This window comes from Melozone crissalis, unplaced genomic scaffold (genome assembly GCF_028551555.1).
Source record: "Melozone crissalis strain CALT ecotype California unplaced genomic scaffold, PUWL_Pcris_2 ptg000006l_1, whole genome shotgun sequence".
Classification (NCBI taxonomy): domain Eukaryota; kingdom Metazoa; phylum Chordata; class Aves; order Passeriformes; family Passerellidae; genus Melozone; species Melozone crissalis.
The window spans coordinates 5370362-5513950 of record NW_026535784.1 but is presented as its reverse complement, the minus strand read 5'-3'; the positions used below and the strand labels follow the sequence as shown (position 1 = coordinate 5513950).

At 40.0% G+C, this 143589-nt stretch overlaps 5 protein-coding genes across 6 annotated transcripts; 3 read left to right on the top strand and 2 right to left on the bottom strand.

The window, feature by feature from the left end:
• Window positions 1-11368: 11368 nt before the first annotated feature.
• LGI2 (leucine rich repeat LGI family member 2) lies at window positions 11369-28789 on the bottom strand. The gene is made up of 8 exons (XM_054295589.1): window positions 28605-28789; window positions 28452-28523; window positions 25515-25586; window positions 22265-22336; window positions 21638-21709; window positions 20423-20592; window positions 15645-15809; window positions 11369-13123 (listed from the first exon to the last, which is right to left on the bottom strand). The coding sequence occupies exons 1-8, from the start codon at window positions 28787-28789 to the stop codon at window positions 12306-12308; spliced, it is 1626 nt and encodes a 541-aa protein (XP_054151564.1). The 3' UTR covers window positions 11369-12305.
• Window positions 28790-56601: 27812 nt separating this feature from the next.
• Window positions 56602-78321, bottom strand: SEPSECS (Sep (O-phosphoserine) tRNA:Sec (selenocysteine) tRNA synthase). Its single transcript, XM_054295799.1, has 11 exons — window positions 78208-78321; window positions 76645-76799; window positions 74319-74437; window positions 74072-74230; window positions 73376-73529; window positions 69862-69964; window positions 67570-67699; window positions 67352-67443; window positions 60328-60421; window positions 59630-59720; window positions 56602-58495 (listed from the first exon to the last, which is right to left on the bottom strand). Exons 1-11 carry the CDS (start codon window positions 78319-78321, stop codon window positions 58246-58248), a joined length of 1461 nt encoding a protein of 486 aa, XP_054151774.1. The 3' UTR covers window positions 56602-58245.
• Window positions 78322-81566: 3245 nt separating this feature from the next.
• Window positions 81567-103049, top strand: PI4K2B (phosphatidylinositol 4-kinase type 2 beta). The gene is made up of 10 exons (XM_054295896.1): window positions 81567-81855; window positions 85904-86061; window positions 90995-91195; window positions 91689-91820; window positions 93157-93310; window positions 94804-94871; window positions 95368-95464; window positions 97869-98002; window positions 99067-99126; window positions 101617-103049. Exons 1-10 carry the CDS (start codon window positions 81567-81569, stop codon window positions 101788-101790), a joined length of 1467 nt encoding a protein of 488 aa, XP_054151871.1. The 3' UTR covers window positions 101791-103049.
• A 322-nt stretch (window positions 103050-103371) lies between these two features.
• ZCCHC4 (zinc finger CCHC-type containing 4) lies at window positions 103372-114128 on the top strand. Of its 2 annotated transcripts, none has more exons than XM_054295729.1 (13): window positions 103372-103456; window positions 103632-103750; window positions 105290-105372; window positions 106068-106343; window positions 106824-106904; window positions 107226-107298; window positions 107770-107920; window positions 108450-108550; window positions 109714-109835; window positions 110404-110479; window positions 110978-111029; window positions 112106-112250; window positions 113896-114128. In XM_054295729.1, the coding sequence occupies exons 1-13, from the start codon at window positions 103372-103374 to the stop codon at window positions 114017-114019; spliced, it is 1488 nt and encodes a 495-aa protein (XP_054151704.1). In that variant the 3' UTR covers window positions 114020-114128. The 2 variants fall into 2 exon arrangements, with proteins under 2 accessions (XP_054151704.1, XP_054151703.1); XM_054295728.1 differs by having other exon boundaries at window positions 108435-108550.
• Window positions 114129-115350: 1222 nt separating this feature from the next.
• On the top strand, window positions 115351-131736 carry ANAPC4 (anaphase promoting complex subunit 4). Its single transcript, XM_054295704.1, has 28 exons — window positions 115351-115481; window positions 116062-116167; window positions 117024-117156; window positions 117756-117830; window positions 117960-117986; window positions 118090-118134; window positions 119069-119153; window positions 119517-119627; window positions 120198-120281; window positions 120536-120622; window positions 121337-121401; window positions 121495-121537; window positions 121637-121713; window positions 122150-122250; window positions 122336-122387; window positions 122691-122746; window positions 123928-123974; window positions 124895-124951; window positions 125113-125169; window positions 125722-125815; window positions 126477-126574; window positions 127075-127136; window positions 127228-127266; window positions 127366-127467; window positions 128096-128173; window positions 128893-129063; window positions 130223-130346; window positions 130693-131736. Exons 1-28 carry the CDS (start codon window positions 115374-115376, stop codon window positions 130906-130908), a joined length of 2400 nt encoding a protein of 799 aa, XP_054151679.1. The 5' UTR covers window positions 115351-115373; the 3' UTR covers window positions 130909-131736.
• Window positions 131737-143589: the final 11853 nt, after the last annotated feature.

Sequence of the window (143589 nt, the reverse complement as noted above, 5' to 3'; positions counted from 1 at the left end):
TTCTTGGTAGAGGTCTTTCATCTTATTCCATTCATTTTTTCTTTCTTTCATCTTAGCTGTTCACATCAGTTGAAAAAAGAGGGTGAAAGAGCTGTAGGAAGAGGGAATAACAGAGAAAAGGAGCTTTAACGGCCAAGAAGAAATAAATGGCGGGTTTTGGAAGCATAAACTAGACCAATAGTGCGGAAAATCACAGGGGAAAATATCCAAGGTGTTTTTTTGTTTTCTTCAGCATATTTTTCTTGCAGTTCTGGGGGCATATATTATGCAGGGTTCAGAGTGAAAAGCCCTCTCACAACTGCACAGCAGTACTAGAAGAGAAACTGCTAGAAAACGTTGTCTTAAATTTTCATTGTCCTCAACCACACAATGGGGTAAGATGCAAGTCTTAGGTGGAAATATGCAGTGCTTGAGCTCTGCAAAGGTTTTCATATGCTGTGAATTGCACTACTGTGGAATATTTGACTACATTGCTATGCTGTCAGAGTGTTATGGTTCAGGGTACATAGAGCAACCAAATGAGTAATAGAATGGGCTAAACCTGCATCCTGAAACCCCAGAAGACCGAATGCAGCCATTTGTCCAAAACATCTGACTGTATTCCCTGAAGCTGTTTACAAAGAGGAATATCTTGCCTGGCAGAAGGGAATGCAGTCAGAAGCTCAGAACACAGCAGGAAAGCATGAACAAATAAAGAGCAAAACATCCATTCCCCCTCTTTGATAGGTGGTTTAGATTCCTTCCCCTCCATGTAGACTATACCTCTTTGGCCACTCTTCCTTCCCACCCACTCTTCCCTCCTCACAGGAGGAGCAATAGTCAATTTGCAGCAGTGGTCCTTTGGTATTTGCAGGTCTGTTTCCCACCCGAAGAGCCCCAAGTCACTTCTCGACCTACCGTAATTATGCAGTTTATTTGGAAGTTAAACAGCTGAGACCTCCCTGAAGTCCAGCTCTGCTGCACTCCGCAGCCAGCACCATCTCAGCAGTGGTGCACGTCTGCATGGTTACTGCACCCTATCTCTAGGCCTGGGCTGCATCAAGAGAGGAGCAGAGATGGCTTAGCACAATGTGTGGTCTGCCTGGTCAGAAACCACCTCTGTCTCCAGAACAGGGCTCCCTCCACTACCTGAGCTGCTCATGACCCTATCTTGCTTGTCATAAATCTCAGGTGTCAACAGCGGAATTGAGAAATAGGGAAGGAAAGATCTTTGAATAATATTTTCATTTCAAAGAGCCAGAAAGCAGAAAGGAGGACCTCTTCTTTACTTCTGAATTTTCTGCCAAAGACGCCAAATTTACAGTCACTGAAGCACCGTGGCACACCTGCATCAGTGTGCAGCGCAATGATGCCCAGCCCAAAAAACCATGTGCAGTGTGGGGACCTGAGGATCTAACAGTCCAGAAGTGCTGTGTTGGTTCAATACTTTGCCTCAGCCATGAACTCCTGTCCAGTGGGCAAATTTCCCTGGTCTCCCATTCCTCTTGGTTCCCAGCAGTGCTGCAATCACACAGATCAAGCATGTTGCTCTTGGCGTTTGTCTCAGCTACCTCACCATTGGCCTGGAAGAAAACCCGCCACAGTGTGCACCAGCTGAAGTTGCTCTTTCATGTTGTTTCTTGAAAGATATTTAACAACCTGTTAGTAATCAATACCTGCATGGTGTTTCTCTGTAGGCAGCCAAGCAGGACGAGGCAGAAATCCTTAGCAACATGGAGTCATTTTTTAGTCCAGACTTTACCTGGGCACAGAGGTCACTGCTGGGCAGTCTCTAGTCCATGCAAAAGGAATATGTAATCTTGGCCACAATTCAAACTGAAGAGTGAATGACTAGAGACAAGAGGTTAAGTAGTTTGGTGTGCTGAACTCATGATATAATAAACCAGCTCTTTTTTACCTTCAGTTTCCATCTGTAACACCCATATAGGTCTTGACAATAAATGTAATATGTTTTATTGTAATGGATATTACTTGCAAAAGGCAAATATGTTTCCAAATGATTGAATTTGCTACCATGGGGGACAATGTTAATAATTTGGTGTTAAATACAAAGAGACAAAAGAAAGCTCTCTTGTTAGAGTAAATACAATCTCACTGCTTTGCATTCAGTTTTAGAGGGTTCATGAATATCTTTGTTTTCTGTAACCTTGCACATTATTGAAAAAGATCTTTCATTTGCTTCTACTCTTTGCTATTTCTTCAGATATTCTATTTTCTTGCATCTGCAGAAACTGAGCTGTTTTTTGTGTGCTTGACATACCATCAACATCTGCATGTGAAAGATTTCAGGGAGAGAAGGAACAGTAAAAAAACAGAAGATAGAATCCTTTCCTAATAGTTTTTCCTTTGATTTTCAGACACTTGTGTAATAGGATGCATCCAACAGTGAATTTTCCGGAAAATATATTTAAACTGAGCAAATTCAGATTTGATTTGTTGACACTAGAGAACAAACTCACTGAAAGAAGTAGTCTGTCTTGTTCAGAAGCTACCTCAGACTGAAGCTGTATTTTGATTTGAGAGCACAAACAGAAATACAGAATTATGCAGGATTGGTTGCCTGTCACACTGGGGTGGCACATTTCATTACCTACTCAAGATCATGCTGCAAAAAGCAGGGAGTGTGGAAAGGCACTGTGGTCATCTGGGCATCTGCCTTCCCACACAAAACAGTTTGTGACTGTGCCTTGGTCGCTTGGTGACAGCAATTGCCAGGCTTTAACCAAGTAAAGGAAGAGAAGGTCCAAATCCCATCCCTTGGGGTTTGCACCAATTGGAACAACCTTCCTCCCAGTAAATCTTGCTGGATTGTTCAGGTAAATCAGGTGATTCTTGACAGAAATTTCCTTTGTACATAATAAGCTAGAGGAACAGTTGCCACCTGCTGGTCCTCTCCCCAGATTGGGAGGAGCTGCTCCCCAAGGAGCTCCCTTTTCAATTTTCTGTTGCTTGGAAGAATTTAAATCCACTGCCTATTACATTCTGTCTTTTCCCCAAAGACCTGGGCACCCTCAGATGCTGCCTGTGTCAAATAATCTATTCTCATTTCCAAGTGTGGGCTCTGGAGAGTGCAGGACTTGGATCCAGACCCTGCCTCCCCTTGGAATTGGGGAGGGTTGAGCTTTCCTATCACCCAAGCTGTTACAAATAATAGAGGGCTGATAAGCATTCTCCTTAGCCCATGCATGAGGATGTCAACAACTGTCAACAACTCATGAGTTACCTCAGATAAAAGGGCTTGTGAAAGATCTTTTTTTACAGTTGTTATGACTCTAGATAGTTTCTACAGTGTTTACCTCAGTGTCAGTGTTCATGGGTAACTACAGAGAGTTGGTGTTCTTCAGCTTAAAGGGTAAATCCTGAGCTAGCTGTCAGTGTGGACAAGTGAAGGTGAAATACAGCAGGGTATCCATAGATGAGCCTGAGATGTTTTTAGTGAAGACAAACTTCATGCCTTGGGCTGCACTTGGGAGCAGAAGTGACTCACCCTCTTCACTAAATTATACCACTGTGTGGAGCATGCATCAGACTTCAGCAAGCTCCTCGTTATTCCAGAAGTTGGTGTGCTGTGCCAACTCATTACTTCCTAAATAGCTCCAGTGTCAGTGCTGAGTGTGACTTCACTGACTGCTGACATTCACTAAGGTCACTAAGCCAGGTCTATACTTAGGAACACTTTGGTGCTGCAAATGACATGGAATTGATTTCGTCTATACAATGCCTTGTCTCTGATGATCCTTCCAATCACAGGTCTGACCAACATGGACAGCAAAGGCAGAAGACAAAATTAATATTCAGCTCACTAACTAAAAACTGGAGAAGCATCTCACTAAAGACAGCACCCATAAGAATTGAATAGCAGCTGAAAATGTGAACATTCCTGTGTTTTTTCCCAAGGAATCTGGTATGCCTCTACTGATGACTACAGTAAATGTGCGGCATTTCTCACTGCAGAGAGCTCTTCTTGATTAGCACAGCTCTCTCTACAGTTCACAAAAGGACCCTTCCCTCTCAGTGCTCACTGAACTGGATCTCCCTGAAAAGGCCCAGTGCCTATAGCCAGATGACAGACATGTACAGCTCCATTTGGCAGCCTTGAGGCTTCGGCATCTTCACAAACTCCCAAATTCAAAAGGTAATTCTCACCCCCCCTACCCCTACAGCTGGTAGCACATCAGCAAGTAACTGGTGCCAAGGCACAAGAAACTCTTTGTTCTCCTCTGCCCACCACACCAAAGGGTCGTGATTGGCTCCAGCTGGCCCTCATTGATAGTCTATCAAAAATATCAAAAGACAAAGTATCCTTAGCTGACCTGCAGATGTTGCTACCAGACACCCTACAACAATAAAGATAAATATCTCAGCTGTCATTCAAGGGGAAATGGCATATGGTTCTTCAAGTCTGATGATTCAGACATAATGATCTCCCAGCAATTATGAAGATAGAGGCAAAGAAAGAAAATTGAAAGAAGATAAATTGTCTATTACCTTTCATTTTATCCCCAAATCTGTCTTCAACCATGTCTGAGAAAAACAAAGGGACCAATCACTGTTTGTTACTAGCAAGGCAGCACAGGATTGGCAAGTGTGCCTGCACATAGGTGCATTCTGTTTTAAGCCAAGGGTGCCAGAAAGGTATTAAAGTGTCAGTTTGTTCTGTATTTCACTTTATTCTGTTGGTTTAGGTCAGGTGCATCCTTAAAGCACAGTGAAACAAGCCATGTGAGAGCCATGTGTCCCCTGCAATGCTGGCTCAGACACACCAGCTGCCTGCACCTCTGTAACTGCTCCATCATGTGCGCTGGAATTCAGCACGGGTGTGAGCACAGCCCTCTCCACATAGTTGTCAGCCAGGATTTCTTTATAATTTTCCAGCTCAAAAAGCAGTGAATGTTGTTGTTTGTTGGGGTTTTTTAAATTCTATCTGCACCCATCTTCAGCCAGCAATATGCTCCAAGCTCATCCAGTCTGTTTTTGTGGCAGAGAAGGAGAGCTGGCCAGGCTTTCACAGTCCCAGCTGTGTGGGGGCTTATAGGACAAGCTCCAATTATTGCAAATCATAAAAATTGAGTGGTAGATATTCCTCTGATAGAGGTGGCTGCAGTGAGTTTGTGGGGAGTAACTTCAGAACTCTGTAGTTACTCACTTCATTAAGTCTTAATTGTAACAATTGCAAGGTGCAACCCAAGCACCATAATCAGATCCTGAGGTGACAGAGGCACAGATAATTGTAATAACCCTTCCTCTGAAATGAAAGGCCTGCAGTTTTCTCCCCAGATGCTAATGGCACAAAGCAGAGACAGAAAATGCTGTCAGCAGGAAAAGGAGAATATGGGCATCCAAGGAGACCCCTGGGCTTCAGAGTTTGCAAACAAATAGTAGGCAAATGCCATTAACCAGAGTTGCTGATTTAACTTCTGTTCCCTCTACCTATTTCTAGCGTGCTCTCAGAAGCATCCCAAGTAAACCTACACCATCCTGTCCTCATTGTTTTCCATAAAACTCTGGCAAAACTTTTTTCCATACTGGCAAGACCAAAAAGAAAGAAACAGAAGGGAGAGATTAATCCACATGCAGCTCTCTCCACCCATGTGCCAGCCCAGGCTCCATCCACATTGACCCTGCCAGCTTTAGGGGTGGTGAGTACTTTCTTGACCCCTTGGCATTTCCTTCGTGGGACTAAAATGAAGAATTAACTGCCAGGGCACACCTGCAACTGGAGGATGAGTCAGCCCCAAGGGGCTGCTGAGTCAGAAGAACTGAAACTGCCACTGAAGTTGGAAAATGAGCATTCTTGTACAATCCAGTGCTAATGTCCAAGCAGGAAATAGAAATGAACTTTGGAATAGAAGTCAACAATTACCAATGAATAAAAATGGGAGGAATGCTACCAGAAGCCCTTCATTCTGGTGATGTCATGGTTCCCAAATGCCCTTCAGAAATGCAAATTGCCTACAATGTAATAAAAAGGGCATTTTCTAGAGTGTGCAGAGCTTGCATAGTTTAATTAAGCATAAACTAGGGTGACTCTTGAAAGGAAAATGATGTGGATTGCATTCTCTGAGTGACCTTGGAAAGGCATTTATAACTTTCTCTACATGGCAATTAAGTAAACTCACACTTCATATGCTATCACTCCTATCCTTTATTTAGAAAGATATTTTTTATTCTCTCAGATTCCCTGATCTCACATTGATTTATCTCTGTGCTTAGAAAATGTGATTTGTTTCCCTCAAGGTAACTAAACATTTGTCTACAGCCTCACCATCTCTAGTTTTCTAATCTCTACTTCAATATCACTTATATTAAACTTCTGGCACCTGCTTTCCTTGCTTTCCACCAAATTCTACCTAGTCTACTTCACTGACATGGCAAAAGTGGAATAAGGAGATGCCTATAGAAATTTCTCATCCAATCTTTCCAAGACCAACCTAGTGGCCTTCTCTGATGGAGTGACTATGTCAATGGACAAAGGAAGGACTACAGATGCCATCTATCTGGATTTCTGTAAAGGCTTTGACACAGTTCCCCACTACAACCTTCTCTCTGCATTGGAGGGAGATGAATCTGATGAAAAGACTGTTTGGTGGATGAGAAATTGGATGTATAATCACATCCATAGGGTTGCGGACAATGGGTCAATATCTGGATGGAGATCAGTGGGAAGTGGTGTCCCTCAGGAGTCTACACTGGGACAAGTGCTGTTTAATATCTTCATTAATGACATAGACAAAGCAATTGAGTGCACCCTCTGCAGATTTGCCAAGGACACCAAGCAGAGTGGTGCTGTTGACACAACTGAAGGACAGAATGTTATGCAGAGGAACCTGGACAAGCTCAAGATGGAGGCCAAAAGGAAACCCCATGAGGTTCAAGACCAAGTGCAAGGTGCTGTACCTGGGTCATGGCAACCCCCAGAATCAATACAGGGTGGGGGATGAAGGGATTGAGACCAGCCCTACAGAGAAGGACGTGGGGTCACTGGAGGTTGAAAAGCTGGACAAGAGCAAATAGTGTGTGCTTAAAGCCTAGAAAGCAAATTACATCCTGGGCTGCCAAAGTAATGTGGCCAGCAGGCTGAGCAAGGGGTTTCTCCATCTCCACTCTGCTCCAGTGAGACCTTACCAGCTTTGTGCTTCCCAGCATGGGAGGGACATGGATCTATTGGAGAAATCCAGAGGGAGAAGGACATGGACCTGCTGGAGCAAATCCAAAGGGAGAAGGACATGGACCTACTGGAGCAAATCCAAAGGAGGGCTACAAAATGGTCAGAGGGCTGAAGCATGTCTCCTGTGAAGACAATGAGAGAGTTGGTGTTGCTCAGCCTGGAGAAGAGAAGGCTCTGGGGAGACCTCACTGTGTCCTTTCAGTAAAGGAGGCCTATAAAAAAGATGGGGACAGTTTTTGGTAGGGCCTGTAGCAACAGGACATGGGGCAAATGGTCTTAAACTAAAAGATCATAAATTCAGAGTAGATGGAAGAATTTTTTTAAGATAAGGGTGGTGTAACACTGGAACAGGTTGCCCAGAGATGTGATGGATGCCCCATCCTTGGAAACATTCAAGGTCAGGCTGGACAGGGCTCTGAGCAACTTGGTGTAGTTGAAGATGTCCCTGCTGATGATGGGCGTGTTGGACTCCTCATCACAGAATTCTGGGGCAAGAATGGCAATGGCTTGTGGGGGAATAGGTAGTGTGGGATAGATTAGGGGTTTGTGGTTGCTATTTGAGCTGCTTTCACAGTATCAGTCTCTTATTTTGTGGGGGATCTAGTATCATGAACCCAGCTGGTTTTGTTGATTCCAAAGGTCAGTTTTGAAGTCCATTGGATCATCAGGCCTGCAGTTTCTCATAAAGGAGGCTGACTATATGGGGAATGCAAGTGCCTGGCTTGCTAGGAAGTAAAAATGAAACCCAACCAGTGTTAACAGCTCAGCTCCATTGCTACTGAGATAGAGGGTGAAATAGAAATCTCAGTAATTCCTGGCTGTGAGCAGTGCTGCCAAGAGGGAGCAGCTCATCTCTGTGGGCCAAGAGAGAGTGGGACTGAAGGCATGAGTGGGACCCTTACAGCTGTTCTTGCACATCTGCCTTTAGCTTGACCTTTCAGAAACACCCTGCTCTGTCTTCCCCTAGAAATTTGCACAGGAGTGACCATCCTGCATTGCTCTTTAGGAATGCTTTTCTCTTGGTATCTTGCTATGATTTTCAAGGAGTAATAGATATTTTCCAAGGAAAATTTGAAGAATGTGGTAATGGGTGGAAAAAAAATGTTCACCTAGCAAGGGCAAAGAAGGCAGGGGAACAGTGCTGATTTGCAACTGATGTTTGAGCTGTGATGGAATTTCAGTGAACCACACCACAAGGGCTGCTGACTCATAAAAAGGTGGAATACCCAAAAGGAAAGCAATGATCCCAGCAATTGCATCCCATTATGGTATGTCAGACATGTCTTTGATTGCACAAGGCTATAATTAGTTACAGAGAGTTGTGCTGTTTCTGAAGAACAAAGAGGAAACAAAAGAATTACCCTCTGTCTTAGTGACTAGCAGTGGACAACACTCAAGGATTGCTTTAAATAAAGTGTATTCACTGCTGATAGATTGGCTTTTTTTTTCAATTTCAGAGTAAATGTCAATGATTCAGTCAAATTTAACAAATCTTAAGATTTTGTGTTGCCCGGAGCAAAGATCTGAAAGTCTTGGAAGTAATTTTAGGGGTTGGTTCCTATTTACTCAGCATGTAAGAAATCCACTTAAGTATCTTAAGTATTTTTAAAAATTATTTTGAAAATCAAGATCTCTGTGGTAAGAAAGAACAGCTCAAGAACGAAACTCGCAGCAACAGCTGCATTCTTACTTGCTAACACTAGATGGGGTGTAAGGAAAGAGTGAAGGGGAGAATCAGGGAACAGCAAAACCTTGGAAGTCCGAAGGTTTTCCTCAGCACAGAAGATATAACTAATCTGAGCATGGCTTTCTCCACCTAGTCAAAAGCCAAACCCGATCATAAATAGACAGGCACCCGTTTGCCCACCTTGTCCATTCCCCTGGCAGTGTGGAACCTCACAATGTGGATATTTTAACATGTGTGACACACCACTATTAGTGACATTAACTACATTTTATTCATATATTGAAAGAGTACATACACGTATCAGTAGCACAGATTGCATCAGCTCCTCTTTGCTAAAAAAAGCTCAATGTATATACAATCTTAAAATGCCCCTGCTGTAGCTAGTGCATAATAAATCGATGCTTATATAAACTAATGAACTTTACATAGATTTATGTATTTTAGAATACATTAAAAATTATCAGTGGCATGTTCTGTTATCCTTTTTCACTGTCCTGATGGTCTAACATTTCAATGAATTATGGATATGCATATTTTATTTACTATTCAAAACAATTCCTATTACAGAATATAGGCAATGGAGACAAGCCTGTGGTTGCATTTAGAAAGGCAGAAAGGATTTTCAGTGATTAGCAATTTCTGGTTTTATGCCTGCATCCTGCAGCTTTTCCTTGGGAGCAGGAAGAGCAGAACAAGGCTCTTTTTGAGGTCTTTCCTTTGTTTATTCCTATGAAAAGTACCATAACCTTTTCTTAATTCAACTGGTGCTTTTTGTCCTCCCTCTTAGCTGCTTTGGTGTCCTGTGCATGAGCTCAGCAGAGCAGGCAGGCCAGTGTCTGGCTCCAGGCTCTTCCTGAGGCTGGGAGGGATGCTGAGCTGGGCTTTCTGGCCAACCAACACAGCTACTCAACAGAAGCAGCAGCCTGCCCGCAGAATTAATTTCCCTCACTCTCTCCTGGTCCCATGTGAATGAGCTAGACTCCTGTGCATCACTTTATCCTCTTTATTAAGCCTGTCTCTGCAGATACCATTTTAATTTAATCCAACTTGATAGCCAAGTCTCAAAATCCCCTTGGCTCTAGAAACAGTGCAATCTCCTGGTATTCAATACACAAGCCTTTTTCCAGCATCCTCTTGCTTCCCTTCAAGGATCCAATTGCTCTAAACTAGCTTTTCACTCTGACTGATGCCCCTTCCTGAGTGACTAGAACTCACAGTTGAGCCCTAAAAGAAAGTGCTGGTGCACAGAGAAATGCCATCCTCATCAGAATATCTAACTCTAGTGAACCTTGCATGCTTGACAGAAAAGCAATACAAAATGCTTTCCCACAACACAGGCTGAATAAACATTTTTTGCCAGCCATATCCACTTTAAAAAGTAAACTGGTAGCATAGTAAGAAGTTGCATTCACTGGCAGACATGAGTATCTTTGTTTTGTCAGATTTTTAGCTTAATCCTAAGAGAGGTATTGCTAAACCCTACTGCAGAGCGCTGGTTTGCATCCACTGAACCACTGGGACTGACACCACACTGGGATTTGGCAGGCAGCGCTCAGTATCTCAGAGGGTGGGATGGGCCAGGTGGCCACTGTAGCTAAAAACAAAACCAGGCTCAACAACTCTGTAGGAAAAAAAAAAAACCCTAACACATAATTGAAAATCAGGATGAGTTATGTCTCTGACAGGCCAGTAATAACTCCATTTCATAGCAGAGAGGTAAAAGTTGGGCAAGACTGTGACATTCCAGGTCACTGGTAGGTTATGACTCCTCATGGGAGTCCTTATACATAATCCTCTTCTGCAGCACACTCACTTCACACCCTAGATATTCAGAAGCCTGTGAGAACATCTCTGTTTGTGATCATAGGCCATGCTTCACATGTCATGGGGAAAAATGTGAAACTCACTCAGCAGAAGGATGGAGAGATAGGCCTAAGTATGATGCAATAAAGGACAGTTTGCTTTGCTCCTCCTGCTTTATGCAAAACCTCCCTATTATCCAAGGCAGCAGCGCAACAGCAAGACTTGATAAAACAACCTAGTAGACTAAGTGGTATGGAAAGTTAAAGAAATATCTTGTGTAATTTAACAAGCAAGAGCTCTGATACCCAATTCTGTTGGGTAAGGGGGGAAAAGACTCTTTCCTGGAAGACAGTCCCTTGCTGTTATCTTGAGAGAGTCTGTGTGCCAGGATTGCCCTGTTTAGGATAATTGAATGGCTTGGTCTGTAACCACCCAAAACAGCAGTGAAGCACAGTCTGTCCACATGCACCTCTTTAACCTTCAATGGATTGGCAACTTGGCAACAGCCTGGCCTCACCCACTGGAAATCCTTCCTGGAGGCAGGAGCAGCTCTAGTCTGGAACAGCTGCAACAGCTTGGTTTCAATGACTTGGTGATACTGAAGTCACAGTTAGACTTCAGCCAGAAGGAAGATTTCCAAACTACAACTTTGATGTCCCAAACCTGAATTTATTGCTAGTGAGCTGTGCTGTGGGGGGAAACAGTCACCTCACTGAGTACAGAGGAGCTACAGCATGGAGTGCATCAATGTCAATATGTGTTTCATCAAAGCTTAAGCCCTGCCTTCTGGAATGAGAGCTCACAACAGAATAACGGGTTAAACACCCAGAATCTACTGGGAATCATCAGGAAAAGTATGAATTAGGGCAAAATGGAATGGATACCTGGAATACCTATTAAAACAGAGAGTGGGTGCTACTTGTAGTTGATTTGTTCATGGCATTATGCAGACCTCTGATATTTTCTGTCTGTATTAACTTGTTAAGATCTCACAGTCCTGAAGAGACACATTCTTCCTAGCTACCCGTTACTGTGGGCTGGGCTACTTGTTAGGCACAATTTATTGCTGAAAAAAAGCGAATAATGGTAGAAAAATGGCAATAGACTTTGACTCTCCCTTCAGTCTGCAATGAATTATAATGATGTCTTAGATTTACTGTGAACCAGAAAGAAAGATTTTGAAGAGAGAACTCAGTGTATTCTGGAATGTTCCTCTTTGCTGTTACAATTCATCAGCAACCACAAAGAAGAGGCTCTAAAATTAAAACTTACACTACTAAAATGTTACTTTAGGAGTCAAGATCATTTTTATGCTTTGTATGGCTCACTCTTCATTTTCTTTATGAGATGCTCAACTCAAGGGAGTTTTCTGGATTAAATTTAGATCATTTTCTTAGATGTCAACATTAATTCTAATGCACTGCACTCCTCTTTGAATGACTGCAGATTGCAAAGTGTCTTTGAAAAAGGATAAAATGGACATGTCATGCAGTAACCAAGTAAATGCAGTCCCTGATTAATATGCAAGTTTGAAAAGTTCAGAAAATGTCATCATACTCCACAGGTGCACCCTGTTTTTGGAAAGGTCTCTTTTTGTTTTGTTTGTGTATAAATGTCATTCTACATAAATTTCACTCTAGCAGCTTTTCATAAACTCAAGTCAATGATGATATGTTCAAATATTTGAGTGTTCCCTTTAAAACTAGAGGCAAAGAAAAAATCTCTTCGATCTGTTGACACAGCTGTGAAAGACCGTGGTGCTTGCACGTAGATTTCTTTAAATAATCTGAATATCTTCTTTTCACCATCCCACTGGTAAATCTGGGAGAAGGTATAGTCACTTCCCAAGGCTAGGTAATAATTGTTCTTGAAGGAGAAAGGCTGCAGGGTCATGGCTCCTCGGGATGGAAGAGCCTGTATCTCCACGAACTGTTTGCTATTCCATTTCATAACTCTGGAGTCACCAATGAATCTCGTGAGCGTGATGTAAAGGTCATCTTGTATCCTGAAACTCTTCACAGCCAAGACATCTTCCATGTTGGGGATTTCACTGTGTGGGACAAACTTTTTGGAGGCTTTGTTCCACTGGAGTATTATGGGCACCTGGGAACGGCTGGAGAGGATTAGATATGATTTCCCATCTATATCAAGAAACTCAGCATCAGTGTCCCTGAACCACTCGTGAAGGGACTGATACGAATAAAATCCTTTGTTATTCCACTTATACACTGTTGACAAACCCGCTTTAGAGCTATCCGCTATGACAAAAAACATTTCACTGTCTATCTCAAAAAGCTCTATATCATTTGGCTTGGAAATGCGAGATACTTCAATATCCTGGAATTTCACAAACTTCGTCCAGCTTTCATCAAACTTGTAAATGTGTGAGCCACCAAAGAGCTGTGCCACCACCACAAAGACTTGGTCACCAACAAGAACGGCTTTACATCCCACTATAGACTGACCTATTGCCCAAAGAGAGAAAACAGAACAACACATGTATTAGCACAGCACAAACCATGCCTCACACCACAGACATTATTACCAAATCACCCCTCCCCTTTTTTTAAACCTGCACCATCTCATAATTTTGTCTTCTGCTACGTGCCATCAGAGTCTTTCCAAGCTTTTTGCTTCCCAGTAACTGGAGAGATGACTTGTCCCACCCTGTAATGTGTGCAAGTATGATGAACCATAAAATGCTGATTCCTTTTTATGCAAAATACTCTTTATTTCTCTGTTTGTTCAAACACATGGTCCCTAGTATCCAAAACAATTATTTAAGCTAAATGTAATTATTTAAAAACGACAAGAGTTTTTATTTTGCCATTCATCAGATATCTGAAATTCTCTTATTCTTGTAATGTCTATATTTCTATCTTAAGTAGAAGAATGAAATATAGTATATTTTTCTTGCTGCAGAAAGGTTAGAGTCAGCTTTTTGTTACTGTACATAGAAATATTGAGGCATCTTGTGGATATATCACCTGACAACAGGATGAAAAAGATAAATCTAACTCTGTAGTTTGTGTTAGGTATTTTTGAGATTTTGTTAAACTAGAAATATTTAGCAATATTGCAGTTGCCAGATAGATCAGATCAGGTTATGGTCTGTCTTGAGAATGTCAAGTTACCCTAAACAAGAATCACTTCAAAAAAGTAACAGTGAGACTATTACAATAGGTGTTGCTGGAAGCAGAGAGGAGGAAGCAGAGGAATTCCTCTGTGAAGCACACAGTTAAAGTAGAACTATAGCTGCACAAGCTCCCCAGTGCATCCTTGGTCACTCACTACAGGAGATTCACCCTGGCTCCTGTGCTGGTCGCCGACCTGTGGCTCTCAGAGCTGCCTGGGATGCTCTGCCACCCTCTGCAGGCAGTGTGGGAGAGCTGGGAGCACCAAGGGATCTGCAGCACAGCCATGAATGGTCCAGGCTCCTTCTGATCTAACTCACTCAAAACACAAACTCCAGAAGAGCTTTCACCTGTCTCCTTCTGCACAGGACAGCAACGCTTTTTCTCTTCATGCTCACTGTAAAGGCAACCTTGACAACTAGCTCAGCTCCATAAGCCCATGTTGTAAAGAGCTAAATTTAGACCTCCAAATGCCAAGCATATGGTAAGTGGTGAAATTCTCTGTGGAGCTGGCTCCAGAGCTCTACAAAACACTCTTCAGGCTCTGCAGGAGGCTCTTTATGTGCCTGTGTCCCCTGGCAAAAATCAGGCTCATGTACATTTCAGAGTCCAGAGCTCAAGCTCAGACCTTCCAGGAGCAAGCCCTGGGTGTGGAACTAGGACACAAGTCCTTGCAGAAATGTCTCCTAATCAAATCATTCAGAGGAAGGTGAAATACACCTGGAAGTGTATATCTAGTGTTTGCTATCTTTGCAAATGAGTCAAACTCTCAATTTAATTTCCAGAGTTTTTCTAGGGCTCAGCTAGCTCTCTCTGGGCTGTTGACTTCTCAGTTTACATCCCCAGTACAAATTTTATCCTAATCTACCAAAACAAAATGAAACCTTAAAAACCAACATTTTTCTTTTCCAAAATTTCCTGACAGAAGAGTAGCATCTTGTAAGATTTTGTTAGTGACACACACACCTGATCTGAGGAGGTAAGTGCTTGCTGCCTTTGTAGAATTCCACCCCAGAGGAGGACACAGCATACTCTATGTCTCCCAAAATATAAAGTAAAAAGTAATTGATCACACACAACAAGGACAGGAGGGAAAGGTGTTCCTTTGATAATTTAGCTCCTGAGCATTCAAAACCTCTGGCTTGGAGATTCTGGGAAATCAGGCAGCAGATAGCAGCTTTGAAGATGCTGTCTCTGCTGTCATGGTGCGACTGAGCACCACAAGTGTTGGTTAGGGACAGAATGGTTGTTAGAAAATCAGCATTAGAACATCACCTGGCATCCACACAGGCTTTTTGTTTGATCAGTAATCTGGCCAAGATGTTAATTGAGCATATTTGTAAATTGAAAGTAAATGCTGAAGCTTTACAGCACATTTCTTTAGGTAACAACCACAGTTTAAATATTTCTGTCATTTTCAGCTGTCTTCCTGGTCAGCTCACCCTACAAGCATCCTTCAGACCTCTTTCCTCCTGCATGAAATAGATTATTTTTAAATTTTGTTTTGCAGGCACTTTGGCAAGAGCAAGTGCTCCTTCAGCTTCTGCTTTAACTTGCTGCGTGACTGAGGCAGTGAATGCTGAGCTGGGCCATGGTGTGACATTCGTGGCAAGTGTTTGTGCCTTCAGAAAAATTTACAAGATTGGACAAAAAAGCCTAGTTTGTGTACCACAGTAAGGTTAAATGTGCATATATTAACAAGATGCATTGCTCCATGGAGTCACTCATGTCCAAACATCACTCACTTCAATCAGCCAAATTCAACAGAGATTCAGGACAAAACCAAATAACCTGATCCCATCTATAAATCTTATCCAGTCCATCAGTGAGTGGAATCCCAGCGTTCATGTACCTGTGATATTGTCGTAACTCCTGAAATTCATTTCAATGTGATCCCACTCCAGCACCATGCAGTTCTCCATGCTGGGCTGTGCAATAGCTACAAACACATCATTCTTTGAGTTGAACGTATCCACTGAAACAGACTGGTAGGGCAAAATCTGGTGGACAACAAAATCTGGAAACATACATTTACAACAGTTAGGATATATCTTTGCTGGAAACACAAAGTGGTCACTGATTAGAATGATGTACACTGAAAAATGAGTGAAATACCCTGGATTTTGTATAACACTGTCATGGAAGTAGCAGTACTCATGCTAGGCACACACGAACAGGGAAAGTGTCTCCTGCTTTAGGTATCATGAGCTGTCCTCTGAAAATGTATTTGTCAAGGAAATCAAATATGTAAATAGTGAAATAATTCAGATTTTCCAGCCAGGCTGGCTACTATCAGTGAAATGGAGAAGTCTCTTTCCCCACAGCTGGAAGTTGCTCTCCCGTCAAGTGAAATGGCCTTGCTAGAATCACATTCAAGCTGAGAGACAGCAATCACCAGCTGAAGTCCAATAACTTCTTAAGTCATGCAAATTTAATCACCAGCAATTTGTGTTATGCTAAACCAGCCAGAAAGTGAAATGATATCTGAAGTTTGCCTGGGGATAACCCCATTTTGCCTAGACCATAGACAAAATGGTGTAATCAAAATCTCAGTTAACATAATGTTTTATGGGGCATTATAATGTAGTTTAGGCATAAAATACAACCAACCTGAAAATTACTATCCAGTGGAAAACTTATACTAGACAATAAGACTGAGAAATTGGAGCAACCTGTAAAGATTAGGAGTGCAACTCCAGAATTAAAGACTTTTTTCTCAAAAATTTAGTGCCTTTGTAGACTTAACTTGAACATTCACCCTGGGGTATGTCAGCAGTCACCACAGAGCCAGTCTGGGGCAAAGTGAGGAGACTTGGGTCTGAATTTGACATTTGACCAGACAGCTGTGCAAGATCTCTATTATCAGGAAAAAAAAAATCGTGTAGCAGAGCTGACAAAGCACTCAGGTCTAAAATGTGGTCAGAGACTTGCACTGAAGTAATGTATGGATATAGATATGTAGAAAAGGAAAGGCATCTTCCCTATGATGGCATTTCTGTGCAGAACCACACACTGCTCTGCTTTTAGCTCCATTTGCTACAAGCCTTCACCATGCACTCCAATGCTGGAAGGGCCTGAGCATCCAGGGATTTTGGTGAAATGGTAATTAAGTCCTCACTCGAGTCCCTTATTTTGGTGCATTATGAAATAATTGCTTCTGAATGAAGAACCCTCTGTTTCTGCATGCTTGAAAGCCTTGCCCTTGAGGAGTTACACTTGTGGAGAATAAAGATAGATGACTACCATTAAACAAACAGAGCAGATTCCACAGCTGTGAAAGAAATGACAGTCTTCATTCTTCGAGGGACTATTATAAATAGAGCTTGGGCTTGGTTCATAAATGCTGGTAGGCAAACAAGAAAGTTATCTTCATTCTCACTGGGAAGCTAAAAGGGCTGGGAAAACTGACACTGAAGTATGCAAAAAGTAAAACTGACCAGCTATAAAAGGATGGAGCAGGAGCAGATACAGTCACACAAAATAAAAATATTTTTTTAAATCTTGAAGAAAAAAAACCCAGAAAACTAATCCTGAAAAGATAGCTCTTGAAATCTGAACAGTTGTGAAACCCTTTGGGGGAATCTGTGAATTGAAACAAACCAGTCTGTATGTGAAAATGGGTAGGGAAATAATTTGTAATCAGTAAAAAGCAATAAATGCTGGTTTTAGCACCAGCTGGGAATACCAGGCTGTAATGTAGAAGAGAGTTACACAGTGAAAGTTGCCACCACATCAGGGTTGAAAAAAATTCTAATACAGTAAATACAGGACTGGGAGAGGAGCCCTTTCCCAATATCTTTCTTTTTTAAGCCGGATCCCCTGGATGGGAGAGGGCAGAGGACACAGCCCCTGCCTTCCCCCTGTGCTGCTGGCTGCATGAGCCACCTTTCTCTGCCTCTCTGCCTCCCACCCAATGCACAGCTTTGCCCTCCCCGTCTCAAGACATGTGGTTTTCATGCTGCTTTCTGCTGGCTGAGAGTGGGGGTGTCTCCCTGTCCTGCAGTCACTTATTGCACGTCTGCTCCCTCTGTGGTTGAACTGGCATCATGGTGTCACAGGTGAGGGGCCCAACACTTTTATTGGGATGATTTTCCTTCTGGCAGCCCTTGCTCAGGCTGATGCCAGCACACAGGAGCACTGGTGCCAGCACAGGAGAGGAGGAGAGTGCAGGGAACATCACAGGACACCAAGGAAAAATGAAAGTGATGGTCTGTTGGGGCAGCTGCTCCAAAACTGTATCCTGCCATTCAGTCCCACTCTCCTCACATCCCTTCTTCCCTGCAGTGGACATTTCTGCTCCAGGTGAGGCCACCCAGGCCCTGGGTGTGCCAGCAGGGATTGTTACCCATCCCTTCCTTCTCCCAGCACAGGAGATCTCCAGCACAGGAGCAAGAATGGAGCAGTACCTATTAATATGCAAACTACCTCCCTTCCAGACAGCAGGGAAAGAGAAGACCAGCTCCAGAAGACAATCCCAGCTAGGTAAAGAAAGGGGAAACAAGCTTCCAAAGCTCAGTGAGATGATCCCTGCCTGCAGGTCAGGGCAAAGCAGGTCCCAGGCATGCACATGGCCAGTTTCCAGTGTTTGCAGGGGCTGTGGGAGCCCAAGGCCTGTTTTCCAGTCTCCTGAAAGTGAGCTACATGTTCCCCTGTGGTGCTCCCAGCCACAGGACAGCCCCCTCACACACACACTGTTGAGGAAGAAAGACAAGAAATGAAGGGAAATGGCTTAACCTGCTTCCATGATTTCCACTGCTTCCTGCTTTCCACTGAGAAATGGAAGACAGATGCTATCACAAAAAGAGTTAAAATGCAGGTCACCAATACTGTCAATCACTTTCTCTGTGAAGAAGCAACAGGACCATTTTTTTCCTTGCCTTTTTATTTTAACTTTGGCAGCACCTCTTTCCTTCTCTCCTGTTACCATTGCAAACTGCTTTATTACTACATCCTGCATCCAGCCATGCTCGACACAGAGTACTGGAGACCAGAAATGATGGAAAGTCTGATCCCAGCTGGCAAAGGAGGGAAATACTATACTAAAGACTAACATGAATGAAAGAGTTTTGCAGAGTCCTGCCCACCACTGACTGGGAAGGGAGAATACACCTACAGTGTGTATTCTAAGCCTGTGACTAATCTATCCTCAAGGAAGGAAAGTGGGTGTATTTACACTCCCTTTGGATCTGGGGGAGGCAATAGCAGAGAGAGAGAAAACAGCAGTGGCCTGACACCACAGACCACCAAGGTCATAGAACAGAGTGTGACAGCCACATGCTGTGCTGTGGGCATTTGAGCAAATATTCAGCTGGGCAAACCTTGCCCAATGGAATGCATTCAGTTCCCAAAAGCTCTGCAGCACATGGAGTTAGATTTATGCTTGGTGTAATTTCACTTACAGCAGGCAAAGGGACAATAGAACAACACTTTTTTTCCTGGAGCAATTTTGCAGTGTCTAGGTACAAAAGAGTGACAGAGGGCTGGTAGGTCAGGGTAGGTTTGAGGATTGGGTAAGGTTCTCTCTTGTGCACTGTTAGTGCTACACAATGGCTTAAACCAGACTGAAATGAAACAAAGCTCCTTTTACTTTGCATTGTTGTGTCTCAGTGATTCAGCAGACGTAGAAATGTAACTTTGGTGCTGTTCTAAACTTCATTGCTCTCCTGTGTTTGACATCCTTTTATGCAGCAGGTTATTGCACTTTACCTCTACTGCTCTTCTGACATAATTTTGAATTCTGAGTTCATTCTCTTTTCCTTCACATATTGCCATCAAAGCACCTTTCATACCTTTCCCTGAAATTTCATTTTACATTACTAGTAATCACCTTTTCTCTTGTCTTTTAATAATAATGACTGACTTGATGACAGATGAGAACTTGCACACCTTTGATATGACTGTCTAGAAAAAAGGCAGAGTGCTGACATCCTATTCAAAGAAGATGAAAAACAATACCCATGGCTGATATTTCCAGTTATATGATGTGACTACATTTAAAGATAGGTAACTGCAGCAGTTTTGGCATAAAATATAAGCATAATCACATGCAAATTTCTCTTTGCTCCCTTCAGCATGCTTTACATTACCTTAAAAAATAAAAAATCAAGATCCTATGCAAGACAGTAGTCAGAATATTATTGGACTTTTCAACTTAATGGAGTTCTGTGAAGAACTTCTGGCACTATTGCCACCATCTTTGATGCTAATAAATAATGATTTATCAAATAAAGATAACAGCTATAGCCACATTTTTGAACTTATTTTCATTGCTTTCTCTGAAATACAGAGATTTTGGGAAGCTCATCTGCCATAACTCTATGGCTTTATTCCAGATAATAGAAAGCATTCTGTGATGAAAATTAAGCCACAAATTGAGTCATAATCAAGTCTTTTGGAATATGAATAGGCAGAGCTCTTCTCCCATTATCACTTAATCCAAATAAAAACTCAGCACGTACTTTGGCATCTAAATGTGATTTTCCCATTTTGTAACTTGTTCTAGTACTTGGAAGTGCTTTGTATGTAACCCTTTCCTCCCCCCAGGTCATGCTTATAGAAGTGAAAGGGTATCATCCAAACTTCTGATATTTAACCATTTGTAGTGTGCTTAGAAATATACATTCTGAATACCTGTAGTGGTGCATTCATAATCAAAACTTGTCACATCATTTAACTTCTTATCCTGATATTCTGCTGGACCAATACACAGGACATCAGAAACAGTGGAATTTGTCATCTTTAACCACAAAAACAACCACTTGGCTTTGCAGTCACACTCAAATTTATTTCCCCTTAAATCTCTAAAAAAACACACAGAAATAAACATATTTGAAAAGGTTGATAGCAATATGAGTACTACAGAACTGTCATCACCTTGACATGCTGAATTTCAAAATATCTGAATATCCTTGAATTGTTCTGAACTGAAAACAGGGAATTTTAAGTTTTATCTGGACTCCTTTATATGAGCTCTCTTTCACTGGGTTTTTTGAAAAACCATTGCATTTTATGGTCATCTATAATCATAGTAATGGAGCACTGTGTGATTCATGTTAAAGTTACTTTTTTGGTAAGCTTTGCTAGGATGAGGACTGTAGTGTGTTACATCCTGACGTTCAGGTTGTCTGCTGCAGGCCTCCTTTGCACCATTCACCACTGACACAGAGAATTCCCCTTCCTTCACTGCACTGTCCCAGTGCTGCTGGTTGACAGAGCAGCCTTGCAGACATAAAGTACAGATGGAAGACTTGCATTTTTGGCGTCGCTGCCGAGGTAGAGTCAATTTAGCTTCTTCCTGCTCATGCATGTGCAATTTCAGCACTGTACTTGTTCTTTGATCCTTTGGCAATTTCTGTGGCTTAAGATTTTACTTTGTATTTGAAAGAGCCAGGCCAAAAATAGGGGAATTCTAGTTACACAGGGAAATGCTGATAGAGTGTCAGCAAGGTGCTACAACTGCACGGAACAAGGAAAAGAAGCTTTTTTTTTTTAATTAATCCCTTGTACTAAAATAATCTCAGGGAATATGTAACAATAATAGGAAAATATGTTCAGAGAAACTGTCATTTTAAAATTCATTGTCTCTCTGTCTCTAAAACACAATTTACAAGACAGCAGAAAGAAGTACAATAACACAAACTATGTACAGCATCACGAGAAGCAGCAGTGATTTAAGAAATAGCTGTTGCTTTAGAAGAGTCTATCAAGAAAACAATTATACAATGAAAAACAGCTAGAACAAAAAAATACACTTTCTGTGTAGATACCAGATACAGCACCACACACCCACAACCTAAAACTGAGAGCAAGAGTGACAGAAGCAGTAGAAAGGTTCTCATTACTTACAGTTCAATTAAAGAATCTAAATCACTGAAGACATCCCTTGGCAAAGCTTTGAGGTGGTTATTTGCCAACGAACTAGAAAAGAAAATGAGAGTTTGTACCATTGCTATCTCTTACCTTGCAATTCTTACCAAGTCTGAGCTCACAGGTTGTTAATTATCCAGTGCTGTCCAGCCACTGGCACTGTTAGAAGTTACCAGGAACAGGCATTAATTATTCTCATTCAAGAATGGAGATTGCTTGAGGTTCACATGAAAGTAAAATATTTCAAACCTTTTATTTTTTTCCCAGGTGCAAATGTAACCCACAGAGCAATCACTGAGCACACTGGAAGGAAGCAGGAATGTTAATCATGAGTAGGCAGTGTGGTGGTACCAGCCCAGCACTGGGGGTACCAGGGGCACCCCAGACCCAGCTGTGCCTGCTCACAGGCAGCCCAACATGTGGCAGTGCTGCCCAGGCAAGAATTGCTCCAAGGCTGGTTCTTCATTTATGGAAAGCATGTTGTTGACAGCAGGAGGAAGCTGACACAGAGGGAAGAGAAGTTTTCTGTGTAGCAGGAAAACCAGTGGTCTCCCAGGAGAATTTTGTTCAATTAGAAATTACTTTATCAAATGTTAAATAACTTACAGATGAGTCAGGTCACGAAGGCCACGAAATGCATTTCTTGAAATGGTTTCGATTTTGTTTCCTTCAATAAATCTAGGCCCAAAAAAAAGTATTTTAAAATACTTTAAGTAACATTATTATTAGCATCACTGTGCTTTAAGCTATGGTTGCCAGATGCAGCATATTACTGGGCAGCTCCTTCAGACTGAAGGGTGGGAAGTCTCAGTGGAGCTGCTCATGTTCCTTTTTCCCCTTTCCTTGGGCAGGCTGCAAGGAACAATGCAAGTACCTGGCATCACAAGGGATGGCACATGACCCAAATGCCCAGCAGAAATGGAATAAAGCGAACAAGGCAAAAAAAAGAATTCCTCTCTTGGTAATCCTCTCAGGATGTGTTGTGTGAGGCAAGAGTCCTGTGTAGGAGAACCTACACAGGAGAACCTCCTGAGGCAGAAGCTAAAGTCCTACCTTCCCCTCTCCCAGATCAGCAGCATTTTAAAAGCAGCAGGCAGCACAGAGGTGCCAGGGCTGCCCAGGCTGCAGAGCTGCTCTGCTGGGTCCTGCTCCCACGGCTGTACGTGCACACTCAGTGCCACCTCCGTGCCCACACAGCCCTGACTTGAACTGCACATGTTTGACACCCACACAAACAGCAGGACCACTGCCTTGGCTCAGGTCTGGCTGCCACAGTTCAGCTCTGTCCAGCTGGGACATCTTCCCTGCAGGCTGCCAGCTGCACACCAGTCCCCCCTGTGCACTGGGGGAATAATGCCAGGCACATATTGATTCCAGCAGCACCCTGCTCCTCCTGACTCCTGCACGTCAGCATTTCAGTAAAGAGCTGATATTTGAGCATCTTGACCTCTGAGCACTTGAGGACACATCCCCAAATACACCATGATCCCTGCAAAGTGATTGCAGCCAGGTGGCCATCAAGATATTGCATGGTACAGCTATACCTGGATGAAGAGAACTGTATGCTGACTTTATGAAAGGCTTATGAGATGAAAGTGCCTCCCTTATTCCTAAGCTCTGTTTGCCCTGCAGAGAAGTTAGAGGGAAAATGCTATGATACAAGGTCTCTTCTCAAGAAAGTGATAATGGGATGCAGGAGATGACAAGTGCTCCTGGTTCTGCACTTTAGGTGTAGGAAATATCCTTCATGAAGTGCCTGGGACCCTGACTGCAGGCAAAGGGTGCAGATGAGAAAGTGTTGTGTCTGCATGGGAGATGTCAGAGGCAGGCCAGCCCTTCAGGGCTGTATGGAGCCACAAATCCAACCCACAAGAGCAGAGAGCCACCCTGCTACCTGACACCCTCACTGGCAGCTGGCACCCCTGCACAGCACCAGCTCAGTGATCCATGCAAATAAACAAGGCTACACTGCTGCAAGCTGAGAGTCAGGAATTTGCCAGGTTCTTGAATCACCAAGCCTGGTCTCCAAGAGATGCTGCTCTGGGAATTCCAGTCAGTTCACCAGCAAAGCTCCCATCTTTATCAGACCTGCCTTACCCAGACTGTACAGAGTCAGTTTCAGGGTGCACTGAATGCCATTATGAGAGCTGCAAGAGCAGCAGGACACAGCTGGAGATCTGTTATCTATATATAGGTACCAGCTGTGGGTGCTCCCCAGCTGCTCTTCGGCCAGAGACTTTGGCTTTGTACACACAGACCCTTGCCATTCCTGTTAGTCAGTGAGATTTCCTTCTTCTCTACAAAGTCTGGTCCTGGTTACTAAGAGACATGAGTTATGGAAGCTGTACTGGTTATACTGGCTGCATGGCCAAAGAAACAAATCACAGAGAAAGGCCACTCACAGCCAGCTCCCAAAAGGTGGAGGGGTGATTTGCTGGGAAGGAGGAAAAGCTCTATGGAATTGGCAGAAAAGGCTGCCACAACCATTAACTGAGACCACTTGTTCAGCTGCTAAAAGAATTTGAAACTCTAAGGCTTTACCAGTCTTCATCCTGCTCCCTGGCTGGCAGCTGGTGCTCAGGAACAGAGTTTTGCCCTTTGGCCCTCTGAGGAGGGCAGGGTGTTTCATTCAGACGGGATCTGGTTGCAGTGACCAGTACAACCACCACGATGCATGCTATGCTGCCAGGACAAACCCATCAGCACTGGAGAGCAGGCTGTTAATGGTACAACAGAAAATGGTTTCCTCCTTTTTACAAACTACTGCAAATAATTTTTTCACTGTAGACACAAGGAAAAGAGAATGCTTAGATAACTTGCTATCTCTGAAAAATCCAGATGTAGCTGAATAATGGATTTTAGCATATACCATTTACCATTATCTGCAAATTCCATTGTTGGCTACTCCACATGCACCAGACTATTAACCCTGAATACACCCCATCATAATATCTATTTGCCTTCAAGATTTAACAAGAGTCAGTTTTATGAGCATTGGTCTTTCTGTAAAAAGGACAAATGTTTTCCACAGCTACATTTCAGCTTGGAAAGGAGGGTGGAATGAGCATTTTTTTCAGGTCATACTCATAGTTTCAAACACACCAGGTCATACTGAGTAACACAGAGAAATGTTGTCCTTTGGAGTGTGAAGGGAGGACAGCCTTGCACCAGGGCTAATACTTTTTTTAAAAAGAAAAAAGGGTGAACTAAAAATAAAAAAAAAATAAGGACCAGAAAAAGAATGTAAAAATCAACTAAGTGAATGATATAAGCAAAAGGAGAGTTAAATAATTTAAAATAATAATATAAATAATTACAATAATTTCTATTATATGAAATGTATGTTTATATATTCGTGTATTTATAATTAATTACATAAAGATAAATTCTATGGGCATTAAATAGGGTATCAGGAAAAAGGCAAAGTAGGAGACAAAAGCTGGGAGAAGAGAAGCAGAATCAGGGTTGTTCAGGGCAGTACACCAATGTTCTGCAATTCCTGCTCAGGCTGCCCATAGGTGAGAACAGGCTGCTCCACCTCTTGCCTGAGATTCAAATCCCCTTGACAGGGGTGGCACTATTCTGGAAAACCCAGGCAAGCTCTTGCTAAGCAGTGCCTTTTTGGTGTGCTGTAGTTGCACAGAGATACCTGGTATTGAAGGCATCTTTTAAACATGCACTGTAACTCCTGAAAAATCGTCAGCCACCATAAAGAATATGTGCACAGGAGTGGAACATAAATCCTTCAGCTCCCCTGCTTTTGGGAATAACAGTAAAGACCAAGACTCTGCAGCAGGAGTCTTGGCAACTTATCAAAACATCTTTATTTATAAAGGACATAAAATACCAAACTTACAGGTATTCTAGATGGAAGAGACCAGCAAAGGCATCATCTCGTATAACAGTGAAGGAGTTGGAGTTCAGCAAGCTGAAAATGGAGAGCAGGCATTAGGAAAGCACATTAAAACTTGACACATTGGATTATGCCTGTTGTGTTTATTGCCCATGACCAAACTAATCTTACTGACCTGAGCTCATATCACCCCCCCAATGCAGCACACATAAAATACTGTGGAATGGTCTATTGAAAAAAAATTAAAGGCATTACACGATGGTAGTTAATGTCCACTACTCCCCAGGAAAAATGTGCCATTGACCTTGGCTAAATGTAACCTGGTCCTCAACTCAATGGTCCACTGAGCAGAACAAGCCATCATTAGATGGCAGGTCTGCTGAGTGTGGCTCATCACCCCTCCAGGCCCACTGACAACCTCTAAGGGTCCACCTGAGCAGCATCCTCAGCTCCCAAGCACCAGCTCTCATTTATGCAGCCTCTCTGGGCCAGCACTCACTCACTCCATGCCCCAGGGGGATGCTCTGAGCCTGACCTGCAGACAGGGTACAGCCTGCAGCCTGGGAGGACAGCAGCCAGTCTGTCACCACAGACTGGAACCACAGACATGTCCAAACCACCCAGACAGAGAATCCAGCTGCAGTGCTGCCTCCTCCAGGCGCTGCCTTGCCCTACTCCTGTGTGAACTTCAGGGACAAACATGTCAGAGCTGCACCAGAGAGGCTGTCACCTGAGCCAGCACAAGAGAGCCAGGGAGAAGGAGGCGATGGAGGCTTTGCCAGCAAACTTCATTCCTCATTGTATTAATGCACAACAGTGGACAATTTCCAAAGGTTGATGTTCAAAGGCAGAGAGGGCAATCGCCTTTCAAGAAAACAATAAAACTTCTAGTTTGGTCTAAAATATTAACACTACTCAGAAGAAATAATTTTTGGAAAATCTCAGAGCTTTCCCTATGAATGAATATGTCTGCACTAATTGCTTTATTAGAGCAACTGATTAATCTTCCTTTTGTATGGTTTTAGGCATTTTACTAAAATTAATTTAGAAGACTAATGAACATGAAATGCAAACTTTCCCTGTGATCCCTGGATATTATGCTAATACTAGACAAAGCTCCTTAAATTATCCCAAAGAAATCTGACAAAGATGAAGACCACCATCAAAAATAAATCCTTGCATTACTATTTTTACCATGATTACTGCCACAGAAAACATTGTCCTGAGATGTCCATGTGCTCAATTATGCATGCAGCTCTTTGTTATTAGTTATTTTTTCTCATGTTTTAAGGAAGAAGTTACAAATTACACTAAACAACAGAATTTCTGAGTAATTTCTGAGTGCCCAAGGTGGTGGTTGCCACCTCTTTCTCCTACATCTGACTTACCACATAAAGTGAGATGAGCAACTTTTGCCTTCCTCAATAACCCTGCCCCACCACCCTACAGACCCCAACATCTCCAGAAAATCTTCTGCAGCTAAGGAAAAAGGGCAATCTTCATCTGCTCTTCCTCCTTTTTCCTAGTACCACCATTCAAACCAAGCTAGATTCCCCCATCTCTAATTTTCCACCCACAGAATTTCCATCACAGAAATCCATGGATTTCTCCCTTTCCTTCCCAGCTGGCACAGGTCACTCTTTGCCACCATTTATTGGTGGGCAAGGTCCTCGTGCCCTCTGCTGGGGGGTTAGTGCTGACCCCCAGCTCTCACTGAAACTTGGTTTTGGGAACAGTTTCACACTAAAGGAGGTGAAGGCTTTTACCCCTTGCCTTTCCCACTTCCCCCCAGCATTTTGCATGGAGTGCTGCTCCTCTCAGAAGAAGACAGGCCTTTGAGTCAAAGGAGATGGGGAGCCCAAGCAGAGGAGCCTCAGCTGCCAGACACCTTTAGAGAGGTGTCTACCTCCTGCTACGAGCAGTTTTAACATCTAGTTATGTGGCGAGCACTCAGCCTGGGTTTCTGGCAGGCTTGGATCTTTTTGCTGAGTTTTTCTTTGCAGTGTATCTGTGCCTGGGGGCTCAGTCAGTCCTATGGGGTGCAGGTGTGGAGGGCCTGCCTGGTGTCAGGCATTCCAGACGGGCTGCACTGGGCTGGACAGAACGCAGGCTGCTGCTCAGCCTTGCTGCAGACTGCCAGAGAACTGAGTACCCAGGCTCCCCAGGGGGCTGTACCGCAGTCTCTGTATCTTCCCTGCTGCCTCCCAGGACAGCTAAATTAAGCAAGTTTGCTCAAGCTCCTGGAGCAGGAGGCACACACCTAACTGCAACATGAGCACGACCAAGCAGCTGGCCTGGGTCAGGAAGGAGGGATGGATGGCTGCTAAGTGCTGGGAGCTGGAGCACTGTCTCCTGGACAGAGGAGCGCTGGGTCAGAAGGCATCTGAGGGGCCACCCTCCAAGTGGCACAATGAGTCGTGCTGCAGACAGCACCAGCACTGCACACACACAGGATTGATTCCCTCTGAAGTGTGTCCTGGCAGCCTCTGCTCACCCCATCGTGCCCACTGTGTCACAAAGCCAGTGCAAGACTCCTGGGCACAAAGTGAGCAGGAGTGAGAGCCACCACCACATAACTTTGGAGGACAAAACTCAGCCTTAAACTTACGAAAGCTGAAGTTAAAAAAAAAAAAAAAAAAAAAAAAAAAAAAAAAAAGAGGAACTTAGGGCATCATAAAACAATTTCCCCTCCTTTAGTAACTAAATACACATTTTATGAAGTGGTTTCTGAGCAGAAAATGCATCCCTGAGCAGAAATGTTATGAAACAGCAGCTATACTAGGGGACTGTGCAAGCTGTCTTCTCCCGTGTTCTCCCTTTCTACAAGAGAGAGGGAACTCTATCCAGGAGAGACGGAGAGCTCTATGCTTAAAGGGACTCTATTTAGGAGGAAGGGGTGAAGTGCTACTTGGCCGTGCTCCTTCCCAGTGCCATACTTACAGCAGCTGCAGGGAGGGCAGGTGGGAAAACATCCTGTCCTTCACTTCGGAGAAGGTCCCGTTGACCAGGCTCCTGGAAAAGAGATGCCCCCATGAGGCGGGAGCGCCCCGCAGCCCCGGCCGCCCGTCTCCCCCGCGCGGGCCCCGCACTCACAGGGAGCCCAGGCCGGCGGGCAGGCTGCGCGGCGCCCCCGCGGCCCCCACGCACAGCGCCGACTCCCGCCAGCAGCTGCAGGGCGGCCCGCAGCGCGGCGGGCGGCGCGGGGCGGCGGGCGGCGGCAGCGCCAGCAGGGCGGCGGCGGCGCAGAGCGCGGGCAGGAGCCGCAGCGGCACCGCCATCGCTCCCCGCCCGCACCGCCGCTGCCCGCCGGCCGCTCCCGCCGCGCCCTGACATCAGCGCGGCGCCGCCTCCGCTGCGGCGCCGGGACGCGGAGCGGGGAGGGAGGGAGGGAGGGGGCACCCGCGGGCGGGGCGAGGCGAGCGCGGCCGGGGCACCGAGCCCTCCGCTCCCCGCAGGAATAGAGGCAAAGGGCCCGCGGGAGGCCCCGCTGGTAGCGCGAGAGTGATGCTCCCCCCGATTTCCTGGGCTAGCATCAGAGGTGCTGGAGCGTGTCCAGAGAAGGACAGCGAAGCTGCTGAAGGGTTTGGAGCACCAGTCCTACGAGGAGAGGCTGAGGGAGCTGGGATTTAGCCCCGAGAAAAGGAGGCTCAGGGTGGGATTTATTGCTCTTTACAATTAAGAGAAATTGTAGTGGGATGGATGTAGTCTAGTCCCCCAGGTAATAGGTGATAGGAAAGAGGAAATGGCTTCAAGTCGCACCAGAGGAGGTTTAGATTGGTATGAGGCAAAGTTTCTTCACTGGAAGGGTTTTCAGGCATTGTAAGAGGCTGTCTGGGGAAGCGGTGGAATCACCATCCTTGGATGTGTCCAAGAAATCACAGAATCATGGAACGGTGTGGGTTGGAAGAGATCTTAAACATCTTCTAATGCCAAACTCCCTACCATGGACAGTTTTCAGCAGACTGGGTTCCTCAGAGCCCTACCCAACCTGACCTGAGACACTTCCAGGGATGGGGCACCCAGAACTTCTCTGGGCAACCTCATGTGAAGGTGTGGTGCTTAAGGACATGGCTTAGTGCTGGACCTGGCAGTGCTGGGTCAGTGATTGTACTGATGATCTTAGAAGTCTTGTCTAACCATAATGATTGTGTGGTTCTACGACCAGCTTGAGGGATGTCTAGATCATGAAAGAAGCAAATGGATGACGGCACCACACAATTCCAGTTGCTTTCCAGTAGTATGTGTGTGTTAAGTATGCATTAATTGAATCACGCTGTATCAGAAGGCTGGAAAGGTTTCAAAACTTCACATTTGCCCCAATTTGACTGAGACACGTCATGCACATCAATAAAAGAATGACTTTGTAACTTTATGTTACAAGTTATTTGTCTTGTAACATCAAATAATTACTTTTTGTAACTCTTGTAACCTTCATTATCCTTTGTGTCCAAGCCTCCCTTCTTGGTTTGCATGGGCCAGGTGCAAAATTCCCATTTTGCATTTCCCAATGTCCATTTCCTCTGCTGCAGTTTGTGCCTGCTGCCCCTCCCTATTGCCCACACAGTCCAGCAGAGCCTTCTGTTGGGTGCTGAATTCAGCAGTGAGATTCCTCTTCTTTGAGCTGGGCAGAGCCAGGTCTCCATCTCCACCTAAACACCATCCCTGCAGCAGGCAAAAATTCAGAAAGCCTGAGCAACACCTGAGCTAGCAATTTAATTAATTTATCATCTGATTAGGCAGAAACAAGAAGAGAAATTGTTTGAGGTCAGTGTTAGTCCCAGTTTTCTTTGCCTCGTTTAATCTTTTCAGTGATTTTAATGATTTGTGTAATGCATCTCTTTGCAGGAGCTGTTGTGCACCACATCTGCATTTTAATTCTACAGCCACGATAATCTAAGGATGTTTATTTCATTGGCAAGCAGACAGAAATTGTTGTGAACCATTAAAGCTGCTGGATTTCCTGTCATTCTGTTTCAGCTGAGCCACAGGTGCTTTATCCTGATGTCATTGAAAGTGCCAGAAAAAAGAATAATAAAAATTATAAGAATGCTATCAGAAATTGAAAGGTGTTTTACTGTCTCTCACAGTGTCCTTCTGGATAAAATATCCTGCATGCAGCTAGAAAAGTCCATAATAGGATGGGTGATCAGCTCACTGACAAGTGAGGCTTGAAGTGTTGCAGTAAATGGGGTTATCTCAGACTGCCAGCCAGTCACCTGTGGGGGGCCATAGGGCTCCATTTTAGGGCCAGAGCTCTGTAAGGCTTTTATAAATTTTCTGAACACAGGAAATTAATTTACATTTAGTAAGTTTGATAATGATACTGAACTAGGAGGAGCTGTAGTCTCCCTCCAGGATAAAGAGGCCCTGCAGAGAGATGTGGGTAAGACTAGAGGTCTGGGCACTCACCAAGCATAGGAGATTTGACCACAGCAAGTGACAGATTCTTTACCTGGGACAGATCATCCTGCTTATACATACAAATCAGAGGATGAGAGCCAGGAGAAGAGCCTGTGGGAACAGATCTGAGGAATCAGGCCAGTGAAAAGTTGGATATAAGTCAGCAGTGCCCTGGCAGCCAGGAGGGCTGAGCGTGTCCTGGGGGGCATCAGGCACAGCATGGCCAGGCAGGGCAGGGGATTGTCCTGCTCTGAGCTGGGGCAGCCTCACCTCGAGTGCTGGAGCAGTTCTGGGCACCATAGTGTGAGAGAGGATGTAAAGCTGTGAGGCTGTGTCCAGAGGAGGGCAACCAGGAGGGTGAAAGATCTTGAGGCTGAGACTTAATGAGGCGTGGCTGTGCTTGCTGGGCTTGTTTGGCTTGCAGAAGAGAAGGCTGAGGGGTGACCTGAGTGGGACAACAACTTCCTCCAAGTGTCAGCAAAGGGGCAGATGCTGTACTCCCTCTGGTGATCAGTGACAGGACACAAGGAAATGGAAGGAAGCTGCATCAAGGGAAGTTCAGATTGGTCATTAGAAAAAGGTGTTCACTGAGAGGCTGGTCAATCACTTCTTCCCAAGGAAGTGGTCATGCCTCCAAGCCTGACAGAGTTCAGGGAACTCTGGATGCCACTTAGTTGTATGGGTTTGGTTTAGGTAATCCTATGAGAAACAGGGACTTGGTGATCCTTATTGATTCTTTCCAACTTGAGTTATTCTATGATTCCATGGAAAAGACACAAAAATAACTTCCCAAAATAGCAACAAAGTAATGATGTTCCTATGAACCAGACAAGACATCTCTCCATGAAGTGTGGCTGCTGTGGCCATCCAGGTATGCCACTTTGGGAAGCCTTTGATACATTCACCCTTTCCAAGTGGCATTCACTTCTATCAGCAAACATGGCTTCAGGATTCAGTATTGCTACAGGGCTTTAAATGTCTACAAATGCCATCTTGGTATGTAAAGCACCTTTTCTAAAAGACACAAAGCTAGGAACCCAATTCCACAACTCAGTTCTTCAACTTTCATTCATGTTAAGCTGTTTCCTGCCGACATCTAAAAATCCCAGAACACTTCATGATAGAAAACTATTTACCTGCTAGCACTGCCCACAATTAATTTTGCAGACAGGGTGTCTTCTGATTTAACTGATTTAAATGCAATTTATTTGGTGATCCTCTCTATCTCCCCATGGAAGAGGAGGAAGGATTTTCTCCTGCTCTCCCCACCTGCAGCCTCATCTGCAGCATCCCCTCAGTGAGAGGCTGCCAGGCACAGACCACCCTTGCTGGTGTCTTGAAAGAGTCAGGGGGTTCTTCATGGGTCAGGGGAGGATGAGGTGGAATGAGAGGCAGGTGCAGCAGGGCCAGGGTACTGCCAAGGAAGGCACCACTGTGAAGAGTGGTGCTTTATCAGAGGCTGAGGAGAGAGCCTGGAGCACCAGCAGGACACAGCAGATGGTCTTGTCCTGCTGAAATTAAAATTGAGTGATTGTTTTGGAAAATTCACATGACAGAAAACAGGTATTTGAGGGGGTTAAAACTACAAATATGCATATAGATAAGCACATGTAAATTCCCTTAAAAGAATATTTTAAAGTTGCTTGGTTTAAAAAATGAAGCTCATTTTATCCATGCAGAAGTATAAAAATGCAGTGGTATAAAAATGAAATCTTCTCTCTTTATTGAGAAGAAAATAAAAAATTGAATTTGATGTTGAAGTAGAACATCAAAGAATGACAAATAATACTGAAATGTGCATTTTGTTGGTTTCCTCCAAATTCCAGCTCACAGACACAGGTGATTTTTATGTAGACTTGCAGGAGCATCCATTTTAGTCATGCCACAAATAAATGCAGTCAGCTGCAAATGAAAAATTGTGCTATTCAATACCCATAGATAAAATGGCATTTCAGATGGGCAAAGAAGAACTCAGCATGTCAGCAGGCCTGATATAAAAACTGAACAGATAGAAGGGGTGCAAAGGCTGTGCCATGCCTTTAAAAGAGTCTCTGTAACCGAGAGTGCCAAAGAACATGGGTATCCTCCAGGAGTCAGTATGAACCCCAGTGCAGACCTGTACAATGGTGCATGGAATCTTCTAACTGGATGCTAAGTGGAAAATACTCTGATTCCCAGATGAGTATAACCGAGACATCTCAACAATTTGATGTATGACATTATTACTGTCATTTCTTCTAGCAGAGCATCTCTTTTTCTTTTCCAAAATTTTGGATATTTATCTTGAATTGCAAAGAGAAAATAAATCAGAAGAGCATTTAGGAGCACATAAATATTAAAATAAATATTTTGATGTGAAAGTTGTCAGCTTTGTTTCTTCAGGATCAGGAAGGCATTTCTCACATGTTCTCATTTTCACTTTCCAATCCCTTTCTCATAAACCCCAGCTTTATTGAGTAAGTATTAACATAGAGGCTTTCACTGTATTTTTTTCCGTAACTTGACAGTGGACAGTTATAGATAGAAGGCTGCTGATCAGGTCACCCCATAAGAAATGAGAGCATGGAAGTGAAAACACATCAACATTTTGACTGAAAAAATTTAATTTCTAGGGTAGTTTGAAAATAAAAATTAGTTTTGTTGGATCACAATACACCACCTCTCCAAAGTAAGAAATTTGAGAAAAAATTGTGGATAAGAGTAAAGTATGTCAGTGGGAGTGTTCCCACTATGAGGACCCTTAATTGCTTTTCCATACCTTCCCCACTGCTGTGGGGAAGGTATGGAAAAATTAATGCTCTGAGCAATATTCACCTTGCTGAGTGCTTTCCTTTCTTTCTTCACTCATGGTTGATGTGACCTTTTAGGACTCCAACTGCTAGAGGAGATGTACTGCAACATGCAGAGCACGTTATTATTACCTTGAATTTTCTCCAGCTCTCAGACCAAATGTTTAGTCTGCTTGGTCAGGATTAAATGTCCTTTGCTGAAGATTTCTGGTCCAGATTGCACACCTGGTATGTTACTGCAGTTTTCCTTTAAAGAAGCACAGAATCAATTTACTTTGTTGAAATGTAGCCCCACAGGATAGGCTTTTATGAAAACCATTCAAAAAATATTCTTAGAAATAAAAATAAAAAATACAGGTTGCCAAATTCTCCTTTTGGAGAGCTAGCATGTTCTCTGCACTGGCCCTGTGCTCCCCAGCCCCAGTCTCACACCAGTAGCCTGCTGCAGGCCCTGTATGGTGAAGGTGGTTATTCACATTACACCAGAAAAAGACTTGCTCACATGTGCTGCCCTTATTTTCATGGTTTTTAAAAGGTCCCTAAGCTGAGATTCACAGTGGCTCCAAACCCCCAGATCTGGAAAGGAATTGCTGTGGAATTCCAAAGAGGAACAGGCAGAACAAGTTGGGGTGCCCCAGAGATGTTCACACATAGCCTCACCTACAGCCCTACCCTGTAATGAGAGACTTTGAGATGATGTATTAATAATATATGAGCACCCTAGGAATAAAATGAATAAAAACTTAATAACCATAACAAACCACACACCTTCCTTTTTCCTTCACTTGTGAATCCCTGAGAGACCAATGGAGTCACAAATTGTTTCTTGAAGAGCAAAATTGATGGAGTCTGAGCAAAGGCTGTGTACCCACATTCCCATGCACCTTCGCTCCTACATCCTCCTCCACTTGGGATCTGCTCTTCCTCACCGTGCCAGTTTCATTGACCTCTTGCTAGGGTTGTTCTCCTGCCAGCTGTGCCCCATCCCTTGCCTGTCAGGGGGGCAAGGAATTGAAGCAGCTCTGGCTGGCAGTGCTCAGGTGCTGCCAGGTGCTGGAACTGCCAAGGCTGGGCACAAGGAGGGGCAGCTGGATGCTCCTTGCCTGCCCCTCATCTCTTCTTCCCACCAGCTCCCTGGCTGGGAGCTCAGGGTATCTGTGTCCTCCACCCTTCTCTCCAAACTGGTTTAAACTCAGTGAGTCCAAAGTTACCAAAGGGTCCTGACAAACAGGCACAAATGCAAATAGAGGCAGTAAGAGAAGTCTCATTTCTTTAGGATATGAGGCAAAAGAAAAACCCCATAGAAAGGATGACAATTCTATGAGAAAAAGATTTTGTTATTTGTGGGATGGCTGCATTTCACTGTTTTGCTATATAAAATTTGACATGAAATTTGACCATTTAACTCCCCAGAAAATCAGCAAGGGGTTTTTAATTGTTCTCTCTCCACTTTAAACCAAAGAAGAAAATATTTCTAATTTGCACTTGTAAATTAAAGAAAAATGCATCCTTTTTTATGGGTAGAAAGAATATGGCATTGGCTACAGAAAAAGTGATCCACTTCTGGGTGAGTTATGTCCTTTGAATTCAATGAAACAGAATTACTGTATTTTTTCCATGTTTGGACAAAGCTCAGATAATCTGCAGCCCCTCAAAAACATGGAACTAAATCCCTAGATACTCCATAATTTCAGATAACCCACAGAGACAGGGAGGCCATGGAAGAAGGAAAGCAGGCTTTGTGTGAATCATGGCCAAGGACTATTAAACAAAGGCTAGATTTTGCCTTGTATTTATCTGTTTATGGACAAATTGTACAGTCAGGTAATAAATTCTATCAATTGCCATTTGATCAACTGCAGTTCCTTGACCATTTCACCCCAATTCCACTTATTGATTTCATGTGCACTGAACTACTTCCAACCTTGCCACTCAAACCAGGATTGCTGGGCACAGCACCCTTACAGAACAGACAGTCACTACATTTTGGAAGAGGACAAACCCTCTGCAGTCCCAATTTCCCTGAAAATGACCCCATACTGGCTCCTGCACATTTGAGATGAACCTCAAGATGATGTCCATCAAATGACAGATAATCTCTATGTGCTGTGGGGGGAAGTAGCATTTTCACTAATTATGTTCTGTTTTTAATGATGTTACACTATGTTAGAATAGTTTAGAATATTTTATATTTATAAAGTGAAGTTCTATTTTACTACAGCATACAACCTAATCCAGTGCGCTGAAAAGCCTATGCCAATGTACCAGAGCAAAGAATGCAGGTTTAAAACCCCAGGTATTAAGTAGATCATGTAAAATCATGATATGCAGACCTTTAATTTACAATAACCATAACATCATTGCCCATCTTGGCAAACTATGTCACTGACTACAGTTTAAGCAAAAATTGCCAAGTGCATTTCTATTACATTTGTCAATCAGTTCAACAAGACTCATTTAAATTGCTTTGAGACACTACAAACACTCCTATATAACAAGATCTGGCATATTCATATGTGTATTTTAGTAATTAAAGATGTGGCCTGCTCATGGGAAGTGCTGAGGACCTCAGTGCTTTCACTGCCATCCCCGTCTCAAGGCAACACAAAGTCCTTGCTCAAGCTTGTGAGTGACTAAATGATCAGTCTGACCTGGATGATAACTTCAGGTGTGGAATTCTGAGTGCACTTTTCTATCCCTCCTCTGCCCACAGCTGATCACCCAACTCGGGGAAAGCTTCCTGATGTTTCCCAAATTCTTGTAAAAACAGTTCATGTTTTTCACCCAAAGTGTTCTTGACAAAATTTTAATCTTTCCTCTTGGTTCTACTAGACAGTCCCCTCCCCAGCAAAGCAAACCTGTCATTGTGGTTCACCCCACTGCCAAAATGCATCAGAAGTGCAGAGGGTTGTAGGGGGATAGAATCTAAGAAAATAAAGGTAGTGTAGAAAGTAATCTTACCCCTAGGGAATTGCAGCTGGACCAATTATCAAAGATTAGGAACAGGCCTGACTTTACCAGGCCACAGCTGTAACCAATGAGAAGAAGAGTGCTATAAAAGAGCGGGGTGGCTGGTTGAGAGGGGAACTGGTGTTAGTTGGCTTCAGTTTGTGAGGAAGAGTGAGTCAGAGCCTGGAGGAGCAGTCCATGAGAAAACACCAAGAAGATATGGAACTTTTGTAATAGGAGCCAACAGTATGGAACTTTTGCAGTAAGATGACAACAGAGGGTGGGAGGAGGAGGAGAGCAGCAGAGGACTCAGTCAGGAATCTCAAGAGAGCTTGGACCATAGGCATCCGTGGACTTGGTGGGCTGCATCCAAGGTTGCTTACCCTAGTGGCTACTGTCAATAGAGGTCACCATCTGTTACCTTTGAGATGTTTTGGGGAGAAGGAGAGGTCTCTAAGATCTGGAGGAGAACAAGTTTTGCACCTGTCTTCAGAAAAGACCAAAAGCATAATGTAGGGAATACAAGGCAGTTAGCCTAACTTTAGTCACTAACAAAATCATTGAGTTCTCCAGGAATACTTTTCTTCAGTGGATGGTATTTACCTCAACATTGCAAGGCTTTTGACTGTCTCCTGTGATATTCTTGCATCCAGATGAGTTTGGGTGGGTGGGCACCTGGTGTCCAAAAGCAGCTTGGATAGCTGGGCTCCAAGGGTAGAGGGAATGAACCATCCTGTACCTGGTGGCCAGTGACAAGTGGAGTGCAGCAGGCATGTGTCCTGGGACCTGTCAGGCTTCACATCCTCATCAATGACACCATGAGTGCACTCCCATCGAGTTTACACCAAGTGGCTGCACCATTCAATAATGGGATGGCAGGTCTGCCATCCAGAGGGACTTGGGCACACTGAAGGAATTGGCCAGCAGGAATGTCCTAAAATTCAACATGGATGAATGCCACATCCTCCACTTTGGAAAGAGCAATCCCTTGTAGGGACACACTGATGCCCAACTGCATGGGAAGCAGCTCTGCCAAGATGGACCTGGGGATATCAGTGGGTGTGAGCTGGCATGATCTGGCAGTGTGCCCTGGCAGCAAATGTGGCCAGGTGCCACCAGGGCTGTGTTAATGACAGTGTGGCCAGGAGGTCCAGGGAGGAGCCCCTTTGCTCACCAGCAGTGAGACTGTGTCTGCAGTCCTGTGCCCAATTTTGATCCTTTCAAATCAAAGGAAGAGGATGATGAGCTGGGGTAAGTTCAGCAAGAGACTATGGTCTGGTTGGAGACTGGAGTGCTTCCCTCTGAGGACAGGCTGAGGAAACTGGACTTGTCCAGCCTGGAGAGAAAATGGCTTTGGAGGCACCTAACAGCAGCCACCCAGCATCTATGGGGAGAAGAGCAAGGAGACAGGGCCAGGATTTTAACACACAGAGACACATGGCAGGAGAATGAGAGACAACACATGATGAAACAAGAGATGTTCAGATTGAATGTGTGGAGAAAGATTTTCCCAACAAGGACAATCAGACACTGGTGCAGCTGCCCTGAGAGGCTGTGCAGTCTCCATCCTCAGGGGTTTCAAGAAATAACTGTTTCAAGCCTTGAGAAACCTGATCTAACCTCAGAGCTGGCCCTGCTCTGAGCTGAGGTTGGACCAGTGATCTCCTGAAGTCCTTTCAATGTGGATCACCCTGGGATCACAGGAGTCTGTGGTAATGGAGCCTTGTTTATAGATTCCATAGACAAGGATCCTGGTTGTAGGTGGTATCACTGGGAATAAGAGATGCAGTTTTGAGGGTTTTTGCTTCCTCTAAATTTAAATTGTCATTAAAAATTATGGATTATTTCAGCTTTTTTTTTCATCACCCAGATATATTTGTGTATATGCACATCCATATATATAGAAACAGAGATCGTCTGTGCATTTTCCTCTGTGTATTTATTCACTAAATGCATGTTTTATAATCCTCAGTGTTTTGCAAGGCTACAGGGTAATCTGCTTCATTCAGTAGTTACTCTTGCTCAGGAAATGCACAACAGCCACAAATGCTCCACAGCTTGGTTGCTGGGTAAACTGTAGCTCATTTGTATTCAGCACACTGTGTAAAAGTGATAAGAAGCCAAATACTCCTAGGAAACAGCACAAATGAAATACAGCATGCAGGAGGCAAAGTATTTATAGAAACAAAATATCAGCATTTTCCACACATTTACACAAAGCAATTTCGGTCTTTTCATAGGAAAAAAAGAACATCTCTGGCACTCATTTACTCATTTCCCTGCAGTCATATATTTTGGCCAAAAAGCACTGACTACATGGAAAACCTTCAGGTCATAGCAAATTAAAGATCAATGACAACCTAAAATAGATGCTGTCATATTTTCACTCCTAACATGTCTTTGCAATAAGAGCATTGTTTTAGCAAGTAAATAACGTGACATTTCTGCTTGAATGGGATTTTAGCATTGTGGCTGAACCCTGTCCGCAGATCCCCAGCCCGTTAAGAGAGAAGGAATTATATCTATGTTTAACTCCTTGGGACCTCTGGATTGATTCACTGAAGCCCATTCAGTGCAAGACAGAGGCTGTCCATTGGAAAAGGAGCTGACCACATCTCCCTTTGTGTGCACCTCTCAGCCACAGGTTCTGTTTGGGGTGGGGAAGCCTGGCTGTGTCCAGGTGTGATGCCCACTGCAGCCCTTGAGACAAGCCCCTGTGCCACCAGGGCTGAAATGCTTCAGATGTGCTCAAGGGAAGGGCTCTCCTCACTCGTGCCAGACTGGCTACACTGGCAGATGGAGAAGTTGTCCCCCATAGTACCCCAGTGCCCGGTGTTGTGGCACAACCCCTTCAAGCCACTGAGCGCAACACCTGTGCCACTGCCTCTGGCACCCAGCTGGCAGAGTCACTTGTCCTCTGTCTTTGAGTGAATAGGTAGGAAGAAAGAACTGTTTTTAAAGTGTGATTGATTCTTCAGTCTACCGGTGGTGTTTTGAGACGCTGATTGTTATGTGCCATCAGCCCTCCTGTCTCTCACATAGCCTTATGAGTACCATTAAGCCTATGCAATAGTCCTTATGGACTGGAGCAAAAACACAGTCATTTAGTAATTCCACAGTAAAGTGATAGAATAGGTAACTTTTTTGCATTATGCTTAGAGAATAAACAGCTGTGCAACTAATTTAAAGTATTAGTTCCATTTGGCTAACGTGAGTGAAGGCTGGGAGACACCACTAGTTGTATCTTCTCCTAAGATCCCTTGGCTTTAATGATTTTCTATATGTGGGTTTTGGGTGTAGGGCTTTGGAAATTCATGGAAAATATATGAAAAAATTCCATCTGAAGTGTGAATTTAGCTTTTATTGACATTTTATTGTTGGAATTTTCATTAGGAACATTGAGAAACAGGAAAAGCAAGAGAAAATGCTGAAACTGTCTAGTACAAAGCAAAGAAATAAAACAGTGGAAAAAAGCATCTGAACTTGGAAACAGCAGAAAGACCTAAAAATGTCTTTTTGTTGCCATAGCGTACAACTGAGTCAAAAATGTTTTAGACAGAAATTGTCTTATCTATTAGCCGAAAATACACTAAATTTAATGGTACTAAGTAATCACTTGCACATCTCTATTTTAGCCTCTGTTCTCTTCAGTCTTTACCAATGTTGAATAAGCAACTAAACACATAGTGGTCAGTCCAGTCCAGTGATTTATAAAGAGAAAAACAAGGCTTGGACAGCAGTGGAGGCTCTGCAGCAGGAGCCACAAGGTGCTGTTGTGTTCATAGTTCAACAAAGTATTTTCTTGAATGTATACCTACACTCACAATGTCTGCAGGTAAAACAAAGACATTTACAAAATGTATTTCTGCAGAACAGGTTTTGTGTTCTACACCAGCCTGCAAAACTTCAAATCTGTTCCTACCTGGCAGAGGATTGGCAGTATGCAGCAGTTCTAGACAAGTCTGAAAAATGGAATAAACTGGGGTAAAAAAGGATGCAGTTACAAAATGTATCAAAACCCAATCCTGAAACAGCTGCAAAGCAGCAAATCTAAAACTCTTCCTGGCTAAAAATGTGGAGGATTTGCAAGTTATTTGGCTTAGGAGAAATTGGTGCTCTGTTGTTTCTAACAAAATTTCTGAGCTCTGTTCCTTTGGGCACTGGAGGGATTAAGAAAACAAAGATAGTTTCTGGGCTTCTAACAAGCCTCTTCCAGCAGTCTCTTTCCAAAACTGCCTTTCTGGTCTCAGGATCATTCTTATTTTGGGTAGGTCTGGCTTTCAGCTCAATTCTGTGTTTTACTCTTCCCTTACAACTACAGTCAAGGATCAGAAAAGTTTTTCTTCACGACCATTCATTTTCTTCAGTGAATGTGTCATACTCTGTATCTGGTGCTGATACTAAGTGAAAGATGTTTGCTTCACCAATTTCTGTAAAACAGCTAGGTTTGTATGAAACCTACCAGAGACATTGATGAATATTCATGCTCAGGACATTTGTTTCACCCTTCAAGATGCTTACTGATTTACTGGCATCTTTAAAATTAATGTGTAGGCTCATTATGTTTTGGATCATGTGGCTAAAACGATCTGGTTTCCCCAGAGCTGTAACAGGGATGTCAATGTTTCTCAGTGTGTACCCAAACAATATCTCTTTTCCTCATATCAGATTTCTATTTCCCATGCCAGAATCCTTTTTATTTTTCAATACTCATAAATCATACTCATGCAACAAGACAATTCCTTTTGTTGTGGAATCTCTTACAGGGTCAGCAAGATCTTATCTAGAGCAATGCACACATGTTAGAAGCTGCAGTTTAGGAGTTTTACTTTTCAGTTAAACTCAGAAAGACAGGCTGGGAAAGTAAGGTTAAACCTTTCTGTACAGGGTGTAGGTGCAGAGCACTGAAACTTCAGTAATGTATCAGCTGGACCTTGGAGGGCACAAAACACTTCCTTCCCATAGGAAGGAGGATGGATCAGTAACAAATACTAACTCAGGGTAGGCTGGAGGGAAAAAAAGGAAAACCTGACTTAGGGATGTGAGAATGATGACAGAGGCATCCCTTCTCGTGCCTTGTCTAAAGTCAAACAGGCTGCATATCTTGGGAATTTGGGCATCATCTACAGAATATGGTTTTCAATAGTGAGGTGGTTGCCTGTCAAATAACTTCATTGTTGCCCAGCTCTGGTGGGTCCTAAGGTCAAAATGTCCCATGTCCAAAACTGCCCAAAACTAAGGGTTGCAGATCAGGCATGCTTAAATTCAAGGTGATGCAGAAATGGGGTGTTTATTGGTCTCTGCCCCCATGAAAGCCTTGATCCACTCCATTTCCTTAAAGCATAACAAAGGATCAAGACCTTCAAGAAATTCAGTTCTGGACACTATTTTTAAAAACATTATGATTACCACCACATTCCTCTCTCACACAGTTCTTTTCTGATCATCATTCAATGAGGAAATGACAAATCTATTCTCAGTATTTCCCCAAAAGATTCTATAAGCCTTGGGGAAAGAGTCTGACTCTGAGGCTTTGAGTCTCCTCCTCCCTGGAAGGAGTAGAGATGTACTTCATCCTTCCAGATGTGACAAACAGAAAGAAAAAAATCCCCTCAACTTTCATTAAAATGAGCGGAAGGAAAAAATAGCCTGACAACCTTTGGCCTCCTAACTCGGGAGGTAAAGAGCAGTGTTCCAAGGATGCCACTGCCCTCCAAGTGCATGGCACAGGTTCCCCAGCTGAGGCCCAGCCAGGAGCCTTCCATGGTTGCCTGCACCTCCAAGTGAAGCACTCCAGCCCTTTGGACATGTCAGAGGGCTCAGAGTATCTATGCCTTTAAGGTCAGAAGGACTTCTGGCAGTTACCTTGTATATACTCCAGGGGTATGGATGGCATTCAAAATGGTCGGAGAGCACAGGATTGCACAAAAGGCTTGGGGGTGATGGTTGATGAAAGTCTTAACATGAGCCAGCAATGTGCAGTTGCAGGCCAGAGACTCAAGAGAATCCTGGGCTGTATCAGAAGGAGAGTGGCAGCAGGTCAAAGGAGGTGATTCTCCCCCTGCATTCTGCCCTTGTGAGACATCACCTGAAGTACTATGTACAGTTCTGGTGTTGCCAGCCTAAGGAGAATATGGAACTGCTGGAGCAAGTCCAGAGGACCATGGAGTTGGAAAGAGGACTGAAGCACCTCCCCTGTGATGACAGGCTGTGAAGGTTTGGGCTGTTCATCTTGGAGAAGACTGTGTGGAGACCTCATAACAACCTTCCAATACTTGAATGGACCTGCAAGGAAGCCAGAGAGGGACTTTTCATCAGGAACCACAGTCATAGGGAGTATTGGGCACAAATTGAAAGAGGAGAAGTTTAGGTTAGATACTAGGAAGATATTCTTTACTGTGAGGATGGTGAGACACAGGAACAGGTTGCCCAGGGAGGCTGTGGATGCCCCAACCCTGTCAGTGTACAAGGCCAGGTTGGATAAGACCTTGAGCCACTTGGTCTAGTGGGAGATAGCCCTGCCCCTTGCAGAGGGGGCTTATAGGACTAGAGGATCTTTAAGGCCTATTGTAACCCCTTTACATTCTATGATGCTAAAATGCTATGATCTGAAATACTCTCCTCTTTTTTTTTTTTTTTTTTGGCAATTAGGAATCAAGCCTCTGGGGATGCAGTCTCTTACCAAAAGTGTTCTGGCCTACATATACCCTATAAGAGTCAAGAGGGAGCCAAGGGACATGGACAGACCATACTGTACTGCAGGGGTACTGGAACTGGCAGCTTTCCTCCTCTTACAGGGTATGCCCTGCTCCACACCCAGGCTGGCTGAAGTATCCCAGTCAGAATTTGCTTAGAGTTAAGTCTATTGCCTTTTATAGGCAGCGCTAGAAAAAAAGTCTTACCAAAGCTGTTATAAATGCAAACATGCACCCTGAATATCACAGCTATGAGAGGAGCTCCGTTGGTCTCTGATGTGGAGGCTTGGCTCATGTGGGCCCACTGATCCAGCTGTGAGTGGCACTTTCTGCTCCTGCATGGGGCTCAGGAAAACACAAAGTGCATGCTGACAGCTGGATAGTGATGAACCTTGTTGTCACCATCAGTGCAAATCTGATGTCATGGCTTCCATCAGGAGCATCATCACTGGATAACTGCAAGCTGGAGTTACAGGATATTGCCCTGAACCAGTCACTGAAAGCAGAACACACCTATCAGTTTGAATTCTGAATCAACGAGCAAAAAAAATATCCTTGCTTAAGATAAAAGACTGGTATCACCAAATCTGCTCTACACCATTTGACAGATTTTGCTTTATGTTTATATGACCTTTTCCTTTCCTTAATTTCTTGCTTCTGCATTCAAATGCAGAATTTTATACAAGTTCTAGTAAAGATGACTTTGAGTGACAATGATTTGTTTTGGAGCACTGTTAAGACCCATTTTCAGAAAGAATGGAAAAATACAGGCATGATAAAAGAACTTTGAATGAGGATAAAGGTAAGCTCTTTGGGACTGCAGCCAAAGCTCTGGGTGTGGGAATCACGTTCCCAGAAGTTCCCACTTGACAGCTGGCTGCAAAAGCCTGGAGCATGGGGAAAAACCAGAGACTAGTGTGCAAGAGCAACTAAAGGTCAGAGCAGAAAAGAAGGAATATGAAAATATGAGGTCATTCTGTTGGGAATTGTGTATTTATCAACAAAAGGCTTTGAGAAAGATTTGTCAGGAAAATGAGGCATGCAAGAGAATTTGCTTGAGACACACACAGGAGGAATCTTGCATTGAATTCGGAAGGAGTAGCACCACCTATTGGTGACCATTTGGGGTGGCCTATTCCCAATTACACTTATGCAGATAAAGGAGAAAAGCTGCTACTACTATGACATCTGTTTTTATAATGGCACCTGAAATACTTATAAAGATGGGAATCTTAGTTGCTCTTCTTGTGGCACAGTTGATGTCAATTCTCAATAATGCTCTAAGTACTCAAAAAATACATTTGAGCTTAACAAGGCATGATTCTGCCAGCATTATATCTGACCTAACTTAAATTAAAATAAGAGAAAATCCACAGAAGAACCTTTCCCCTGTCTCACACTTATGAGTATTTAAAAATACAAGCAAAACTCTCCATATGCACTAGCAAACATCAGAGTGGAAAAGACAACAAGAAAAATATCTGTAATAAAGAACTTGGTGCTTTCTCTCCAAAGTGTCTAATCAATCAAAATGTATTTTGCTCTGCATATTTGCCTATTATATTTGCTGACTTGTGTGAGTAAAGCTTATAAATATTGACAGTCTTGTGCTTTTTGGGAAAGAAGGTTTCAAGTAAGGAGCCATCCATCATTGCATCAGTGCTCTTAGGAGCTGTTTAGAAATAAACTAGGACTTCTTGGGTTGTTCTAGGGGCCCTCAGCTATCATTTATCATTGCTGTAAGAATGGTTACTGGATGGTTACCCTCAGTAAAGGGGTTTCTATCCCAGCACATGTAGCTTGGATATGGTGCAATTAATTTGTCTGTTCCCTGTGTTGTCATTATATCACAAAGGTTCTATTGTCAGTACATGGCAAGGGTTCCACATCACTAGAGTTTTGTACCTCCTTGATGGTTCTCACAGGCAGCTCCTCCAGGCACTGCCTCTTCCTTGCCCTCACAGCAGCCACTGACCCCAGTTCCCCTCAGCCAACCAACCCACTCTTTTATAACACTCTACGTATTGGCTGCAGCTGTGGCCTGGTAAAGTCAGGCCTGCTCCTAAGCCTTAATACTTGGCTCAGCTGCAACTCTTTAGGGGCTAAGATTGCTTTCTATACTACCTTTATTTACTTATGATCTATCTCCCTACACCCTGTGCCCTTCTTCCTTTATTTACTTTTTTTTGGTGTTTGAGTTTGGTTTTTTGGTGCTTTTTTTTCTTCTATGGCTAGCCTGTTAGAAACCTCCTCTCACAGGAAGCAGACTTGTGTGCAGTTCAGACAGGTTAGACACTAGTGGGAAAGGCTGATGTGGAGAGAGGTGATGAAGGTCCATCAGGAGCTGCAGCTGATGCCCAGGTTGGTGCCAAGTCCAGCAAGAGCCTGAGCTTTCTCTGAGGTTCATTTGCTCTTTGTCAGCAGCTGATGGGATCAGGCCACATTCCTGCAAGCTCTACTAAAACATACTTGGATATGTCCAATGGTACTCCCAAAGAGCAGAGTTTTATTTCTTGTCTTAGTTATCTTTCCCTCATTTAACAGCTGGTTCAATGACAGCTACAGGCAAGAGGGAGCAGTTCTGCAGGGGCCTGCCTGAGCCCGGCCCAGCTGTGCACACCCTCACACCTACACAGCCTGGCCTGACACAGAGCTTGGGTCTCTGCCTGCTGCAGCTGCAGGTTACTCTGGAGGAAAAGCAGCTTAATTTCTTCCTGTTTGACATTTCTGAATGCAGTGGTTAATTTCATCAACTATTATACAGCTACAGCATGGCTATGTAATAAGTGTATTAATATAACTATAATATAAACTAATATAACTAAATTATTATCTGGATTTTGGAAAAAAAACTTGGAAATGTGTATCCATTATGTTTTCTGAAAAATCCTTTCCTTAGGATTTTTCCTCCTGAGAAGCTGAGAGGCCTCAGGAACAAAATGTAAACAATGGTTATCTGCTGCTGTGGAATGCAACAGGTGCATCTGTGATTGGCCTCATGTGGTTGTTTGTAATTAATGACCAATCACAGTCCAGCTAGCTCGGACTCTCTATCCGAGCCACAAGCCTTTGTTATTCATTCTTTATTTTTCTATTCTTAGCTAGCCTTCTGATGAAATCCTTTCTTCTATTCTTTTAGTATCGTTTTAATATAATATATATCATAAAATAATAAATCAAGCCTTCTGAAACATGGAGTCAGATCCTTGTCTCTTCCCTCATCCTCAGACCCCTGTGAACACTGTCACAGAAAGGTACTTACATACTGAAAGTATTCTTGGAAAGTGTGAAATCTCAGGGGAAATTTAGTGTAGTAAGGATGAATTGTGGCTTAGATGACCAGGACTTATGGCACCTATATTTTAATGATTCAAACTACTGTCTTAGTGGGATTTTAAAATAAAATATGTTAGAAAAGACAGGTTTGGATAATGTTTGCCTTACTTGAGACTTTGCAGTAAAATTGAAAACAGACCTCAGCAACAACCTAAGTTTGGACAAAAATTATAAACTCTTTGGAAAACAACACAAATCTCTGCGTATAGATGTAGCATGTGATTCCTCTGTTCTGCACTCTGTGTGTTAAAAACAAAAGATCTATCCTGAGATAGAACCAGAAAGAGAATGAATGTTTCAAACTAACTGATAGCACTGAAATTTTTCCTGACAAAATCTTATTTTAGACACCTGGTTTTCTGGAAAGCTACAAGTAACAGCTTACAAAAGAATAACATTTTATAATGTTGGTAAGTTATTTGCTTAATTTTCAGCAACTTGTATTAAATTTTCCTAAAACCATAGACTTCAAAGGTAGGATTGGTAGCATGCAAGAGGCTATGTAACTATAATTGCTGAGATATTATTTTTAATTATTTGAAGTGTCTGTTAATAGTTCTGAAAACTGACATTTTTTTTCTGGCAGTGCATATTCAATAAACTGAGAGCAGCAGAAGTGGTGATGGCTCTCTTCACTGCTCCTCCATACCTCTGGTAGCAAATCAGAGATCTTTTCTAATCTCCTTTCACCTTAGGCCATTTGAAATTATTGAAGGAGCTACCCAGTCAAACCAAAAAGCTTGCAACTTGGGAGCTGCTGATTTTATACCCACATATTCCCATAATGTGGTATTCAGTCTTGTGGATCCTATACCAAACATTATTCAGGCAAAAATGTATTTATCCTTGTTTAAGTAAAAAAAAAAAAAAAAAGTTTAAAATGGAAGATTTGAAGCAATCTGCATGTGAAAGAGAGAGAGGCAAGGACAGGGATAGTGTGTGTCCTGAGCTACCCATCTTGTACCTCACGCTTTGACCTGCTGCTTTGGGCTTCTGAGACAGAGCCAAAGGGCATAACCAGCACAGCTACATGGAAGGCAATTGGCCTTCTCAGGAGATCCTGCTGTCTTGTCCTTGTTGCCTATAAAATGGGAAAGATCCTTACTCAGCTCATCTCACAGACTGATGGAAAAATCCATGCTTTCCATTTCAGGCTTTGGAGACTTCAGGCAAAAATAAAAGATACGTGCAACCAAAATGATAAAATAAAGAATGAAACTGAATTTTTCAATGAAAACATTTATGGGATTTTTTTTGTACATGCAAAGGCTTCTCTGAGATCAGCTCTCCCCTCTTGGTGCCACTGTGAGTTTCTGTTGGTCTTTTTGGAAGGACTTGAACCAAGTCCCTCATGACATACGTGTTCTTAGTCTGGACCAGTGACATGATCAGTCTCCTGAGTCATCCCTGTGCTTTCATGACACAGTGCTTGCCCTGCTATGCCTTACTGACACTCACTGATTCCTAGATACAAATGCCTGTTACTGTAGAGTAAGGCAGAAAACCAGGAGCAATTATAATCCCTGCACAGCCCTGCCACACAGGATGCACCACCAGGATATACTTGAGCATGGGGCCGTGTAGCAAGACCCTAAACACAGGATTTCTGCCAAGGAAATCTGTTTCTCTCCGGCCAGCACAGGGGTGAGGAGGAAAGAAAGGAGCTTCAGCACTGCCCTGTACATGAAAACAATATCAGCCCTGCAGTGCAGGACCAACAAAACTGGGGCAAACATTGGGGAGGGGAAAGTTGAAGGCATCTTACAATTTAATAAATTCATGCCTGATTAATAAAGGAGCAGAAGCAAATGCAAGAATCTTGCAGGCCTGCCTACACAAAGGACTGGGGACAAGCTGAAGGTAAGGCTAATCCCTTCACAAGCCCTTACAGTTTTTCTACTCCTTGCTGAGTTTAAGACCCATTTAAACCTTATCCAAAAAATTCCAATCAGCACTTTACGGACATCAGCTGCAGCCATGGCACTGACATTAGCCCTGGAGGCAGCACCACCTGCGTGTCCTCATCTGACAGACCCCGCCTTGATTGAAGGTGGAATGCAGCAGAAGGTGGGGTGGAGTCACAGAAATTCAAAGCAGCAGCATGTAAAAATCCAAATTTGTAAGGTAAAAAGAAGAAGAACACACAGCCACTGTAAGAAAAAAGGCAGGGAGTGACAGCACCCAGGTAAACTGAAAAAGGAGGAGGAGTCACAGAACTCCAGAATGGGTAAGATTGAAAAGGATCACAGTCATTTGGTCCAAACTCCCTGCTCAAGCACGGCCATCCTAGAGCACATGGCACAGGACTGTGTCCAGAAGGTTCTTGAGTATATCCATGGAAGGAGTCCCCACAACCTCCTTGGGTGACCTGTTCCAGGACCTAGTTACTCACACACTCACCTGGTCTCCTCTCAGTCATCTTGTCTTTGGGTTGAACAGGCCCAGCTCCCTCAGCCTTTCCTCATAATAGAGGTGTCCCCATCCCTTAATCATCCTCACAGCCTCCTCTGGGCCTGTTCCAGGAGCTCCATGTCTCTCTTGTACTGAGGAGCCCAGAACTGGGCACAGCACTCCTGCCTCTCACCAGGGCTGAGTAGAGGGGCAGGATCACCTCCCTCAGCCTTGTCCTAGGGTGATGTTATGATGCTTGTATCCCCAGTCGTGTGTTCTGTTTGTACTGGATATTATATTCTGTGCCTTCAAGACTGGCTCTGAGAGCAAAGGCAGGGAGAAGAGGAAGAACAGAGTTTGCTATCAGGGACTGCGCTCACTCCTCCACATTCTGTGGGACTGCATTGTCTGGGCACGGATGGGGCAGAACAGGGCCCTCCTTTGCTTTTTAGTTAGTTTGGCTAGCAGAGGCAGAGAAGTTTTCCCTGGACTGCTTTTCTTTCCTTCTTCTTGGAACTGTTTGAACCTGCTCTGGCCTGGGACCTGGGGAGCACCGAGAGCTCGCACTTTGTGGCCTGCCGGGCCTGCTCTGGGCAGGGGCCTTTGCCAGTGCCGGAGGGATTGATAACAGAGCGAGCACCACCGCAGAGACCTTCTGAATTTGTCGTCTCTCAGAATGGTGAATTAGTTCAGTCATCTGGTATTGTTCATTTTTTGTGCTGGAGAGTGCTTTGCTTGTTTAAATAAACAGGTTTTTTCAACTTCTCTCTGAGGAAATTTTTCCCGTACCAGTTGGGGAGAGGGGCTGTGTGGGTTTGCTCTCTGGGGGGCCCTTTTGGAGGTTTTCTCCCAAATTTGCTCTAAACGAGGACAAACCTGCTGCCAGTCCTCTCCCTAATGCGCCCCAGGGTACCACTGGCCCTCCTGGCCACAAGGGCACTGCTGGCTCATGGACACTTGGTGTCCACCAGGTCCTTCTTTGCAGAGCTGCTTTCCAGCAGTTTGGCCCCAAGCATGTGCTGGTCCCTGGGGTTATTCTTCCCCAGGTGCAGGATCCTGCATTTGCCTTTGTTGAATTTCAAATGGTCCCTTCCTGCCCATCTCCCAAACCTGCCCAGGTCCTTCTGAAGGGCTGCACAGCACTCAGGGGGATCAGTCCAAAGCTTCTATCTGCTTTGTGTCATCCATGAGCTTGCTGAGGAGGCATCTGAACATTCAACCAAGTCACTGATGAATAAATTGAACAGTACTGGGCCCAGTATTGAACCTTGGGGGAGGCCACTTGTGACAGGCCTCAAACTAGAGCCCATACTCTTGATTATGACCCTCTGGGATCTGCTGTTCAGCCAGTTCTCAATCCATGAGGAAGGAGGAACTGTTAGAAGAGTGAGAAGATTTATCATTAAAAAAAACCCTCTGCTCTTCTCAATGTGTTTATTTTGAGAACACATTCATTGTGCAGGTGCAGCTTATCTCTATAGCTCAGAGAAGAGAATAGATCAGCTCTCCGCTGTCACCTCAACTGACAGACAGCTGTTGCTGTGGCAGAGTGACAGCTGAAAAGCCATGTGATTGATTCCAACACCGTCTTGCTCGATTGAGGCTTGTGTTCACTCTGCCTTTATTGAAGTGATTTCTTCTAATTGTCTATTTAACACATTAAAAAATACTGGGAGATACAGGTCAGTGCTCCAGTAAGCTGATGTTCAGGCAATGTTTCCCAGGTACAAATGAAGATTTGCTTATGCTCAACACAAAGGCTGAAGAGAAAAAAATTTATGATCTTATCAGGTAAAGCAGGTGTTGTGGTCACACCACCAAGGTCACTAGCATTAACAAAACACTTTGAAAACAGAGCTGTGGCGTGTTCCCAGCAAGGTGCTGGAGTGTTGTAGAGATAATGTACTCCGCCTCGAGGGGAAAAAATATGATGCGCTAACACTCGCTAACAGCTGTTAATGGCAGAGAATTGTGGACAGGAGAAGGATGTTTGACCTACCAGTCCTTTGGAGGAAAATGTAAACAACTGGCTCCAATCCCCACTGTCTTGCCCCTATTATGCCCTTCTATGCTTATGCCAAGTAAATGCAGCATATATGCTAAATGCTCTTACAGCAAAAGAGCTGAGCTTTGCCACCACTTGCATGGATGTAAAAATCTACAGAAACTGCAAGGTAGAGGAAAACTAGGGCGTGCAAATGTAGGGAGAGAGGTTTATGCAAAAACAAACAGGGAGACTCAGTAATGCAGATATATAGCAACTAAATGAAAGTGGCATCTTTTAACTCTGCTAAGTGGTGCCCCAGGAGTCCTGAGTCACTGCTGCTGTCTTCCACGACAAAAATACATTGTTACTGCCTCTGCTTCCTGAGCCCCAGGCAGGGCCATCCATCTAGGAAAGAGAAAACACCATCCCTTCCCCATCAGCAGACTGGACACCCCAAGGCCAGCTGCACACTTTGCTTCTGCCTAGCTGACACCTGCAGGAGGGCCACCACAGGCCCTGCCTCACTTGCTGAGCAATGGCATTTCAGGATGAGGAGCACAAGTTGTGCCATCATCCGAGCTCAAACACCCTCGGGTCCTGCTCCACCCATCGAGCAAATCCACACGTGCCTTACAGCCTTGCTTGAGGCTGCAGCAGTGCTTCACTCGCCATAACTCTAAATACTGATAAGGATGTAGAAGCAATAAAGAAGCATTTATACTGTCCATTGCAGTGAAAAAAAAAAAGAGATGGAAAGCAATTTACTTGTAAATGAGCATATGGATCCAGAAGTCACTGGGTGAAGCCAGCACAAGACACTCTGAAGAGCCCACAAAGACCTCCACTTTCTCAGTGACACAGCACCACTGAGAAATATCTCCCTTCAAGAGGCTTCGGATTAATGAGGCTGAAATTCCTAAGCATGTCTCCAGAGATGGAAAATGAACCCTGTGGGGCCCAATGAAAACATGCACTGCTAGGTCAACATGAGGTGCATCTTTTCTGAAACTTGATGTACTATCCTTTCACAGATTTAGACACAGATTTAACATTCAGCAGAAATTTTTAGAAACCAAACCAAAGGGAAAACCAGAGCGTGACAGTTTGTGCCATCTGCATGGGATATGAGCATGAGTTTTAATGACACTAGTTAAAACATTATTAAAAAAATTATATTCAAATCCATTTACTGATTATAAACCCTCTAACAAAAAAAAGCTCATGGCATGTGCACTTGCACCTGCTGCTGTTGTGTGCTCCAGCTGACTTCTTGCATAGGAGGTTCTGCATCAATGGGGATGGCAATTCACTGCTAGGCATCCTTCCTCCCTTCCCATCCTTTTTCTGCTGCACTAGTAAAGCAGAGTCTAAAAAACCACCCAAAGTTACTCAGTGGGGTGAGGGCCACACTGGAAATGCATACTATTAGAGAGCAGGCTACCACTGTGATGAAATGAGAGCTACATTTTGACACTATTCTCTGGTGCTTGCACTGTGCAGGAGGTCAAGACTTTACTATGCATACTCTGATCCTCCTGGAGACTCAACACCTCCTCAACTGCACAGCAAGCATTTCAGGCTATTTCTATTTTTATGAACTTTCTAGACACTTTCCTCATCTTCCATTTAAAAATGTGTCTCTACTGTATCCCAAGCCTCTCCACCCACTAAGCTATTTGCAATTCCTCTACCACTATTGAAATAGATGCTGTATAGAATCAGAAGCCACAAGAAAACAATGAGAGTAGTAAGCAGAGCTGTATTTAATAAAGAATTTATACAGTATGTTGCAATTTTTAAAAACACATTTCTATAGAAAATAACAGACCTATTATTTCCCCTCAAGAGCTACATTTCTCAATTTGACATATTGTAGACCAAACTAAGCTCTTTTCCCTTCTGTAGTTCCTCAGACTCCAGAAAGTTGCAGGTTTAACTCCTCAACAGTAGTGTATCTGCAGACTAGTTCTACTTCCCATGTGTTTGGCAGCCCAATAGCAAAGCAAAGCAGGAATCCTTTCCCCGACTGGGCACTGAATTCTCCTGCAGCCAGAGCTCAGGGCTGCACCCCTGACCCACCAGCTGCAGTGCTGCAGCAGTGCACCTTGTCCCAGTGCCTCAGAGGTAGCTCAGAAATAGTTCAGGTAAGGGACAAGGATGGCTGCAAACGTCCTTTACATGAGTTTACATAGCAATATGAGCTTTATACATCACAAGAGCCAAACACATATAACCAACATAGAAAGCTTCAAAAATGCTGGGGCCCTTGCTTGTTTTTCCTGTATTTTGGCCATGTGCTCCTCTGGTACACTTCAATCACAAGAAATTTACCTCAGAAAGAGTTTTTGGAGAAAACATCTCAGGAGTAATGCTGAGTGTTCATCTTGAATTCCCAAGTGGTGTGTTCCTACTTGGGGTGCCCAGAAGAAGATCAATAACACTCACACACCTCTGCTGCTGTCATTGTCCGTGTACATGACCAATGCCACCCTCCAAACAGCACAGGTGTAAGACAGCTGCCTAATATTTGTAGCCCTTTGAGAACAAGTAATAGGAATGGTAGCACCCAGCTGAAGCCCCTGATTCTTTCTATTCACGTTATGTTAAAAATCAAACAGTTATAATTCTGCCTGGATTAGAATACAGGATCTAAAGGCAAATTAAATTTCACCATCCACATTAAGAAATCAATTCAGCTTCTGAACTGGATCCGCTTTGAATTTAGTTGAAATGGGGTTTGATGAAAGTCTCCTGTTCAGCAGCAGAAATAATTATCACACCCATCTTAATTAGACCATGAACTTGACTCTAGGATCCCCAAAGGAGTATTGAAAGCTTGGTCCAGTTACACTGAACTTGGTCCAGAACACTGAAGCTTATCCATCAAGATAAATATATTACCAGTTCTTTGATACAACAGATGCTTGATGAGTAATGGAGCAAATGCCTTTTTAACTACGGTTTTTTAAAAGGATTATTAAACTGCACTAAAGTGTGTGCTGTTATCTTTGAGGGGAAAAAAGTATAATATATGAAAAACAATTATTACAGAGCACATGGAACACAATTTTTCAAGCACTAGTTTCAGAATTAAAAACATTTGAACAAAGGTTCTCTGTGGAGTGTTACTTTGTAACCAATTCAAGGCTTTAAATAGCTATTGTTTTAAAAAATTGTCAGCTATAGAAATTGTTTTCCCTTCAGATTCCAAATCCTGTCAGACCAGGGTGATTAAAATGTTGCATTAAAAAAAAAGTAGGGGGAGGCAATCTAATCTCCCCTTATAAAAGTAAAAGCAGCAACTCAGTTTTTAAAGTATCATGAACAAAAGGCTGTAGCCCATCTATCATTCACATACGGATCCATGTAATGATTCTTCAATTAGAATTATTATCTGTACAGCAGCTGAAGACTGAGAACTGCTGATACACTGCAGATGAGAACATTTGCTAGTCTCTGGGCTCCAGCCTTTCTTAAAAAATGATGATCACACAGTATAGATTGCTCAGTTTATATGTGTATTAAGCTGCAATGCCAGCATTTACATTTGCAACATTACAATTTTGCTTTCTTAGGCTCAGGAGAATTTGCTGCATCTGGTAGATTTTATTTGCTTTGTATCTTAGGCAATTGTTACGAGCAAAGCACAAATAGGCAATATTATTGCTCCAAGTCCTTTGTTTTGTTGATTATCTCAGATACTACCAAAAAAAAAAGTAAACTAAGAGTGGGCCTGTGAGATGGGTCATTCAGTGTCAATTCACTTGCACTCTATTATCCCAGTGCTATTTTTATAAGGCAGAGCCATCTGCTCCCTCATTTCTTCCACCTGTACAGATACAGATAGTCTAAGATGCAACATCAGAGGGAAAGAAAAGCATCTCACACAACAGTTCCAGGCCCTGTTTAAGAGGAGAAAGTCACTTTAGTGATTCGGGCTGCAGCAACCTGAGGGGCCCCTGCCTACCCTTGCACCCGAGTTACATGTTGTGACCCAGAAGATGATGGAGAAAGGTAGACACATAAATAGTAGCTGTGAGACTGCCTTATAAATGGGCATCTCTGCTTGGTGTTTCTGCTAAGGATTCCTGCTCTGTGAGCCCTGAGTATGTTCTGGAGCCCAGGCAGCCTTCCCAGATGTCTCCCTCATAATGTAGAAGCTGGAGGCAGCAAGTTGGCTCCTACAGATTTTTGAGCCATGTGAAAGCCTTTAGCGATGTGTGTATGTAGAGATTAAAAAAAGGGCTGCAACTTAATTAAGAAGCTTTTCTACTTCACTGTACAATCTTGGAGAGATCTTCAGAGAAGGCAAATACTGCTAATGTATTTGTTATTTGTTTTACACTGCACAGTTTGGCCACTGCCATCCTTTGCAGGACTGCTTTTAGTGGGCAAGAGCTACAGCCATGAAATCTCCCTGTAACTGTAACACAAAGGAAATGAAACCTCTGCTCATGGGTACATGCTCCAGTGTTATTTCACTACTTTATTATAGACATTACTGAACAGAGACTAAGAAATTTATACCCTTACTTGAAAAATACTTTTTATCCTCTACTGAATCTCCTGTTTCAGATACACTGTAAAGAACCATGTCTTCTCCACTTACTTGGAAGGATATTGCCATTTGAATTACTTAAAAATTCCTTACATTTATGCAACATTATAGAATGGTTCTGTCTCTAAAAAATTAATATTAATTAAAACTGAAGACATTTATGGGGATAAAGCAAGCAAACAAAACTGAAAACTAGTACAAAAGCTTACCAAAGCAATATAACATGAATACTTAGTTCAAGAGTTCTTACATTGTGGTGGGACACATTTCTCAAAATATTTTAGATTTTCTTTCTTCAGGTGGCTTCCCTAAGATCTGTGAAGAACTAGAATGCCACAAAATAAATTTTGTATCTGTTTTCAATTGAAGCCATTGCCTTATTTTTTTTTTATTAAAAAGGTTTAGGAAGTAAAATCCAAAATATACTTAGGTCTATGAACTCTTGTTCAGAGCGTTGTTGAAATTTTCAGCTTTGATTGCAAATGGGAAACATTTCAAAGACAGAAAAAAACATTAATCGAGAAAGCAGTTCGATCTGTGTTAGAAGTGACTGAATTACTTTCAGCAGACAATAAATTATGATACCAAAAAAGGCAGAAATATCTTCCTCTCAGAGAAGGCAAATGTTATTTTCTTTACTCAGAATCAGAATACTACTCATCAAAATGCTTATTTTAGCTGCTATCACATATCTCCCTAAACTCTTGTATTAATAGTGCTAACATTCACTGATCGTCTAAATCAATAACTTACACTCATTCAGGCAATATCAAAAACCAGAAAGAAAGGTATCACTAAGGCCTGGTGGTTTTCACTGGCTGCTCCAATATACAGAATATTGAGGCAGTAAGCTGCAGAGATGTGGCTCCAAAGTTTGTGGAAGTTTTACTGACTGGAAAAACTGAGGTACAGCATGTTCTCATAAAAAAATAAAAAAAAGGGGAGGGGGAAGGGAGGAGTGGAGGGGGAAGGGAGGGAGGGAGGGGGAAGGGAAAGAAAAGACAAGCTATTTACATCTCCTTACAGCCACAAGGGCTCAGAGGCCAAGTTACCTGACATGTCTCCAAGGATGTGTTTGTACAGCAAACAACAATGGTGACTGCAGTCAGGGGAGCTGTACCTGCACAAGCTTTAATCAATCTCATGTGTAACTCCAGCAATAACAATGTGGAAGCAGCAGTTCAACTTAAGCTGAAGATACAAGGGACCTCATTAAGTGAGAGCACCTTCATGATGATCAGCACATTATTAACTCCCACATACTAGCATCACCTCTTGCATGAATTCATTTGAATGTGCTGGACAGACAATCTCTCAAAAGTATCACTGTTTTGATAAAGTGATTTACAGAGGGCTCTGAAGGATACATGTCTATGATCCCGCTCAACAAAGTAACTAAAACATTTCCTGACACTTAGAACTCATTAATGGTGGTATCCTGAACAACACTACAGACAGGCAAAGAAAATGCCTTTGAACATTATGCTTACTTTGAACAGTAAATTACATAGAAGCTATGTACAATGTAGTAACCACATTACTTAAGAATAACTACACATTTTGCAACCTGCAGCACTGTCACTCCAGTGATATGGAACCTTTGTCTGAGGAACAGACTCTGAATCTATTGTTTGCTTAATGAATTCAAATCAGCAACTGCACAGATCCACAGAAGCAACAGTGCCAATGGCAAGAGACACTACAAAAATGGAAGTATATCTATTTCAACAACAGTGGACTAAAAATGCCAAAATACTCTCAGGTCTCACTGGGTCTTAAAACTGCATTACTCCTACATGGTTTTCCTCCTTTCCAGTGAGTTTTTGATCTGATCACCCTATCAAATCAGAAGATCAAAAACAAAACACCCAAAGCCAAACCTCCCCCAGTGACTGTACCTCTTCACAACCCCTGACATTCAGTATTAAGGCTCCTTTAGGCTGCTGAACTACACTGCAAATGTTTTCAAGAGCTGAGTACTAACAGGATATGAGGTACTCCTGGTTCCTCTTTGCCACTGGAGGCTGACTAGTTCTAGGTAGTTCATGACAGGGGGGAACACCTGAAAAACATTACTATTCCAACTCTGTAATTTACCTACACAATCTGAACACTGTATTTAGTAAGTGCTATGCCAACATTTGCATAAATCATTGAAAAGAAATTAAAAGTGACACATTCATTAATGAAAAACAAAGTATTTTGAGAGAAGAGAAATGTTGCTTGGGTGGTCTATATCTAGCAGGAAATTCAGTCACTGCCACAGACAATGCTGTAAAACAAAAGCATGTGAATAAACATACAGTGATTTGGTAAACACTGTCCAAATAGCCACACACAGACGGAAAGGCAAACTGTAAGTCTTTGAACATAAAGCTTTACTTTGGCAGATATCAAGTGCATTTTTCATACACTGCAAAACACTCGTGTCTGGTCCCTTGTTCTTGGAGAGAGTATCAACTACTTTCTTAAAGCTGAATTCCATCCAAATTTTTATTACTGTTTTCAATAAAAAGAACATAAGATCAAGAATAAATTTCTGCAGTGCAGATGCATAGTCCTAACCCAACACAAACCTGACATACTTCAGACAAAACCTTATTTTCCTGTGTTACTATATCTGTATCTTCTAGTCTTCAAGTTGTTCTGTGGCTGCATTAGCATCACTGATTTCATTTTTACAGTTTTCTTGCTTTGCTTCTTTTCTAAAAGTCTTCAAACACTTGTCAAGTCTTTTCAAGAATACATCTACATCTTGCTTTTTAATTCCAATTGCTGAGGCAGCATTGAGGTAAGCACAAGGATAGTCATTTGTATGTGACATAAAGCCTTTAAAAGTGTAGTTATTCACAGTTTGTACAGACCCACAGGGAACAACCCTGAAACAAACAAACAAAATCACGATTCAGTTAAAGATGCCTTGACGTTTTATGTGGTACTCTAGGTTGAACACAATTACACAAGTTCCTATTGAAGTAGAGAGTTGCTATTCCTACCACTGATGCTCAATACCAGCATAACTTCAAATCTGTTGAAATGCCAGGTCAAAGTATATTTTACAAAATAATTACTTATGTAACAAAAGGGAAAACCTGAAACCTTCACATCAGGGAAAGAATTCTAAAGTTTTAACTTCAAAAATGGAAACTCAAAAAATTTCAGCCTAAGATGGTTAAAATTACAGAACCAGCCAAGGTTAGGACAGGCAAATTAAAGAGAGCATCTAACCACAGAACATATAGATTTACTGTCATTCATCTGTGCAGGAAGTGGAATAATCCAAGCTAATGAAGCATACCTTCTGATGTGGAAATATTCAGCTCTGCTACAAAAAAAATAACATTAAGTCTATGACAGAAGTTAGCAAGGCAGCAGTAATATTCAGATTAAGGAATGCTGCCAAAACAAATTTTAAATCATTCTCTTCTTCTAAAAGGTTTAAACCAAAATCATTAAAGACTGTTTGGCTTGCATTTCATTTTAACAGTGTCTCTAAGAATAAATTCAGCTCAGACTGGCTCAGGTTATAGATTTTTAATTTTAAATTTTTTTAAACACAATTAGTTCCAGAAAGCAGAATTTTTTTCCATTTGACAAAAAGCTGTGTAGGATATTAAAAGCTTATTCCCTTGACATCCAGCACAACCATATTTGTGCTGCAATAAACAAAACAAAGATCCTCCATTGTAGCTTACATCTATACTGTAAGATCAGACAACATCTGGAAACTAAACGAAATCAAGGGATACTAGGGAACAGTGACACTAAATTAAATGGGCATAGATTATCTATTTAGGATACCAAAGCAGACATAGAAAGCCTCACTGCCAACTCAGGCAGGGAGACATTACTGCTCTATAACAGTGATGACAAAGGGTGATTACTCTCTAACTCGTTAGGCTGCCTTCTGTAATCATGACACAATTGGTATAAAACACTTCACAGGATTTCCTACAATATATGCTAATACACCCCCCCACTCCCCCAATCTTTTAAACTCATAATATCCTTACCTTGCTCCAGAAACTTGTCTTGTGAAAAGCATAGATCCAAGCTGGGTAACAGCAGCATCATTAGTTTCATCTAGAGTCTTCAGTGACATGGCTAAAGTAACACAAGGTCAGGTTAAAACGGCTACAAAGCTACTTTTTCTCCAAAGAACTACCACAAATGACAAGTTGCTTTCCAACAGCAAGAATCTATTCACATACTTGTGTTTGCATACAAAGAAAAAAAAAGAAACATTACATATAATTTTTTATTTTTCCACAAGCTTTCATAGATTACCTCTTGGTTAGACTCTATGCAGATTCTGCACACGTGGGCAGTATTATTTTGGTGTTCAGCAGAAGTTTTGGTTAAAACAAATACCCTGAGTAGGAATTCCATAATTTCTTTTACAACTAAGATGATGAGTAATTATACCCTAATTTATTTTTAAATCTATTTTTTATGAAGTATTACTACATGCTAACATCTTTAGCCTGTCTTGAATTAATTTCTGTCAAATGAGTATGTTGGACAGGAGCAAAATAATGGGTCCAAGGTGCCACACTACTTTTATATTAGATAACTTTTTTAGTAACCTTATTGAATTATTATTCAATTGAGTAGAGTGTAGTGCTGTTTAATATATAGGAATGGTACGTGGAAATGCATTATGAATCCACAGTATATTAGATTTTTTTAAAGTTAAAACCCCAACAATTACCTAAGGAAATGGGATTATGTGGTGTGTCTAACAGTCTCTCATTGTGGTTATCTGCCAGCTTCTTCAGCTCACTTGAAAGATACGAAAACATCTCCTGAAAAAAAGATGCAATATTCTTGTTATTAACTATCAAACAGAGAAAATAGCACCTATTTCACAAAACTGTTATGTCTCCTTTATATCCTACAGGTGCTCAGTTGATTCTCTTTTCATGTGCACCAAGTAAGGGGATCAGACAATTCTCTGAAATAATTCTATAAAGGAACAGCTCCATTTCCTGAGCACTGTTCTTATCTCTCAAGCTGATACAGAAGTCTCTATCTGGTCTAATATATGTGCTTGGGATGTCACTCATTCTCTCTGTGGCCCTGAAACCTAGGGAGGCAGAAAATCTTGAAGAGATTCCCACTGCACAGCAGGTCTTACCCCACACCACTTTTCAAGAGCCTCCTCATGCCCTAGTCCCCTAAACCACTGGGAATGAACTGCTGCCATCACAGATGGCCACGTTTTGCCAAATTGCTCCTTACTCTGTCTTCTCTCCTTTAATACATTCCAGACTAAAAGCAGTAAATCTTGCTACCATGTATCATATTTCCCCCTAGTGCAGAGATTTCTTTTTCTGTATGAGAATAAAAATCCAGCCTCTTAAAGAGGCTATAAGTACACATTTGACTGTATTTTGTTTCACACAATATACACTCTCCTGAATACTCAGCTCTGTTGAGCAGTCTGTCCTGTCCCTAGGACCCCACTCCTGTTCAAGCTGACTATAAGAATGGAAATATCTGAATTTCTGCTATCACTTAATTGGATTGCACCTTTACTGTGAAAGTGTCATAAGACTGAGATTCATAAATACTTTGGCACAGATACAAGCCACACTGCACATAAAAGGCTGTTTCTCTTACTTCATCTGTATTTTATATCCTCCCTCTTCCCCTGTAATAAGCTATGATAATTGCTCATGCTCTTCCTCAGTTTAATACATTCCTTTTCAGATATCAGCTCAAAACACTTATGGGCAGAGTGAGAATAAACACCATTCTTATTGTAAGCTTTAACATTTTTTCCATCCCTTTTAATGCTTAGTCTCTCATAAAAACTAGCAAAACCATACAGACACTGGATAGCCTTTTTAAAAGATATTAAACACCAGGCTTCTCCTCTTTGAGGCCATAAAAATTGTCCTGCTTATCTGCTTCAGTGTGACTGCCTTTAAGCATCCTCATCAATTTCTGGACCTGACAAGTGATTTTTCATTCTTTAAATAGAATTACCTCTTCTGTTTGTAGAGCAGTATCCTGCTTTGACCTATGGACTCTGACAGATATAAATTACAGCTTGTGATCAAAATTATGCTTTTGAACAGACCCTCCCCAAGGTCTTATGAAACCAAATGAGGTTTGTGGTACCTAAGTTAGAAGAAGGTTACAGCTGCTCTTCTTGAACCACTGCAGGAAACCTTGCCTCCCTACATGAGCAACGAAATGAACACAGCTCCCCACCTGTACTTCCTAATATCACAGAACAAATACAGATGGAGAGAAAAGAGTACCCTCTTACTGTCTAAATGAATTAGACTATTGATACAACTATTCACAAAAACATAAAGCTTCTGTAATACTTGGAAAAAACCCCCAAAAATTGGGAGGTGTCTGTGTCTAATTATCAGAACTTGAAATCTGTGAAAATCATTCTTACTTCTCATAAATCAAGTGATTTTATGGTTTTAGTTCAGAGTTTATTTACGGTTCACTCACAGATGCTGAAAAATATTCATGTTTCAAATGTTCAAACACTTCTGCCTTTCCTCTGGTCCCTCACTGTATAGAAGCACATTATTAATTTGTTACTTTCCATAATAAGCATCACTAATATACTAGCCTTTTATTAGTATTTATTCTGGAATACAAATCATAAATTAATTTGTGCTCCCTCTGCTGGCTATTTACTTCTAAAACTGAAGAAAAATATTGTAGAAATACACATAAATTGTGAGATAAATTAATATATAAATTCTCTGGAGATATTATTGATGAAATTAGTACTGAGAAAAAATATACTGGAACAAGACCAATTTCCAAATAATTTTTGTGTGTTCTATCTAGAAAATTCTCTGATACATCTCTTATAGTATAACTGAAAGGATTGCTGAAAGGAATACTGGAAGTATTACTGAAAGTTGGTATAAAAAGTTACCCACTGCATAAATGTGTTAAATTTAATTAAATCTATTCAATGAAATTAGGTTACTATATGAGCCCTTACATACATAGGAATTAGTTAAAACAAAGGATAATGGAAAGATGGCAAAAACCCCCAAGTATGTATTTTCATCAGTTTGACTAAAGCTACATGAACACAAATTCAAAGTTTCCTGTTTTTATGAACACTATTTTGCATCTTTCCATTGGAAGCCCTCTAGACATTTTATAGTTTCAGAAGTCTGTTGCAAAATAGATTAACTGCCTTTCCAACAAAAAAGGATTAAAGCAATATTTTTGTGAGGTCAAATCTATAACCAACCTCCATTATAAAATATTTCTCATTTATGGAAAATTTATAAGCACCTTAAGCAATTATATATAACTGAGCTCCTACATAATAGATTTTCTGTAGCAGGCACTCAAGTTTTCTCCGAAGAAGACAAATATAATGCTGAAGTTATACTGAACAACTCAAGCACTAAATGTCAGTTAAGTTTCATTAATAATTCACTCCTTTACCTTAGAAACTTATCCTAAAACCTCATTAGGCTAGACAAATGAACACTAAACTATGTGGAAGTGTCTTTCACTTCTGGTTCTTTGAGCACCTAAGCCAACAGAATACCTAAAAAAACAAACAAGTCAACAACATTGTCTGCACCAAACAGGCCAAATAACTCAACTGTTTGGATGGAACAGTCTACTTTCACATACATATACAAAAATATTTTCAAGAAGTATTGTAACAATCATGTAACAAAAATATTTGGATCATACTGTATTTACACTATAAAACTATTTGTAATAGAACCTACACTAGCATAGGTGACTCTTCATTTGCTCCATTGGGATAGGCACTGTTCTTGCAAACAAAAATAACAGGAGGGAAACAAGTAAGGAAAAAGCCAGTGACTCCAGAGAAAAAGAAGATGGAGGTACTGAATAAGCCATCAGTCCCATACCAGCTGACAAAGAGGCAACTGATGAAGGCCAGGAAAGTTTTTGTGCAGAGCTGAAACTATCCTAGCTGGCTCTAAGCACCCAGCTTGCTTACACCCTGAGTCTCTAACACTCTGCCTTTCTCCGTGTCACTGTCACCTGAACAGACGAGCTGTCCTCAAGGAACGGTCACAGAGCTGGGGATGGTGCAGAAGAGGACACTGCCCAGGAGTCATTTCACAGCCTCTTCACCCTCCACACAGGCTGCCAGCTCTCCTACGCTTGCCTGAGACCGATCTGGTCCCACCTTACTCTGCAGCAGCAGCTGCTTTATAATGCAGCCCTCACACCTCCTGCTCCTTTGCTGTGATCTGACCAGAGCCCCTGGTGCCCCACCCAGCAGAGGAGCTGCAGGGCTGAGCATGGACACCTGCCAGCAGATGAGGCTCAGCTTCTTGAAATGCAGCCAAACACATGACAAACGGTATGTGCATGTGTGTGACACCTGCATATACTACACAACCTCCTAGGCAGATTCTCTTATACTGCAGGAATTTTTGTTATGGATTTACACTAGAAAGTTTTAAAAACACGTAATTAATTACAGAACCTTGAAATCTTTATATCATCAGTATCTAACAAAGTGCCCAGTAAGCCTTGCCAATCTGATTTGGTAACACTAACGTTCACATTTTTTTAAAGGCCTCTCTTAAGAACAGCAATCAACACATTCTCTCTTCAGCACTTGTGAGACCTTGAGTTCAGACTCTGTGACCCACACTTCAACACAGGCTCTAAGTATGGAGGCTTCTGAAATTTCCATTCATGCTTGGCACTTGTTTAATTACACACAATTTAAAACAATTCATTTAAACTAATTTGCCTCCAGCTACTCTAAAGCTTGAATATGGTTACATATACCTCACATGAGGAAAATCCTCCAATATTCTTATATTTGACATGCTACAGTATAACAAGTTGACTAGAAAAAGAGGAGTAACAAATGTCTATCTTGCTTTGAGAATAGCTGATTTTTTTACATTTTTAATATTCCTCATTAAATGTCTTTCCTCTTCTTCCATCGTAAGTAGAGCAGCAATACAAACTCACACTGAACTATGCAAATAATTTATTCCAATCAGAACTACTACATCAATGATAACTCATGAAACATAAAGCCAGTATTATACTGAATTGTAAAACCCAAACAACTTCCTCCCACTCGGTATGATTTTAAATATTTTAGATACATACTCCATAAGGAAATAAAAATAACTCCAGTTTTACTCTCAAAGTATGCAGACAGATGGATACCAATATAAAAAGCTCTATCACATCCCACAGTAACACAGAAATGCATTTAAGAAAATGAGAGTTATCTTGATTGTTAAGTCTAATGAGGAAATCCATAACTGCTGTAAACAAAACCATCACCTCTTCAATAATACTGGTATAATAATTAGTTAAGTGGATTAGAAGGACCATATTGGATAATAGCAGGTATTAAACCTTGTCTGTAGGGTTCTGAATGCAAACCCTGAATGCAGGGCTCTTGTTCTCCATTAAATTTGAGATGATAACTAAGCCTGCTTATGCCATTACACAGTTCAACAACTATAGTTACTTCATATGGTTTAGACACATACACACATATATGAAAATAGCAACTTTTATGACCTAGAAATGTAAAATACAGGACTTAACATAACCTGTACTGAGGCATCAAAAGTTGCTATAAAAATACAACCTTTACATAAAGTTCTTTAAGAGCAAAGACATTAACAAATTTGACTATGTACCAGCTGTTTTCTGCACTGCAAAAGGACCTAGAATGGCCTACTGAGATCAGGAAACCACTGTTATAACCATCACATAAACATATAAAAAGGAATTCTGAAAAGTCAGTACTTCTTTGTATCACTACATATAATCTCATACTCTTGGACAATTGCACACTCCACAACTCCCAGCCTGTCAAAAAAAATCTCATTCCATGTACATCCCTTCCTGTATTAAATAGCTAATCTGTGTAGAATAAAAACTGGGCATTATTTTGTTGTTTGTGTGAGACTAATCTCTTCTCAGTAATATTCTGGGCTTTCTGGCCTAAGCTCAAATAACCTGAAGTAACACCCATACAAATCAAGATCAGGTAAAAAGAGAAAGGAAAAAAAGATACCTGAAGTTTTTTATAGCTGATTTTTTTTTTTGTGTGAGTAGGTGCAGCTGCACCAATATAGAAAGGAGTACTCAATGTCAAGCTATAAATAGCTCCTGCTGGAAGCTTAATAGCTCTGCCTCTGCTTCCTCAGAGCACAGGCAATAAACTACCACTATTGCACTTTTACAATTCAGGAACAAACAGATTTAAGCAAAAATGTTTCTCTTTCTACAGCAAATCCAATAAAAGAAACATATTTATGCCATATATAAGGCTCTGTTTATAGAGTATATTCACATTTGAAATAAAAAGGCCTGAAGTTGTAAAAATATAATACTGTGTTCACTTTAGAATTCTACTTCCAAGAAAATTAGGTGACTCAAAGTGTACAGCTATTCATTAAGACATTTATGAAAGAATTATTATTTATGACTCAGACAATATTTCTCATGCCCTTTATACATCAGCTACTGGTAGAAATCTAACAACTAAATCAGCTTCATAGAAAACAATAAATGCACTTGAGATTCTTCTGGACATAGGAGTAAAGGGGAAAAATACAATTTGCTTTTAATGAAGACACAAAACATAAATCACAATACATACAACAGTCCAGAATAAAATGTTGCAGTAGAGGCAAAAGTGACTGCTTTCAGTGTTTCACAAGCTGGTTTCACTTTAGTTGCACAGATGACTTCTTAGTCACTGTAAGGCTGCTAAGTTGGTTTGATTTTCTATAGCCTAGCTATTCCTATGGGACCTCAGTTCCAGTACAGAGTTTATGGATGCCCTATAAGCAGCTAGAAATAAGTCACAGCACCTAAAACTACTGCTCAGCCACATAATCAGAGACAGCAGCAACCTGTCAGCAGAAAACAACTGGAACATAGTTTTCAAACGAAATAATGAAACAGATAATGCATAGCTTAAAATTATTATTTTAATAGTACTTAATTCACAGCATTTCTTATTGGAGGACTCTATAAAAAGAATCTTCTGCATTACTATATAAAGAGAGAAAAATCAGACTTATTAATTCCAGAATTAAGGATAACTCAAGATATACAATTTCCAACCTGACATGCACTGGATTTTTCTGCAGTGCAATTATACCCAACTTAAAACCTATAGTCTGTGAAAAGCAAAGAAGAAACTAAGTTGTGTGTTTAGATGAATAACTAAAACAACAATACTCTTCTCTTTTTGTGGCAATGCACAGTATTTATAACCCAACCAGAAGCTGTGATTCTCCAGAGAATGTGGCACACAAACATTTAATTAAGCACTAACACAGCACAAAGGACAATAGGGACAAAAGAGGAAGAGCACAGACCCGGGGTTACTCTGGGTGTCCAATCTCCTGTCCTGGAAGCAGTGTGACCATGATAAAACAGTACAGTATTTCTCCATTTAAATTTTTGTGGACAAAATCCTACTATTTAGTCACATTTAGGAACAACAAACATGAACACCGTACAAGGTAGTACAGGCCCTCTGTTTAGCCTCCTGGATTGAACAAACAACAACATGGAAATCATGCTTACTCACAAGCACCATTTAGACAAGAAGTAATTGTATCACACTGACTTTCCAGATTCAGAGCTCTGCCTCAGAATAAGTTCAATGGCTTTCTAGACAGAAACTGGATTTACCACACAAAGCAGTTTTGCAACAGAGCTGACTTCAAGAAAATACTGCTTGCCAAAAAGCTTACCTTTCTTTCTTTCAGTAACTTTTTGTAGCCACTGGTTCCCAGAGACAGAAGTGTAATGAGGACATCTAAAGAAGGAGATGCAGATGCTCTTCCTGAAAAAAAAAAACCCCAATATATACATTAAAGTGGCAAAAAAAAAAAAAAAATGTGAAAGAAAGCTGATAATCAAGTTTTCTACAGCAATTCTGTATGCTGAAATCAGCCCATGAACCAGTTACCTGGATACATTTTGCTGATCTCCTGAATGAAGGACTCGTTGAAGCCAGCAATGATAGCACCACCTACTGGAACCATAAAATTTTTGTCCAAGCTCTGAACAAAAGCATCTATTCTGCCAACTCGAGCACCCTTTACCAAAAAAGACAAAAAAAAAAAAATCCACAGCATACATTAGAACTAAGGGAAATGTGATAGCATAATAATTATATAAAAGTGTAGCCAAAATAAATATAATTCCTGAAACTCTCGGATACTGCATTTGTGATCAAAACATAAAAATCACAGTATTACCTCTTTTAGCACTGCTTACTATTGGTACCATTGTCTGCCTAACATAGAACCTTACAAATTCCCATTTTGCTGTGATTTAAAATATCAATTTTAGTTCCTGCAAGTCTAAGTGTGGCTCCATTTCAGCAACAATCAAAAAGAAACCCCTCAAAATGTAATGGGAATTATACAGTTAGAATTGTTCAATCCTGAACACTTTTTACAACTCTCACACTAAAAGGCTATGAATTAATGCTTCATTAGCAAAACTTTTTTCAATACATATATAAATTTGCATTAAACAAACAGGCTTATTACAGCACTCCTTCTTCTAAGGCTGCTTTCAAAATCAAGATTCAAGTACCTTCTTATAGCAGATATTCCCCACATCCTTATACCAAACCACTCCTATTTTCAAAGGAAAAAATGTAGATTCTGCAGTACACCTTCAATTTGAGTAGCAGGTAACTGTGTAGTGTACAATTAAAAAGTATGAAGCATAAGAACCTGAAAAGTAGGTTAAACCCCATACATAGCAAAGTACATGCAAATACACATATTTTTACAACTACATACTAAATATAAGAAGTAGAAACAGAGTTAATATCTGTGGCAAACAGAAAAAAAGCAGAGCCAACTAAACCTCATTTATTAGTTCTATATTTTGATAGCTTAATGCACAGAAGACAGGAAGAACACTCCAAGTTTGTCAGCTTTTTGTTGGGAACATGAATGCCAGCAGCTACCATTAGATTTAATTGACAGGAGAATACCAGAGGAAAAGCACAACATGAAATGGTCTCAAAAGCTTTTTCCTGTGGTACTCTTGCAAGTCGTATTCACACTGTGCTCAGCATATTCATACATCTAAGTATTCATTAATAACTACTTTCTCGTAAACACAAAAATTTTCTAGCACAAGTAATAAATTTTGTAAGAAAATTTAAAAATAAATCAGAGCTCAAATATATACATTTGCATAAACAAGGAACAACCAACCTATTGAGTCTTGAAAAAACATCAAAACAAACACAGTAAAAATTATATTTGTAGCATTATAGTCTGAAATGTTTATCATTAGAAAATTTCATGCAGCAAAATCCAGCACTTCCACAGCCTCATTCACGTTAGTTTCTCACTAAATTTGAGCAAGTTAAATACAATAAACACGTGCTAAGTACATTACAAATAAAGCATATACTATTTTCTATTTCATTAATTCCCTCAATCTTTCAAGATTTAGAAATGCCAACATGATGTTCTTTCACAATTGTACATTAAGCTGGTCTGTGTCCTGTTTGTAATGTCTTAGCAATCAGAAAAAAAAAAACCCCAGTATATTTTACATTACCAATAGTTCAGGATCCTCTGGATCCTATTAAAATATAACCCCCTATTCTTTTGAATAGGTAACAGAAAAGAGAATATTAAAGAGCAATGCACATACAACACAATGAGGAAAAATGCAAGAATTCTGTTTCATGACTGATCTCAGATATCAAGCAACATCCTCTTCAAACTGAATAGCAACAGAAATTAAACTTTTTTGAGCATAACATTGAACTTAAACCAGTTTCCTCAGCCATTCTCTGGGCCAACAATATTTTAACAGCGACAACATCTATCAAGTGCTGGTGTACAATTCTGTACATTCAATTAAAAATTTGTAACTCATTCTGTTGGAGGCTTAATTTTGATTCAAGTATGATCCATTATGTTACTTTTAGTTAACAACTTCAGGAAATATTTTAAGAAAGCTTATCAAGGGTATTTTTCCATTATAAAGACACACAAACATACCAAAAACTAAATAAACTTTGGGTTACATAAAAAGCACATAATAGAAATAACTATTATGCTTAAATTCTATTTCTGTCTGTTGTGCTTTCCCAGAAAATTGTTCACATATCAGACATGCATGGGATTATTGTCAAAGCTTTGTAACATCTGATAAAATTTGCCACAATCACCAATTTACTTATACTTGCTAAAAAATGTTATTGGAAATACACAGCTCCTACCTGCTGGATGAGATGCATACATTTTGAAGACTGAACTCCATATGCATTGTTGACAATATGTGGAATGTCATAATTAGCACAAATCACAGACAGCTCCTCCAGCCTGTGAGCATAAAATCATAATTAAGAGAAGCATTGATTACTGTAGCTCAACTTACAAGTCAGACCATTAAAAGACTGAAAGGTCTACAAGGAAGCCAGAATGAGAAAAGCAACTCTTTTGATTAGTACCTCAAAGCAGTATTTGTCACCTTAAGCTAAAAAGTTAAGATGAAAATTCTATTGGCTTTTACATATGCTGCAAATTGCTGATCTAGTCTGACTTTTTCTTGCTTCACTCAAATTTTTATCTGGACACCAGTTAATATATCCCAAACCATTAAGCTTTAGATACAAGCTTTTTGTTGTTGTTGTTGTTGCTTTTACTGTTAACTACGTAGCTTTAGCTAGTCACTTGTTTTTCTTTTCTCTATCATTCAATGTGAAAACAGTCTACAGTAGTTTCAACAGTGTCTTGGGAATCAAAAGCATCCTGTAACAGAAAGTTTTTACATGTTTCTGTTTATCTCAAGAGAACTAGTATTTTGATCCTTTGGCTGGAATCTCACTTGAACGTTTCAGATAAACTGATTAAGAAAAAATAAATTCTTTAAAGGAATCGAAAGCCCTAAAATGTCTGAATATGGACATCAACAAATTGAAAATTTGTTCAGCTGTTTACTCTTCACTTGCCTTTAGAACCCCCTGAAATCACAGTGAGCTCAGCCTGGATTGATTAATCAGCCAAATTAAGATTTATGTGAGCACACTGATCACTTTAAGTAAGATCCTTCAGCATTTTAAACATACTTATATGCAGTACCCTTTTCTGAAGCACTCCAATCATGCTGTATTTAAAAAAAAATACTCATGATTTTCCCCAAACTTTTGAATCTATTTTAGAAATATAATCTATATTACCTTAAAAAAAAAAATCAGGAAATTCTGCTTCCAATGCATTTTTACTCTATCTCCTCCTGTACAGCCTCTCACTGTAATTTACTGACATACATATAAAATGTGACAGAGTATGAAAACATTTTCCAAGAGGTGACATTCCTTTGCATTCTATTTCTATTACATTTTCTAGTGTTCTGCAATGCAAAATTCTGCTGCAAGTGTCAAATTAATTTTTCCAAACAAAAATTCTTAAGAAATCATCATCACCATATTATCCTTTAAAATAATCGAAAGTACTTTATAATTAGGAAACACCAGCAATATAATGTACATATTGATCTTCTACAGTCAAGATAATTGTGAAGAGCTGCATTTCCAATAATTTTTCACATTTATCAACACAGAATTACAAAATATTCCAAGATGGAAGGAACCCACAAGGATCATCGAGGCCAACACCTGGCCCTGCACAGCCCAATCCCCGAGTCACACCATGCACCAGAGAACATTGTCCAAATGCTTCTTGAACTCTGTCAGGCTTGGTGCTGTGACCACTTCCCTGGAGAGCCTGTTCCAGTGCCCAACCACCCTCTGGGTGAGGAACCTTTTCCTGACATCCAACCTAAACCTCCTCCAGCACAGCTTCTGCCCATTCCCTTGGGTCCTGTCACTGTCAGCACAGAGCAGAGATCAGTGCCTGCCCTTCCTCTTCCCCTTATGAGGAAGCTGTAACTGCAATGGGAACTCCACTCAGTCTCCTCCAGAGTGAACACACCAAGGGACCTCAGCTGCTCCTCATGTGGCTTCCCCTCATTAATAGAATACTTGAGGAAATACATTATGCAGGGCAAAGTTTTTGCCTTCTGACCTGACAGCTCTTAATCAGACACATTTCTCACCCTCTAGAGAGACTCAATGGAACACAGCTTTCCTCTTATAGGCTTCTTGTCAAGTGCAGGCACAGAATTTGACCAAACTAGAAACACAGAGTGTACAGCTATTTATATTCATTTTTCTCACCTTCTGAAAATTAAAGGAGCAGTAACCTATCTTCTACAAGTACTGAAAATAGAAAAGTCTTTTTTCCCTAAAAATATTCAATTGAACAACTAGATCCATCGTGCAATACAGAATGAGAATGCCATAGTTTGAAGAGAATGTGTCAGTGTGCAAGGGAAGCAAATGATGCACAGCAACTGTATGCACCTGCACCTTCTTCCAAGGCCTTGAATGCAGCATTGAAAATGCTACTAATCATATCAGAAAAATAAAGCATTAACAGAAGTTGGCTACTGAAGTTCTTAATAGTCACAAATACAGAAGTATCTCCCACTTTATTCTTCCTTTCTTTCTCTCCTCTTTGTTAAAGTTCATGAAAAGAAAGCTTTGTTCTACTTTTTCTACTACTGAAAGTAAAAAGGTACAGAATTCTGCTAAGTACACAGACCAACTGAAAAGGACACTTTCCCTTTGGTCCTCTTAAATACAGTAGTTTTACAAACACCTTACAACAACAGTAGGTGGAATACTGAGAAAGAGGGTTTATACACTAGAGAATTACTCCCATAGAAATAAATAGTACTTCAAAGGAAAGCCATAGGTATGGCAGCCATAAAGCTACTAAAAATTTTAAAACACGGCCACCACAACTAAATAAAGCCTTACAAATGAAGATATTTCAAAACAGACATTTAAAATTGCACCCTCCAGAAATGCTGTCAGGGTTTTCCTTCCCACAGGAAGATGAAGGTTATGGCCTTCAACAGTTGACAGTTTCTTTTAAACAGAAAGTACATTCAAATCTTCCTATATCTGTGGTATATTATAACATAGTGCCACTACCTAATAATTCATCTCTTAGTTGTAGAGGACAAAACAATAGGAGCATGTCAAAAAGAGGAAGCAGATAAGGAGAAGATTCATTTACCCAAGCTATAAAACAACCATTCAGTTTTGATAGCTGTGATTTAAGTTAGCCAATAAATCTGCAAGTCAACTTCAAGCAATGTTCATAGTATTCTGACAGAATTATATGGTTTTAACTCCCATCTTTCCCTCTAGCAACTAGGTTAACCTATGATAAATACTGGAGGATTTTTTAAGGTAGGAGAAGAGAGTGAAATATATTTTTACTTGCCACATTTTAGAGTCAATAACATTTCTTTCCTATGCTTGTGGAGAAGAGCAGAAAAGGCAACAGTAACATCAAAAAATGGTATTAGCTATGGAGCTACATTTCCTGGATTATGTTTCCATGAGAAACTACTTTTACTACTTCCATGAAATTTTATGAAAACCACGAGCAAAATGACATGAATTTCACCACAAGAGAGCAACATTAACCTCACTTACATAGCAGAAAAAAATCTTCTGTCTAACTCTCACTTTTTTAATATACTTTTCTGGAAGGGGATTAAAGAACCTTTACTAATTGTTGGCAGAAGCAATTTTAGGAAGATGGATGGTCAAAACATGGAGGTGTTGGTTGGGTTTTGTTATTGTTGTTGGGGGGTAGGGAGGATGTTTATTTGTTTTAACAGTAACAAATAACACACCTCTTACAAAGACTGCTTACCTGTCAGGTACCCTTGGAGCAAAGCAAGATGTTGTAGAATGCACACAAAGGATATTTTCAGCACCAAGAGCCTTGATTTTGGCCTCCACTACTTCAAGGTCTGTCCGTAGCTCATCACCTTCTAATACATTTTCTATCACCACAGGCTCAAAACCTGACCCAGAAAAGCAAGAATTTAATATAACTCAACAAATCTGACTAATTGTGGGGATTTAGTTTCAGTATACATTTGAGAAACACATCATGCTACTATTGTTTGAATAGATTCTAACAAAGAAGACTGTGCAAATCACACAGATTGGCACCTTCTGATCACAATTCCTAGGACACAAGTTTTTGCATAAATTTGAGAGAGAGATTTGAACCATGAGTTTTGATTTTACATAACTCTAAGGACAGCAGATTAGGCACCTTACTCTGAGAGTGAACTGTAACTTCCTTAGTATTGTTCTCACTTGACTCCTTTATCCACCTCAGTACCACTGCACACACCTGCATTTTGCAAGGCATGAGAAAGACAGCATGCACATTTTAATTACATGTTAGAAACCAGGAGTGCACAAATAAAGCAGCACTACCATGCATTAGCCTGTTTTATATCTTACTACAAGGGTAAGAATTGATCACTCTGATAGAGGGAAGTTTCATATCTGTTGGAAGAACACACACTGTGTCATCAATCAGTTACATCCTTACCTGCAGTTATCATTGATTTAAAGCAAGATTTCTGGTCTATACGTGGCCAGATAATGTACTTTGCCTTCGGTCTCTTGTGCCTCAATGTTAAAAAACACAGAGTCAGACTCATGCCTGTTGCCATAGGAACCACAAAGCAACTGGTCACTGTCCGGACACCTGCATGTAAAAAGCAAGTCAGAAATTAACATGAAGAATCCATGATGGAACTTCACAAATGAGAGAGATTTTTCAAATTTACACCTACCAGCCAGTTTTATAACATCCAGAACTACTGAATTAGTAAGTTTGTTCAAAAGGCTTGAACCTGCAGCTTTGGGCTGTACTGCAGAAATATCACCTGACCTTCCAATTCCATGGATCAACCTAAACAAAAGAAGTTGAAAACACACATCAAGACTTTCATGTTGCAAAACCATAAAGCTTGCTCACTGAAGAGAATTTCACTTGATAAACAATTGTTGAAATGCAACATCAGTATCTGCCACAATCAATTCCATTTTAACAAACAACACATATTTGTATGAATTTTTGGGGGTTTTTTTAACAGTAGATTAACAATGTTCCTGCATGCAAGTAAAAACTTGGAGAAGACCCACAGCAGCAACCCTCTAGCCTCTGGCAGGTTTCCTTTTAAGTTTCCTTTTTTCTTTTCCATTTAAGTTTCCTTTTAACACCTCAGCACTTCTTGATGTTTGTCAAAATAGCATTATAAATGCTGACATGCTCAGACACACAACCAAGGAAAACAAAAATTAGTTGTCTATAGTGTAAGGTAGCATAAGCATAGTGGTATTATAGATACTCCCTTGACAAATCCTTCATCTCCATAAGGCAAGGAAATAATACATACAAAGTGATATACATGCATATATGTATTGCTTTGCCCATCTTACACATCTTCACTTCATCTATCATTTTGCTGTTCAATGTTATCTCTCTTGGAAAAATATGTTTCTCTGAATTCTGTTTATAAATTTTGGTTATAAACTGTGTTTGTAAATGTTGAACATTATTTAGTTCAGGAGTGGAGGATCCTGAAGTCATTTATAGAATACAGGACGAATTTACCGATGGCGGAAATGCAGCAGCTGCTCAAGTAAGCTAGTAACAGTATACACCTACTTATGGCTTTAATTCCTTTTTTTGTCTTGGCAACAGAATAAAATGCAGTCCAATGAGTATATGATATTCAGAACTTCTTGGAGCATGATTTTACAGCTTAAATTTATTTTCCTGTTTCAAGTGCTAAGTTGAAATCAACAAACACTTGATAATTAATTGAAACTTACATATAATACTCCACCCAAAATATTTTCTTCCCTCATTCCTGCTATGTTTTTAATAGCTGTCTCATATCAGTACCTTTTATTTTGTGCACTTATGTACTGCTTCCTGAGAAGTAATCTTCCCTAAGACTGCCCCTTTATTAAGCTAAAAGGAGAGACAGCTTGAAAACCATCTCCCTCTACCTCCATCACTCCCCGAGTCACCTGTAAAATTATTGCAGAAATAAGTGAGGGGAGGACACCTTGCTATTGCTGACACTCACAGGAGAAGCAAGATGCCAGGTGACAGAGCTGCATTGGAACAGCAGTAGTGAGCACAGCTCAGGCTCCTCTGGCCAGGAGCCAGGCACAATTTCCCCAGCACTGTCCAAAAGCAAAACTTCCCCAGATATCCTCCCCTCCCCTACCATGGATATCCTAGCCTAGAGAACTGCACACAAAACTAAAAAAGCCAAACTGATGTATCACTGGATTTCAACATGAATTTATAATGGTACTGTAGGGCTTATGAAAGCCATTAAGCCTAAGTAACTCAACCTCCATATTCTTACCAAGCTTACTAAACTTCTGGCCCCTAATATACTTTTGTGTTTATCTTTGGAGGAGAAAAATCCTGGAACTTTCACTTTGATTCACTCCTGCTGGATAAAACATCACAGCAAGATACTCAGCACAGCACTCAACACACACATACAAAGTACATTCATAAGGAAATTAATGCAGAGCCTCCAAAATGATAGCATCCAACATATCCATTAAGTAAGTCTGAAGGGCTACAAGCTAATAAAAGCACTTTTTGTCTTTAGAGATCTCCTTACTTCATATAAAATCTATTATAGATGGACTGGGGTTTCATCTGCTTATCAACTAATCCCATTATAAAGCTATTAACAAATATTTAAAAATACAAATAGCTGTTCACTGTCAGTATTCAATAATGGGCAACTACAATGTACAGTAGTTTTTAATAATATACAGATGAAAAGCTGCACCTTGTTATAAAAGGCATGTAATGCATAATTATTTTAAAACAGTAAGACCTCTTCCTATTTCTGCTTCCCTTGTAAAGGACAACTCAACAACTTCAGCTTCTACAAAATCAATGTACAGGACATAATCCTGACAAAACATTTATGCTTCATTTAAGACTTTCTATAGAGTTATTAATGAAAATCTAATATAGAAAGCAGTATCAATTCAATAGATAAACAAACCACAATAAAGTATGCCATTGGAAAGCATTAATAATAACCTGAATAATTCAAAACAGTCAACACTTTGTACCTGTAATGCCTTCGGGCAACAAGACCTGATGCCACTCTTCCTTCCCTCTCACCAACGCCACAGTTGCCCAGGAAGTTATTGCTATCCATTATAGCAAGTTCATGAAGAAACAATTCAATGGTGCTTTCATCCCATCCATCTTCAGGACATTTCCCCTTAACAATAATAATAAAAATAAATTATGAAATTTGGAAATGAAAAATTAACAAAACTTTATGCAACTTGTTTGATAATTGTTACCCTTCTTTCTCATGCTAAGCAGCAGTCTGTATTTTCATGATTCTCTTTTATACTATCTAATGTTATGAAGCTGTATCCAGAGAAAAGTTAAATAATGATTTTTCCATGTGTTAAATACAAATACATTAACACATCTCGACATTAAAACAATCAGGATATCTTTTACCTTCAAGTGTTCTCTATGGTACACACAAAACCACTGCAGGGCATACAGGTTAATTACTCCCTAAAAGACTACAGATTATTTTATGTATTCTCTAGACACAATGTACAACTACAAGAACTCAACAGCGAAAACTGCACAAAAGGAAAGATATTCAGATATTAGAGAACCAAAAACATGAGCAGAAGGGAAATATAGTTTTAATGTAATACATCTTCCTACCTACACATATTACTTTCCAGTTATTATCTAATAGGGAATGAAACCATTTCCAAAATACATCAAAACCTGCAAGAAGAAACCTGCTCTTTCTTGTGCTCTTTACTGAATTAACAACTGCATCCATCTTTGCAAATTGCAGACAAGATTCTCAAAGCAGGGACCCATAAAACCATGAAGATTTTTTTATAGGTCCAGAGGCTTTTTCACATGCTCCAGCAACAAAACAGCCAGTTCAGTAAGTCTAATTAGTTTATCAAGTGCGGTATCAAAGTTAAGTTGGAAACAGTAGATGGCATGACTGAGGATGCTTAAGAACTGAAACATTTGCTAATTCATTGACAATGATTTTTATACGCTGAAGGCAATGAAATACATTGTTTTGGCACCTTACAAGTATCGCTTTTTTACTTCATGCAACAATATGCTAGTATCTCACTGTTTTTAAACATTTCTTTAACTGTTCGCTGGGCCTTTCTCGGCAAACGCACAGCCCAGGGCAGTAATTTTCTCTTCTTCCCAAACGAGGCCTTTCACTCTGGGGCTCCGTCAGGTCCCTGCCGTGCCGGCAGCGGCTCTCCCGGCCGGACACGGCGGTGCCGCCGTGCCCGAGGGCAGAGTCCGTGACCCCGGCCGGACACGGCGGTGCCGCCGTGCCCGAGGGCAGAGTCCGTGACCCCGGCCGCCCTGCGCGCTCACGGGGCTGCGCGGGGCCGCCGCGACCAGCCCGGCTCGGGGGAGGTTTCCCTGCCCGACCCGGTTGCTCGGAGGGCCGACGGGCGGCTCGGGGCCGCTCTGCCCTCTCGAACCCCGGTGCGCGGAGGGCGGGGGGGGTCAGCTCTGCCCCACTGCGGACGGTGGTGGCAGAGACGGGGCTGCTCAGCGCTGCTCAGTGCCCGCTCGGCCCCGGCGCGCAGGGCGGGGGGCGGCGGCCCCATTACCTGCTCCAGCAGCGCCCGCAGGCGCAGCTCGTGCGCGCGGCGGCCCTGCGCCCCCTGGCGCACATAGGCCGCCGTCACCAGCCGCTCGCTGCAGCCCTGGTTCTCCGCGTTCATGGCCGCGGCGCTCCCGGCGCCGCCGCCGCTCCCCCTCCGCGCCGAGCGGGCCTGTGCGAGCCGGGCACTTCCCGCCGGGAAAGGGCGGACGGGGGCGGTGCGGCGCACGCCGCGCCGTGGAGCTCCGGGGCCCCGCCCCGCCGGCCGATCCGCTCCGCGGGCCGCGCTCCGCTGGGCCGCCCCTGCCCGGCCCCTGCCCGGCCGCTGGGCGGGGCTCCGCTGGGCCGCCCCCGGTGCAGGTGCGGGCCCGCAGGGGAGCGGGGCCGAGGTTGGGCCTGTCACAGGCCGCGTCCCGCTGTGAGAGCCAGCTCGCCCGAGCCCAGACCGCTGGGCTGGAAGGGCCTGTTGGTGGGCTGGGTTTCCCGGCCCTGCTGAGTTTAGGCTGTTGAGAACAGCCGCGTAGCTCCCCGCTGCTCCGCCAGGGCCAGGGCCCGGGCGTCCTCTGCTCCTCGGGGCGTGTCTGGGGGCACAAGTGCTTGTGGGACGATCCTCAGGGAATAGCAGCAGCCTGCTAGGGCTGCGGGTATAACCCAAAACTGCATCACAAGGACAAAGACATGTTACCCAGCTAGACCTATTTTATTTTTGGTTTTTTGACACAACACCAGCAGGAGATTTGCAGGCCAGGCTTTGCACCTTTGCTAGGAGCTGCCAGTAAGGCCTCAGCAGGTGGCAGCTTCCCTGGAGCACGGGCAGCCGGCCGCGTCGCTGTCCTTTGCCCCCCGGCGGCCACGGGCACCGGCGGTTCCCATTTGCCTCCTCGAAATAACTAGTAGGGAGCGTAAAACAATTTAAGAGGCGGGTTAAGGATGTGGTGTGTTTATTCCAATGTTTAATTATAACCAGCCTGTATCTGGTCGACTGAATCTGTTTATGAAATCTTACCTGATTCTTCTGTTTTACAGTTTTAAGCTCAGACGGCTAATTGGCGTGTGAAGTGTACGTAGCGACCGTCCCGCTTCTGTAAGTTTAGTTAGCCTGATTAGGATCTTTTGAGCGTTTTGACAGAGAAATCTTGCCCACCTGTTTGAATTGTTGGCTCATACTATAAATAACACAGTTTCATGGCCCTTTGAGCAGAAGAGAGCTCCACAAGTCTCTCCCCGTTCGCGGTGCCCGCAGTCCCCGGCGCTGCTGGATGTGTCGCGGAGCAGCTGCTCCTCCGCGCCTGTACCACAAGAGGGCGCTCACCTAAAGCGATAAGCGCGCATTGTGCGGGAATTCCTCTTTTTTCCATCTTTTTCCTTCCGCTCCAGTGTTCCGACAAAGTGCTCAAATACATATGAGCAGATGACTAAGTTTGCTCTGTTGGTTAGAAAGATAGTGACAAAAGCTTTAGCATGAGGAAAATGACCCAGCTTATTTACATGATGTAATTCTTAGTAATTTTAATCCAGGTGGCTAATTGAAAAGTATTAGCTATTCGGAATTTAAATTAATGGTTTGTTAATTACTGTGACGGTAGTGTATATTTTTTTAATTATGAGTTCTCGTGATGTTTGAACTCTGCACTACTGAAGAGTGAGGCAAAGTAAAGGCTTTGTTAGATCAAGACCTGTGAGCAAGTTGCAGAATTCTTATTGAAGCAGAAGATGAAAACTATCAGTTAATTGCATTTTAAAATACAGTAGTATGTGTAGATAAACGCATAAACCATCAAAAAAAAAAGGTTTTTTTAAACTTTTTTTTTTGCTGTGAGGCTGGCGAGACACTGGAACAGAGCGCTCACAGAAGTTGTGAATGCCCCATCTCTGCAAGTGTATAAGGCAGGTTCAGTTGAGGTCTGAGCATCTTGGTTTAGTGGAAGGTAGCTTTGTCCATAGCAGGGGAGTTGCAAATATCTTTAAGGTCTTTAAGGAAAATCATTACATTTCCTTCCAACCCAGGCCTTTCTATGAAATAACTAACGAGTTTTTATTTTTTCAAAAGCATTAACTCAATCTTTCAGAACCTAGTGAATTGACTGTTCAATGGAACATTATTGAAACAGATACTACTCACTTGTAGCTAAAGGGAGGTGCAGTATATTAACAGTATGCTGGGAAAAATGTCAGACTTCTCCCTTTTAGTTTGATCTTTTTGTTTGCTTCTCACAGAAATTAACATCTGTTTAATTTTCTGTAGGGAAAATTACATCCAGTTGCTTCCTGGACAAACCTTCATATTTGTGTTTACTAGGCAACAAATGGCTATTCATCTGGAATCACAGCCGACTGAGTTCACTTTTAATAGAAAGGAACAGGAACAGAAATGCAAGTGTGAACAGATTTTATCAAATATTACAGATATTAATAGTTACACAGGTAAATGACACTCAGCCTAACTCCAAAGTCCGCTGGCTAACAGGCAACCCTAAGCAAAACAAACACAAGTCCAGCATTTCAGTAAGGTTATATTTTGTCAGTAAATAAGAAAAGTGATTTTTTCCCTGTAATCCAGATTATGCACATGTTAAATTCTTATACCATGCTCTTAACTATGAGAATAATCAATAATAAATATAAACAATTACTATTTTTATCTGAGAACTGATTTGCTCCCAGTATAACCCATAATATCAATTCTATGCAAGTATTTAATGCATGTGTCTTTCTCCCATATTTTACCAAAACTTGAGGAAAACCTCTCTTCAGTAGACAGGACTGGGAGAATGCATGCAGGCTGAAATCTGATGCATGGGTTATAGTTGTATATGTTATATCGTTGTATATGTTTGGGTTATAGTTGTATCCACTTTCTTCAGTTAATAACGCATGGATAGTGGGGGAACGTGGAAATAATGGCCATATATTCATACTGTTTTCTCTTATGCTGCTTTTAGGCTTCGTTTTGGAAGTTATCGTGATGATGGTATAGAACAATGCTGTGCAAAGTTTGGGGAGGGAGAGCAGTTGGCTATGGCAAGTGGTGGCCAAGAGGCAACTACTTCCAGTTCACAACACAACCAGTTCCAAGTGTAGAACTAAGTGTCTGCGATGTTTTTGTTAAATGCCCGGGATGTCTGGGATGTTTTTGTTAAATGCGCTGTCCGGGCTCCTGACCGGTCTCTGGCCAGGAGGAGCCCCAGGAGCCGCTGCCGCCCCCGCTGGCGGCGCCGCCGCGGCCCCTTTAAGGCAGGTGGCGGGGCGGGCGCGCGCACGCGCGGGCGGCGCAGCCGGAGCCGGAGCGGCGGGAGCGCCCCGAGCCCGCCCGGCCGCGCCGCCGCCGCCTCGTCCCGCCGCGCTCGGCCCCGGCCCCGGCCGCCCATGGCGGAGCCGGGCGCGGAGGAGCCCGACGAGCGGCTGCTGATCCTCGCGGAGCCGCCGCCGTCGCCTCCTCAGGCGGAGCCGTCCCGGCGGGGGCCGCAGAGTGTGAGAGCCGCCCCCGGCGGGGCCGTGCGGCAGTGCGGGGAGCCGGGGCTCGAGGAGGTGGAGGACTCGGAGGAGTCGGGGCCCGAAGGTGATGGGGAGGACGAGCCTCTCCTGCGGGCGGCGGGGAGCGGCCGCGGGCGGCGGGCGGGCGCCGCCTGGGCCAAGGAGCGCCGCGCCGCCGCAGGTACGGCCCGGCCCGTTCGGTGGGACGGGACACGCGGGGAGCGGCAGCGCCTGGGGAGGGTCTGGGGCAGAGGCAGCCCCTGCCTCGCTCTGTCCTTCCAGCGAGGCTACAAAAGTGCCTGGCGGGACTGAGGCGTGCTCTCTGTGTCCGATGGCACAGCATCGGTGAGAGACACAGGTGTGTTGACCTCTCTAGATGTATGGGCTCGCTGGCCGATAATGAAGGGAAGATGCTGCAAACGGGTAGAAATCCCACTGCTTTGTCCCTGTGTGCGGGGCTGCACGGACTCGTTTACATCTTCATGAGTGGCTCTGCTGTCACACTTCCCCGCTCTCTGCTGCTTGGTTGGGCCTTGTTTGTTTCTGTCCTGTTGTTTGAAACTTGTGGCTTTGCCTGTTTTAAAGACTGTTTTGTGGTGGGACTGGCTGCTGCTTCCTGAACACTTGGAGAAGTGTCAAGTTTTCAGTTTGACTTGCATATCCCGTAACTACTTTTTTTGCGACCCCCATCGTTTCATCTTGAAAAACAAGTCAGTCTGTGCTTGTTCTTTGTTTTACTCATATGCTCACTTTGTAACCATCACATGCTTTAAGAGTTTTAGATGTGGGCTCTACTGTCACATTTTTGGTTTTCATAAAAATGCATCCTCTCTTTCTATTTTCAAATCAGTTCTTAAAGAGAGAAATAGAATGTGAAAGTGCAGAAATGCAAGAACTTTTTAATTTAACTATTAATTTGAAAACAGATGTAAGGGTGCCCATTATCTAATTCTAAATACACTGGAAAAGTGATGAATTACATGATATTTATTAATTACTTTCTTTTCTTTAGACTTTGAAGCTTTCTGATTTTGTGCTAGTTTCTATAAAAGTTTACATCTAGGATGGGTTTGCTGACAGAAGTATGTGGAGTTCTGTCACTTCTTTGTTTTTGCTGTTGTAATTATACTGTAGGATTTCTTGCCAGAGATTGGCAACGCTGATTCTTTTACAACAATAGAGTACTTGAAAAAAATTGAAACATCCCCCCAGTCAAGTTTAACAAAATAAGTTGTGCTAATAATTCTATTTTAGTAACTACAGAGAACTTGTGCTTGTTTGGCCTGAAAGACAGAAAATTCTTGTCTTTTAAGCACTGGTCTCAAGTGTAGTCCATACCTGTAATGTAAACATGCCATTAAATGTGAGAGTTTTCCTTTTTCGTACAAGACTTAAGATCTGCTAGAGAACTAGTGCTTCTAGTAAAGTATTTCTGGAAACTTTAAAAAGAAGTTGATCATTCAGAGTGGAGGCTGGAGCCATGGGTCTTGCACCACTGAAGCAATTAGGATGGTGAAGGCAGTGTACTCTTTGGAATCTGCCCCAAAAGTGTTGAGAAAATCTCAGAACTGATATTGACTACAGCATCTCATCCTTTGTTTCCTTGTCCTTACCTTTTCTGTATGTGTGACCCTTGAAGGTGCAGGATTGTTTCACGTGTCAGGTAGAACCAGCATACACCAGATGTTATGCATGAATGTTATTGAAACCCAATGTTTCCTTAATGGAGTTATGGTCAGAATAGGAGCAGATGGAATTGGTTAAAGTGCCTACCTTTAATCATGTTAATGTTTAAAAAGTATAAATCTAGCTTGGTGCTGAAGGAGCTCATACCTGTTCCTCTTGCAAAGTGTATTGGTTTGGCTTAGCTGATGCCATGCTAACCTGAGGGAAGAACAGGTTGAGGTGCGTACATGGATGATAGCATTTGTATCTTCTTTGGCAAGTCTTCATTGTTCCAATACAGAGGCTTCACAAACTTGGGCCTTGTCCAAATTAATGTGAAAAAAAGTTCTCAAGCTTGGTAGTTTGACTGTGTGCATGAGTGGGAGTTTAATGAGAAGAGTAATTTTCAAGAGTAATTGCAATAGAAACCTTAATTAGTTATAATTGTAAGTCTAGTGACTGTACTGGGAATAAGTTGTGACATAACATGCTGTCTCAGTGGAAAACTTGATTAAAGTAATTTTTATAGAAGAAACTAACTCAGAAAAACCCAAACCCTGCCACATTCAGCAAATACTATCTTCAATTAATATGGCTTATTTTCATAAGGAGAGGGTTGATAACATCCTTAAAAGTGCTAGTTTTCCTTGGCAGCCTAAATGTTTTTGCACACCACATCACTGTTGTAATGTGCTTCCTAGCAGCACAGTAACAATACTGAGCAAATAATGAATTTCAAAATTATTTGTCTTTACTTCTTTCAGCGTGCAGTGTAATGGTTTTTTTTTTTGTTTTAATTTATTTTTTCTGAAGTTCTCTTATGTTAGAAAAGACATGGCTGAAGAATTTCCTCAGACAGTGAGACTACTTAGTGGTTCTAGATTCTAGAATAAATGCACAGAAATTAAAAAAAATGACCTCTGAGTCTTCCACACAGTCAGCTGCAATCCATGTGATGAAAAGTTCATCTGTAGGTTTTCTTCATCTGGAAGGTAACTGTGCAGAATGGCTTAACATGGATGTTGCACTCATTTGGTAACAGTATAATGCACAACCCTGATTTTGCTTTCACTGACAAAAATATGAATTAGTTGGAGCTCAGCTGTGTGAGGTGATGTAGATGTGTGGAGATAGTTGAGGCTTGACTGTGAAATAAGAACCACTGATTTAAAATGACTTTTTCCATTAAAATGTTTGGTTTATTTCCTTAACTAATTTGAGTACTTTGTGGCAGGAAAACCTTTGAACCTCTTCCCTCCCTCTTGTCCTACTCTAAAGTCCTAAAGTGTAGTTTATCACAGCAGTATTGGCCAAATAATTAAAACAGACTCTGATCTCATGGGCTGTAGCTGTTGATTCTTAAGAAGGATCTATTAGCTTTAAGATTTCTATTCCTTGTTGCAAACTCATACTAAGATTTTTCTATTTTTTCATGCTTTTGGACTGTTTTTGTTTGGAGTCCATGTTACCATTTTAAGTGGTATGTGCACGCAAGTGCTAATGTTCTAAAAAGTTTCAAAAACTGTCCTGAGCTACAAAAAAGGGTTTTTTTGTGTTTTTTTGTTTTGTTTTGGGGTTTTTTTTTAAATTTTTTTTATTTGACTCTCCACAAACTTTTAGGGAGTATCTTTTTTGAAAGGGTTCTGTGTTGGTTGACATTCCAGAAGGATGTATACGAAATTTCTTCTATTGCTGAAGTGGGAACAAAGCAACTTTATCTGTAAATGTTTAATTTAGAATAATGTAACTGTTTGTTAATGGAGAAATGAGCCCTAACGCACAGGCCCTTTAGAATGTACTCAGTGAACGTGTGAAACAATCCTAGCCTTAAAAGAAGGCATAATAATCTACAGTGTCAAAACTTGTGAAGAAATATTTAAAAGATTAAAAAGTCAGTAGTATTCTGACACCTTCCTTTTTACTTGTCTTTCTAAATGTTTGCATGGAGTCCTAGAGTTTGCACAAATGTCTGCACAGACCTGACTTCTGGTCAGGCAAAGAAATGCTACAAGTTGCTTACAGTGTTTGAGTGCTGGAATGGTGCTGGAGTGCAGGAGTCACTGCTCTCTTGGTGCCACTTGTGAGTGCTACATGTAGCAGATTATTCAGTGGATTAACTTCCTTGCATTTTAGCAGATAATAAACATGTTAGCCAAGCTCTTAAATGAATGGTACAATACTATTCTCGTAGTGCATAATGGGCAGGGCACAAAATAATGTGTAAAATCTTTGATGCTTTTTTTTACTGTTGTGACTTTGAACCCTTTTTTTTTCTTAGATTTGTTTCATAAATAAAAAGAGAAATCCTTGAAAATTGTAAACACTTAGCAGTGGGAGTCTCCTCAAATTTGTTGTTGCAGATTTGGCTGATTTACTTAAAACAAAAAGTTGATTAGACATGCATAAATCAGTGGAAAAACTTGCACTGATTCAATGGGCCAGATTTTTCAGCCTGCTGTTGGATGGGTGTCAGCAGGGAAGGCTGTTGGCTTATTAGTGTCTTTGCTTATGATTAATTTGTAGTACAAGTTGCACTTAAGACTGGTTGTTTTCTTGTTTTTCAGGGCATACAGGACATACTGCAGATATGAATATATTTTTAGATGATCCAGAATTTGCAGAAATTGTTCTGAGGACAGAACAAGCTATAGAGTGTGGAGTTTTTCCAGAAAGAATCTCTCAAGGATCCAGTGGAAGTTACTTTGCTAAGGATCCAAAAGGGGTGAGCATGTTACTGCAAAGTCAGACACACCATCAGCAGCAAGCTGAAAATGGAAATTCAAAAATTCTATCTAGATGCAAATTAATTTAAATAAGTTATTTAATAATTTATTGTGTGCCAAAATTTATTTTGGAAAAGTTAATGCAAGTAATACTTAGATTTCTAATTATATCTTGCTGCACAAGCAAAGGCAAAATAATAGTTATTTTTGCTGCAGCTTTATCACATTTTTAATGATCTGCACCAAAGGAAAACTGAGAGGAAAAAAAGGGCCTCTAACATCTGAAAGCAATTCAGGAATTCCCTTGTGCAGAATCTTGTTCTCTGTATGTTTTAACTGATTTTTGCTCAACTGAGCTCCTGATTTCAGTATGGTTTAAGTTTCTTTAGCTAAGCCTCCTGTATTTTTCTCTCTTTTCTTGTTAGCTGGCCCTTTATTTAGGTCATGTCTCCTTTCTCATATATGATTGGTACATGGGCAAGGAGAGTGATATCATCAAATCTGCCTTTCAGCTTGTACCTATCTGCTGAATCTTAGGTGCAAGATGTGGTTTCCCCTCTGCAAGATTTGGTTTTCCCTTCTGTACTTGGTAAATGGTACATTGAATAGTGATCATCAGTGAGGTGTCCTAAGGTTACTTTGAGACAGAGAAGAAGTAGCTACCTGAGTCTCTCTCTTGAAAAGTAGCATGTGGTTAGCATTATTTAGTAAGAGGAAATGATGTCTCAGATATACTTTCACATTGTTTTCTTTAAATTAGAAATCTTTGCTACTGACCTGTTTCACAGAATAAGACCTCCAAGTGCTCGACTTTTGTTAATTTGTCATGTATGATTTTATTTAAAGCTCAAGCAACAACTTTTAGCTCTTAGGTAGATGTAAGTGTTCATTAATCCTGAAGATCCCAGTTATGCTAGAAATGGAACACTTTGAATTCCTAGGTTTTCAGGGCATGTTCAAGATTTTTGTCATTCCCATGACAGTAATTTCCCTTTCATTTAGAAGGTAGCATGGTTTTTCTTTAGGTTTTAGTCATATTATTGTTCATTTGAAAATATATTCCTGTTTTGCCAGTTAATTTTCATAGTTGTTTAGTTTGTTTTAATGGCAATTTTCTGGTGGTAGTTTTTACACTTTATTGAATGAAGTGGGGTTTTTTTAAGCATAGCTACCTAACATTAATATGAATAAATATGTCAAATTATCATTTTATTCTTATGGAAAGTGGCAGAACCACCCCTTCAGAATCTTCTGAAAACTGCAGTTCATATGCCTGTGTTCCAGGAAAATTTGTTAGTAATGATCCCCTTCATTCTGGTAGAGAAAATAAAAAGGAGGGTCTCTCTCTTTTTGAAACCTGAAGGAAAACAAATCTTTCTGTAATGGCTTTATGGGATTCTTGCTATCACATGCAATGCTGTAAGTATAAAAACTTCTTCAGAGTTCCAGCTTCAGGTCACTCTCTTTTATAGTAGCTCAGATATCAAGTTCTTTGAGTTTTTCTTAATGCTGTGCAATCAAGATTTTTTTATTCTTAGAAATTTAGTAGTCAAATCACTAGGGAAAGGAAATCACACCATATGTGCAAATCTGTTTTGTCTGAAGCTTGTCTAGGTTGATTTTGCTGGGTTTTGGTCACTAGCAAATGCCTGAGGTACTGAGCCCTGGCAATGGTGAGAGAGTGTTTGTGCATCATTTTAGTGTAAACATAACCATAGTACTTTGGATGGGCCATATTATTCCTTGTTTCTTATGTGATGATTTTCTTATTCCTTTCACTTTTCTTTTGCTGTGTTGTTTTTGTTCCCAGTTAAGTTTTCAGTAGTGAATTGCCCTCCACCCTTATGCAGGTCATTGATTTGAATATAAGTATTTAGGAGAAACAAAGATTGAGAGAAGCAGAGTGTTTATTTTATATGGTTCAGAAAAAATTCATTGCAAAATATGAAAGTAGTTGGGATATGGGACTGGGAGAATAATGATACTGAGTGCTTAGCAGACTTTAAATTTTGCTTTCATTCTTTGCTTTTGTTCCAGAGCTTATCTGTGTTTGCTATCTATATTAAAGGTCTGATAAAACTTCATTTTGTCAATAGTGCAGCTTTCATGTGTAGAATGGATTTCAGATCCTGTTTGAGTATTGCATCATTCCACTTCAGACCGGTTCTGTCACTTGCTTTCTCCTATTCTTCTTGAGTAATCTCCTTTCTTATTCTGGGAAGGAGCTCATTAAAGACGTGCTAAGCCTTTTTCCTGGGCACCTTCTGAAGTGCCCAAAATGAATACCAAATTACAGATAAAATAAGCAGTTTCCATTAGGTCACCTTATATATATGCTTATTTGGTTCTATCAGAAATATAAACTTCAAATTGCACAATTAAAATTAGCTTTTTGCATTTATTGGCTACAGTTATATGGTTGCATACTGAAAGGGAGTTCAGTACTTAAGCAGCACTATTACAGAAGGCTTGAATATGTCTGTGTTTGTTGTTCATTATGGAAGCAATACATAAAAGACATTATGTCTATTACAAGTTGTTCTGCAATATGTTCCTGACAGTTTAAACTAATTGCTAGTGTTAATAGAGTCAATCTATAAATGCATTTTGACTGGCAAAATTAAGACTGGCCTTGGTAGCTTGTTCTATAGATTGAACTTATTTCTTCTATTCTGGTCCTCAACAGCAGTGGCTCTGCAAAGTTCAGCAAAAGTTCTAACTTCAGCAAAACTTGAAAACCATATCTAGATTTGACTGTATAGCACAGTACAGTCCAGGCTGCTAACAGAATGAGCTAAGCTCCTTGTTAAATGGGCACTTACTAGGAAGTATTAGCCAGAGAGTGAGTCAGAAGAGATAATTAAAGGTTTGGCATGTACTTCTAAATACACCACAATGATTCCAAGAAAAGCAAAGCTACTAGCTTTCTTTTAAGCAGGTAGATACATGTGATTCAATAGGAAAAAAATAAATAATTTTTTAACAATTCTCAACCTAACAGTAGGATTTTGACTAAAATAGTATTCCAAATGCTGTGAATTAAAAATTAAAAAAAAAAAATTGTAAAGTATTCAAAAAACATGCTGGCCTCTCACATTGCATAGAATATTTATTGCATTTGTATAGGTCTAAGTCAAATTTTGTCTGTGCAGTTGTATTCAAGGTTTTGAATGCAACATTAGAATCACTGATAACAGCATACCAAACCCAAGAGAATTCTTGTCAATTTGTTGCTTGACTCTGTTGATAGGACACTAATTCTGTAGTATGACTGCAAATAATAGCATTTTGTAACTTAGTTTTCCTTTAGTTAATGGGAATTAATCAAAATAGATAGATAAGGTGTACAATGCTACTGTTGCCTGGTGTCTTGTGTATTTGTTTACAAACTGAATGAATTAAATTTTCTGTAGTTACTTAGTCTTGGGCAATCTTAGACAAAGCAAGATTGTCTTGGAAAAATTGGTTGAAAAACCTCTAGAAGCTAAACCAGCTGGTCAGATCCTCTCCCAAATGCAGCTGAATCAGCAGCTACTGAAGAATACTGCTGGTTTCTGACTGCCAGCAAACATGTTCATGACCTGAGTGTGAATCAGCTTTGAGTGTTGGTGCAGCAACCAGTAGTGTTCAGCTTATTGGGATACTCACTTTTTTCATGTGGATTTAGTAAAGTACTAATATGTGAAAATGCTTCTTAAACTGTTGTCCTTAAGTATTTATCAGAAAGAATTTTATTTACTTGCCATTGTCCAGTGAGAAGGGATTTACTTGCCATTGTCCAGTGAGAAGGTGCAGAATTTCTAACGCATTCCACTTGAGCTACTGAAGAGTCATTATGAGAACTTTGTGTGCTAGGCCAAAGTTTATCAATTGAAAGGTTATATATTTTAATGTGGTAATAACCCTGTGGACTGAGGTTAACAAATATAGAGTCCTGTGCAGAAGGCACCTTGAGAAATTGCCAATTTAATGCTTGTGCTGTGGAGCAGCATTGTTTTAACATAACTCCTGAGGAATGCCTAACTAACCTTTTGTTAGTTGCACCCTGTTTAGGAGACTGCAGAACCTGGCTGGCTGTTCCAGTCTCAAGCTGCATTTAGGTTTCTAAAGGATTTCTTTTTTTGCAGCTTATCTGCTGGGTTTTAACCCTGTCATTTCTTGGCTCCTTAACAGTAAATGTGTTGTTCTTTATTTTTCTATAGCAACATATTCTGTAGTTCATTGTGTCTCAGTTTGCTCTTAGCTTAAACATTCACTGTTCCTACTGTCCTTCATTATTCACATATTTTGTGCTTATTCTTTTTTCAGCTTTCTCCAGTTTGTTAACAGATTTCTTAAAGCATAGTGTCCAAAATTGGGCTCTGACTAATTTTAAAAACAGGGCTCTGACTAATTTCAAGATTTACTGTGTGTCTCTAATGTAAATGATGGCTGATGGTCATTTTGATCCATTCAAACTCAGGGTAATAAGAAAAGTAGATTTAAAATAAAATAAAACACTTGATTTTTAGTGTTCTATATGTTTGTCACTTTCGTGGGGCCATTACATCTCTGAAATAAGTGGTCAGTGTGTTGTTGGTGGGCTGAAAATTGTTTTTAAAGCTATTTTCAAAACCACTTTTTTGAAGAACCTAAATATATGTTTTAAAATGCAATCTTTTTGAATTTTGACAGAATGATTTGAAAAAGTAAATGTTGGTTTGGATTTTCTCTTATGAAGAGCTTATTTTGAATTTATACTAATCCTAAAGAAGCACTTAATGATAAATTTATTTGGAATTCTGTTTTGTTAGTTTCACCATCTGAAAAGAACAACTGTAAAACACACTGGATATGATTTAACCAATATTTTCAAATAACTACTTTTAAAACTAATTTTAATATCTTGCGACTCAAAGTGCTCATATTTTAATTCTATGTTATTTACCTTAGAAAATTGTTGGAGTGTTCAAACCAAAATCTGAAGAGCCTTATGGACATCTAAATCCAAAATGGACCAAATATTTTCACAAAATATGTTGTCCTTGCTGCTTTGGCAGAGGCTGCCTCGTTCCAAATCAGGGATATCTCTCTGAAGCTGGTGCCTATCTTGTGGATGAGAAGCTGGGGCTTGGAGTTGTACCTAAAACTAAGGTAAAAGTTAAAACTCATAAATTGCTGAATTTAAAAAAAGTGCTGACATATTTGTCAGTTTGTGAACTGACAAATTAGATAGCCTTGTATATCATGTGTTATTTATAAGTTATTTATAAACTTTTGCAATTACAAAGGCACAGTGGTTTGATGTAAAAAAAAAGTGACTGTGATTTTTGATTTAATGGGTAATTTTGGGATCTGAATTGAATCTCTTCTTTGGAACCACTTTCTAGCATTTTCCAATACTTTTTGTGCCTCATGTTTTGATAAGATTCAAATTGCAAAAGTCAGCATATAAAATTCCCATTTTTGTTTGCAATATGTAAAATGGAGAACATTCACCTTTTCATATAACATTTATCTGTTGAAAATGCCTGATGCTTGTTTCTTATTTTTAAATTTTTTTATAACTGAACATAACATGAATTGTAAATTTCCAGTTGAAATAATGAGGAATTCTGAGCTGTGTTTAACTTTGTTTAATTTTAAGGTTGTCTGGCTTGTCAGCGAGACCTTTAATTACAGTGCAATAGATCGTGCAAAGTCAAGAGGAAAAAAATATGCTTTAGAGAAAGTGCCAAAAGTTGCTAAAAAATTTAATAGAATTGGACTACCTCCTAAGGTAAGATCAAAAATAAGTCATTTGTGCACTTCCTGATTCTTACATAAAACTTGGTTTAATAAAGGGGTATTTATAAGTAACTTCCACGATAGAAGAAAAAAAACTTGTTGCTTGTTGAAAACTGTCTGAAATTTGATACAACTGTTTCCATGCAACATGTATCCACTCTTACATCATTCCTTCTTCTGAACTGTTTTAATAATCTTCTCATTCTTTGTTCCAGTCAACAGTCCAGTTTTCTGCTGGAGTAGTAACATATTAATTGTTACATATCTCACTTTTACTCTATTGATTGCTTAATACTGTCCTTTCAGTGTCATGTTTTGATATTGTCAGTCTGTTTTTCCCCTGCAGTTTATATAATTTAATTTATTAAATTTTTTTTTTATTAAATTTTTTTTTTAATTTTTATTTTTTTGCTTTCTATTGTTTTTATTCTTTTGGGTACTCTGCTGTTGTGTTCTTCCTACTTCCCTTTTGTCTTATGTGAAGACTACACTGACTAAAAACCTCACATCTTTCTTGCCTAATGAGCCTTACTGTATCCCCAGAATATCATTACTGTGTTCTAATCCTAAGCTTTTGGAACACAGGTTATGTACAGTTGGGTAATCCACTTGTGGCAGTTCCCAGCAGTTTAGATCCATGTGACAGGGGTTGTGCAAGCTTGGATGAGCACAGTTATTCCACGTGCTGGGTGTTTATCTATCTGCATTTTAGTTCTCAAATAGAAGTTCTTGAATTTCAATCTTGAGCACCTTTCACATATGTATGGAGCCCATGCCAGCTCTCATGTTCTTCCCTGGACTCTTTTGGGAAATGTATTTCAGCCATTTTTTTGCAAAAAACATCTTGAAGAAAGTGGTTAATGCTGCTGTTCTTATCAGTGATGTTTTAAGGCTTTTCAGAGAGGAAGATTTTTCTCCTGTAATTTTTAGTGAGTGTTCTCTGAACTTTTGAAACAAGTTTTCCAATGAAAAAGAGAACAGGTGTTACATCTTTCTATTTCATTTATTTCTTCTAATACTAACTGTTCATTTACACTGGCTATATTTTATTCCTGATAAACTCACTGAGTATTTTAAACAAATATTTTTTAAAAATCACCACCAGAACTCCCAGAAACCCACCCTCACATGATTTGACTCTTACCTTTTATTTAAGACTATAGGAATGAAAGAGAAATTTATTTATTGCTTAATTTAATTTTTTTTAGTTGTAATACTTCCTGTGCTCTGAACTTTGAAAGTATAGAATTAGTTTTTCTGTTAATGTTGAGATTACTAATATGACCTACCAATGTGTATTTTCCTAATGCAGTTTCCTAATATTTCAGGTTGGCTCCTTCCAGCTGTTTGTTGAAGGATATAAGGAAGCTGACTACTGGCTCAGGAAGTTTGAAGCTGATCCTTTACCTGAGAACACAAGGAAAGAATTTCAGTCACAGTTTGAAAGATTGGTTATCTTGGATTATGTCATCAGAAATACAGGTATTTGTTAGTATCTCTGGTATTTATCTATTTTTGTGAGGCAGAAAGCAATGCTGCCTGAAAGCTGGTGCTTAAGGCATTTAATGCATTTCAAATGCTTTTCTCACATTGATTGGGCATAAAGATGCAATTTAAATTTTAAAAAATACTTTGGATTAATACATCAAGTATTGCAGTACAAAACCAATCCAAACAACTCTTTGATTGTTGCTCCCTATTTTTGAGCAATGTGAGAAGTCAAGAACAAATGCTTTCATTGGGCTTTAATTCTGTGCTTAGTCCATTTGCTGTTTCCCTCGATTAGGATAAAGGATGGTGAGGTTTCAGGACCCATAAGAAAAGCTGTGACTACAATTGCTTTTCTTCCAAACTGGAGCTGGTGATAGCACAGTTTCACACAATAGTTCATATTCATTGTGTAGGCACTGAGGTACCACTGCAATGTGTACCTCTCTGTTCTCTTGCACTCTTGTTTTTATCACTTAGGAGCTGGGATTCTTCCCTTACTATGTAGGTGAATTACTTCTTGAGGAATTCAAAGGCAGTTTTATGTTTAAAATATTTACTTTGCTGTTTTGGCTGAGGTGGGCATCTTTGCTTTTCTTCAGACACACCAGGTCTAACTCATTTTCCTTTTCTCAAGTTCTCTTTTTAGAAGCAAGCTAGAAGAAAGTTTCATAAGAACATAATACTTTCTAGCTGCTGCCATAGTCTGTCAGCTTTATCAAATAAGCCTCAGTGTTTCCAAACAGGGTTTTTGACATTCTTAAAGATGTAAGGAAAATACTCAAAATGCAAAACCTCATTATCTGTATAATTTGAACTTCATCTAATATATCCAATCATAATAGAACATGAAAATCTGCTCATGATTAAACTGAAGGGAGCACCTTAAAATGACAGAAGGTCCTACAAATCCATGCAGCTCATCCTCTGTCTGAAAGACCTTCTCAGAGTGTTTAATCTCACAATTTTGTCTCAACAGTGCAGGCATTTTCCATTTCTTGCCCTTCTGTTCAGTTTTGCCCCTTCTCCATATTTGTAGAGTTTTCTCCATGTTTTCTCCATGTAGTCAAAGGTCACATTATCTACAATTTTGGAGGCCTTCTCCATTTCCTCATCAGCATTAAAATAAGCTTAAAAGTTGTCATTTGCGTCTGATAGTGGTTTTCTCAGGAAAAATGCACACCACAACAAATCTTTCTGTGTAAAATGAATGAAGATAGTTTCTTTTGGCCTTCTTGATATTTTGCTGCATGTTCAGCCAGTTGGGGGACCTAAAGAAGGAACATGTGGTAAATTTTGTCTTTCCACTAAATTGGCTGCCTGTACCTTTCAGTAAAACTAAGCCACATGTGATGGGAAAAACCCTTTTTGAACAGTTTTGCCTAACTCCATTGGTGAAGTGTCAGTTTACAATACTGTTTTATGTCACTCTAAATGATGATTTTTTTATAAATGACATCTTGTGACATGCATTTTCCTGTTTAAAGACAGAGGTAATGACAACTGGTTAGTCAGGTACGAAAAACAAGATGATGGACTTGATCTGTCAGATAAGGTAAGAAAATTGTACTTTGAAACTTATATTCTTTAAATTGTTTAGTTTTGTAGTTTGGTCTTTCTGGAGATTAAGGGCATATCCTTAATCCTGGTGCGTGGTCTCAAGAAATATGATAACTACAAATTATTGTAGGCAAAATGAGTGGAAAAGCTGTTTTGATTAGACTAGGTAGAACAGTGCTAGAAACTATTTTTATTGTTCTGTATTTTTGCTGTACTAGCTTGGGCTATAATAACAGTAACAAAATCCACTGTTGCTCAGGTACATTTCTTCATCCATTTGTGCTCTGCTTATTTACTGTTTGGGAAAGGGCTTCTCTTTAATGGTGGGAGAGTAAGAAATTATACATGGTGGAATTAAAGCAGTATCCAAATAATATTGTTTAAGTTAAATTTAACCAGTGAAGCTACAAAGTATATTATTTAGTGTTTTTAATGAGTTTTGCTGTTTGTGTAAGCATCTATCACTTACTTTTTGAATATTCCTTCTGTAGGATAGCCAGTGGACTGTAACTAAAGAATCTATTAAAATTGCTGCAATTGACAACGGTTTGGCTTTTCCTTTTAAGCATCCTGATGAGTGGAGGGCATGTAAGTACTGCATTCTTCAATCATTTTCCTTTTAGGGGTGTAACTTCCAAAGAAGTAATTTTTATTTGTATTGTAGTAAGGAGCTAAGAAATCATCACGGTAGCTATCTATTGAATTTTTAAATAAAGTACTCTTCTTCAGAAAGTTAGCAACAAATGCCATTTTTGCAGTGGTATATGTGATTTGGTTCTTCATATCTTTTACCTTTAAACAATATTAATACGTGGACACTCATAAACATAGTACTGTATGTACTGGTGGAATTGGAAGCATTTAGCAGCATGTTTCTCACACAAGTTTTCTTGAAAAACATAGTGGAAAATGATTGAAAAGATTTGCAAGTTGTCCCTCTGCTGGCCAAATTTGTATTTCAAAATGAAGGGTACTGTAGATGGACAAGTAGGCAGGTTGTTTTTTCTTGTTTTCAGCTTTTGCTTACTTTGTAAAAGTTAGTCAGTTTTCCATCTGCTTGAAAATACTATTCCTGTTAAAATGAGGTTGTTTTTGACCGCATCTCTGACTGCTCATCATTAGGAGGGAAGTGCCCAACAGGGCTTGCAGTGACTTCTGTGGGCTATTATCCAGTCAGGTAATTCTGGCAGTTAGGTGTGGGCTAGTTAAACTGTCAAAAGGCTGGTTAAGCACTCCACCCAGAGCTCTGTGCAGTCTCTGTTTTGTTACTAAATAGATTCTGTCCTATATATCTCTTGGTTCTGTAGCTGTTCTAATGACACAGCAATTATTGCTTATTTTATACCATCTTTACTTCAGCATCAAAAAGAATAAACTTGCATGATCCTTAAGAATTCTTTTGCAGATGGACAGTTTTGTGATAGTTTTGTCAAAGTGAACTTGTAGCAATATTTTTACAAATTGCAGGCTCTTACCCCCTAGAACATGGTTTTGATGACTAGAGCTACTGGGTCACTGAGAATAATCTTCTCAAACTGAGAGAGCAGAATTTGCAACAGGCATGAAGTTGGTCCAGCAGGGATTGAACAGGGAAATTCTGACTGAACTGGGATGTAAAATTTAAGTACATTTTTTGGAAAAAGGAAAGATGTAGAGACTTCCCTGAAAAAATAGAGAATTTTTCCATAAGTGCAGGAGTGGTGTTTGGGTTGTTGGAGCTTGGCTGGAGTACAGAGCAACAAGAAAGGGCTGGGTAAATTAGAAGTGAGAGTGGGACTGAAGAAAAGTGCAGCAAAGACGTAAAGGCATAAGAAACAACAAGTTACTCAATGCTGACTTAGCCTCAGTTTTCACTTGTAAGATTTGCTGTCTGTCTCTTGGATCTCAAAGCTCAGAAGTAGAGCCCTGGGAATGAATCCCCAAGGCAGAAGAAAGGGAGCACTTAAGCAAGGTGGTCACACAGAAGCTCATAGGAGTGGCTGGGATGCAGTGGAAACAGTGGCAGCTGGCTGGTGCTGTTTGCAATGCAGTTTCCTCATCCCTCTTGAGAAACTCCAGGACAGTGAGAGGTTGCTTCAGTCTCCATGAAGACTGGAGTGAATCATCCTGGAAGCTGTGTTCAGGCACATGGAGAACAAGGTGCTGATGGGGAAGCCAGCATGGATTTCCCAAGGACAAACTGTGCTGATAACAAGGCAGCTGTTAATGATGACTGCTTCAGTGGCTGAGGGGAGGGCAGTGAATACGGATTTTTTTTTTCTTGCCTATGGCAAGGACTTCTACATGCTCTGTCATAGTGTTCTGGTAGGGAAACGTGAGATAGGAACTGAACAGACGTGAATGTGAACGATGTGGAAAACTGGCTGCACTGTCAGACTTAAAAAGTTAAGGCTGTGAGCAATTGTGAGGAAGTTTAGGGGATGGCCTGCTGCAAGTGACTTTTCTCAGCTCCTGCAATTAATAATTTGGTGTCTTGTTTAATATCTGGTAACATTAATTGCTTTTGCAGTATAATTGGGTGAAAGCTGTCTGATATCAATTACGTGAAAAGTTATGAATGCTTTTCTTTCAACATGCTCAGAAAAAGGCATTTTAAAAATTTTTAAAATATATTAAAAATAGTAACTTTGTTAATTCTTCCATATGAGTCAAATACTTGAAAGATTTCTATTTGATTGCAGCTATTATTTTACTCCAAAGGAAACAGCCTTACTAAATTAAGGGGAGGCCTTAACTGTTGCTTACCATGTTTAATTTATATACCTTTTTTACTTATTGCTTTAATTAAATATTTATTGCTTAATATATTTCACTGTTGGAAAAAATGGCTTAGCAGTTGTAAAGCTGCTCTGGTAACTGTAGCCAAAAGGAATGTGTGGGGTAACAATGTTGGGAAAAAGGGATGTTGTCCAAGGTGAGAACTTGCAGTAGGTACTACTGGACTCAGAATTTCATTTTTGCTTGTTTATCATTAACTGCACTGTTTTTCTAGATCCCTTTCACTGGGCTTGGCTTCCTCAAGCAAAAGTTCCTTTCTCTCAGGAGACCAGAGACCTGGTTCTTCCTCGCCTTTCTGATATGAACTTTGTACAGGACCTTTGTGAAGACCTTTATGAGCTATTTAAGGTGAATCAAGTGCTTCTTTGAACTATTACTGAAGTAACTGATACTTGTAATGGGACAGTTATGTTCACCAAAGGAATAACCATCTAGCTGCTAAATGCCAAGATACTATGCTATTTTACCTTTAACAGTGGCATGGTAGAAAGGGTTTGTGTAATTATAAGGAAACTGTCACCAATGTGGTTAATTGATAGTAATTAGCTAATCTGAAAACAGAAATTAATTATTCTGTATCCAAGTTTCACATGATTAATTAAAGCTAGTTTACTCTTACATCACAGATCTGTGTAAAAACAGCAGTTAACATACCTATGTGGTGTGTATACACTTAAAGTGCAGCTTTGAGGAAATGATGTGTTTAACATAACTTAAAGTGCTTCCATACCTTTCATATACCTAATTTTATATGCATATATTGTGCTAAGCTGCTGCTGAAGTTCTGATCATATTGAAAGTTAAACTCACTTTAAAGATACTGAAACTGTCTACAGTATTTACATGTAAAGAGTGTCCTTCTCTAAAACATTTTGTAACCATTTGTGTCAGATGTTTAAGTGAAATAATCCAATTCAGGGTTAAAAGAATTGGAAATTTTAAACTTTAATGAAAATACAGCTGTAATGTCAAAACTAGAAACACATTTTTGCTATATTAGCATCTTTGGCTCATTTGTGTTCAAAATGCCTCTGGGCTTGTTAGTAAAGTATTGGTAAATCTGAAGGAGAAAGTATTTTTCTGCTGGAGTCATCATGAGAGAAAGGGCACTGTGATGTGTGATAATATTAAGCCTGGTATCTACCACCTGTTGGCATTTACCAATGCCCAAAAGTGGTATCCACTGATGTATTTTATTTTATCATGTAGAACAGTCTTCATTTTCACATATGTAAACTTGATGCAATAAATTGACCTTTTTGTGATCCATACTGGCATTCAATTTAAAGCTTTCAAAAATTATTATAGTGTGGGTAAATATGCATATTATGATATTGGTGAATTTGCATGCTAAATATATAGCTAAAAATAAATGGGTTATTTACTATAAACTGTTTGTTTTCTAAATAAAGACTGACAGAGGATTTGACAAGGCTACTTTTGAAAACCAGATGTCTGTTATGAGGGGACAGGTAAGACTCTTTTTTTACATTTTTGTTCATGTGTTTAATTTGTCATCACACCTCAGCTGCTTTCTTTAGAGCTACAAAAACTGACTCCTATGAAAGACATTTGAAGGTATTTTCATCTGAGAAGACTAAATTTCTTTCTAGAGTTTGTTCTTATTTGTGGATAGCTAAAACAGCAGAAAGTGTATGCTGATTTTTTTAAATTATTTTTATAGAAAATGCTTTTGTTCTAGTTCTGTGTTATTGTTTTTATGAGGGATGGGGGAACATAACTGTATATACTTAGCAGGTATTTTAAAAATGAAAGAGTCATATATTTGGAAGGAAAATTTGATGTCTGATTTCATGATGCTATTAAAATAAATGTGACTTTATTTTAGAGGGTCGACATGATTATTAAAAGCAATATTAGGTAATAAAATTTCTTCATCCTATCAAATGTTGAAACCATACTTCAAAACAGTCCAGCCATTTTCAGTTTAGAAATTTGTTCAAATTTAAGTGGTGGGCTTGTTTTGTTTTCTGGGTTGTTTGTGGTTTTTTTTCAACACTAAAGTAGGTAAGGAGGGGGTTCTCCATTTCCTGCTATTTTACAATTTGACTGATGTGAAATACTGGGAAAAAAGCTTTAGCTAAGAACAAATTTAGTTCATTGTAGGTATAAAAGAGTGATTTCTGCAAGTGTAAGGCTATTGAACTAGGCAAATAATTAGTCCCATTTACCCTGAATTTATTGAAACTTAGTCCTTGTGTTCATAAATTCAACATGAATAGTTTTAAGACAATTCCTAGAGTGTCTTAACTCAATGTTTTCTTTGTAGAATTTCCTATATCAGGATGTACCTTGCACAAGACTGCAGCTCTGCTTAGTCAAACATAATCCCAGTTAACATCTTTTGTGTGGTAGCTAAAAGACAGCAAACCTTACTTACTAAATTGAATTACAGCAATTATTTCTGACATAACTCTTCTGAGAAGTTTGTGTAGTCTCTGGAAGGTGGGTTCTTGAAGTACTCATGCATCCTAAACTGTATTAAGTAGCTTTTTCTGATGAGAGAATTGCCTTCAAGGAATCTGTTATTTAACAAAACACTTGAGAAAAAACATGATTGATGTAATTGAGAGTGATATAGGTGAGGCTGTCAAAATTACTTTTCCACTATAAAGGCTGCATCTGGACCCTTTCTTCACACACTGTCCCTCAGGTGGATTTTAGCAGATACTTGTTTTAGTTTTGGGATTACCTCTCTAACTATATGAGTGTGTTTCACTCTGTGGGAAATGTCAAGTGTTCAGGCATGGAAGAAATGCAGATAATGAGTAATCCTTGGATGCTGTTGGAAATACATTGGCAGACAATGCTTTTTAGCACTGATTTTAAACTTGCTTTTGGTGTAAAACCAAAGTATGTTATGAAGGCATTATAGAAGACTTGGCTATCTAGATCACGTGCTAAGGGATTCATTCAGTTGGGATGAATTTGCAGTATATCCAAAGCATTCAAATATATCCTTAAAAATGAGAAATTAAGAATTAGAAAATGAAGAATCTAGATACAAAAAACTGTAGGGAAACATACCTTGCATGGAACAGTCAAGGTCTTTAAATCTAAGATAGCAAACATAGTTAGAAGCCTATTTCTGTGAAGTGTAGGAAAATTTTGGGAAGAGTTACAAACCCAAAAGAAACAGTTCTCTCAAGAATGTAGAGTCTAAGCAAGTGGTAACACATCTACAGAAGATTGCATTAGAACTTTGAGAATGTAAATGTCAAGTGGAGGTGCTGGCAGAACCAAATTGCAGTAAATCATGCAAAAGACTTTGTTGGGGTTCTGTGGCCCAGAAGAAGCAGAGGGATCAGCCTTACAAGGAAGAAAAGGGCATTGTGCATGGGAAAAAAGGCTTGGTATTAAGGATAATGCAAATGTGGCACTAGAGCTAAATTGAATACTTGCCTCAGTTTTCAGCAGGATAACATTGAACATGGAGTAAGTTATGAGGGCAGTCCATGAGCACTGAAGTTTTGAAGGAAAGATAACAGACTCCTGGGAGCTGACAGCTGAATTTGGGTCTTAGCACTGGGTTTGGTATGAGCTAATTATATGGCTTCATATCTTCTGATATGAAAATAAGTTGTAGCTAAACTGCTGGTACATCCTATGTTAAATCATGTTGATAGCTTTCTTATAGGTATTTTTTTCACTAAAGGTGCAATGTTTTCAAGAGATGCACTAAATTCAAAATACTCTTAGAATTTTCTGAAAATTTGAAGAAGACTGCATGAAATAGGAAAAGAATGGAAGGGTAGACAGCAGTAGGATGTATTCATGTTACCAAATAAATAAAATATTTCTACTTGCAATAGCTGTCTTTTGAAATGAATTTATTTAGCAGTACAGTCCTCTACAGAATTGATTGAAGAGTGGCATCTAAAATGATAAGCCTGATAGTTTTGTTTGTGCACACTAACCTCACCTGCTTTTACTCTTTTTAGATACTAAACCTTACTCAGGCATTAAAGGATGAAAAGAGTCCCATTCAGCTTGTTCAGATGCCACGTGTGATTGTAGAGCGAAGTAGCACTGGAAGTCAGGGCCGAATTGTTCATCTGAGTAATGCTTTCACACAGACCTTTCACAGCAGGAAGCCTTTCTTTTCCTCCTGGTAGCAACAAAAATACATGGGAAGAGTAAGTTTCTCTTAACTTTAGAAAGCTACTTCTGTGTAAAGGCTCTGCAATAATGTACTTCTGCTGTATTCCAAGAGCTCTGCCTGCCAACACCTCAGAACTTAAATTCTAAAGACTTAAGAAATGTATTTTGAATGTAATAAAAGTTTACAATTTTTGTGTCAAAATTGTGAATTCTTATGTCAGGGAATGAAAAGAATTTGTCCATACTGTATTTTTATAGGCTAAATTAATGTATTCTGAATAATATTCTGGAGAAGGGAAGAAAATTTGCATATGCTGAGAAACTAATTTTGAGTACAATAGGAATTTTTTGTTTAATATAAATGTGAGAATCCATACACTAAATTTCTTTTTATATGGCCTTTAAAAAAAAAACGTTTAGAATGTTATCTTTGATTGTGAAAATGCTTTTTCTTGGAATTTCTTCCTGGTATTTTGAACTGGTTATAGATTTTTGTAGACTAGTTACTTGAAAAGTCATGCACTTAAAAAAAAAAAGATCAATCTGTCCTTGAAATACAAGTTAAAGAAATGGAGAAGGGAGGAAAATGCTCCAAGTAGGCTTTTTTTTGCACACAAGGACCAAAAATAGTTTAATAGTTGAATTACAGCAAAATTCAACCCAAGTAAATACACAGTTTCTACTGTGACAAAATAATACACTCAGTGTATGTTTCAGAGGCTGAAATGTCACTGTAGTGTTTGGCACTTGTATATTGAAGCACATATATGGAGATCTGTGATATTTCTTTGGAGATGCATCACCTTGAAGGAATTGAATTGCACCATGTTGTTACAGGTTTGTTTTGCCATTCATGTAAAAATGTGTTCATCTCTCATCACCAGAGTGTTTCCTCTGCTAATGACAGAGGCACTAATGTGTTTATCACAAAGCCAGTCTGCCTTCTAAATTTCTACCTAAACACAGTTTGGGTTTTTTTGACTGGAAAAAAAAAGGAAAAAAACCTGGAATACCTACAGCACAGAGAATTAATTTGTGCCCTGGATAATGTACTCACCTGCCACTTGCCATTTGCATTTATGTTTAAGTTACCTGGTTTAAGACTTGACAGTCATGTTTCTAGGTCTGTGACTTATGTAATGTGGGAAATATTTTTATTTTAATAATCTAGTGGACATTTAAGACTGGGAAGGGGAGAAAGATTGCTGCTTTTATGAAACTTTCAGTATTTCAGACATTGCTGTATTTTGTAATTCTAAGCAATATTGTTGAACTCAGAAATAATAAAATGCTTGTATTTTATATAATTTTGAGTGGGTGTGAATATTAATGTAGTGTGTCAGCAACTTCAACAACCTGAAATGTGTAAACCTTAAATGTCAAACACGGTGCAGTGCGGTTCAAAAGCGAGGGGAATGCCTCTATAAGCTCGCCATGGTTTCTGTCGGAGCAGTTTATTAAGCAATGAGCGCTGCTGTGTGTGGGGCTCCCGCGGCCCCGGGCCTGCGCTGGGCTCTGCGCGGGGCCGCCGCTCCGCTGGGGGGCGCCTCCAGCCCGCCCGGCCGCGCGGTGCCCGTCGGGACGGCGGCGGTGCCATGGCGGCGGCGGGCGCGGAGCTGCCGGGGCCCGCAGCGCTCGCCCTGCTCGGGCCGGCGCCCGGCGCGCCCTGCTGCCCTCACGGTGAGCCGCGCCCGGGGCTCACCTCCGCAGCGTCCCTGCGCTCGGCTCCCGGCGCGGGGCGCTTTGCAGCAGCCCCTGTGAAGGCCGTGTTGTGGAAGCTCGGCTCTTGCAGCGGAGCAGTGAAACAGGGCTGCGGGTGTTCCCTGTGTTATCCTATCCTCGCGTTTGTCCCTAGGTCCTGCGCTTCTGTTTGTGAAGACCAGCCAAGGAAAAGAGGAAGGAAGAAGATTCTATGCTTGTTCGGCTTGTAGGGATAGAAAGGATTGTAACTTTTTCCAGTGGGAAGATGAGAAGGTAAGAGGGCACTGCTGAAGGCTGTGCTGAAGACCAGGGCTGCCAAGGTGATCAGAGGGCTGGCGGATCTCCCCTGTGAGGGAAGGCTGGGAGAGTTTGGGTTATTCGGTTATTTGGGTTATTCGGCGTGGAGAAGAAAAGGCTCCGGGAAGAGCTGATAGCAGCCTCCCAACACCTGAAGGGGGCTCCAAGGAATCCGGAGAGGGATTTATTGCAAGGACGTGTAGTGGAAGGACAAGAGGTGATGGCTTTGAGCATTCAGAGGAGAGGTTTAGATGAGTTATTAGGAAGAAGTTCTTTACTGTGAGGGTGACGAGGGACTGGAAAACCTGTCCAGAGAAGCTGTGGATGCCCCATCCCAGGAAGTGTTCAAGGCCAAGCTGGGTGGGGTTCTGAGCAACTTGGTGTAGTGGGAGTTGCCCCTACCATGGCAGGAGGGTTGCAACTGGATGATCTTTATGTCGCTTCCATCCCAAGTCATTCTATGGTTTTATAAAACATTGGCGATTTTTCCTCTACTTAGCAATTTTAAAAGTATATTTTATTGCAGAAATCTCTGGTAAGTGCTATTTTCTAAACTTGGTGTAATAGTTGATATTTAGCTGAGCACTTATTTCTGTCAGGAGAACATGTTTCAAATATAGCATTCAAGAAAGGCTGTGTACATTTTGAGCAAACCTGGAATTTGTTATTCTATTGCCAGAACATACAGGAAGTTTGCCAATGCTTTGCAATGTTGAACAGAATTGGGTCCTTCTGATCCCAAGATGCCCTTGTTTCCCCTAATTAAGATAGAGAAAATCTATTGGGTACAAGCAACAGTAGGGTATACAAAATACTGAGATGGTGGGGCTCGGCATGGTGCTCAGTAGTGTCAGAATATCTGCAGCAATTTCTCTTTGTCATTCATTTTGAATATCACTTGTATTATGATGTCTTTTCTTGTATTGAGTTTTACTGTTGTCTTCTTTAAGTAAAACAGTTCCATAAGTTTTGACCAAATGTTTTGAAACTGTTGTGAAACCATGAGTATGTCTTGTGGGGACAAAGTAGAAGACTCAGAGAAGAGTGTGAGTGACTGAAATGTTAAAGACTCAGGTGCAGATTGTAACAAGGAGCTGTCATGCCTTAGAAGTGATTTCACACAAGACTTGGGCAACTTTTCTACCGTCATCAATTTGTCAGGGTCAGATCAGAGTTCTTCAGAGGGACCGCAACTGCTGGCACACCTTAATGGAAAGGATGGCTCTTTCTGTCTTCCTCAAAATCACCTTTTGAGTTTTTCTCTGAGTATTACATGTGATAGGAGAATGAAATGCATAGTTTAAATTCACAATGAGAGACTTGTGTTGTTTTGCAGCATGTCCCTGTGCTGCAGACATACTTGTTCTTCTGAAACAATAAATGTGATTGTTTTTCCTTGCTAAGTAGCTGAAGCATGAGACCTTTGATGCACCCTTTTTTCATGTTGAGATTTGATGTACCACACACAGCAGTAGCTGTTACCTTTGTAACTTTTCATGTATGCAAATTTTACAGGTGTCAGAAGCTAGGCTTGCAGCACGTGAAGAATATAATAGAAGTCATCAGCCTTGTTTTACACACAGACAGAACGTGGACAGGTATTGTTAATGTATATTTTCTGCAGTAAAGATGTAGTAATGCAGGTTTAGGTACTCTGAACGTAGAGATAACATTTCAAGATTCTTAAAAATATGAAAAGATGAATTTGGGCAAATAAGAATTGTTGTTTGGCAATGGAAAGGAAATAGCATGAAACACTGAGCTAGAGCATGGTGTTTTGACCCCAGGAGCTGGGGGTGGGGGTTGGGTTTTTTTGGGGGGTATGTATAATCATTCCTATGTTAGTGCTCTTAGTGTCCTTACAAGAGGTCAGTAGTAATTTCTGTTGAAAAAGATTTATTCCTGACTTTAGTCTACAAAAGTAACAGGCTTAACATTTTGAAAAGAAGCAAAGGTAACATAGTAATAAGTGATGTCTGCATTTCATGTGTAAACATACAGGACTTTGCTCATAGTTGATGGAGTCTTCACTCTGTAATCTAGTTATTTTATGGAGATTCCCAGTATATTTGGTGGCAATATTTTATGTGCTTCAAAGTGTCCTTTGAATTTATTTTTTTTTTATAAATAATACTTCATTCTTGTGGAGTTTTGTGAGAGCAGTGTGTAAACTGCATTGTTAGTTTAAATGTCTGAACTCCTAAAATATAAAAAACCCCTTCATGGCTCCCCTTCCTGTCTTTGAGAGAGGCTTTTGCCAAACTTTGTTCCCTATTGTCTTTTGTATTTAAAGGTACAAGAATTTTGTTCTGTTGCCGTTATCAAAGAGGAGGTTTTGCCAGGAATGCCAGCAATTGCTATTGCCAGCAGAATGGAAAAAACACTCAGATCACCAGTTCCTGTGTGATATCACCACTGCCCATCTGAAAAGTCCAAGTCAGCTTCTATATCCACTGGAGAATAAAAAAACAAATGCACAGTATTTATTTGCAGACAGAAGTTGCGAGTTCCTACTGAATCTCCTTACAGATTTAGGATTCAGACGAGTGCTCTCTGTTGGAACACCCAGGTACATCCCTGAGAATTGTTGCACTTTCACATAATATTTCTCTCTCAAAGCTGTACAGCTTACTAATGATTATAGTCAATGGTTCTCCCATAACAAGAGGTTCACTATTGGTGAACCTGTATTGGTTGGGATTATCTAAGCATCTACTGAGGTCTAGTTTTGAACTTATAAGATACCTGAGAGGACTGTGGCAACACTGCCAATAACACACATACACACTTCAGATCTCTGTGGTAGTTATGGAAGTGACGTGGAGTTTCTGACCTTGTGTGTTTTTGTGTGGTGATCCAGGAGACTCCACTGATTTTCTAACCTGCTTTTCTAACTTGGAGTGCAGGCCAAATGGAAACACCCAAGTTTAGGCTACTCAGTTTCCTCTATCTGTTTGGTTTTTGTTTAGTAAAGTACCCAGCATCTTGTCTTGCAAGATCATTTCTGAAGTCAGTCATTATGTATTAAATTCTTCCAATTATACTTCAGGCTTCATGAAATGATCCAGTCAAGAGCGTCACAAGAAGAAGAATTTAATGTTCGAAGCCTTCTGCTAGATATTGATTTCAGGTGGGTTTTAACAAATGTTTACATATCTGAAGAACATATACAAAGATGGGTGTTCCTACTGCTTTAAGGGATAAATTGCTGGTTGTTTTCCCTTTCTTGTCTCTGCATCCCTGTTCCTGTATGCATACACAAATGACATCCAGTTGATGAGAAAAGTAAGTAAGTATACTGAATAATTTCTCAGTATTGGTGTGTGTTGTCAGTAATCAGAACCCAAAGATGATGTTTTTCCTGAGGCCTGTTTTCACCCTAAATATCCTATCTTAGCATAGACCAAAAGTTACTTATATTTTTCTACTTCTATCAAAATTTATTTTACAGGTATTCACAATTTTACACAGAGGATGAATTTTGCCACTACAACATGTTCAATCATCATTTTTTTGGCGGAGAGGTAAGGCCAAGAATTTATTGAGTGCTTTGGTAAAAAAGTGCATGTTGTTGATGCAGAATTTTGTAGGAAACTCATGACTAGTCTAGTAGAAAACATGATGGGAAAACATAAATTAATTAAAAACATTTTAATAGAAGCAGCAATTAAGGTGTGTAAGCCGCATTAGTTAGCATAAATGTAATAGTCAACTTCGAATTGAATGGAAGAGAACTACTGAAAAAGAGGCAGTTTCATGCTTTGATTTTCAGTAATGTTTTATATGTTAGCTGAACAGGACACTTGTTTTCAGTCCTTCAAACCTATGTGCATTTTTTGTGTTTGTTTTTTTTTTTAATGCTACCCAAGAGGAAATTCACCTCCACAAGAGGGAAGCAAAGTTCCCTCTTCTGCAGTGATCGGTTTATTACCAGAGACAATATGTTTACAGTTCTTGAATCATGATTCCTGGAAATTAACCTCTGTTTCTTACAGGCTGCACGTGAAACTTGCAGGAAATTCTTGTGTGAAGAGAATGGTGAAAGAGTCATTATGGTAACTGATCCCCCATTTGGAGGTTTAGTGGAGGCACTGGCTTCTAGCTTTAAAAAACTGATGGCAATGTGGAGGGGGACAGAAAAAGAAGGTATGTATTACAGCCAGATGGGTGGCTTGTGCTGTAACATCACTTTAAGGAAAAAGTACCTGTCTATAAGTTTGTGATTCTTGCTACTCAGGTGAATGTGAGCACCCTCATGTTATAATTTCTAAAGATGAACTATCATGTACCTAATTTACTCTCCTGATATTTTTAGTTCAGTAATGCCCAATTCTCAAAGTCTGTCTTAAAATCTTAAAAACGTTTCCCTTTTTTTTTTTTTTTTTTGCAAATCTACTTTGCAATTAAAATGGACTTTAAAGGTAGAGAAAAATAAGCTATCAAACCAGTAAATGATCTTAGCAACCTAAGTGGATATCAAGAGTGTAGTTACATGGCACTTACATCTCCACATGTCCAATATGCCAAAACTTTTCTGTTGCCTAAGAGAACTAGTTCTTCTGCCCAACATGATGTACATATCCATGTTTATGTACTTGGAATGTTCACTGTAAATTTCTCATGCTACATGTACTATGTTTTTCTCCTATGTATCCCAAAGTTTTTTCATTACTAGGTCATGACAACAGAGAGATGCCCATGTTCTGGATATTCCCATACTTCTTTGAGTCTCGCATTCTTGACTTTTTCCCAAGCTTCAGTATGATGGATTACCAGGTATGGCTGAACCCAGTGAATCTGCCAATTACCAGCTGTGTGCAATGTGAAAGGAATAGGAGTGAAAGCAGGTGCAGTGGCAGTGCTTCCATATAGCTGGGCCTTGTTCATGTGAAGCCTGGATTCTGTATTTCTATCAGTTGGATCTGTGATAACTTGATCATGTTCCTGTTATGTATCTTTAACTCACCTTTCATTTATCCATGAACTCATTTCTTCTGGCAGGCTTTCGGTATAACAAATTTGCACTAATTCTGACAGGTGCTTGTTGCAGATAAAGAGTATTTCATTCTTCATAGATGAATTGATAAAGAGTATTTCATTCTTCACAGATGTTCAATGTCAGTGGGTAGAGCCCAGGCCTAGGAAAAAAAACCCCATATATATTACAAAATTAAGGTCTTTCAGCTCCAAAACTTCAACTCCAAAACATCAGATTACAATTACAGTGGTGGAAATGTTTGGAATTACTTAATAAGGGAACTTGTCAGTGATAAAGCAATAGTATCCATTCAGTGCATAATTTAGGCACACGTACTTCAGTGTGTTTTGAGAGTTCAATCATGGGTATTCATGATGCTAAAGGTTTATTTTTTTCATATAACAACTCTGCATGAATTCTGGTATTGATGTTCTGAACAGTCTTGTGGAATGAAAATTGTTGAAGAAAATGGAAAACTCATGCTAGGCTAGACTACATTCCTGCCAGTGTTCACAGCTGAGAGTTTTTGTGACAAGTCTCTGAAGGCAATGCTGGAAAAAGCAGGCTGATTAGATTTGCAACTTTGTAATTTTTCTGAGATGGGTTCAGATGTCATCCCTTGTACTGACAAACCAAGCTGTATAGATACTTTTATACAGCAGATTGCTCTGGAATCAGCTGCAATGTTATCTTAGATATCCCATGCAAACAAGCAAAAAGGAATAAGTACAAGATGACTATTGAAGTGTAGTGAGTCTAGCCTAATACTATGTTTGCACAAATTTACAGGTAAATGAGACAAAAAGCTTGATGTAGAATTTGTAACCTGATTTGGTGTTAGAGTCTTGTATATAAATACAAGCATTTCATAAGGCACTTATAAAGATAATAAATATGTAAATAGCTCTGCCTGTGCTTGGAATTCAGTTTTAGAATCGTTTTTATGGTTTTATTTTTCTAGGTAGACTATGATAATCATGCACTGTATAAACATGGCAAGACAGGCCGTAGACAGTCTCCTGTCCGTATTTTCACGAACCTTACCCCAAGTGTGATTGTGCTTCCTGAAGAAGAGGGATATAGGTAAGATATATTAATGCTCAGGTGACTTTTGAAAGAGTGTCTTTGTTCTTAACTAGGGCATAAAGTCTCCAAAGGAGTTTGGGATGGTGCTGTTCCATGGTGTCTTGCCTAACTTGGATGCCAGCCTTTAGACCACATTTTTCTGTGTCATTCTAAAGTTGCATATTATATAAACAATGGATAGGAGAGCTGAAATGTCTAAAAAGACATTTCAATTTTTCAGTGTGGAATTATGAGATTCCTTATTTTGTCTGTAGGAAGTACTGTCTACATCTACAAGAGAATTTTACAGCTATGTCTGATAATCAGCTGTTAATACAGTAGTAAAAAAATGAACTTGTAAGAGAAGCATCAAGGAGAGAGGAATTTAGTTTCAGTTACTACTGATACTGTTGGTAATTTGACCTGAATTTTACTGTGTGGATGTGCTGTGTGTAAATGGCCAAAGTGGTCATTTATGAATTTTTAATTCAACAAAGTGATTTTGCAGTCCTTACATTAGTTGTTAAGATTGTATAAAATTAATTGTTTTGTGAGCCAATAGTGAACCAGTACATCTTTTTCCCAGATTTTGCACTGTATGTCAGCGATATGTTAGTTCTGGTAACCAGCACTGTGAGATATGCAATTCATGTACATCAAAAGTAAGTATTTTCACTTCTTTCTGAATGGAAGTTTTAGCAGTAGTCAGGTAACAACCTTTGTAATACTTGCTTTGGTAAAAACCTGTTTGGATACTGCTGCTGGAAACCCACAGCAGTTCAATTTCACAGACTTATTATTACCTTCACAGTACATCTTCCATAACCTATTGGGAATTAATTTCTCTTTCCCTAATTCCTTTGTGTTGCAAAGAGGACAGGACAAGTTTGCTGCTTGCCACTTAGACCAGAATTTACCCAGCTGTGGTCTGTTGACACATGAATTTTTGCTCATGCTTTGAAGTTGTAGAACTTGCTAATTTCAAATTTTCATATGTGGCTTTCACAGATTCTCAGGACTGTTGTTCTGAGTTGCAGTCCTTCCTACAGAGGAGTTGTTCCTGTAAACAACTCCTATGGGAACCCTACAGGAGTAGTTCTGTTTTAAGATAGAATCTGTGGGGGGTTCAATAAACAAAACCATTTATTTGTCTTTTGTAGGATGGCAGACGATGGAAACATTGTGTTCTTTGCAAAAAATGTGTAAAGCCCTGTAAGTACGGAAAAATATTTTACAAATAAAAGTGCATTTAGTCCAAAGAAACTGAAATTCCAAACCAGAAAATATTCTGTGAAAGAAGTAAAACACAATTCAGAAGACATAGAATAAACAAAAAGTCTCAATTTCACACAAGTTATTATTCTTTCGTTTAGCTGTACTTGCACTGTGTGGAAGTGGAATAAATTCTTGCCAGGGCACACTAAATCCCATTTATAATGATCATGGCAAAACATAAATATTTCCAATTGTCATACAAGTATTTATTGCAGTGACTTGTGAGGGTTCCTCAGGGTGAGAGAGATAGACGAAAATCTTGCTTCATGATCAGAAGGCTGGATTTATTAATATATGATATATAATACATTATGACTATACTAAAAGGAATAGAGAGAGAAGTTCAGAAGCTGCTAAGCTAAGCTAAGAATAGAATCTAAAAACAAGAGAGCTCTCTGTGAATCTGTTCCAGAGCTTGGACCTGTGATTGGCCCTTAATTGTAAACATGGAACATGAGCCAATCACAGGTGCACCTATTGCATTCCAGAGCAGCTGATAATTATTGTTTACATTTTTCTTCTGGGGCCTCAGCTTCCCAGAAAGGACAAATCCTAAAAGAAAGGATTTTATGAAAAAATGTCTGTGACAAGTATTTCCTAATTTTCTAAACTTTGAATTTCCTAAACAAGTAGGCAAGTACTAAAATGTTTGAGAGATGATGATAAAATTATGTTTCATGCACAAATTTAGTTGCATGTATACCTCTGCATAAATTGCTGAAGCCATTATCTTTGTTACTGTTACAACAATCAAAATCTGTGAGTACATTGTAACATCTGCACTGGTTTTGTTTTGAAGATGACACACAGGATAAAAGTTCTAATGGCAAAATAGTTCACACTTAATTTGACAGTATGTCTAGTAATGTGCTAAGGGACCAGAAAGTGACCACATCTATCTTTGTAAAGCTAATCCAGAATTAAAAACCTGGTAATGTGGCCTGTATTTAAAGCTTAGTTTCAGAATGTTTTAAACTTTTTCAAGGTCATAAATCATGTTATCTATTTTTCAGCTTGGTTTCACTGTGACAATTGCAAGTGCTGCACTCTTGAGAAGCACAGCTGTGGGAAGAGTGACAGTGGCTGTTTCGTGTGTGGCAAGGCAGGTCACAAGCGCAGCGCCTGTCCCAGTCTGTCCCGCAGCAGAGCAGCTTGGCAGTAAGTGTGATACTGCATTAATACACTAAAATGCAGCATTCAGATGGGATGAGATCCTCTGTCAGGGAATCAATTCACAAAGAGATGATTTTCCACTTTAGGTGCTGATGTCAGCTTTCCCTGTTGCCCACTTGCTGCACTGCTGGGGAATATGTACTGAAGGGAGGGTGGGATAAAAGGCAGGTCACTTACTGGGGCTCCCAATTCCCTGTCTGTGGGTTTTCTTTCAAAACTGATTTATATGGATTGCAGACTTGGTGACTGGTACATGGGACTCTGTCGAGATGACTGAAAATTGAAGTAATGAAACGCTTTTGTCCCCTTTGAATTCCTCATGAAGGGGCAGAGAGAAGAGTCAATATAATAAGAGTCACTAAGAGTCACTAGTTACTGCTTCCTGTCTCTTTTGCTCTGTTGTAGCACATTTTGCTTTTTTTCCTTCTGATATTTCAGGTGCTTTTTGTAGTATGATCTAAATCTCCACCATTAATGAGGATCACATTGAGTATTTTTATTCTTCCATGATTTTCCTTTTGTTACATACAGAACAGCACTGTACACATACCTGTATGTATCAGAGAGCCAAGGAAAGGGTGTGTGCTTGTCTTCTCAGATGGAACTAACTGAAAAGAGGAAAGGGGATTTGCTAAGAGATGGTCCAGCAGATGGCTCAGTCTTTCCAGTTCAGGATAATTGACTGCACTTTCATTAATTCCCCTCCAGAGTAGTCGGTTTTTCTGCGATTTTGGACTTGAGTGGCTGTAGCAGTGGAAGGCAGATTTTCCCTCCCAAAGCTGTACCTATGTTACACAGTGAGACTCAGACCATTATCCTCTTGGGTCAGTATCCAGAGACTCATCAGATGCCTGCTGGATGGCAGATGGTATAGGTGTATTGCTTCATGTCCTACTGATTCTAAACCAGGTTTTGCTTAGGGACTATTAGACACAAAAGGCAGCAATGTTTCATTTTATATATCTCTCATAAAAAATCCATCTCTTAATGTTTCTTTTTCCTTGGCTAAAAAAATTAAAAAGGATGCTAAAAGAATTTAATGAAACCTCATCTGTTTTTTCTGTCAAGGAGGGTACTTTTCTGTCAGTTGTGCCGGAGTGGTTTTAGTACTTTCAGGCCATCAGTTAGTTCTTTTGCTGATTCAGTGCAGAAGATAACTAAGATTTCTTTTTCTAATAAAAATTTTGTATGTTTGTTATAATTACTCAGTGTTTTGCATTATGACATCTTTTGTCAGAGAAAGAAAACAATCCACTTGCTAGTTATTTAACTTCCTAATGGTGTTAAACGTCAACACACTTCCTTCTAAGTCTTTCTATTATATATCCAGCATGAAACTCTGTGTGTGCTTTTTTGTACTCAGTGAGTTTCTCATTTTCAATATCTGTGTAAATTTAAATGCTGAATAAATACATAAAATGAATGTATAATGGCAATAAAGTGGACAGTTTTGTGAAGTTGAAGGACCATAACATTTTGAGATGTACCGTTCATTGTATTTTTTGTGACAGTACTTCACATACTGCCACATAATTCATATACTTACTTAGAATACCAGCAAATGTATTTGTACAGAGATGTGTGTTTTTCATTTTATTCTAATCTCTATGTTCCTTTTTTTACTTTACAGACCTGACAAAAAGAAAGGGCAGAAAACTCGAAAGAGAATAAAAATGAGGATCTGTAAAAGATTAGCTATGAAACATGCCATATTCTCCAAGAGGAAAGTAAAGAATAAGAAAAAGAAGACATGACTTTTCTTGCTGCTACATAGTTCCTAATTTATTTTTTTATTGTCAGCCTTTTGTTCCATTTTCTAAAAATCTAAGTGCTAACATCCAGAATAAAACCTGATTGAATTAAGTGACAGTTCCTTTATTATACATCATTACTGGTACCAAAAAAACCCCTGCAACCCCAAAACAGCTAAGTGAACTACCACAGTCCTTACCATGTATTTCTATAATGTGATAATTTTGTACTTAGGATTAGCAGTTTGTCTAATTTGGTGGGTGTTGGATGTTGTGGATCCTACTGAGAGGTGAGGTACGGGCACATGCTCTGGTTTTATGTTGGTATTGGAGGATGGAACAAGGGAGGAAGTGAGGGTAGGTGATGGGACAGTACGAGTTCTAGGAATTCGGTTTCTGTTAGTTACAGTTGTGAAAAATGCCAATCACTTGTTTTTAAAATCTTAAAAGCTTAATAGTAATAAAATGGTTATAAAAATAGTAATATAATTAGAGTAATAATAAGTTGGACAATTTGGATTAGAACAACATGAGACAACAAAGAGTTATGGACGTCTGGGTACCTTTTTCTGGGCAGCATAAGCGTGAAAAAGGACACCTGTTAACAGAGGATTAACTCTTAAAAACAATAACCTGTTGCATATTCATACAGCTCATACCTGATGCATAAATTCCATTCAAACACAGGATTCTGTCTGGTCATCCTCAACTTCTTCCTCTTAATCCTAACGGCGTCGTCCTGCCTGAGCGAGATGGGAAGAAGTTCGTTTCTCCTGACAATGGGGCAATAAATTCTCTTTCTCGGAAAGATTTAGGTGTCCTGTGACTGCTATCTCAGTGCGAGTCCTTTCTTTAGGAAAAAAAAGTATCCTACATAGCATAGTTTCTATTTTAACATTTTGTTATAGACTTAAGAGAATTTATACAGCATTACTTCCTAACACAGCACATATAATATTCAATTCAATATTTGCGAAAAGCCAATCATAAAATACGCATTTTTCACACAATCGTCTCACAGGAAGGCTTGTGAATTTTTAAAAATTTCTCTCCAAATGGACAAGAGCCTTAAAAAAAAGAGTATTTTAGTACTAAGTAGTTCTTAGTGGAGCGGGAAGAGCCTGACCCGCCTCCCTGCGCCCGCCCTGGCTCGGCGCTGCGGCGAGGCCCGCCCCGCTGCCGAGAGATCCCGCACGGCTCCCGGGGCCCGCCCCGCTCTCAGAATCCCCCGCACGGCTCCCGAGCCCCGCCCGCTGCCGAGGCCCGGCCCGCTCCTGGCCGCTCCTTGCCGCGGCGGGAAGCGCCGCCCCCGGAAGCGGGAGCAGAGGCCCGGCGGGCCCCGCGGAGCCCCGCAGCCATGCCCGCCTTCAGGCAGGTGGGCGAGAAGCAGCTGCCGCAGGAGGTCGTGTTCATGTCCTGGTCCCCCAAAAGGGACCTCATCGCCCTGGCCAACCGGGCGGGGGAGGTGAGTGCGGGTGCCGGTGAGGGGCACGGGAGGAAGGGACGCTGCTCTCCCTGCAGGCCCAGATGCCTTTGCCGTTACTTGGGGCATGTTCCTCGTGAGCCTGGCCAGGCATTTAAGGATAGCAATTTTGTAAATCAAATGTCTTAATAATGCTCCTTCGTTTTTTGCATTCTGATTTCCGAACAAATTCACGTGTGATGTGCTTCTCGCTTGTGCATGAAGTTCCTATTTAAGTTCAATCTCATTTTAAATACTTTTTCCCCTGGAACTGCAGTATGTGGTCGTGCATGAAGACAAGACTCGTGCATTTGGGCTGTCCGCTAGAGAGCTGATGGGTAACCCCTGTTGGTTAGGGGCTTGTTTCCTTATGCAAGGCTCAGCTTGTTTCTCTGTACTGCTGTGGACTGTGTGCTACCCTCTATAAGACCATAGGAGTGAATAATCTGCTAGAGAAGCAGGTGGTGTTTAAAGCACAGGAGTTAAAAACTGATAAAAAAACTGTGCATTTTGAACTGATTTACAAACTTTTATTAACGTAAGAAGGTGGTTTAAGTTTGTCTTTAATGCATTTGCTTTGTAGGTTTTACTTCATCGGCTTGCAAACTTTCAACGTGTGTGGAGTTTGCCTCCAAATGAAAATACAGGAAAAGAAGTGACTGCTCTTGCTTGGAGACCAGATGGCAAAAGTAATGTCAAGTATATGAGATGATATGGTGCGATAAAACCCCATGGGAAATCATGAATGATGATGCCTGTGAAGGAAATTTTCAAGTAAACTGTGTTTGAAGAGAAGGGTGGCTTAATTTTATGTAGGTTCATTCACAGCAATAGAGAGATTAACACTATTGAATCCAATGGCAAGAAAGATTAGTAAGCCAGATTTATGTGCCAAATGCTGCTTTTCAGAGTATAGCAAAATTTCAACCTCTTAACTTAACAACCTCTTTGTATGAACGACAAAGTTTATTGGGGGAGAAAGAAGCTGTCTGATCAGGATTGATTGAAGAGCTTAGCTTACTTAGCGTAGGCAAAACTTCATAGGCTAAAGTTACTCTAATTATAGACCAGAGAAGAAAAAAAAGCCTTTTCCTTATTAATAGAAATAATGTTGAAATTAGTAGTTTAATAAACTTATGCCAGAAATCAGTTAATTTTTGCTTCACTGGAGGTTGGAGAATGGGAACAATCTTCCTCTATGACATGTGGATAAAAACGTGTATTGTTTTATGATGGCATCTGAAGAGTTTAAGAAACTTCTTTTTAAAGCTGATTACCTGTGATTATAAGGAAGTAAATACAGAAACCTCTGCCTATTTGCTATTATGGATGAAGAAAGTTAAGTAAAAAGTGGTGCAAAAGTTACTTGGCAACTCCTAATTTGTGTTTTTTGTCCACCAAGCCTTTCTGTTGGACAATGTTATCTATAATATTGGACTCAAGTTTGCAAAATTGGAAGCCTCTACTTTATCAGAACTATTGTTGGAAGTGTTTGAAGCATGTTCAGTTCTAGGTTATTTATGCATTTAACTTGTTTTTCTCTAGTTTTGGCTTTTGGCCTTGCTGATACCAAGCGGATTATTCTGTGTGATGTAGAAAAGCCTGAAAGCTTGCACTCCTTCTCTGTGGAGTTATCTATTACATACATGCATTGGATGGAAGTAACTGAGGAAAGCAGGTGAGTCTGAAAAGAAATAATCACAAGCCATGTAATGTCGCCTTACTGATAATTTATACGTGGAATGTTACAAGCAGTCACATAAAGTAATACAGTTTTCCACAGCTGTGGGGTTTTTTCACCACTTGGCTAAAATTTTCCTTTTTTTAGAATAGACCCTTTTCATATGCTTATTTTTAGTGCTGATACCTTAGCCTAATACATTAAATTTCAGCATAATCTTGTGCTTCTCCTTAAGAGCTGCTTAATCTAGTGTTAGCATGTACAGCCTGTTGTACTGCAGGCTTGGAGAGAGTTTAAACAGAAAGCCTCTGACAATAACTGATTTATATAACAGGCAATGGAGGATTTGGTGACAAGCCTCTGAGCCAGCAGATACAAACTTTATTCACTGGAAATAAAAAAAGATTTTCAGTTTTTTTATTAATTTGATCACTTGATAATCTTTTATATGACCTTTAATAATTTATCCTCTGACATTTGTAATTTTGATATATATATAATGCATTGAATATGTACTCTTAACTCTGGAGTTGAAAAGAAAGGCTCTTCTCATTTTTACAGCTTGGGTAATAAAGACAATATTATGTCTTTTTCAGTGTTCTCACTTCCTTTTACAATGCTGAAGATGAATCAAACCTCCTTTTACCTAAATTACCAGCGCTGCCAAAAAAGTAAGTGTTACTCTAGTAAGCTTGAGGAAATACCATTTGTCATTTATTGTCATTATTTTGGTTATTCATCTTTAACACTCTGCAGCTGTCTGATCATTGTTACTGAGAGTAATTATTTTTTTTTTTCAGTTACAGTACCACTGCAAAAATTTTCAGGTAAGAAATTGTCATATTATAACTCACTGTTTTTTAGTTTTGTTTTATTTTCTGGTATTGGGACAAACTACATAAACCCTAATCACATGTTTTGTATTTTCAGTGAAGAAAAGTCAGATGAGATTATGAAGCTTCTGGGTGATGTCAGGTAAATTCTGGCTGTGGGTTGTTGGTTGAGGTTGTTTGTTTAGTTGCTTTTTTAAAGGGATAAAATAATGGAGTTTAATAATGAGTTTACTGTTAAATTAAATCTGCATCTCTGTCTATCACCAGTTACTCCTTTTTAAAACTTGATAGCTCTTCTCACAGTAGGATTTCCTTGCTTAGGAGAGAGTGAGCTGTCTGTGATGTAGGAGCTTTGTGAATTCTCTCTGCTCCCTTCATCCACTCAATTAATCAAACCAAAAGTTTTTAAGATACTGTTTTCCTAAGTTCTGTGTTGGTTTTAACAGAAATATTCAGTGTCAATGTATATTTATTTAGAGATGTAACAGGCAGAAGTTGCAGTTAATTTGCTTGTATTTAGGCTTTTTCCCAAGCCAGTGTAGCACATTGGTGTTAGTAAGTGAGCAAAACATAAATCTGTCTGTGCCAGACTGTTCTTTGAACTGGGTTTCTGTTTCTGGTGCTGTTGTTACTTCTGTGGCTGTTATTGCTGCTGCATCTTATTTGAAATGTTCATTGCTTTTGAGGTGCTGAGGGATGCCACTGAGTGTGACAAACTCACTCTGTATAGAATCAGGATAATTCAAAGTAGCTTTGTAATAATGCTTTGCAGCCTGCATTGGTAAGGGGAAGGTTGCTAGAAACTTGTTACTTTTAGTGAAAAAGGACTCCCTGACTAAACTGTGCTATTTTTCCCCTATTCTCTCAGTTAATGTAGTAATTAATGCTCTTAATATAAATGTTAGAGGCAGTTTTTATCAATAAAATCCAATCTAATTTGTTAGTTTTTTAATTTCTTGAAAAATGGACGGTAACACAATGTTTCCTTTTGTGCAGGAATAGAATTTAAGTATTAATAATGTGTGTGTTCAAATTCTTTTCAGAATGCTTATCAACACATTCTTCTATTTTTATAGACTTAATGCTCTTGTCCTTGGTGGCAGCTCAGGATTTATTGAGATATATGCTTATGGAATGTTCAAGATTGCTACAGTAAATGGGGTATGTTTGGTTCCTTTCCACATTTTTTCTTCATAATATACCAAGGTATAGCTGAATTGAGTGAAAATATACATATGCTTACACATAAGTGAAACTGGGCTGCTGAATTTGAAGAAACTAATTGATTGGGTTATTGGTTATTGATGGAAAGACCTTGTAACTGGGAAATTTAACTCTTGTTTCAAAATTCACTGTTAATACACAATAAAAAGATTGGGTTTGTTCCTGAGCAGTAGCTGAAAATTGCACTTCATTTTTACCTGCCATTGAACACAGTCATCTTTGTATGTCAGTGTGTTAGAGCAGGAAATATTCTTAGAGGAAATGAAATGTTTTATTAACTTGTAAACTGGAATCCTTCAGGTGGCAGGTTCTTGTCGTGGACTGTGTTTGTCTAGTGATTTGAAATCACTGTCAGTTATTACAGAGCTACAGAACTCTCCAGACAGCGAAGCAGAGATAACGTATTTTCAGGTAAGTAAGCAAATTCAAAAACATTTTTAAAAGGAAAACTGGTCTTTAAATTACATTCTGGTAGCTTTATTGCTTTCCCATCATAACAAAAACTACCAGTTTCAGCCATTTTGAAATTACCCCAGTTTAGCTTTTGAATTTGTGATGTTAACATACAGTTTCACTGATGAGACTGACAATGGTGATCTGAGCAATTCTTGCAAAATACTTCTTTTAGAATAATGTGAATTTATTCAACTACAGTGACAATTATTCAGATTTTCTCCATTCTGCACACAAGGGGCATAACAGCAATGCTTGTGATTATCCTCTTTCCAGAATAGTCATCTTTAAAATGATTACTGTTAGAGCCCCAAAATGTGGAACCTTATCAGTGATTTTTATAGATGTATTAAAAATAGTTATTGCTTCTTTGAATTAAATGTATTTTCCTTTTAAAATCAACCTTAAGGAGTTGAGAATGAAGAGATTTTTCTGTGGGTCCTTCCAATCTGTCTTTTAATTTCTGTAATCTATGTATTGTTAAAAGACAAGTCATCTGTTACCTGTTGCTTTTTCCATTTGTTGTAGTTGGACACTAGTCTGTTATCAAGTTACTTACCTGAGGTAACTCGAATGGCCCGGAAGTTTACTCACATTTCAACTCTGTTACAGGTACAGTTGTGTTACACCATCCTTTTAGTCTTGTGGTTCTGTAGGCTTTGACATTCTAATGCAAGTGAAATAAATGTTTTCTTGTAAGAAGCTTGAGTTGGTTTTAAGTAAATGTAGAGCTCCAACTTGGAATTTGATAATAAATTTTATGTAAGATCTACTGTGTATTTCCTTTATATTGTAACATCCATTTGCTGAATGTGTTGTTGAAAGGGAGAAAGGAAATAATACTGATGCCAGTTTCTGTATTACAGTATATAAAGCTGTCATTGACATGCATGTGTGAAGCATGGGAAGAAATACTGATGCAGATGGACTCACGACTAACAAAGTTTGTACAGGTACTGCAGGATTAACCATCCCTTTGGAAAAACACTTTTGGCAGTAGTTCTGTTGTTCTTGTTAGTCTATTGCATATCTTAATGTTTAAGCATGATGCCTCCAGATAAGAATCCCTAAGTTCAGAGACAGCCTGGAAGCTATTGTGTGTCAAGTGCTCTGATGCTGAAGGCACCTGTGTACAATCAAGCATAATTGTATTGTGATACTTTTATTTATTCTGAATGTTTTAAAAACCATACTTTTCAGCTTGTCCAGCTGTTGATCAGTTGCTTTCTGCTTAAGGCCGTGCTCTTTGTACTTAAGTCATTGATAAACTGATCACTGTAAATGTTCAGTAACACTTTACAGCCTAGTTCAATAGAGCACATGTAATTATCTGTGTTTAAGATGCCATTGGATTTGCTTAAATTTTGTATTCATTGACCATGGTCAGAAGTTAGTGAATCTTGTAATTTGCTTATTTTTTAGAATAGATTCTTGGTGGCAAACTGCTTAGAATTTTTATTGGGTAATGCAGTTGAAAATAACTTGAAATACTAGAGAAATTTCAGTGATCAGAAAATTTTCAGTGATCGGTAGTGATCAGTAGTGATTTCAACATTCAAAGATCTGGGTGGCTTCTTTGAAATACTTTATATGGAGTGTTTGTGAGATAATTTGGCAGGCTGGATTTAATCTCTTCACCAATCTATTTCAATCATTTTGACTGACAGGAAAAGAATACAACCACTTCTGTTCAGGATGAGTTTATGCAGCTGTTGTTATGGGGCAAAGCAAGGTAGTTTCTGTTGTTTTATCTGAGTATGCCTTTGCACTTGATGTTGAAACACAAAATGAAATACCTATTTGGTTCTCTCCTTACCTCCTTCAGTCTGGAACTTCAGGCATTACTAATGAACCAACTGACAGTAAAGGTATGTTAACATTTTTTTAAACATACTAAATTAATCTATTTCAATATCTTTTAATCATTTTTATATTAACAGATTATTATGGTATTTCTTTGTTAACAGGGTTTAAAAAAACTTGGTCAGTCTATAGAGTCTTCCTATTCTAGTATACAAAAGTTGGTTATAAGTCATTTGCAGAGGTAAGTCCCAGAATTTCCAATGAATTTTAGATTAAATGGTATATTATATGCTTTGATAAATGACAATAAGCTGTCTTGGTGGTGCTTTCTATGTAGGTGGGCTGGTATGGAAACTGTGATCATGGCAAAACATTTTACTTTTGTGTAGTAGAGAAGTAGTGAAGTATTTTGAGCAATCTTCATGGTGCATCACCTGTAAATTGCTGCCTTAATTAGGTGTGTTTAATAGGATCTATGCAAAATATTCACACTAACTTTGTGTCATTGAGACAATATCTGCCTTTCTCTGAAGTGATACTATGCCTGTTGTTCATGGCAGACCACCTTATAAGGCTTTGCACTTTGTGCATTAAATAATATAAATGTAGCATGCAGCACAGCACTGAATTTCCAGAGTGTGAATAAAAAATTATGCTTCTTTCCTCTGCTTTCCTAGTGGCTCTGAGGCACTTTTATACCACTTGAGTGAATTGAAAGGAATGGCTTTATGGAAACAAAAATATGAGTCTCTGGGATTAGATGCATCTGGAATTGATGGTACAGTAGTGTGTGTGCTACCTCCCTGCTCTGATTTCACTTTTGAAAGCTTAATAATAATGGTTAGCTTTTTTTTTTTTTACAGAGGCTATTACTGCTGTTGGTTCTTTCATCCTGAAGGCAAATGAGCTGCTTCAGTAAGTATGAAGTCTGGAGAGTTTAAAAAGCATTCCTATTTACTCTTGTATTGGAGGAGATTGGTGGGCTGGGAATAGAGGAGGTTGGGAGAGCAAGACTCCTCTGTTGGTGGGGAGCTTTCATCTTGTCTCCCTGCATGTCAGACTCATTCCACAAGAATAGTCTTACTTGAAACATTGCATTGGCCATTTTGAAAAAAACTGACAGAGCTTGCAGGCCTTTCTGTGGTAAAGATGGGACTTAAGCATGAAGCAGCTTGTGACAGTCAGATTTTGTAATTTCTTGTCTTGTTTCTTGTTTAGAGTGATCGACAGTAGTATGAAAAACTTCAAGGCATTTTTCCGATGGCTCTATGTTGGTAAGATTGGTCACACAGTCATCATCCAGTATCTGGTTTATATTGTAAGCATTGAAATGCAGACAAGTAACTAGGCCAATCTTAATTATAACCATCTTTTTTTTTCTATCATAGAAAATTTCTGGACATATAAAGGGATATAGTTGATGAGGCAAGAGTAATTATAATAATAAACACAGATTATAAATTTGGCAGTTCTCAATTCAATTTAGTATGTGCAGAGTGGGTATTGCATATACTTGACCTGTAATACTGCTCCAAACTGTTTTCTGCTTCATGAGCAATTTGCTGATCTTGATTTGGAGAAAAATAAAGGGCTTTTTTTGGTCTACACAAAACTTGAAATATAGCCTCATTTTCTTTTACTCTGTTACTTGCTGTTTTCTCCTGTGAAAGCCTAGTTACTTGTAAGGTTCTGCACAGATGTAAACAGTCTCTGAATGTCCACTTGCACTTAGTAGCCACCTTCAGTTGCGTCTGGGTAGCTGCAGAGAAAATGTTAGAAGGAAACGAAGCACGCTGTGTTTTAGCCTGCTTGTTTTTATAAAGTGTTTATGAATAAGTTTATAACTTCAATTTGATCTTTTTAGAACTACCTTACAAAAACTAAGTGTTATTACCAGATATTATAGAAGTACCAGGTATGCAGTGTTAGCACTTACTAGCCGGAATATAATAGTTCTAATTTAAAAATTACAGAAAGCAGGACTACCTAAGTTCTCTGTCACAATGTTATGTTCACTGTTTGTTTCATTTTAGACTAAACAGAGAACTTTATCCAAGCCTTGCAGATTTGAAATTAATCCTGTGCCATTCTCTTAAAACACATTTTTCTGAGCATGACAGTTTTCATCTATTTTACATATATCTATTTTAGTACTCTGAGTATGGACATGAACAAATTCTTATGAGCTCTTTTCAGAATAATTTTATTTCAGTCTCATACAGAGTAGAATGCAGTTGGAGAAGATTAAAGATAAAAATTCTTGAAGATTTGTAATGTAAGCTAGTGAGACTAGAGAGACTGAATTTCAGTCTCGACTTGTAATTCTTCATCCCAGGCTCTTTTGCTTCTAATGAATGAATCTTTTTTAACAGCAATGTCTTATTACATACATGTGAAAAATAAAGGATATTAGGAAAACCATATTAATGCAATAAGAATATAATTTTTCCCTCAGCCATGTTGAGGATGTCAGAAGATCATGTGCTTCCAGAGCTGAACAAGGTAATAGTAACATTTTCTGATAAATGGTGATATCCTCGATATTCTGGTCATCTCAAAAGCAGAATTAAAAGTTCCTTTTTGTTCCAGAACTTAAAGGGTAGTGTCTGTGTCATTTTTTTGAGAAAGTCGATGCCTGTGCATTGACACTAGTGTGCTGTTGTGCTTGAATTACTTTTTCTGTTTTCTTTGCTAACACTGCTGTATTTAGTATGCTGGGTATGCAAGGCCTCTGTATGGCAGCTCTTCGTGCACCCTAAATGCTGAAGTCAACCAGAGTGAGATCTTAGTATCTTTATCAATGTCCCCATAGAGGAGAGGGAATATATAATGAAACAATAATATAATAGTACAATAACACCTGCATTGAATTTGCAGCCACCATCACACTGCCCTCACTTGAGGGCAGAGATGCCTTCCAGAAATAGATAGGCTGGAGGAATGGGCAGGCAGGGACTCCCTGCAGTTCATGAAAGACAAACTGCAAGGTTCTGTTGTGGGGTGGGTTAATCCCTTGTGAGTACACTGCTGGAGCCCATGTGGCTGGGAGGATGTCAGCTCTGCCAAAATGATGTGGGGAATCACTGGGTGCATGCTGGGCATGAGCCAGCAGTGTGCCCTGGCAAAGGTGGGCAGGGGTGACCAGGGCTGTAGTAATGAGAGCATGGTCAGGAGAAGCACTTATTGTCCTAATTTAGCACTTGTTGGTTGGTCCCATCTCCAGTTTGGGACCATCATGTACAAGACAAGAATGGTCTGGGATGAGTTCAGCAGAGCACTCCCAAGTGGGTTGGAGGCTTGAACATTTGCCCTGTGAGCACAGGCTGAGGGAGCTGTGCTTGTGCAGCCTACAGATTGTGTGTTCTATGCTCATTGAAATGTTTCTTACCCTTTGCTTTTCTCACTGTTTTGTTCCCTTTTAGATGACTCAAAAAGATATCACATTTGTGGCTGATTTTCTTACTGAGCACTTCAATGAGGTCAGTGATACTCATTTTCCAAGTACATGATTTGACTGTATTTTGCTGACAATAGCTGAGTCTGAAAAATCTTAGAATAAAATAATTTGATCATCTTTTTGTTCACTACTTCTCATTATTTTTGTGTTTAAATAATGGTTTTGTTTCCATTATTTTTTTAGGCACCAGAACTTTACAATCGTAAAGGAAAATACTTCAATGTGGAGAGAGTTGGTCAGGTAAAGAACTAAGGAATAAATGCAAAAAGAATAAATGGGAAAATCCTTAAATAGAGAAGCTTTTAAAGTTGTGTCCACTTTGCTACCTTGGCCTTTTTGCTCTGTGTTGCACATACCAGTAATGGTAAAAAAGAGTAAATTGTTTCACCTTATTATTAGGAAAATGAGGGTTTAAAATGTTGTTGTTTCACTTCACACATGCTGTATTTTTAGGAAAAGACAAAAATATTTTGCAGCAGTAGTAAAACACTAAAAGCCAGCTTCAGTAAAACTGATATGTTGGTTATCTGTATGGCATTAATTACTGCATTTCAAAACATTTGTCTTCAGACTTCATCTAAAAATCAGTTTCTTAGGGAAATATCACCATGTGATCTTAAACAATAGTTGATTTTTCTTGTTTCTTGATGGGGTGGAATATTTAATTTTAAGACTATGGCATGTTAATTTACCAAGAAATGTTTAATATGGTCGCTAGGGACAATAGTGAAGGTGGAATTCTAATGTTCCCTATTCTTAAATTACAGTCTTAAAAATGTGTTTCTTTTCTAGTACTTGAAAGATGAAGATGATGACCTTGTATCCCCACCTAATACAGAGGGAAACCAGTGGTTTAACTTTCTTAAAGATAGTACTCATCTTAAAGGTAATGTGTTTCCATGAAAAAGAAGTGAATGCAAGATATATGCAGAATGTAACCAATGTAGAAGAATTATCTTTTTTCATGCTTGTGAGTTACTTTTGTAATGTTACTCATTGGTCTTCATCTGAGTGGAATAAAATAAATGGGCCTTGCACAGGGTTTATGTAGCTGCTTACCCAGTCAATTACCATTTTCTGGAAATTGAGAGTTCCTCATCTTTTCTGTACCAGTCTCAGAAGTGTAGACTTGGAAGGAATCCCAGAAGAGGTCTATTTTAGGATATCTTAATTCAAGAGAGTAATAGTTATGCTTAGGTTGTACCTGAGGGAAGTGTCCTAGCTTGTTCTCTTTCACTGGAATCTGAAACTATTTTGTTAATTAGTGGTGAAAAGGAAGTAAGAGACTATAATGAGCAGATGGTGACAATTATTTTAGTTTAAGTTTAGAAACCAAGGACTGTAAAACCTTGACAGCAAAAGCTGCATATAATAGAATTTGCTACAGTTGCCTTTTTCTGCCTATTTAATTTGATAAAAAGGGGGGAAATTGTAGCATTTTTGTTTGAAAAATAGTCTTTAGAAAATCTGGTTTTGAAGGTAATAATGGTGTAATATGTTTCTATAGAGATACAAGCATTTTTAAAATTAACTTTGTCTGTTTACAGAAAGCCCACTTCTGTTTCCCTACTATCCTGAGAAATCATTGCATTTTGTCAAAAGGCAAATGGAAGGGGTCATTGATCTGTGTTTACAAAAGCCAGCAGTAAGTTCTGTTTTTACAAATGATAACTTTCTTTTAGGGATAGTGGTCAACTGGAGGAAGCAGTCATGCTTAGCAAGGCCTGAAGCTTTAATCTTTGCCTTTGAGTGCCTGTAACTTGGGTAGAGTCCAGCTTCACTGCTGGGATATCTCAAGCCTTTGGCCAGGGAAAGTACAGTGGGGGATTCTTTTATTTGACATATTCTCTTCACACGATTTTGGGATCTGCTTTTAATGTTAATTATATGTGTGTGTGTGCTGTGTACCAGATAACTGCATTAGTTGGCAATACATTAATCTAGTATGGAGAAACATGAAACAAATGTATGAAGTGAAAGTAGTGTTTGCATTAGGGATGTTTATTTCAGGATAAATATTGGTGGAGTTTTCTTTCAGATGTACTGAGAGGTTGTTGGTAGGTTGGTTGTTTTTTTTTCTTAAAAACATGTATAATTATGAATAACTGCCTGTATTTTATGGACTATTTTTATTCTATTTATTAGGATGTAATTGGGAAGTCAGTGCATCAGGCAGTCTGCATATCTCTCTACAAAGTTTCTCAAAGGTATTTCTTTACTAAAAACAGCTAAAGAAATGTGCAACTAAAACTCATGCATGAGTAGCATTTCATAAACTGTTTTGTCTTTCCTTTGCAGTGAAGATTCCACACCTCAGTTATTTAAGTTACCATTTCTGTAAGTATGCTGCTATGCCTTGTTCCTATTCCTTGTTCCATGTAGTTTACAGGTTATTAAAACTTAATCTAAATTTTCATTTCTTCCCCCATATTGCAGGTGGAATGACAAAACATCTAACTTACATTATGTTCTCTTCACCATGTTAGAAAATTCTATTTCTAAAATACACATTTTGAGAAGACATACTGATACTTCCAGGTAAGACAAAAAGAGGGAAAAAGTGGTGTGTGAGTTTTGCCACATTTGTACAGAAACACAATTTAAATCTATTTGTAAAAACAAGGAATGAGCACCATGAATACAATTTCTCTTGAATACTAGAGAAAATGAGGAATACATTAGGTGCAGCGGGAAACTGCAGCAGAAGTTTGTGTTGTATTACACTCAGTAAATCTCATCTCAAGACCCAAGATGTTTCTGGGATTAGAAAAAATGAGATTCCATTAGATTGCTGCTAACAGAATTACTTATTTGTGCAAACTTCTGAAATATTACAAAGAATCGTGCTTCCTCTGTTGCTTTGTCTTACTGTAAATAGTGTTCTTTGATTAATGTCTTGCAGTCTGTAATTTAATGATGGCTTTCTCTTCTCTGCATAAGCCAGATGTAGTTTTCCATTTGAGTCCATTAGTTATGTTTTTCTGAGGAGCAGAGGAATTTAAAAGGTTCCCATCCACCAATCACATAATTTTGGCATGTAGCCATGTATTGTGCTGAGCTTAGATAGCTTTTTCACCATCTTGTACCACAGTTGCCTTTAGAGATTTTGGATTCTCAGTGAAGGGAAAGGTTTTTGTCACTGATACAATTACCTCTGTTGTTGTAGGTCTGTCAGTAATGGGATTCTTGCAGTAGAGTTTGGAAACTTCTTGAACAACAGTATAAATGAGAGCTCAGACTCCAGGTCAGTATATTTGATTTTTCTTGCAGATTGGTGAATAAAAAAAATCATGTTTCCTGTTGGTTTTCTTGTATTGTTACCTTTGAAGTTAACTCACCTGGGTTAATCAGGGTGTAAGAAATGGCACAGGTGCATGAAGCTGCAGAATAGTGCAGATCTCACATCACACTTCATCTCAAGGTCAAGTAAATTTTAGTTTTCCAGTTGAAAACTAAAGCTTTGACACATGTGCAAGAAACAAATCTAGCTGGAAACAAGTATTGTTTATCTCTGTGATGTTCTTTAAGTAAGGTAAAACTTGGTATGGCTGAATGTAGTCATCTTACAAGGCATATGATTGGCTAAACTTGTCCTTTTCATGTAGAAAAGCCAGATGTGATTTGCCCTCAGAACCTTCAGCTGTATTTCTAAATTTTCTTTGGTATTTATGTTTGCTGTTTCTTCTGTTTCATCTGAAATGTGAAGGTTACTAGTAAGAGTTTTTTGTGAGTTGTTTTATTTTTCCCTTCAGAATAATTTTTCCTGCATGATGCAGGAGTCTGCCAGGTTGTGGCTATCATTTAGTCAGCTGTACAACTGACCTCTTTTATTATTTTATTATTATTTACAATGAAGCTCGTTGTTAAGTACTGAATACTTGTTAACATGAGTGCTGATTAACATCTATTTTATTTCTGCATTCTCTTATATTACTTGATGCTTTCTAAATTATTTTCCTGTAGATGCTACAGTTGTTTGGATGCTCACTTCTATGATGATGAAACTGTAACTGTAGTTCTGAAAGAGAGTGTGCAACAAGAGGGGAAGGAGAGAGTCTTGGCTCAGCTGCCTTTATCTTCAGTATATACAGATGAAGACCAAGATGGGAAATCCATTTGGGATTCTATGGAAAGGTATTGAAAAACCTTGAGCAAATCTGAAAATGTAGAACTGAAAAGCAAATTAAGCAAATATTGTGATTGTGTACAGTTACTCATACTTTGTGCGTGTGTAAATATTTTGAAGATAGAAACTCTTTTTGTGCCAGGAGAGTAGGATGAGGGAGATGGAAGCTTCCTAAATAGTTTGTTTTGTGGTTTTTGGGGGCGTAGTTTTCAGTTTTTTCGTACTGATACTACTGCTGTACCTGCCTGTCGTGAAATGGAAGAATAAGCTGAAGACACCTTGCAGAATCAGAAATCTTCCTTAGAAAGATGCTGACTTTTCTAGTCAGAATACTTCAGTTGAGGATGTTTTCAGCATATGTGCTCGTACCTCTGCCTTGTAATAAGAGTACACAAGTATTTCTTGATCTTTCCCTGATAGCCACCCTTACAAATATTGTCAGCTTGACCTTAAAACATCAGAACTGGTACAGCTGTCTGCATTGGCATAGGTAGAGGTGAAAGTGAACACACACACAAAGGCCAATGAAATTCAATTCGTGAATCCAAACCTTTAGTTGCTATGTGTTCCTTGCTTTTACTTTTCTCCCATTCTTCTCTGGTGGTTTGCTTATGATGCATTTTTATTTCAAAATAAGGAGCCACACTGAACTGTAAATTAACTTTTTATGCCACAAAGATATTGTATATTGAAGGGCGAACAGAAAATATTAAGAGCAAATTCAAACTAATCTTGTCTGCTGTAATAGGTAAGGAGTGTCTTCATACAGTCCCTGTGAGTGGGGTAATGATGCATATTTGAAAGTCATGGAGGCCAAACTTCTGTGTAAGGGAGGCACTGCATCCAGGACTGTGTTTGATAACTCCTCTTTGTGCAGAGAAGTTTGAAAAAAGCCACCCACATCCTGCTACAGCTGTTTCTTGTGGGAAGGTCAGACTTTACAAACCCCTTCTCACCTGCTGTAATGTTTTTAACTCAGTTGGAACGTGCTGTGTCTCTACAGTTGGATGTCCTGCTCTAGAGTATCACACTGGCATTCTGATGGTTTCAGAGACTTATCTGCTTGTTGCATCTGATGAAATTTGGACATAAGAAACTGCAGGTATTTTCTTAGAAGTGCAGTTGTTTCTTGTGAAGCAGCTTTGTGCTTTTTTCCTTGCTGTGCAGGCTGGATGAGCGAAGTGGTGAGATACCCACACGTACTGTCTTCTTGGAGAGTCAGTGGAGAGTGCTGGAGAACATGAAAGCTCAGTATGTTTCTGTAAATGGCATTAGGAAAGTTTCTTGTGTGGTAAGTGCAGTATCTGTGAAAAAACCTGTCTATTAAAGGAAATGTGCTGACTGAAGTGGTAACCTAAAAGTTACCAATTTCTTTTTTTAACAAATAGATTATTTTTTTCATAATCTGCTATTAGTGTGTCAGGATACAGTCATACCATAGTAGCACAGGATGGAAAAACTTTAACAGAAGGTAATAGATCTGCTTGCTTTACTTCTCAGCCTATAGAGCAATAAAATGTTGCTAATTCCCTTGAAACCTCCATTTCAAAGATAAAAGTTATTTTCAAAGCTGACAAAGTGCTGGTGGTGTTTTTATTTATTTGGTCATTAACAGGAGCTTCTTACTGTCTCTGTAGCTGAGTTCAAACCTCCGCCACATCAGGGTGTTTGAGATGGACGTAGAGGATGATGGGGAAGTTGAGGAGGAAGAGGAAGAAGAAACAACTCAGATTGCAGCTGGGGAACCTGATGAGCCAAATCAGCCTGCAGATGGCCAGGACAATGTGTGTGATGCATCTGCTGAGGAACTACCTGATGAAGCTGAAGAACATGAGACAAGCCTGGATCCTTGAAATGGGCTTTGGTAATAGAAAGGGGACAGGACTGAACTGTAAATACTGTTTTTAATGGCACAAAGAAATTGTGTGTATTGAGGAATGAACACAAAATACTCAAAGCAAGTTCAAACTCATCCTGGCTGCTCCAGTAAGCAGGGACACTTATCAGTACTGTCCCTGGGACTGGGAGTGATGTGGAGTGATACATTTGAAAGGTCATGTAACTAGTAATCTGACTTCAGGCTGCTGAGATGATGGATCCCATACCTCCTCAAACAGCTGAATCAAGCTGGAATTCTGTATTGCTTCTCAGCTAAGATTGTGTTCTAGAGTACATCTGTTGACTCTTTTCTGTCTGGCACACGGTTTAGTGCCAGCTAAAGCTTTGAAAGCTTTTCTATTTGCTGGTTTTAAAAGGTGAAGAGAAAAAGAAATACCAGCTGAAGTTTTTGTAGCTAGTCTGTTCAGTCGTGGATACTGTTATAAAAATAAAATAAAGTTGTATATAAAACCAACAAAACTTGGGACCTAATTTTTTGCTTCTCAGACTTTGTAATGGGTTTGAAAGTTTCCTGTAGAACCAAAATGTAAAATTGCAAGTAAATGTTGGGCTAGTTACACACCAAAATTTAGCAACTGTTAATGAAATGCATAGTTTTAAAAGCTCTTTGGATAAGATCTGTCCTTGGTAACACAGCATTTCAATCTATGCAGTTCTTTAGTCCTCAGTGCAATGTGTGTGTGCAGTACATGATTTGTCAAATGCTTGCATGTCTCAGCCTGCCTAGTTTCTGTGAATTTGTTCCTGAAAGCCTGTTTTTTCAATCTGGAATTTTTGTAATGAAAACTTTTACCAGAGAATATATTTTTTTATTCTCATTCAGCACTGGGAGTTGTGCATGGCTCTCAGCATAATCATGTTACTTGCAGTTTATATATTACTGTAGGCATGATGTAGTGGTAAGCAGTAGAAACTAGAAACAGCATTTAGAAATCTAAAATGTTTTCTTCATCCCTACTAGCTGCCATTCTGAACTGACATAAAACTCAGCTCTTTGAATGAACAATGCTGCTTTTAATGCATATACACTCCTTTGAACAGTGAGTGTACCTTGTATTTGTGAGGAGGACCAAGTTTCCATTCTGTGCTTTAAAAATAAATCTTTTGAAATTGCTATTTGGCATTGCAAAATTCAAATACTAACCTTATTTTACCCTCTTATTTTGAAATGTACTATTTTTAAGTAACTTTTAAAAAGTGGACTTCTGAAAGTTTTGATCTCTTTAGGGGAGACCCTGGTAAAACAAGCTTTCAGTTTTGAAAGAGACTAGGTTTTTCCCTTTTCTAACAACCTCCTTGAAAGCTGCTTGCTGTTCATCATTCTCATCCAACAGATGGTCAAGTTTCAGGGCCCAGTGAAGCTGTAGGACAGGAGGGGCAGAAATGCCCATCCAGAAGTTCTGTGATTTTCTGTGTAGAGCGGGCAACTCTTATTAAAAAATTGTTGTTGCAACAGAACCCACTTAGCTTAAACCTGGCCTTGTGTTCTTTCAGGGAACTTTTGCTTCTGATCTAATTTAGAGTTGTCACATCAAGGGCTTAGAAGTAATTGTTCTGCTGTGTTTTGTGCTATATAATTTTAGTCCATGTGCATATGGAAATCTGATCTCTCCTGCCCCAGTAGTTCCTAAATTTGTGTTAGTAGCAGATGTGTTCCATGTCACAGGGGCCTGTCTTTCAGACATCTCCTAAGGTTGCTCTGTGCACCTTTCTAGTGTACCTTGGATAAACTTGAGTCAGTGGGAGCTTTGTGGCTGGCTTGGGTAAGTCCATGTGCACATTGTGCATTTCTCAGTGACACAGGACAGACACACCAGTGGTCAGTGCTGCTGAATGCATTGCTGATTCTTTCTGACAAGCTTTTTAAAAAATTTGATTTGCTGATAGACTTTTGTAATAATAAATATGTCAGTAATGTGTTTATGCAACTGTTTTCCACAGGGTGTTAAGATGCATTTGATCTAGAAGTATTTTAGGATTTTGGTAGTGTCTGAGTGTGGTGGTTTCTCATTTACCATTTTGATCTCTTATCTCTTATGTTAACTGAAGGCTCAGCCAACCTTTTTCTGTGGGGAGTTGTAATTTACTGATAGTTTTGTGGACAAAAAACCTCTTTATTCTCAGCAAGCATGCACACAATCCACTCTGTAATACAAATCTTTATGTCTCTTAAGGAGCATTTACTGCTGCCTCTTTTTTAATATCTGTTTTGCATTTGGCATTACTATTTTTTTTTGAAGATCTTACCACAACTTTTATTTTCTGATCTTTATTCCCTTTTCCAGACCTTTTGCTCGTGCCTATTTTGCCTGATCTCTTCAAAGTTAGCCCCATTGCCAAGTGTGCACTTTGGTCTCTCACCAGCTGGTGCTGTTTTGCTCCACAACCTGGACATGCTGTGACACCATGGATTTTGTGGCACATTTGCAGCTTCCTGCATAAGCAGCCCCTTGAGCTGCTCAGAAAGACAGCAGATGGCTGTAGAGCAATAATGAACAAAAGCTTGCTTTATTACAGATTCATGTTTGCAGAAGGGACAAGGGATGTGTAGCTTTACAAAATCTATAGCTGGTCCTCATGCTCCTTGACTTTGAAAAACACCTTACCTAAAAAATGCCTTCGACCCCATTTGTAAACCTTGACAAAATAGGAAAGCCATCTCTGTAAGCATGGAAATTCCTTAGTATGTGGGCTGTATTAAATATCTGTAGTCAGAATTGGTTCATGTGTCTTGTTAACCACTGCAGCAGTAACATCTGAGATCTCTCATGCTACCTGGAGCTAGCTGTTGCTCTTGGAGTTGGGGCTATAATTATAATCTCAATTTCTTGCTTCACAAGCTCTTTTAAGGGAAGAGCTGCCTGAATTTACAGTTTGCTATGTTGCTGTTGTTGATTATGTAAGAAACAAGGCAAAGAGAGAGAGCCAGTGCCTTTTAAAATTTGAAAGGATGGACCCAGTATTAAGAACTCTCTTATTAAGAGTATTAAGGTGGAGAGAAGGAACTGGATGCAAATATTTTTAGCAATGTATCTGATGCCTTCTCTCAGGGGCTGTTCATGACCTAGTTGGATGGTGCCCTGAGCCGCCTCATTTAGGGAGTGGCATCTCTGCCCATGGCAGGGGTGTTGGAGCTAAATGATCCTTAAAGCCCCTTCCAACCCAGACCATTGGGTGATTCTGGAAGACTCAAAATACCAGTCCAGGGTTTAGGGTCATGTTGATTTATCTGTGGTTTCTATTAAGGATTTTTATGCTTAATTTAAATTGAGGGATCTGATGGCTTGCTCAGGAGCAAGAGCAAACCCACTGAGAGTGGGTTTGGCTTGAAATTGCAAACCAAAAAGAAATTGCAGCCAGAAGAGAATGAAGAGACATTGTGTCCCCACTTTCCTGTCTCTTCAGTGCATTTTATCTTTGTAGATTACTGATATTTCCTTGACCTGAACCATGATTGCTCAGTACTGAGTGAAGGAGCAGCCTTATCTGTCATGTTGAGTATATTGACATTAGATGGGCACAATCTCAGCTCTAGCCAAAGTCCTGTGCCACTCTGTCCTTAACCCAGCAAAGCCAAGTGGGGTTAGCCTTTGGTTCTAAAGTCCTGCTGGAAGGAGTTCCCTCAGGAAGGGAGACTGCTTCCCTCCTTTCCTTCATCCTAGCTAAATACTGAGCTACTGATAAAAGCATTTTGGAAGATGTCAGTAAACATGCTCATCTGATTCTCTTCATAGCATTAACAGGAGAAATATGCATGTCTTTACAGTCAAAGAGGAGTGGTAAACAAAATCAAGAAAAATGTTTACAATTTGTTGAAATGAAGTGCATCAGCAGAAGTGCCAATTACAGACTTTGGAGAACAAATCCAGCAGGAACTCTTAATTGCAAAGGCTGTCTCTTAAAGTGAAGCTTTGTCAAAATCTCTGTAGCCATGTTTGAATTGAGCTGCCTCAAAGAGAACCAAGGCAGAACTTCACAGCAAGTGTATCCCTGCAAATTATAGGTGCAGGGAGGGGAGGGTGTCCCAAAAAAAGTAAAATTTACACTTTCCATTTTTCCTCAGTGTTTATTGACTGTGTTTTTCTTTTCCTGTGTCACAGCTAGAGACTTTCAGATTTAAGGTCTTGTAATAGACCCAAACTTTCCTTTCAGTTTCTCAGCTTGCATTTGAGATTGCATTGGTTTTTTTTTCCATAATGTCTCTCAGACGTGCTAACATGCATGAACTCATGGCAACAGCACATGCAGCACAGCTGTTGCTGTGTTGAGTTTGTAGTTCTGGGTTGAATTTGACTTCCTAGATTGAGATTGTCCAATCTTTGGTGAGCCACTTTCAGTAGAACACTGAAACAACCAGCAGCACTAATTCAGTTTGTTGTGGCTGCCTCTCCTTTCTGCTGCACAAAGTGTATACAGGGAGTATTGCAGAGGGGGAGAATGGTTCTGAGTGCAGTCAGATCTGGCTGGAAGTGACATTGCTGGCTTGCCAAGTCATATTCAAGTTGAGCAGGGTGAAGTCTGTTTTAATTGAACAGCATCCTTCCATGTTCCTCCTGTTCATCTGTTGCTCTGGTTCCTGGGTGGGTCTTTGCTGTGTCTGGGGCTGGAGAGCTGCGCTCTGCCCTGCAGCTCCAAAGCTGTGCTAGGGACAGGCTGAACTCACAAGGGAGCTCCTGGATCCTCAGGCTATTTCTGAGTGTAATTTGTTCAAGTGAAAAGCTGCAGGTGACTTAGTGAACAACGTAGCCCACCTGCACCCATCTGCAAATGCTTTTAACAGAAACCTGTCTCCAGTGTTCCCAATTCTCACTCAGGCTGGGACCCTTCAACAGCATGAGACTGGACTGGACTCTGTGCACACTTTGTGCCTTGGGGAGATAACCAGAGTTTATATTAAAGTGACAATATTTTGAAACAAGCTCTTGAGTTTACATCAGAGAAAGGTTTAAGGTGTTCTTCTTGCTTCCCTTCCAAAAGACTACAAGGAAAGTATGTAAATTCAGACCAAATCAGCTTGATTTTTGCAAAATCAGCACCTTCAGCAAGGTCCAAATTTATACCCTGTTTTGAGTATTGCCAATTAAGACGATATTTTTTCATACATTTTGATGTCATGCTGCTTTGAACATCTTAGGATGTTTGAAGTACAGAATCATAGACTGATGGAATGGTTGGGTTGGAAGGGGCGTCAAAGATTATCTCATTCCAGCCCCCTGCCATGGGCAAGGACACCTTCCACTTGACCAGAGCAACTTAACTTTATGGAGCTTTTCTGTGACTGTTGGAAGGGAGAAGGCTGGGAGGGGTATTTTTCGTATGTAATTTGTGGTTTGGTTTCTTGTTTTAAATCCAAATGACTTTTTATTGGCCATTACAGTTTTATTTGTGATCTGGTTTTATGGATTTATAGCATATGTGTTTTATCAGGTAGTTTTGTTTTCATTTTTCAAATGTACTGTAAGGGAAGTGATAACTTTAACAACCTTTAAAAGATATTTTAAGGGGGGGAATTTTACAGCAAACTGCTGTGATCTTATAAATCATGTATGACTGGACTGAGGGAGCTGAACAAGAGACTTCTAGGTGCTACACAGAGCGCCACTGGTGTTTTAAGGGGATAGCATTTTTCCCTGAGTCCTCACTGAAAACTCCTCACTTTGGTTTGGCAAATACATTATTTTTCCAAGCCCTTCACTATTGCCTCTTTTTTTTTGTTACCATCTCTTCTGGAATGAATTTTCTTACTGTTCCTTAGCTGATTTGTTGCAAAGTCAGGATTGCTTATGTCACTTTCTGTCCAGCACAAGTTGCTCCAAGTATCTTTGCTCACCAAAACCTTTCTGTTGCCTTTTCTCTAAAAGCAGTAATAAACAATTGCTCAATTTAGAGTCTCAAGAAGGTGCCAGACTAGGCAGCAAACTAAAGCTTCAGCACAGTATCCTGTCACTGAGATGTCAACACTGGGAAGTGGTGCCTGTTGAGGTGGTTTCCTGAAGCTCTATCTTTAATGAGTGTTTTCTTTAATCAATCTCTTTGATCAATTTCTTTGAGTAACTACCCTTGTGTAGCACTTCAACACACTGGAAAATCCCATCACTCTGCAATAGGGTGAAGTCAGCAAGTATGATTGTAAGTTTTGCAGGATGAGAAACAACTGGCAGGATGTGGCTCCTTGCACACATTATCCTCCTTATCTTTTATTCTTCCAACTGCTGATTTAATGTAGCAGATTTCATGCAGTGAAAGTCTGTTTGTCAAACCAGCCCTTAATATGAGGTAGGAATTTGCCCTCTCTAACATCCTGGGAACTTGCCCATAGGGAAACAGCAGTGGTGGAAATCCTGTACTGGTTTCCGCAATCAGAGTGCTGGATTGCTGTTGTCTATCAAATCTTTGTAGATCCACTGTGTAGATCTTAATCTTATTTAGTCCTATGTCAAACTTCATAGTTATTTACAGCAGTCATGGAATCACAGGATGGTTTGGGTTGGAAGGAACATTAAAAATCATCTAATTCCAATGCCTGTCATGAGCAGGGACACCTTCCACTGGAGCAGGTTGCTCAGAGCTCCATCCAACCTGGCCTTGAACTGTGCCAGGGATGTACCACACATCATGATTGTTAATGTATTACACGGACTGTGATTTTTTTTGTTTGTTTTTCATTTAAATCCTCAGACTCCTCCTACATATTTAAAAGCCCACGGAAAATGTGGGGCTGATGCAAGGTGCTGTAGCTTCATGGTAGCCAGAGATCTCTTTTGAGATATGAGGGAATGTATCACTCATAGGTAGCCACCAAAACTTTCAGGCTGTGACTTCAAAAAAATACTCTTGCAGATGGCTTGTAAGCTGCATGGATAACTCTTCTTTCAACTTTGTTCACTAATTCTTTAGAAAATGGAGAAAATATTATATGGCAAAAATAAATATACAGTTTTTTAAAATCGAATAGATTCCTTAGTTAACTTAAACTTTTGGTTACAGGCAAAACTCAGTTCTGATTTTTTCTGCATACTACATATTCATGTTCCCCAGTTTTAACCCATGTAATAGTAAGGACATGCTTATATAATTGCATCATTGACAAGGCTCTTAAACTGATGTTTAATTTTAAATCCTTGCAGTTCTACAATAGATGATTTTGAAAGAGCTGGTTGTTTATGTGATCAAGACTGCATTTTTGTTTCCAAAGAACATCCTATTAGATCAGAATTGTGGCTTACTTTAAGCACAATCATTTGCAGGATCTTGTTTTCCCAGTATATGGAAGTGTTTTCAATTAAATGGCAAACATTTGGTAGTGCCAGTTAGACTAAGCAGTGGGGGACAAAAAGACATTTTCATTCTCGTAGGCTTTCCAGGTGTTATTTAAAAATATTTATCCAATGTTCAAAAATTCTCTAAAAATACTTTTGTTTTTCTAAAGCAAGAAATAATTTGGAACCTTTGAGAATAGATAAGTGAGAACATCCCTGAGAAATGAAACTGGATACAGTCTATCTTCCTACACATATGTTATCTACATTACAGTAAAAGAGTTTTTGTTCCAAATGTTGCCATCCTCCCAGTGTCTTTCATTTCTCCTTGTGATTCCTGATTATGGGATCACTTTTAGGCATTTACTGAAGTAAAAATGTAAGGGAGGCACTATTTTTGTTACACATTGCTGGAAGTTGCTTCATTGTTTGGATGGAATTTACCTAAAATTTCTCAGTCATGTAAACATTTGGACAAATATTTATAGTTTCAAATAACTCAGATTCATTTAGTTAATAAAAGAAGAACTTCTTACCAGAAAAAGTTGATTCTTTCCCAGAAGCTTACAGCAAGGAATGTTACAGATTCCTGAAACGCACATTTGAGTTGCATGATCATCACTCGTGCTGCAGAGGCCTTAGGGAGACTGGAATTAGTAAATTAAGTCCTTTTTATCTGGGTTTCCACACTTTAGATTGTAAGTTTTTTTTAGTTTCAAGAGGAGTAGTAAATGCACATTCCTCTCATTATGTATCCATGTATTTGAAGTTGTTGTTTTTTCATAAAGTATGAACTACAGACCATCACAAAGACAAGACAGATAGAAAAAAACTGTTTCTCTAATCAAGGAATTTCTGTTTGACGTGATATTTTGATATGGAAGGGAAGCAAAAAGAAACATGCATGTATCAAATATGTACCAAGTTTTCACTTCTGTTGCAAAACAAATCCCAGTTTTGTTACTTGGAGAAAAGAATGTACTGAAATAGTTTTTGTTTTTCCTTTAGCTAACAAAGTATTTATCTGTATTGTGTGTAACCAAACATAGGCCAGAAAAAGGATCAGACACAAAGTAAGGTACCTATCACTTTCTGTTTTCCATTTATTCCCATAATTTTTAACAGTGAAGTGTTTTTCAGAACAGAAGTTTTCTGAGTGCCCTTGATGAAGGGGAAATATTTGGCTAAAGGGTTGTTTCTCTTAGTGTGGGTGGGATGTAAGAAAGCTCACATTTGGGAGCGGATAAAAAATCCAAAAGGGCCAGTCACCAGTAATTTGGAGACTGGGAGGTGAGTGTGAGAGGAAATGGGAGAGACAGGTGGAGCCAATGTTGGGTGAGCTGATGAGATGAGATCTGGCAGTGGGAGCCAGGGAGGACTTCAGGAGCAGCCCCAGCTTGAAAGATTCAAGACATTTTGTGTCAGAGCAGTGTGGTTCCAGTATGGAGTGTAGCCAGGGGCCTACTTCTGTTTTCTGGTTTTGTCCACATTAAAAAATTACAATAAAAATAAAGACAAAGAAGAAAAACCCCTAGTAATTTCCTTTAGCAGCCTTCCATCAAGTAGGAGGTCCAAGCACCTTGCTGTTCCTGTCAATGTTGATGCAATTGTGTCAGCAATTTTGCAGGGTTTTTTATCTAACAGAATGTTAGATAAACTTGCTAAGGTGGATCCTTTGCTGTGTTGGAGCTGTAAGCACATTAAAGGAGTATAAAGCTGACCTGCATCTAAAAATAGAAGTACCTGGCAGAATGCAAATTGAAATCTGCGTCATACGTTTTTATTTGAACAAAACTAACTGTAAATCAGATATGGGCACAAGGAATGATTTGTCTTAAAATTAACACAGAGTTCCTATTTGAAGGACTGTATCTGTAAATCATGTCTGGACATAATGAAAGGTTTATTTTCAAACTGTTGAAAGCAAATGCTGGTAATACTAATGCAGTGCCAAGTATGTAATGCCTGTTAAAAAAAATGTACCTGAAGTTTTTTATCTGTCTGGAAAAAAAGTGAATTAAAATAAAGCACACTTTGTTGGTTACTCCCAATACCTGCCCAATGCTAATAAGGCCAACTGTTCTTAGCTCAAAAGTTTCACATAGGCAGATGGGGCTGTCCTTTAAAAGTCCTGTTAATTAAAAAAGAAAATCCAGACAGTCATCCTTGTGATATAAGGAGTGACTTGACATAATTTTGCCTTGTGTGAATCCATTAAATGTTTGTCAGCTAAGCTAGAGGCCTAAGTCCCTTTAGAAGTCTGGATGGATGGATACAGACCTGGACCCACAAACAAGACATGGCATAATGGTGTGAGTGTTTGGATTTATAAAAATAAGCTGCTGAGTGCCTTCCCACGGGACTCCCAGCACTGGGGCAGCAGCCACCCTGCAGTGAGAGCACCACAGCACCACGAGAGGAGGGCAGGTCCAAGGGCAGCTTTGTGAAATGCTGGGTGTGTGCTGAAAATCCACACCCTGCCTCAGCTCTCAGCAACTCATTTAGTGCCATCTCTTCATATCTCTCTATCAAGTAGAATTGGTTTTGGTGAAAGAGCAACTTGAACCTTCTTTTTTAATATAGTTATGATGAGCATAGTGGGAATATATGCAGAAAAAAAATCATCCAAGACTAACTGGATGGCTCATGTGGCTGTGAGAGGTTCTGTACACCAAGAAGGTACCTCTGAAAAAACCTGGGCTTCAGTCAGGAAAAGCTTCCTGAGAATGGGACTGAAGCATCTGGGTGTGTGCTGCTGTTGTTATGAGCAAATCTGAAATATGGACCTGATACATCCTCACAGCAGGTTGGTGAGAGGCTTGATGTTTGCGTTTACTGCCTCCGGATGAAGAATTTGCTGGCCCTCAACCTGCCTGCAGTGCCTGTGCACACACTGTGAGGTCGGCCTGTCCGGGCACCGTGGCCATTTGTCCAGGGGTCCTGGACACCTGAGAGCCCCCCTGGAGCAGAGCTGCTCACAGCCAGAAAACAGGGGGGAAAAATGGACAAAGTGCCTAAAGGGGGAAAAAGGGGCTGTGTGGGCAGAAAGCCTCAAAGTTTGGTGACTGCTTTCTGACTGCTGGATAATTTGCCCATTTTTAGTACATAAAGCATTGTAATGATTTTAAAGGTCCAGGTGGCTGACCTGTTCGTTACTTTCTCAAAGCCAAACTTTAACTCTGTACCAGGGGACAGAACTCATGGAAGGTTTTTGATGCTGTTCTTTTTCCTTTATGTCTTTTCTGTTTCAGCTGAAAACAATATCCATGATTTAAGATTTCTGATTAAACCTGTGCATTTCCATGTCTGTGATGTCTATTGCCATGCCTTCTTGGCTGATCTCCAGTCATTGGACCCAGCTAGGAGTGGGAAGATCTGGGATGGTTAAGAGTGTTAGAGCCCAACTGGAGAAGAAATACAGAAGTGTTTTTCTCTTTGAGTAACTGAAGTTGTTTAAGAAGAAGCCAGAGATCCACTATCTGTTTTTAAATAGGAGAGGTGGGGAAAAGAGGAATTATGTTGTGAAGTCTGATTTCAGAAATTCTCTGTGGGTTTCCTGTACTTTCTGGGGAGACTAGGAGCTGGTGGAGCAAGTGACTGAAGTAAATATGGACCTTTAACAAGGCAGCTTTACCCATTAGTCTTATTACTTACACATTTTGACTACACAGAAGGGCTTTTCCTTTTTTTACCCTTTGATTCTTTAGGTTATGCCTGTTCAGCCTGCCTTCAGTTTGTGTATATCCTACTCTACACATGAAGTGATCTCTCCATAGTAATTGTTTAAAAGTCAGTTTCTAAGAATATTCCACCTATTTAAATTGTTTTCAATAGTGAGAACAGAGAGCAAATGCAGAAAATGAGAACACAGATTAAGTGGATTTGTTTTTAAATTAAATGAGTGGAAAATATTTACTGGATTCATTGTTCTTCAACTGTAAAAGCTGCTATTGAATTCCTGCTTGTCTTAAGTAAACACTTGTTCCTGGAGCCTTCAAGCAATGTTTTTCTTTATATCAGGTGCACACTTCAAGAGCCAATGTCTTCTGTTTAATGACCTGCCAGAGGCCTTGTTACACTTTCTCTTTGTCCTGGGGAATCTTCTGATACCAGGCTGTGCAGGTCAGCCAGTATCAGGAATCTTGCTTTGACCATTTGGGGTTCATCCTCAAAGTGCTTTAAGGAACTGTACCTTGCTCACTTAGAACTTAATTTGGCCTATTAAAATTTGTACTTTGTTTGTGCAGTCTGAAATGCCATGGCTGTATTATTGGCACTTCAGAAACACAGGTTTAATGCTCCCCCAGATATCAACCTAAAATGATTTCTTAATATAAAACTTGTTCATTTGTTGTAGTGGTAGTTTTTGATTATATTGGAGGTGTTCTGAAAGGCAGTATTTATAGAAAGAGATCATTATAGTTTATCAGATCAACACAATTAGCTAGAAAACCCCCAGAGTTGCATTAAGAAGCAGAGCTGCTTCTTCAGTCTGTGAAAGTTTGTTGTTGCAAAAGATTGGTTGAAAAGCCCCAAAATTTCTTTCACTTGCACAGGGATGCACCTTCTACTCTTTTTTAATCTTTACTGTATTTCTATAGTCTGTGTAAGCAGTGCTGCCTTGGAGATGAGCACCAGACAGGTGCAAAGCAAGAGAAACAAGCCAGTTTTCCTGTTGCAGAAATCCTACTATGCCACAGTTCACACTTTATTCTGATCTCATTCACCTTTTGTTGCTGTAGCTGGAAGAATAAAGCATCCTCCAGCTGCATTTCTTTGCTATCTCCAAAAAAGAAAGATTGAGAAAATAGTGCTGGAAAACTCATTCTGCCATCCTTTCTGCCAAGATCAGTGGGCAGCATGTCCTGAAAGAGAGTATGGACGAAAATGAAGGAGAAACTTGCATAAAAACCTATATATTAGTTAAACACTCATCAGTTGGTACCAGAATACAGCTGAATGTTGAACTTAATGCTGAAAGCCATCCAATACAAATCTCAGCTGAAATATGATATTTGGGGTGGATTAATGATTCCCTCTGTTAGAAGTTCCTAAATTAAAAATATGAGCAACCTTTCAATAATCAGGAAGCCAGGAAATACAGGACAGTTGCTAGAACTGTTTCAAAGCAAAGAATTTGATTACCCATAACTGTAATTATTGTTTCAAATAATTTCAAAATCTGTCTTAATTGCTTTCTAAACATTTTGATTACTGTGTTTATTAACTTAGTCAAGTTCAATAGAAATTAATTTCAAAATAAGATTATTAGAGAAGCTTTTTCTTCCTTTCCTGATAGAAACAATAGGGGATCTCAGTCTTGTTATAAGGCTTGCTTTGAAAATATCTAATAATTATAAGATTAGTGAACAACTT

What these genes read in the sequence shown, in the direction of transcription:
- SEPSECS (XM_054295799.1), bottom strand. Translation starts at nt 78,321, where the DNA reads ATGAACGCGGAGAACCAGGGCTGCAGCGAGCGGCTGGTGACGGCGGCC. An exon ending in TGCGGGCGCTGCTGGAGCAG is followed by an intron (nt 76,800 to 78,207) that starts GTAATGGGGCCG and finishes ATTATTGTTAAG; the next exon opens with GGGAAATGTCCTGAAGATGG. An exon ending in AGTTACTGAAAGAAAGAAAG is followed by an intron (nt 60,422 to 67,351) that starts GTAAGCTTTTTG and finishes TCTTTTTTTCAG; the next exon opens with GAGATGTTTTCGTATCTTTC.
- LGI2 (XM_054295589.1), bottom strand. Translation starts at nt 28,789, where the DNA reads ATGGCGGTGCCGCTGCGGCTCCTGCCCGCGCTCTGCGCCGCCGCCGCC. An exon ending in TTAGATTCTTTAATTGAACT is followed by an intron (nt 20,593 to 21,637) that starts GTAAGTAATGAG and finishes GTGTTTTTTTAG; the next exon opens with AGATTTAAGGGGAAATAAAT. An exon ending in TTATGAATGCACCACTACAG is followed by an intron (nt 15,810 to 20,422) that starts GTATTCAGAATG and finishes GTATGTTTCCAG; the next exon opens with ATTTTGTTGTCCACCAGATT.
- ANAPC4 (XM_054295704.1), top strand. Translation starts at nt 115,374, where the DNA reads ATGCCCGCCTTCAGGCAGGTGGGCGAGAAGCAGCTGCCGCAGGAGGTC. An exon ending in TTACCAGCGCTGCCAAAAAA is followed by an intron (nt 117,831 to 117,959) that starts GTAAGTGTTACT and finishes TTTTTTTTTCAG; the next exon opens with TTACAGTACCACTGCAAAAA. An exon ending in GTTATAAGTCATTTGCAGAG is followed by an intron (nt 121,714 to 122,149) that starts GTAAGTCCCAGA and finishes CTGCTTTCCTAG; the next exon opens with TGGCTCTGAGGCACTTTTAT.
- PI4K2B (XM_054295896.1), top strand. Translation starts at nt 81,567, where the DNA reads ATGGCGGAGCCGGGCGCGGAGGAGCCCGACGAGCGGCTGCTGATCCTC. An exon ending in GGAGCGCCGCGCCGCCGCAG is followed by an intron (nt 81,856 to 85,903) that starts GTACGGCCCGGC and finishes CTTGTTTTTCAG; the next exon opens with GGCATACAGGACATACTGCA. An exon ending in TGTCTGTTATGAGGGGACAG is followed by an intron (nt 99,127 to 101,616) that starts GTAAGACTCTTT and finishes TACTCTTTTTAG; the next exon opens with ATACTAAACCTTACTCAGGC.
- ZCCHC4 (XM_054295728.1), top strand. Translation starts at nt 103,372, where the DNA reads ATGGCGGCGGCGGGCGCGGAGCTGCCGGGGCCCGCAGCGCTCGCCCTG. An exon ending in TCAGTATGATGGATTACCAG is followed by an intron (nt 108,551 to 109,713) that starts GTATGGCTGAAC and finishes TTATTTTTCTAG; the next exon opens with GTAGACTATGATAATCATGC. An exon ending in CGCAGCAGAGCAGCTTGGCA is followed by an intron (nt 112,251 to 113,895) that starts GTAAGTGTGATA and finishes TTTACTTTACAG; the next exon opens with ACCTGACAAAAAGAAAGGGC.